The sequence below is a fragment of the Callorhinus ursinus genome, unplaced genomic scaffold (assembly GCF_003265705.2).
Source record: "Callorhinus ursinus isolate GAN/ISIS: 27379988/994484 unplaced genomic scaffold, GSC_fseal_2.0 scaffold6, whole genome shotgun sequence".
Lineage (NCBI taxonomy): Eukaryota > Metazoa > Chordata > Mammalia > Carnivora > Otariidae > Callorhinus > Callorhinus ursinus.
In genome coordinates, this window is record NW_027397068.1 from 20,930,503 (window position 1) to 21,074,681 (window position 144,179).

At 41.6% G+C, this 144,179-nt stretch overlaps 2 protein-coding genes across 5 annotated transcripts in view; both read right to left on the reverse strand.

Moving 5' to 3' along the window:
* Nucleotides 1-35,594: 35,594 nt before the first annotated feature.
* SIM1 (SIM bHLH transcription factor 1) lies at nt 35,595-101,168 on the reverse strand. Its single transcript, XM_025860368.2, has 11 exons — nt 100,622-101,168; nt 91,025-91,107; nt 87,514-87,603; nt 86,886-86,994; nt 86,651-86,736; nt 85,740-85,939; nt 85,415-85,521; nt 84,609-84,756; nt 61,049-61,217; nt 38,615-39,017; nt 35,595-36,545 (listed from the first exon to the last, which is right to left on the reverse strand). Exons 1-11 carry the CDS (start codon nt 100,794-100,796, stop codon nt 35,815-35,817), a joined length of 2,301 nt encoding a protein of 766 aa, XP_025716153.1. The 5' UTR covers nt 100,797-101,168; the 3' UTR covers nt 35,595-35,814.
* A 37,647-nt stretch (nt 101,169-138,815) lies between these two features.
* ASCC3 (activating signal cointegrator 1 complex subunit 3) overlaps nt 138,816-144,179 on the reverse strand; it is a 332,162-nt gene continuing 326,798 nt past the window's right edge. For all 4 annotated transcript variants that reach the window (XM_073893705.1, XM_025863078.2, XM_073893703.1 and 1 more), the window contains 3 exons: nt 142,945-143,154; nt 140,412-140,587; nt 138,816-140,329 (listed from right to left, as the gene is read on the reverse strand). In XM_073893705.1, coding sequence (XP_073749806.1) covers nt 140,182-140,329; nt 140,412-140,587; nt 142,945-143,154 — 534 coding nt within the window. In that variant the 3' untranslated portion in view covers nt 138,816-140,181. The remainder of the gene's footprint in view (nt 140,330-140,411; nt 140,588-142,944; nt 143,155-144,179) is intronic.

The following is a 144,179-nucleotide window of genomic DNA, read 5'->3' on the forward strand; positions in this document are numbered from 1 at the left end:
CAGTCAGTTAAGTGTCTGCCTTTGGCTCAGGTCATGATCCCAGGGTCCTGGGATTGAGTCCCATGTGGGACTCACTGCTCAGCGGGGAGCCTGATTCTCCCTCTCCCTCTGCTCCTCCACCCCCTCATGTGCTCTCTCTCAAATAAATAAATAAAATCTTAAAAAGATAGAGAGAGAATATCTCTCTTTAGGAAGGGTCCAGTATGTTTTTAAAATAAATTGGGCCCACTCAGACAATCTCCCTTTAGATTAACTCAATTAACTGATTCGGGTCTTTAATTACATCTGCCGAATCCCTTCATCCTTGTGAAAATGTGACATGATCACAAGAGCGATATCCCATCATATTCACAGATCCTGCCCATGCTCACGTACACAGGTGCACCAGTGTTAGAATCTTGAGGGCCATCTTAGAATGCTGCCTACTACCGTCTTTGATACAGAGATGATTTCTACAGAGATTAAACCTAACCCTCTATGTGTCCACTGTATTTCCTGAAAGTATTGTCCAAAAAATAACAATAACACATGCACACACAAGAAAGAAAACCAACAATAACAAGAAATGTTTTCTTGCGGGGTTGACTCATTCAAAAGCAAAGAAGACACTCACCTTCATATATAAACATAATCAGCCTCTAGGGAACTTAGAACTCCCTTCATTCAAGAGAAATGATCTTGGGTTAAGATGAGGATGCTGAACACTAGCAGCAATTTCAGCAACCCCCATTCCATGTCTATGACAGACGTTGCTAGTAACCTCAGCATTTTCTCACACTGGGACCAGCGAGCCTTGGAATCCTTCTCAGTGCAGATCTTCAGAAATCCACAACAATCAGTAGGCGATGACACACCAGATTAAACCTATTTACCACCCCTGGGATAAAGTAATGTTTTCAGAAAGTGCCTATTAAAATCAAACACATTTGAGTACCAGATGTGGGCAAGGTACTTTTAAGAGCTTACACTCTAGGTGGGGAAAAAATTAAGTTATTTCATAATCCATGTGGCTTTTGTCTTTATTCAGATTCACATTTATTGGGTCTCTTGAAGAAAAATACCTATTTCCTACCACTTAGATCACAAACTTAATTTGACAGAAGAAAACAGACGGGAAAAGTGACATTATTTTTTAGGTACTAAGGGTTATCAACAGACATAAGTTTCTTTTAGTGAAAACCACATTTACCATCCACCAAGGAAGGTGTGAGACATGGACTCAGACATGAGAAAGTGTTTTAATAGAATTATTCTTGCTATAAGTAACGCCACTCAAATTGGTTTTAAGTAATGATGTACCTCACATCAGATGGTATATCAGCTATTTTGTCTATTATGTTCTCAAGGACTCAGCTTTTTTCTGTCCATCTGCTGCTCTGTTCTCAGTAACAGCTTCTCCTAAAATTGGTTTCCCTTTGTGGTCAAAAGATGGCTGCAACAATGACAGAGCTATGCCTTCAGATTCACACAAGAGAGTAAAGCTGTTCTCCATGTGGAGATAGGACCTTTGCTTCAGTCCCATTGGGCTTCTAGGGTCATGTGTCCATTTCTGGACCAATAACAGCCATCAGGAAATGCCATGGGCTGAAATGGCTTAGTGATTGATTCTCACTGGAACTTGCTGATGGAGCCAGCTTCCCCAGGAGAACATCACTCGGTTGGGGAGAGGAAACTAGAACAAAATTAAGTTTCTGCTTAGGTGGAAGAAATGGAAAACAGAAGTCAGGCTGGCAACCAAAGCTGTCTGCTTCAGTTGTAGCTTCTGACTGAGCCCAAACCTAACCTCATTCCCCCCAGGCTTATAGGACCTCCTCTTTTCTTGGGCCTGGCAGGATGTTGGATCCACCAAGCCCAAACATGGTGAATCATGCATCGTGGAATAGCAGCACCAGGCAGATTTGATACAGCGTCCAGACCCTCTGGCTGTTCTGCCTAATCTTTCAGCAGGGGCTCCTCCTGGAGCCTCAGACACCATCTGTCACCAAGCCCCTCCCACGGGTCACATATTAGTGTCCTATTGTTGCCATAGCAAAGTACCACAAACTTCATGGCTCAAAACAACAGAAATTTATTAACTGATAGTTCTGGAGCTCATAAGTCTAAAATGTCTTGACAGGGCTGAGCTCCTTCTAGAGGCTTCATGGGGTAATCCACTCTTTTGCCTTTACTTCAGGTGCCCTCTATTCCTTGGCTTGTGGCCCCCCACCTCCATCTTCAAAGTGTGCAACTGCAACTTCTGTTTCCGTCTTTACATTGCCTGGTCTTTCATCCTCCTGCCTCCTTCTTACGAGGCCCCTCATGACTATATTGGGCCTGCCCAGCTAATCCAGGACAATCTTTTCATTTCAAGATCCTTAATTTAATAACATCAGGGGGAAAAAAAATGTCCCTTTGGCCATGTAAGGTAACATATTCACAGGTTCCAGGGACTACAACATAGACATCTTGGGGTGAGGGGGGCATTATTAAGCCTGCCATATGCAATTCCACCAACACCAGGGGGTTGCAAACTGGATTGCAAAATTAGTCTTTTAGGGATGGGTGTGGCTCCATGTTTATGGTAAGCCACGCCCCTCCATTCCCTCAATGGACTACAAGCCTGGGATACCAAGGGTTCTTGATGCTGACCAGGTTCAGGACAAGTACCACAGGTACCCTTACCACCACCACCAGAGCAGGGACTAAGAAGCCAGAGGGCAGTATGAGTGCTGGGATTGAACACAAGAGGTATAACTAGCTAAATTAACCACCAGCACTGCTGGGGACTTCACCTTCTGGAAGGATGCAGAGGCAGTGGAAAATAATCCATCAGATATCTTACACTCCACGGTTCATGATGCTTTTTCCAAAACTCAGAAAACCACATCCACAGATGTTATTGTTTTTTTATAGTAGTATGAAATTCACTTTTTAAAACTTAAATACACTTATTTTAAAGAAAGCTATGCATTTTCAAAGAAAATATCTATCTGAAGAAAACTATGTGGCATTATAAAAATGAAAAATCGGTACCATAAACAGAAAGCGTCCATAAAAATAAATACAACTAAATATGTTTAATGTCAGTAAATTCTAGCTAGATGCCGTAATCTGTCAAGGCTCTGAGCTGAAGGCCCAATCTCTGTTTTACTAAAAAAGATCATTAGCAAGGTTAGAGTCACTGCAAAGGCAAGCTAGCACCAAGTTGAAACTTTCCCTTCAATATAACTTAACTGGAAAAATTGAAAAGGGAAAAATTTTCTCTTACTATGATTCAGTTTTATTTAATGCCATGTTGGGACACAAACATCATCTCTTGTGCCACCAGCAGTACACACTTTGGGAAAGGCTGGTTACAATAACAGCTGCCAAAATGATCTCTCTAGAGGAGCACAGCGAGGGAAGGGGGTCCTACTATGTTTGGATCTTAAGGACCATATCACGTTCATTCCACATAAACAACAGAACCGCCCTAATAAAGGAACTCGCCTTGGGTTACACAGCTACAAAGCAGCCTAATGAGCGCTTAACCCCAGGGGGTCTGACTCCAAAGCCCTGGCTTATTTCATGTCTGGATCACTGCAGAAGACCCAAATAAGGAAACAACTGCTTTAGGCTTTGGGCTAGAGCGGATGCATTCAGCTAGTTTTACGTGCATGTACATGTACACACAGCCACATGCAAACAGAGGCTCTAGAACCCGAGGAACATGTAAGCCCTATTCCATGCTTTTTTAAAAGAGGGAGTGTCAACCTTAGCTGCCCATCGGAAACACCTGGGAAGTTTTAAGAACTCCTGAGATGTGGCCTGGCGCTTCCATTGATTCTAACGTGTGTATTATTACCTCAGTTGCATAGGAGGCATTCTTTGCTCTTACAAAGCCATGAGCATGAGAAGCAGAAGGTCAGATTCCTCTGCAAATTACAGCAACACGTACTGAAAGCTGATGTGGGCCTGGCAGAATTAGGAGACTATGTTCAAGAACATATATATTGGTAGAAGATGCACATTACATAATCCATAACAAGTAAGCATGTAGTACATAATACATCTGAAGAGATTGATACGTTAGGACCGTGCCACACTGGCCAGCCGGCTCAGACCCCAGCCCAGCAAACACCTGGCAGAAAGGACAACGCCCACAGCCAGACACCATGCTGGATGGCCCATCACCAACTGACTACGACCTCAGGAGATAGACTGTGAGAGGAGCTCTTGTGGGAGGAGGACGGGAGAACGGATAGAAAAGTAAAGGGGAAAGTCCAAGTCACCAGAAAGTCACCACTCGACCTGATGGGGTTGACATGTTCTAGAAAATGTCCCAGTCCTCACTGATGTCTGCCTCTTTAATTCAGAGGCAGCTTTCCAGCCTTCTGCCTTTCCCCACGGACTCTCTCCAGGTCAACTCCACCAGCGAAGGTCCCAGAACATGTTACTGTTCCTTACTTCTTGAAAAAGCCAACCCACTGATTTTATGAAGTGGTATTAAACTTTCTCTAGATTCATCAGAAAATACAATCGTTTTTTTAATTTTATTATGTTTTGTTAGTCACCATACAATACATCATTAGTTTTTTTTTATTTTTTATTGTTATGTTAATCACCATACATTGCATCATTAGTTTTTGATGTGGTGATCCACGATCCATTGTTTTCATATAACACCCAGTGCTCCATGCAGTACATGCCCTCCTTAATACCCATCACCGGGCTAACCCATCCCCCCTCCCCCGTCCCCTCTAGAACCCTGTTTGTTTCTCAGAGTCCATAGTCTTTCATGGTCCATCTCTCCCTCCAATTCCCCCCCCCTCATTTTTCCCTTCCTTCTCCTAGTGTCTTCCATGTTATTCCTTATGTTCCACAAATAGGTGAAACCATATGATAATTGACTTTCTCTGCTTGACTTATTTCACTTAGCATAATCTCCACCAGTCCCGTCCATGTTGATGTAAAAGTTGGGTATTCATCCTTTCTGATGGCTGAGTAATATTCCATTGTATATATGGACCACATCTTCTTTATCCATTCGTCTGTTGAAGGGCATCTCGCCCCTTCCACAATTTGGCTATTGTGGACATTGCTGCTATGAACATTGGGGTGCATATGGCCCTTCTTTTCACTACATCTGTGTCTTTGGGGTAAATACCCAGGAGTGCAATTGCTGGGTCATAGGGTAGCTCTATTTTTAAATTTTTGAGGCACCTCCACACTGTTTTCCAGAGTGGCTGTACCAACTTGCATGCCCACCAACAGTGTAAGAGGGTTCCCCTTTCTCCACAACCTCTCCAACATATGTTGTTTCTTTCCCTGTCCATTTTTGCCATTCTAACTGGTGTAAGGTGGTATCTCAATGTGGTTTTGATTTGAATTTCCCTGATGGCTAATGATGATGAACATTTTTTCATGTGTCTGTTAGCCATTTGTATGTCTTCTTCAGAGAAGTGTCTTTTCATATCTTCTGCCCACTTTTTGACTTGATTATTTGTTTTTTGGGTGTTGAGTTTGAGAAGTTCTTTATAGATCTTGGATACCAGCCCTTTATCTGTAGTGTCATTTGCAAATATCTTCTCCCATTCTGTGGGTTGCCTCTTTGTTTTGTTGACTGTTTCCTTTGCTGTGCAGAAGTTTTATCTTGATGAAGTCCCATAAGTTCATTTTTGCTTTTGTTTCACTAGCTTTTGGAGATGTATCTTGAAAGAAGTTGCTGTGGCCGATGTCAAAGAGGTTACTGCCTAGGTTCTTCTCTAGGATTTTGATGGATTCCTGTCTCACATTGAGGTCTTTCATCCACTTTGAGTTTATCTTTGTGAATGGTGTTACAGAACGGTCGAGTTTCATTCTTCTGCATGTGGCTGTCCAATTTTCCCAGCACCATATATTGAAGAGACTGTCTTTTTTCCATTGCATGTTTTTTCCTGCTTTGTCAAAGATTATTTGACCATAGAGTTGAGGGTCCATATCCGGGTTCTCTATTCTGTTCCCTTGGTCTATATGTCTGTTTTTGTGCCAGTACCATGCTGTCTTGGTGATCACAGCTTTGTAATATAGCTTGAAATCAGGCAACGTGATGCCCCCAGCTTTGTTTTTCTTTTTCAACATTTCCTTGGCGATTCCATACAAATTTTAGGATTGTTTGTTCTAGCACTTTGAAAAATGTCATTGGAATTTTGATTGGGATGGCATTGAAGGTGTAGATTGCTCTGGGCATCATAGACATTTTAACAATGTTTATTCTTCGGATCCATGAGCATGGAATATTTTTCCATCTTTTTGTGTCTTCTTCAATTTCTTTCATGAGTGTTTTGTAGTTCCTAGAGTATAAATCCTTTACCTCTTTGGTTAGGTTTATTCCGAGGTATCTTATGGTTTTTGGTGCTATTGTAAATGGAATCATTTCTCTTTCTCTTTCTACAGTTGCATTGTTAGTGTATAAGAAAGCAACTGATTTCTGTGCATTGGTTTTGTAACCTGCCACATCACTGAATTGCTGTATGAGTTCTAGTAATTTGGGGGTAGAGTCTTTTGGGTTTTCCACATAAAGTATCATGTTGTCTATGAAAAGAGAGAGTTTGACTTCTTCTTTGCCAATTTGAATGCCTTTTATTTCTTTTTGTTGTCTGATTGCTGTTGCTAAGACTTCTAGTACTATGTTGAACACTAGTGGCGAGAGTGGGCATCCTTGATGTGTTCCTGATCTTAAGGGAAAGGCTCTCAGCTTTTCCCCATTGAGGATGATATTCGCTGTGGGTTTTTCATAGACGGATTTTATGAACTTGAGGAATGTTCCCTCTATCCCTATACTCTGAAGAGTTTTAATCAGGAAAGGATGTTGTATTTTGTCAAGTGCTTTTTCTGCATCAATTGAGAGGACCATATGGTTCTTCTCCCTCCTTTTATTAATGTGTTCTATCACATTGATTGATTTGTGAATGTTGAACCACCCTTGCATCCCAGGGATAAATCCCACTTGGTCGTGGGGGATGACCTTTTAATGTATTGTTGGATCCTATTAGCTAGGATTTTGTTGAAGAAGAAAAATCCAATCTTTTATCATTGAGAAAGAGGTAGTCACAATAATAAATATCAAATGTTTCCATATTGGGAGGAAATGGTTTTATTTTCCTGAACAAAATTCTGTTTTCAACTCCTGATGGAGAGAAAAACCTTCAAACCAGGAAAGAGGAAGTGCTTTCAGCTTTCCCTCTCTTCCCCATCCTCACTGAAGTATCTGTGCAACCAATAAAGTGAGCAACGTGGTGTTTGCCAGAAATGGACCAAATACATGACATCCGTGCCATGTAACAAATTGGGCAGTTCTATTCAGGCCACTTGCAATTTTCAGTTTAGACATATCACATTTTATTATTTTTGTAATTATACCATAATGTTGCTAAATGTACTGAGTCTAGACAGAGCCTGCAGCACACCAGGATCTGGGACCAGACCGGGTACTAAGTTCAAGTAGACCTGGCAAGTGTGGCTTGATACCCTGTGGCTTACAGGGCAAGCGTTACTTTTCCAATGCAACTCATTCTTTGAAATTGTGTTAGGATGAGCAAGTCAGCTCCTACTTTGTGAAACCATGCTTCATGTTAAAGTCACCCTCCATGCTTTGCTGCCCCTGGAGGGGAATAAATAAATAAATAAAAATAAACAAGTAGGGCCTAGACTGCCTTGTAGCTAAAATGTATATGACCCATGTGTGTGTTTTTCTTCTGTTGCAGCTGGCTGCATGAGTATGTGGAGTGTGTGAATAATGAATCAGGAAGCGATAGTTCTTATTTTCAAGGAAGAAAAACATCACTCCTCATCGGTGCCAGTTTCTAGCAGGTTATTAATCTATAAATGTTGTTGCCACTTAGTGACCCCACAACAGCAGGCAGAGTGTCTCCTTCTCCCCCACCCATACTCACACCTGCATGTAACAAACCCAGGCTCTGTTTAAAAGATGATAACTCAGTTATTCCAAGATAGGAAGCTCTCCCTTACCCGCAACACCTGCATAAAAGTGCCAGGGGTATTTAAAACAAGTGGCCTGGTATTTCTTTCCAAATACCAATAGTGTGACTGCTGCAGCTAGATAAATATCACATGACACAAAGGATAACAAACATTCTACCATGGCCTTCAACAGATCTGAGTTTATAGAGATTAAGGCAGACAACACTGAGAATCTCAGGCAAGCAAAGAACTTAAGAGGTGACTTCCTCCTGACAGTGTGAAAAGCAGTGGGAAATTTGGGGCAGGGGGGAAGCGATGTCAAAAGCTTTGTAAAAATAACTTGGAGAAAATAATAGTACAGCTATGAGTGTTTAAACACCTCTGGAAGTGGATTTTGACTCAGACAATGAGAAGCGGATTTTGGAACTGGGCCACTGAGACCAGTCTTTATTTATTCACTTTTTTAAAGATTTTATTTATTTATTTGACAGAGAGGGAGAGAGCACAAGCGGGGCAGAGCGGCAGGCCGAGGGAGAGGGAGAAGCAGGCTTCCCGCCGAGCATGGAGCCCGATGTGGGGCTTGATCCCAGCACCCTGGGATCATGACCTGAGCCGAAGGCAGACGCTCAACGACTGAGCCACCCAGGCACCCTGAGACCAGTCTTGAAAAGGATGTGAATTTGGCGGTAGCAGGCTCGGGGCTGGTCAGATTTCAAGACATTGCTAGCTAAAAGGACCTCTCTTATTTGCTGCTAAGTAAAATTCCTCCATCACAAGCTATTTCTGTGACTTATGGCTTGTCTCAAATTAATAGGCCTACATCAATGAGGAAAGCATTATTTACACTTCAGTGAAAATTATATTGTTATTTCCCCAGGATGACTTTCAACTGGAATGTAAAAAAAAAAAAAAAAAAAAGAGAGAGAGAGCGAGAGAGAACCATCCCCCAATGTCAGAAAATGTTAGTCTGTCTCGGTTCTCTTTCAAGAGTAGAGCTATGTCATCTTTGTCTTTTGGCAACAGGGAACGTGAAAGCTGAAGATTGTCATCTAGAACATCATGTGCTCCAAGCCGTGAGTGAGAAATGCAACTGAAAATAACTTAGAACCTTTGGGACTTTTTAAACATTTAGTGGTTTTAATCATGGTGTTCACAGAGATCTACAAACTGTGCTTATTAACACCAAAGAAGATCCCGTCCTATAACATCATCATCTTATGATTAATAAACTGTGTTTGTTGGAACTGTTTCATGTAAAAGTGATAGAGACACAGCAGGCCGCTTGTGATTTTGCAGAAATTATTTTGCTGTGGAAGCTTCTGTCAGGATGTGACCCACACCGTGACCACAAGGGCATTTTTTTTGTTACCAGAGGAAGTGGAGCAGATATGGTGTTGGGATTCACCTTCTCGTAGAGCCCAAAGGAAGAGGAAAGATTTGTACTGCCTTCAAAGTTTGAAAGGAAGCAAAATGAGCTTTTCACTCCCCAAAGCATTCCTCTTGTTTAGAACACGAAGCAATTCAAATTCACTTCCCAGAATATAAAATCAGATCATCTGGGGGGGGGGCAGGGAACTCAAGGAAAAAAAGACTGAAGGAAGCCATGTGTCATTAATTCAGTTATAAATTATTAGCCGAAAGCAGCCTCTCAGCATTTGTATTTGATGAACCAAAATTGATTGCTTCAAGGGCATTTCAGTCCTTTTGATGTTCCCATCTTTTAGCCCACCACAAATCTGAATCCTTAACAGAATGATTATAGCATTATAGTAATCCTGAGAGCCAATACGAAAGGATTTGCAAGAGCAACGGAGATCAATAGTTTGAAAAAAGAATGTCTTTTTGAATTGACAGCGCTGTCTCGCCTGATCGTGAACCTGAACAAAATAAGTGGGGCCTGAGTACACAAGCCACGGCGCGGGCCGAGCCGAGCTGCTGCGAGGAGCCGGGGCCCGGCGTGCTTGAATAGGCCTGAGCCCTGAATATTTCTAAAGGATTAAACCCCAACTAATGGCAACCCAAAGATATTTTGCAAACAATCGGCCTCTCCCCAAAATAGTTAAGATAATACATGACGGGTCTCGGTTTGGCATTCAAAAGACCGGGTTCAGCTGCAGGTTCAACATTTGCTTTTGCACAGAGTTTGAGTTGATGGGAAATTGGATTAGAGGTAGCATCATCTTAATGGCTATCTCGTCTGGGCCACTTTGAAATCGAGAATCCGCCGCCCTGTTTCAGGGTGGACCGGAGAGAAACTTGTCCTGAACACCTCACATATTAGAAAACCCGATGGGCCCGAATTGTCTAAAGACACCATCAGCTGCCTCTATGGGATTTCCAAGTTGTAACATCACTTGATACCTCAAAAGACAGAGAAAGGCAGCTGACCGTTAAAGTTTCCTGCAACAATTCGGGGATTAGCATAAAATTATCCACACAGGAGGGCAAGTAAAGCAGTGGCACTTGGTCCCCACAGTAGGGGCATTGTTAGGGGACGCAAATGAACTCGGTGCAAGTGTGAAGGCGTCTTAACATTGTCTGAGGACCTGCATGCTTTAACGTTGATGTATATATTTCCCAGTTCTTTGTTTCCTCAACAAGAGGCCGGCTTCGTCCACTGGAGAGAGGCGTCAGGAGACTTCAGATGGCACACATCTGGAGAACATCCCATGGAAAATTGTGAATGGCTAAGTAATCTCTTTCAGTACCAAGACAAGGAGTGGTAATTTATGGTTTAACAGACTATGAAACCTGACATTAATTCTGAATAACAAACCTTAAACCGAATGATAGGGCAGAGTAGAATACACAGCGGCAATTAACAGAAGGAAAGCAATTCTTCCAAGGGACATGAGTTCCACATTGTCTCGAAGAGGAAGACAACTTTCCTCGGACAGAGCTCAGGTTTGCGGCCCCTCAGTGGGGCAGGCTTGCTGGCATGGCCCCGCGTGGCGGCACTGGTTCCCGGGTCCCCGGGTCCCCACACTGCAGGCATCTAAAAGGGTGGCTCCAGTTAAAAGCATGTTAAAGCTGCAATCCCTGAGAGGTGTGCTGGAGCTGATCACACGTTTTATTTGGAGGTTATGCATCATAACATGTGATCCTTAAAGATAACATTTTTTTTATTTTGAAGCAGTTGAAAATGTTTTGTAGCTGTTTTTGTCCAAACGAATCCAAAGAAGGATAAGCAGGAACTGGCATAAATAATAGCCGCCTTAAAAGGGGGCAGCAAAATTGATAGCTCTACAAATGGCAGCCACCTGTACCAGGAAAACTCAAAGAATGAGAATAAGTATTTGAAGAGAGAGAATAATTGGAGATGTGACAGCAAAGAATAGAAATCACTCTCCAGAAGGTGTTTAAAAAGCTCTTCTCTCTCCTACTTAATCACTGTTCCCTTAAGCCCATAAATTAAAACGCGGGGCATATGTTATATGCATTATAAGTATGAATACTTACGTTATCTAAAGCATCTTAACCTTACCCAGCTTGTTTCCCTACTGCCAGACTCCATTCCGCTAATGACATAAGAACAACAGGACCTTACAGGGAACTGTTCTGCATCACATTCTCTTACAATTTTATTAAATTATCATATTGATGGTCTGTTACTTAAGGCCCTCTTAGTAGTGCCAAAACAAAACCTTGATTTCTCTGACTCATAAAGATTTCTAGTTCGTTCCTTTAGCAAAGGCAGAACAGATATTTCACTAAATTAGAGAGAAATTTGTAAAAAACTTCCTGGCAGTCTCTCTCCAAGAATTAAAATCGTGCCACTTGAGGTAGCCAGTTTAGCCATAGCTTTGTTACATCAAAATTAATGTTTTAAAGGAGTCTGTTGTTGGGAAAAGAAATGCAGTTTCCTAATTGTTGAAAGAATGAACAATATTTAATTCTAGATCTTCGGCAAATTAATAATTCAATTCAACCAATATGATGGGCATCGACAGGCCCTGTCACAGAGACCCGAGGATGAAGGAGACACTGCAAGGACCTTACAATCGAGCCAGGCTCATCTATGTGTCCCCAGATGCGCCTTTAGGAGTATTGTTTCATTATGACCATGTCACTAAAAGCTGGTACTGATAAAAAAATACCGATGATTCCCAAGGGATTTTGGCAGGATTCATAAATGAAAGAGCCATATGTAAGCAATCAGACAATGGTGACAGGCCAAGCGACCCCAGGAAATGCCAACCTTACCTAAGTACTTCTCTTACGACAATACACCCAGAATGTGTCCCATAGAACACTTGTCCTGAAAATGTCCTCTACAGAAAAAGGATTCCATGGTCCGTTTGTTCAGGAATGACTACAACTCTACAACAAATGGAGAATCACAATGTGTATCATGTATAAGGTCTTTAAAATCCTTCAATAAAGAAAAGAGCTGAACTGTGTTTAAATTCAGTATTTCACAGAATATTTGAACGTGGACCTTTTTTTCTCATTACATTCATGAACATCTGAAAACAAGAGTCCTAAGGAATATACTTGGGGAAATTCAACTATAACCACCCTCTGAGTCTGGGTTTCTGGGCTGCCCAAAGTGAGGAATCCTCTGCTCTGAGATTCAACTTTAGCTGATACCAGAAATGTTACACAGTTTCTTTCTTAAACATGAATTAGCACTATTACAAATAATCCTAACAGAATTTGAGGCACCTCTCAAACACTGGGTTAGAAATAAATAAATGTAATCAGTCATTATTTCTTAAACTTTCAGCTCAATTATAAAATTAGACTAATTCCAAATTTGTATAACTGAACCAGATGAAATGTTCCAAGTGTTCCAAGTGTTAAAAACAAACAAACAAAACAACTGAAACATACGTGGAGATCAAGTACCACTGCACCAAAAATCAATCAATCAATCAATAAGTAAATAAAAACAATAGAATGACAAAGGGTCACAGGTGAGTGGTGGACGCCTGTGGGTTGATGGCAAGGGACTTGTGAACTTGATTTGAAATCATCGCCAATCAGAACTAAGAGTCTTTAAGGGATTTGGTTGCTACTCAACTACCTTAAGTAAAAACAGGAAATTAATGATACAGACAGAGGAGGCTTCATAAAACTGAGGGGCAAGAATATAGCTGGAACTGCCAAGCCACCAGGAACTCTGTAGGCCAGTTCTCTTCAAATTTCTCTGAATCACATATTGGCTTCTTTTGTCTGCTCCACTCTTTCCTTTCTCTGCAGACAGGTTTTCTCTACTTCTCTGCACCAATGGCCCAATATGGCGGCCCTATGGCGCCCCGGTTTACATGTTACAGAACCAGCCACAAATAGTGACTAAAAGTCTTAGTCCCAAAGCCAAATTTTTGGGAGAAAGAATGTGATTGGTCCATTTTAGGTCAGGTGTCCTGACAGTACTGGTTAAAGGTAAGAGCATATAAATATGACCACCAAGGGCCCACCCTGTGGAGCTGAGAGATAGTTCCTAAAAAGCCATGGGGAGCACAGGGGTTAAGGAGTTGACATTGGGTCTTAAGAAAATGGATAGACCACACAGTCCCACAGATGTAGGAAGATTGTCAAATGCCATTACTAATACAGAATTGCAATGGTTTGTAGAATATCATAACTTCACTTCAGAGAAGAAGATGCTATGAGAGACTTCTTCCCCTCTTGTCTGACTACATGAACTAATTTTTTAACGAGAAAAAATGCTTTTAAGATTATCTTTCAAATATGGTCCCCCTTAACAATAATTGCTAACATTTTCTGAGACACTGTTCTAGTGTTCTAGGTGTAGTTATTCAATTAATAATTTTGACAACCCTACAATTAAGCCCTAGTTTCATCCCCACTTTGCAAACTATGAAGCTGAGGCTTAAAAAGGTTAAGTAAATTTTCAAAGGTCACACAGCTAGCTAGGTTTTCAACCTAAGGAGTCACAGTGGAGGCCTTCGAGTAATCAGTCTGTCCCATCCAGAGTCCGGGAGAAAACTGACACCGCCCTGGGCCGCAGTCACATATAACCAAGTGCCTCCTCGACGTCATCTAGATATCAGCCACCTTTCTCATGAGGTAAAGTAAATATCTTCAAACTTAAAACTGCAGTTTAAATCAGTGCACTAACAAAGCCTAGGAAACATAAAAAATTCACTAATAACACAAGACTTGAAAAATTATTGCTTCCAAAAGCAGTCAGGCACACACCCTGTACACCATATGTAGAGAGAGACTCAAACCGCGGGTGCTGGGAATTAGATTTTTCCTTACTCACAAGAGTTGGGGAAGAATTAAGAGAGTTTGTGTTGGGGGTAAAAAGCTTCCCCACCAGGTTCGTTCACTGGAGTTAAAGGACAGTTAATTTTAAAATATGTGCACTTAAGAACAGCGTTTGATCTGCCAACAAGTAAACCAAGAATTTTCAATAAAATGGAAAAAAGTTTGAAAGTCTGGAAGTGATATAAAATTGTCATGAAAAATAAAATGTTTCAGTTGTGTGATAGCAGCTTGGTGCCAGGTCTGATAGACACTGTAGGATCGGGAGATTTCCCAAACAGGGGGCATCTGGCAGACAATGGTTGTGTAGGCCGGACCAGCCTTTTAGCTCTCAACAGATAGTAGGTCCTTGAGGATCAGTTTCCATCTAGCTTTAGCTTGGGGGGAGACAAGTTCAAGTCGTCCTGAAGTGGTACTGGTAAGGCTCTCCTCCTCCGTGTTTCTCATAGTCTTTGCCGCAATCCGTGGACACACTGCCAGGTGACTTGGGCGCACTTTCACATGGATGGCCTCGCATGGATGGCTTCACACGGCTTTCAAACAGCACATATGCTGGCAATTAACACACTGGTTTTCAAGGAGGTGACTCCGCTCTTAACTACACAGCTCTGTTTACGGAACTGCCAAGGCAACAAAAGGTTCAACAGCTGGGATGGAAGAACCAAAGTTGGAAGATTAGGAGAAATGAGGACCGGTAACAAACTCAAGTAGTGTTCCTAGGATGACATAGAGGCAGCATCGGGTGAGAGCAGAAGCCTGGGGGTGATTAGCACAGGCTCCCTACGAGGAGAGCCTGACCAGCACAAGAGGGACAAGAACGGACTGCAGCAAGTCCGAGAATGCGCTCTTCCTCTCTGGTCTTCAGCAAAGGAGCCTCGACATCGACCCCAGAGAACACAACTAAGTACCCCAAAGAACTCCACTTCAAGATGAGAAGAAATACAAGTTCAAGAAACTCAAGAGTTCCTTGAATATAAACTATTCTCAGCCTAGTTAGAAATGAAAGTCTTGGGTAAGAAAATACCCTGGTTATCATAGACATAGGCTATCTATGGATTATTAGTTTCCAAAGATATGACAGCAAAACATTACACTTCCTGCATTAAATGAGATAAACTTCTTTTTCCCTTAACGGTGTGGGAGGCCCTTGAGAATCTCATTCTGCTTCAGGCACATCATTTAACACTATTTATCATTTAGCTGAAGATGTGTGAAATTGCTAGTTAACACGATTCCCTCTGAAGGTCTGTCAGATAAAAACAAAAAACAGCTTTCTCTGTTTGCAATATGTGTTCTATATATAAATTATTATGCTATAACTGGAGTTGAACCCACAGCTAATATTGACATTGCCATGGTCATGGGTGAAGACCCACGACATGCTCGGGAACTCTGTGCTTCAGCCTTGCACAGATAACATGGATGCCAACTGGCTCCACGGCTCCCTCCTTCTCTTGCTCCTTCTCACCCTTTCTCTTCCCCCAAGAATCTTTTCAGTACTTTCCCACGTTACCTCTTTTGAATTTGGCCTGCTTTGCTTATTATGCCTTCCTTATGTCCCTGTGGATCATGGTATATATTCTCCAAATATGAATGTAAAAATCAGTCCAGAAAGAATCATTTGATAGAATTTGATAATTCTACTGGAAAGACCTGGGCGGGGAGGAGGGCGAAGGCGGGAGGGAAGGGAATGATTTGATTTACCGCTTTGCAGAAAAATCATCCTTCTCTACAAGCAGAAAGTATTACCCATTAGCATTCCAAACATGCTGTTCAAAGCTTTGAAATGGCAAGGCTGAGTTGGTCCTGTCCTCTCCCCAAGCACACACATCCCAAGGGTGCCTCCGACCTGGAGTCTCCACACACACGGCTGGCACAGCATCTGGGATTTTATCACCACTGCAGAGAGTGAGTCTGGACAGACCCACTGCTGGTTACTCCAAATTTTTTTCGTGACTGAATGGCTTGATATGCATTAACTCGCATGGTATTCTTTGTAGTTGTTTTTTGCAGATATTTGCTCTTTCGACACGTTTGTATTACAAAGAGGAACATATGGCCCCCAAAAAAACTATTTCTATATGTATAGGCTCCAGAGTTTTCAGATCTTTTGTTTCTAATTTAGCTTTACAAAAAAAAAAAAAAAAGAAAGAAAGAAAACTTTTTTTTTAACACTTTAAAGGTGTTGGTTTTTTTTTTTTTTTCTGAAAGGACCACATACAATCAGACTGAAAATTCCTTAAGGTCAAGGGAGTTTGAGTGTATACACTTTACTTGGGAGATAAATAATGATCTTCAGGAGGCTTAACAGACAAATACAAAGAATGGATTCTCATGGAGCAAAAATGTACAGAGCTACACAGAGCCATCTTGCCCCTCATCTGGCATTTCTCTGGGCCCCCACCGACCTAAGCTCACAGAGACTACCTCCATCATCATCAGGACCTTGGCCACTGGGATTCAGAGTCTATACTCCCTTGATAGTTGGGGTGCAGAGAGTCACATGGGATATGTCAACTAATGGGAATAAAAAGTAATCCCGCCAAATAAAAAACAGAAAAGTGGGTAGATTCTATTGTATAATGTCTTACTCAGTTGAGGTATCCTGGCCCAAGTGGAAAAAAAAAAAAACTATAAAGATGATGCATATCTATTTACACTGTTATACGTGCTGAAATAGGTACCAATGACCCAAGAACTGAGACTTTTCAGCTATGAAAATTATAGTTACTTGTAGCTACTTGTCACAATATTTTCGTTGATGACTAGGGCAAAAACTTATTTGAAGCTCACTCTATCCCATGATTTACCTCTATAATGCAAAAATAATTATAATAAATGATATATTTCATAGACAATACCAAAATAAAATGGTTCAGGCATGAGCTTCGAGATCATTCTACCCAGCTTTCAATCCTGGTTCTATTGCTCATTAGCTTGTGACTTTGGTTTAGTAACTTATCCTCTCTAAGCTTCAGTCCTTGCATGTAATTAATATTCAATAGGTATTAGCTACATTTATTATTTTGAGTCATTTCTATATTGGTAAAGAAGCACTTATACCAGCTGTTTTAGTCAGGGAAAGCAATGTTATCTGGTATAACAAACAACTCCAAAATTTCAGTGAGCTTAACACAACAGAAATGTTTTCATTCACATCACAGGACAGGTTGTGAGGGTAATTCTGCTCACCAGTGTGGGACCCAGACTCTTCCTATCTAGAAGCTTCTCCACAGTCTATGGCCTTGGAGTCCATCACTGGATCCTCTCCATCTAGCCTACAGAAAGAGAGCTCGGGTAAGTGCAGGAGATTTGGGGTGCCAGGCCTAGAAGTAGCCTGTATATTGCTTTCACCACTTCTTATTGACCAGCATTTAATTGTATGGCCCCACCTAGATGTATGTATTTCACATCCTCCCTTTATTAGACTCAGAGAAAAACAGAATATCCTTCACAGTAAGATGATGAAATCAAAGTCCCAGAGCAATATGAAGTTCTCTATTTTCTAATAATCCTGCTGCTTATCTCTCCTAGACCTCATCTCAGCTTCTCAGTTATTTTGCTGAGAGTATTGAAAATGGAAAAGAGTAATGGTGTAAAGATATTTTATGTAACCTGATAACACCATTATGTTATCATTTAAGAACATGATCTTCTTCACAATTTGTATATCTCATAGCTCTCATTTAAAAATTATCTAGAATTTCACCTATTTTGCAGAAGGGCCTGAGAATCAATTAAGCTGGGGGTACCATTTTATTTATTTTTTTTAAAGATTTATTTATTTTAGAGGGAGAGAGATTGAGCATGCAGTGTGCAGGGGCAGAGAGAGAGGGAGAGAATCTTAAGCAGGCTCCACGCCCAGCACGGAGCCAGATGCAGGGCTCAGTCTCACGACCCTGACATCACGACCTGAGCCAAAATCAAGAGTCAGAGTTTCAATCAACTGAGCCACCCAGGCACCCCAGGAGTATCATTAAAAGAGTAATAAGCTTATACCAACTAACCTTCACAAAACATAAACCTATAAAGAAGAAAATATTACGTGATTTACATCTAAAGATGACTTGTGTCTGTCAGGCTATCGAAATACACTGGCAAATTATTTCTTCCCTGGTGATACCCTATGAGAGTTACCTCAGAAATGTGTCAGAAATTATGTTTATTTTATAGAAGCAATGGTTATCAATGGGGGATAATTTTCACTCCAAAAAAGAGCACAAGTTGGTTTTTGTAGAAAATTTTACTTTTTGAGTCTAAGAGAAATTGTTTCAATCATTTTCCAGCAAGAAGAATAAGCTACCTACATAATGTTGACAAAATGGTATCAAGAAATAAAATTGAATTAAGTTCCCTAATACCTTATGATAAAAAAAATACCAGCTAACACATTCTGAGTATTTACTACATGCCAGATAGGGTTTGAGGTTAGTATTCCAAACCAATAGTTGGTCTCTAGTCCTGAACAAGGGAGAAAGAGTGATGAGACTAAGCTACATGTTTACTCGTTATTTCCTGCCCCCTCTCCTCACCAGAAACACCTCCCTCTAAAAGTGACTGCATGCTCCAAGCATCAGACTAACTGAACAGTGTAGAAAGTTGGTGAGGGCAAAGAGAAACTAATAATCCAGTGGTGTAATCTCCCAGATTGGGACTGGGCAGGAGATGATGACAGTACCAAAAGCTCTTCAGAAGTTCGTGTTCACATGAATCTTGAAAACAGTGTCTCCTCTCCTATATCCCTGATCCTAATTCCCATGGGGGGCGGGGGGGGATTGGCTTTGATGTGAAGTTGCACAGCAAGCACCCAGGAGCAAGAGTCCCACACAGACAGCCTCCCGGAGAGGGCTGTGGGGTGGGGGCTGCTTCACAGAGGATGCTGTCCCTCCGCACCACTCCCGACAACCCCCCGCCCCCACACCGAAGTGTAAGCAAAGCTCAAGCTTACAGGCAAGCCGCAGGGAGGATGCACATTCTCCAACTCTTGCAGTATCGGATAAATGGATAGTGGATGGATTGCAAAAGAGGATATTCAAATGTTCTTGGTCCTTATTGCTTTTCTCAGTTGGTGCTCGCCATGAAAAGAGTAAGAGCTTGTACCTTTTTATTTTTTGCACATTGAAGGGTATTAACCTTTTATGGAGAGGAAATGGATTGGTCTTCTTGAAGTGCTTGCTTTGCTATTATAGCTCAAGGAAAGAAATCAGTTCCGCATTAAGCTGAGTCTCTCATGGTAGCCTGGGAGCCCAGAGGGACATCGTGTTTCCACTTTCTGAAGTCAAGACACACAGCTCAGAGAAAGTCATGAGATATCTCAGGTTCGCTTAGAGCCACTTGCAAATTAGTAGCTATAATTGGACCAAAACTAGCCGGCTGTTGTTTGTTGCTAAATGGGCGCAGCAAGGAGAAGCCCCTCTTGCCCCCAGTGGGAAAAATGGCTCAGTCAGACACAGATGAAAGAGGAGTGAGAAAACCTCTCAGGCCGTAGAGGGTCTGCAGCTTTTACTCAAACTCTCCGAATTGTTGTGTAATGAGAAAACTTGGAAAACCACTTCAGAAATGCACCCAGACGCTGAGAGTGCAGGAGGAAAGTGCAGTCCTCCCTCGGTCTTCTTGCCTCCGAGGCTGAAAGCTGTGCGCACGTTCCCCGATGAGACCCGGGCTCTTCCTATTCTCTCTCCCATCCCGGTTCTCGCCCTCACAGCTCTCTGGCCACGCGCCTCACACCCCCAATCTGATGTACTCTCCACAGCAGCTCCGCAGCCCACATTTGCTCCTGGGCTCACAGGTGCTCTCAGCGCACCGGAAGGGCCGAGGCTCACCACCCTGACACATGTCCGCAGCTCTAGCCACAGCCCAATTGTGGTATTTCATCTCCGTTACAGAACGGGAAGTGACCCAGAGCAAGTCATTTGAAAAATCTCCGAGCCTCAGCTTCCTCATCTGTCAAATGAGGATAACCGGGTGGAGGGGGAAAGAGAACATGGAAATCCATGACCCCTTACCAAGCTTGTTGTAATTCCTCTCCCTCTTGTCTGTCACTATGGCGACTCACCGTGGGCTCCCATCACGGTCGAGTTCTTACCTGCTGGGACAGTTATCCAACCGGAAGTGGTTAGAACCATGAAGGACACGCCCCCAAATCGCTCCTCTTTAAATGAACTTCAGTGTTCACTTGCTGTTAATTTCAGCAAGAGAGGAATAAGTAAGAAGAAGGTGGAAAATGGGTTGATGACATCCTTACCCCAAATGTCATCCCCACAAAGGGTTTTGTTTATTGTTGACGTCTTGACCAAAGAACAATATGCTCTTTAGAGCACTAAAGAGAGAAGAGGAGGAGACAATGGTAAGTGACCCACTGCCATTTCCCCCACTTTTCCTTCACGATGGCCCGGTCCATCTTTGGTGGCAGGCTACCTCTGGGACCCAAAGCCAAATCATATCATTAGAGGTAGGAAACAGTAAATTTCTGTTTCCACTCTAGGCATCAGAGCAGCATATTTTATAGTGGGCTGCAGATGCTAAATTATTTGAATCTTCGTTCAGATGTTCCTAATTTACATTGTCTGTGGCAAATAAAAAGATAAGTACAATCCATATTGCAAAGGCATCATACTATGATAAATCTGTAGCCTTCTTTCTCAGGGCCTTCTCCACCTCGTGGAATTTATATTGCAGTCATAATAATGTCAGACATACACTATGAATATCTTCCTGCTAATTATGCCTAGTTTTTAAAACAGTGCCCATTTATGAAGACAGTATTATGGCATTCTTGATTATACCCTAAATAATTCTGTAAACATAAAACATGCTGAATACTATTGGAATTCCACTAAGGAACTACAATAAAAATAAAACTATCACATACATTCCAACATTTTTTTTTTACGAAGAATCCTTTTGATGGGAGGCAACGTCCTTTAAAACCCCTGAACTAAAAATATCCATCAATATTAATTCTAACTTCAGTTTAATCCTAGAAATACAAATTACAGAATTTAGCTCAAAGAACAATTTCAAAATAATAATGATTATAATAATCATAGCACTAATCATAATAAATAATATTGATTGAGTACTGAGCTAATTATGTCCTAAGTACCCAGTGTTTCCATGCTTTGAATATATTACTTTTTAATCCTTTTATCAATTCTTTATAGTAAGGACTCTTCTTTTCCCCATTTTATGGTTGAGGACACTGAGACTTGGAGATCAAGTACTTTGCTCAAGGTCACATTGCTGGTGTGATAGAATATAATCAGCAAGACTTGGCTTCAAGGTCATTAATTAAACTGCTTGTTTTTATGATTCCGCAGATTCCAAAAAAGCTAGGAGCGGAGATGGCGGAGTATTTCTCCAGGTAGGCTTTCAGCCCATCTCGTCAACTTTTTTTTTTTTTTTTTGCCTGCATGTAAAAGACCTAGAAAGCAAACTTACACTGTTGGGTCTTGTAAGCAGAGTCTCAGTGGCTACAGTAATCATGTAATGTAAATGTCCGAGAATTGGGCTCCGATTCAAGATCAAATATGTTGGTACACAGGACACAACTGGATGACCTATAAGACTCAGCTTGTTGTTTTCCTCCTAACGCTCCTGACAAACCCAACCCTGTCTTACTTCTCATCCTGTCGCTGTGTTCACAGCTTCTCAACTGTAGGAGTTTCTCAGAACACTGGCAGCAGCAACAGGGTCCCTCCCCCAGCTGCCCCCACCCCCTGCCCTTTAAACATGATCTTATAAAACCAAGGCAACTGATGGGGATGTTCTTCTGACATTTTAAAAATTTGCTTCAATTTCCAAAGCTTAATTTGCATCCATCCTGGCCGAGTTTATGGTCCTGAAGAGCGTGTCCAGACCAGCAACATGTGACATAGGATTGTTACTCCTGTTTCTGTGATGGTCACCTATACTTATCACATGCATGTGAATCTGGAACAGTGCCATGGCTTGATGGTAAAGTGGAGAGCTAGGTTCTCAGTACTTGAAATAAAAGTATTCAATTTCGTGCAAAATGAATGATCCTTAGTTAATAATTAAGATACACATGTGCTAGGACACTAAAATGTAATTTACTCATTTTGACATAAAAAAAGACAAACCAAATTTCCCTATAATACAAATTTTAAAATCAAATGCAGTAAAAAAAAAAAAACCTGAAAGGTTAATGGCCTCACTAAAAACTACACTTATCCCCCCAAAATTATCTCAAACCTTAGTGCAATTAAGTGGTCTGGCCACTTCTCTATAAGGCAATTCGAAGTTGCATGAATAGCCCCTGTGCTACCCCACATCCCAGGACATCACCACCAATAAAATCTCACACTTAACAAAAAGAAAATGATTCCATGCGCCTTGTGGAAAATTGGAAACATTAGCAGAAGTCTGTGCAAATAATTTTTTTCGGATCAATGATAACTTATTAAATAGGACTTGGTCTGAAATGAATATTGTAAAGTTTGGGGTACACTAATTTTTCTTAATACTAAAAAGACTTACATCCTTCACAGATTCTTTTTTCCAGGGGATAAATGAAAAAGAAAATCCAGTTCAATTCATTTCTTCCAATATAGCACACTAGGACTTCCTCTCATTTAAACCACAATGTCCTCTCTAGTCTCCTCTTCCTCCCCTGAGCCTGAATAGAGGGATACTCTCTCAATGTATGCTCAGCCACCAGCTACCACAAGTCACTTAAGTAAACACGGAGGCACCTTGGTGAAAGCAATTGCATGGTCTGAATACCATCAACTGACACTTCTATTCAGTGACCCTCTCAGGTCTCAGAAATGGTCTTTTCAAATTCCGGGTCTTGAGATATTGATTTCAATCAGCAGCTTTTCCTAAGAGCATCATTTCAAAAATAGCCCTGTCACAATTTCTACGATCTCATCTCAGTTTCATCTGGGCTTTGTATTCCTATTTGAAACCATTCAGTGAGATGACACCAGAGGGCTTTACTGAGGCATTGATTCAACTTCATGCATAGGCAATAGAATTTATTCTTCTGTATATGAGGAAACATTAATATTTAAGTTTGCAGAAGGAGATTTCAGGTTTAAACAGGCCAGTCACTTTTTTTCTCTTCTGGTAGAAACAAAAAGCCCAAATTAGACCATTCTCATTATGAAATTCTCAAGCTTACTGCTAAACTGGTGACTTAACAAATCAGCAATCAATTCTACCCTTTTGGAACATGTTAGAGATAAACTGGGGGGAAAACGGTAAAAAAAAAAAAGATGTGTGGCAGGTGTACACACGTGAGTAAAGTAGAAACATGAAGTGATGAACTATAATTTCAATATAAATGTCTTCCAAATTGGCCCCTGACACCCATCCAATAGTAAGTTCTTCTCAAGTTGTAATTATAAGCTGCCTAACAAATATTTGTTTAATGACAGTAATCAAAAGAAGGTTGACATGCATCATTTCACTTTGCAGTGAGAATGTGGAGGCTCAGGATCACCCATAACCATGTCTATTAAAAACTCGTAGATTGCCCTGATAACTCTCCCATGACAGATAAATTCAGATTATTTTTCTATTTCAAAGGGAAAAGAGAAAGAACCGATCTTAATTACTTTCTGTGCTCCAAACTCTGTAATAAACACTTTATACATGTTCTTTCATTTAATCTTTCCATGGGCCCTCATAGGAAGTAACATAACATTTAACAAAGGAAGAAACAGGCTGATAGTAAGACACCTGCCTACATCATTAGAAAAGGCAGGATTGGGATTTGAACCTAGTTCTTCAAAGCACAGATAGAGGCATAGTTTTTAGCATCTACTACGTACCAGGTGTTCTATGAGGTGAGGGGTATTTACAGCTGAACAGCATTCAGTTCCTGCCCTCAAAGAGCCCATATTCAAATAGAGACAGACACAACAAATTGATGACAACTGAAAACATAGAGGAAAAATTCTCAAGTTAAACATTAGCACACTGAATACAGAATATATTAAAAGAATAATTTGAGCAGGTTTTGGCCAGGCAGGCAGGATTTTTTAACATTTGGAAAGAATGTTTCAAATTGGGAAATTAAGAAGGAAACATATTATCATCTTGAATGCCAAAATGGCATTTGATAAAACTACCTGTTACTGAGGTTTACAAACTTACTAATATAGAAATAAAAAATAATAATTATAAATATAGGAAAATAAAGATTCTTGTCTACCCAGAAAATCCAAAGGAATCAACTAAAAACTATGAGAAGTAACAAGAGTTAAATAAAATGTCATTAGTATAAGGTATACAAAAATTAAGCACTTTCCTTATATGCTATCAATACCAAATTAGAAAAAAAAAGTTATATAAAAAGATCCCTGTGTTAGTAGATCACAAAATTATTGAATACCTAAGAATAGAGTTAAGAAATACACAATATACAAGGCCTATATGAAACTTCATTAAAGGACAAGAATATAGTCTCATATACTACTGGGGTGAGAGTCCACTTTTACAATGTTTTTGGAGGGCAACTGGGTAGTATTTAGCAATATTGAAGATACCCTTTGAGTCAGCAATTTTACTTCTAAGAATCCATTCTACACTGTCATCCATTCAGTGACAGATGCAAAAGGATCTATTTGCAGAGATGTTTATTTTATATTATGTGTGTGTGTGTGTGTGTGTGTGTGTGTGTGTGGTGTGTATAGTGTAAAATAATAAATAAAAAATAAATAAAAATTGGAAAGAAGTAGGTCTCTATCAGAAAGGGAATAAATAAACCATGGCACATCAACACTATAAAATATTATATATCCAAAAAGAGATATATAGAAATTGACATGAAGGTTGCCCATAATACATAGTTGAATGAAAACAAAAAAGGTCACAAGATTGTATGTTATTCTCTTTATGACTGCATACATTTCGGTATTGTATGTTATTCTCTTTATGACTGCATACATTTTGGTATTGTGTCAATTTTGTAACTGGCCAAATGTTTTCATAATTTAAGAAAGATCCTACAAGTCCCAGTATGTTCTATAAATATTGTAACAGAAATATGAACCAAGTACTGTGCAAGCCCAGAAAGGAAGTATAAAACTTTCCCAAAGGGGAGTCAGACTTCAGGCATCACATGAGAGCTCTGTGCCCTGAAGGGTGAAGAGGAATTTTCCCAATAAAGAATGGCTGTAAAGAAGTCCAGAGAACAGCCGGTGCCAAGACCCAGGGGAGCGAAAGGCGTGGCACATTCCAGGAAGAGGGAAAACTTGGTGCAGCAGAACCCTGGGGTGTCTGGGGGGCCAGGTGGAGAAACGACCAAGGAGGTAGTTGGTGGCTTAGTTGTGAAGACCTCATGTGACAAGTAAGGGATTTAAATTTCATTCAGATGCAATAGGGACACAAAAGAGCTTTTTAAGCAGGTGAGTGGCATAAAATCTGTGGGAAGAAGACCCTGCCAACAGTGAGGGAGATACATTGTGGAGAACAGGAGGAGGAAATTGGGGGAGAAAAGGATTTTGGAAAGAGTAAGAAAGTCAAATTGTGGGAGTATTTCACACAGTGACAGGGTAAGATCTGAGAAAAGTGTTTTAAAAAATGGATCTGCCCCCTGTAACATGTAATATGCATCAGAAATACAGAAAAGAGACGTAGGGGCAAATTAGGGGGAAAAGTGGATTTGATGGGGGGAGGAGAGAGGTGCAACACAAGGGTGCTCATACTCGCAGTAAGCCAGGAACTGATAGAAAGTGTCACATATATATCACCTCCTTTACTATATAAGTAATAGGAAAAAATCATGAACATGGATGAGACTTGTTCAGGTCTCAAAATCGGAATGTTGAAAGCAAGTTGCAAACCCCTTCGCCCAAAGAAAAAAGAGAAAAAACAGGAAGCCACGATAATCATGTTTACAGGATACAGAATATTATTTTGGGTAGCACAAGCCACGGGAAGCTTAATAATACAGACTATAGAACAAAATGCAATGACTTGAAATACCTCATCATCATTTCTGAGGGAGCATTTATTCACCCTTCTGGTGCATATTTGCCACGTTTCTGCGATGTGTCGTCAGGCACTGTTCTGGGGACCAGGGCACTGAGGTAACGGTGGGAGAGGGAACAGTCCCCGCATCGAGGATCTTTGCTGTAAACGAAGGAGCCCAGACAAGCACACTGGAGAACTGGAGAACGTGAGGGAGTAACAGCCAAGCTGGCTCAAGACATCAGCAAGGGCTGTTCAGAGAAGAAGTGAGTCCTGAGGTGGGAGGGGGTTGGGGATGGTGGTGGTGTCTGTCGAGGTGTCAGTCGAAGCCTGAGCCACAAGCGCAGGGTTCAGGGGAGGGGCAGCGCTCAGGGAAGTGGAGGAGGAGTGGCGGGCTGCTGGGGTTCTCCCTCCCCACCACCCCATGAGTCAGGGGCCCCATGTGTTTTATCTGTACTGCCGGTGGCAAGCTGAACGTCGTAAATGGAGGCACTTGGTAAGTGTTAATTGGACACTGACCGGATGATGAATGAGGGGAAGTGGAAAATGGCAGGAGCATATTCTTAGAGCCAACATCTACTGAGCCTTTGCTGGACGCTGAGGGGTCCATGGGCATTCTTCCTCGAATGCTCACAACAGCTTTTTGGGATAGGAAGCCTTCACATAACATCCTCATTTGACAGAGCAGAGTCACCTGGTTCATGAGATAGGCAGGCAGAAAAGAAGTGCAAAGATACAGAGGTATTTTGAGATGTTGGGGAGAGAAATCAAGATATTTCAGGAAAGCAAGGACCCGGAGCCCTCGGTCTTCAACTCAGGGCAGGATTCAGAGTTGCTCTCAGGATTTAAAACAGAAGCTGTGAGAACTGAGCCGAGAGTAGCTGAGCCGGAATGAGGCCTGCTGCACTGAAGGCTGGGCTCATCTGGGAGTGTGTGTGTGTGCACGCGTGTGTGCATGTGTGTGTCCAAAGAACACAAGTACATGTAAAAATTTGGGGGGAGGAGCTGAGAAGAGCCAAAAAGGAAAGGAAACGAAGGAGAGAAGGGTGAGTAGAGGAAGAGAGCTGTGGATGGGTGAAAGAAGGGGTCCAGAGGGGCATCAGGATCATTAGACATAAGGACAGAACTTCATGCCTGATCTCCATTTCCTCCTTTTAAAAAGTGTCACATTAAGAAGTTATTGTTAATTTTTGTAGGTGTGACAGTGGTGTGATGGCTATAGATGCGTATTTTTAAAAGTCCTCATTTAGAGATGGTCATTGATGTAAAATAACATGTCTGTAAGATGAGGGAAGCTGGAGAAAAAGGTAAAAATTTTGGAGCAATACAGTACGACAGGAAGTCTCCAAAGAAGGAGACCTGGCCATAAACCAACCAAAGGGAGTATGAACGAGTGCTAGAATTTTTCAGCCATCTTATTTCCTTTTGGAGACATTAAGTGGAACACAATAGCAGTGTCCATGAAAGAAAAAATGAATTTCAAAAATAAAACATTCTATGTCTTACATTAAAAGACACCTTCTACAGAGGCACCTGGGTGGCTCAGTTGGTTGTCTGTCTTTGGCTCAGCTCATGATCCCAGGGTCCTGGGAGCTGAGCAGGGAGCCTGCTTTTCCCTCTGCCCCTCCCCCTGCTCCTGCTCTCTCCGCCCTCTCTCTCAAGCAAATAAAATTTTAAAAAAAGACACCTTCTAATACTTTAATTTTATGCAGAAAAAATATCAGGGTTAATTATATAGCAGATGTAGGCATTTAAGTAAGGTACACAGGTGACTGAGAGATGTTCTTAAGGAATCTAAAAACTTGCTAATTTTTCCACTTGTTCTCACCACCTTGAAAAAATTTCTTAGCTATTGATAACCTTTAGTTATATAACAGAACTGCAAATGTTTATTAAAAATGTGTCTCGGACCTTTTAAATGAAAGAAGTTTTAGCACGCCACCGTACATAAACCTGTCTAGCCTAATGGGGCATATCACTAACACAAGGGCTGATATTAGAAAGGAGAAATGTAGAAACGAACTAAATAATGAAGCTCAATTACTGCCTGGATGATTCTTCTCACATTAGATACCAATTACACTTTCCCAAGTGAACTCTGGAGGCTTTACCTATAAAAAGACTCCTTGGGTTCAGCTTTTTAAAAATATATATATACTACACAAAGCTATCAGAAAATCCTCACCAGAAACTGAGAATGATTTCCTTATGGCTCAGGAGATACTGCCAAGATTTCCTTTAAGGTTTACTTAGATGGCACTTAAGTAAGATTCCCATATGGAATCACTCCCCACACAGGAGCCTGACCTGGGGGAAGCTGAACAAAGCAAAAGATTATTTACAAACTCCCAAAGCAGGGGCTGTTTTACATTTCTCCCACCCTGGATCTAATTCCATCGGTAAATACAGCACATGTTAACTTATAAAGCATAATTATGAAAAGGCCAAGAAGTGCTACAAAGGATTCACCCTCCTGACACTGTGAGGCAGATGCCAAGGGCCAGGGATGGCTGAACAGCCTGCCTGGGCTGCACGCACCCAGGAGTTACCACAATTCCCAGGGCAGCGAGATCCCAGTAGGCTCTCTGTTCCTTAAAGACATCTTATAGGAATCATCACAGGGGCAGCCTTCCTGTCAGATAAATTTTGAGCGGTTTCCTTCAAATGAGGAAATCCCATAATGTGGTAGTTTGCAACAGCCCAGTAAGCTCTACCCTCAAAGTACCCTCGAAACGAGGCCCTTGAATAATACAGGCAGTGTTGACACATCTGTTCTCGGTGGTGTGGGCTTTGACTGGGCTTCCTGCAAAGAGGAAGGAAAGTTTTATAAAGCAGAGTATTTAACGACAATTATGAAAAAAACAATACTTGCTTTGGCGCATATCCTGAAAACGTTGGGTAAAAAAATGTATGGCTTTTTTTTTTAAGTATAGTTTTCAATTACAATTTAAACTACTCATATTTTATTGAGAAGCCTCAAAAATTTTTTTCAAATAATAGGGATCCTGTTAAGATACTCTACCTGTAATTGTGCTGTAGACTTTTCTTGGTATCATGTTCATATAAAAGAAACATCAGGATGTTCATTTGGCAGGAAGCAAAATATCATGTAAGGGGGTAGTGGACGTGGCCTCTGTCTCCCTCGGGCTGGTCATCATGTGTCAGTGTAATAAGGGAGAAATAGCATCCTTGTCCCTGAGACATGGGGCTCCTGGAGCTGCCCTTGACTGAATGGAGTGATCCACTTTATGTAACCGCCATGCAGACACTGTTTTATTTATTTATTTTTTTAATTACATAAAAAAAGCAGAATGAAGTAAGGTAAAGTTTTGGAGTAAACCTGCCTGGGTTCAAATTTCATCTCCACCATGGTTGGCTGTGTCACTAAGTTACTTAATGACTCTGAGTCTCACTTTCTTCATTAGTGAAATGGAGCATATTGGTATTTCCTTCAGGGACAGTGCCTGGTTCAGTGCCTGTTACATGGCAACTCAATAAATGCTTGTCATTTTTACGATTATCTAAAGAATTTACACTTTCAAAGTACAGAGGGAAAATCAAGAACCCTCCCTATGTGCTTTCTTACAATGTCCTACAATGAGGAAGATTCTTGGTGTCTATCCCATGTGAGGCATATATAGGTATTCCATAAATATTGTAGATTAAATTGAAAGGGCAGTTATTTTGAAGTATGACGTGGTGAAAACAATTTTACTTTCAGAAACTAAAGCACTAAAACTATTATTTACAAAATCATGTGAAAAAATATCTGATAAATGCTATAATATTAATGGTAATGATATTTGGGGCAGCTTTATCAAAAAAGCTTTATGAAATACAAACATTTCCATTGAATTAAAAATATATTGTGTAAGTTTGTCAAATTGGCTAATGGTTGACAATTTCTAGAATACATGAAGGTATATCAAAAAACCCTGAAGGAAGGAAAAAAAACATGTTTGGTGCTACGAACTACCTGGAAATCTATTTCTGTTTGACCTAAATTACTAATTCTAGATGTAAAAACTACTTTGGATTCCAAAATCTAAATTATTCAAGATGTGGGGCACCTGGGTAGCTCAGTGGGTTGAGTGTCTGCCTTCGGCCATGATCCTGGGGTCCTGGGATCAAGCCTTGAGTCCTGGCTCTCTGCTCAGCAGGGAGTCTGCTTCTCCCTTTCCCTCTGCTCCTCCCGTCTGCTCCTGCTTTCTCTCTTGCCCTCTCAAATAAATTAAAAAAAAAAAAAAATCTTAAAAATAAATAAATAAATAATTCAAGATGTGTTTTTTAACGTGTTTTTGAATGACAGCAAATTTAAAAATCTCGTATTATAGGTTTTCTTTTCCCTTGGGCATTAAAAATATAATCTGTACTTTTACATTTCTTGCTTTAGTTTAGCAAAGAGATATGAGATCAAAGGATTCCTCCCTCAGATGTTCTAAATGGAGAAACCATTTTCTAGTATCTAATGAAAATCAGACCGATTACTTAATATTAACTGTGTATATGCGTAAGCTTCTATTGCTAGGTCCCTCAAAGTGTGTGTGTATGTGTGTGTGATACCTATTCCAACACAATCTAGAGTTAAAATGGTTCTTATTTCTTTACAGTTCTAGTCTTCTAGTGGACAGTCTGTTTTGTCCTATAGAAAGTTTTCATTCAATGAATAATTCAGACTCAAACTGCATATTGGTAACTATATTTTAAACCAAAAAATTCCTCACATAATAAATACATTTTATGCACATTAACTTCAAATTTACTTCAGAAAGCTATTTACAATATAAATAATTATAAATGGGAACACTTTGCAAGATATCATTGACATAGCTAATATCTTCTACTTTACATTCCAAAGTAAAAGTTCAAATTACAGATTTATACTACGATGTCACTAAAAACTATACATTGCAAGATGGTATTTGAAATATTGGCAATCAGTATCTTCTTTCACAAATATAATCCTTTTTATAGCATGTCAGTCAAAAAACAAACATAAAATATTTTTATCTTTTTTGAAATGCCTACTTATGTTTCACTTTTCGAAATATTTCCCTTTGGAAAAAAACAGAAAAAAGTTACAGTACTTCTAAAAATTTTTCCACGCCAATTTCATTTCTTTTGAAATGTAAACACACCAGGGTTGTTGGTGTAAATTCAACTGTGATTAAATGTGTTCCAGATCAGCAAATTAGGACAAACTCTCCACTGTATAGGTATATGAAAGCAAAATCCCATGCAGCAAAATTGTAATAAATAAAATTAAAAGTGTTTGGTTCAAAAGTATTAGGATTTCTTGTGTGAACCATCAGTTTTTAAGGAGCACAGCGGAACAGAATCTTGTTACTTGCTTTACAACTCTGTGTGTGTGTGTGTGTGTGTGTGTGCGCGTGCGCGCACACACACACACACATATAGCCTTTCTGCATACAGTCCTAGCGAAGGAATTCTGAACAAACCCCTATTTGAATATGAGCACAATATCACTTTTTGAGTTAAGCACTACCCGTACAACTCTTGTGCACAAGAAATGAGCACCACATGGTAATTTCCCCCAAGAACATTTTCTATGTAAGATACCCTTTGCATGTGTCCATAGTTGTTCTGTAATTCATTTAAAGTTTAAAATGATCTTTTATCCACAATGCATGTCCCAGTAAGAACTAACCAGTAGATTCTGCTGTCTTAGAGTCAAATCCCTATTCACAAAAACTGACATTTACGTGAAAGTTGAATCACTTATTTGGAGAGCCATAGAATTTACATTCTTTAAATCATTCAGAAAATAGAATGTGTATCTATGTTGCATGGTTTGAATGAACTGAAGAACAAAATCTGGGCATTCAAACTTGTTTAAATCAAAGAAAGTATATTAAAGTGGAAGCTATTCCACTGGGCAAGGTAAGTAACCCCCAGATAACCAAACCCTCCATTTTCCAAATATCAGCATTCACTCTGTCACTTCCAAATACTACTAGTACTAATAGAATTGTACTGAATATCTTAGTAACATCCTGCTCTTGAAAGACAGAGAGAGCTATAAAATAACATACCTGTCTTCAGAATGTCTCTTTAGCTGTAGTGTCTTCTATCAAACTTATTTGGTCTAGGTCTTGTGGGGTAAAAAGCCTTTCATTTTATTTTAAGATAACTATGCATATTTTCCAAATGACCTTTTATTGGATAGATCCTTATCCCCCATTTAAAAAAGAAAAGAAAATGGAGCATATTATCCTTTTCTGGAAGATCCCATTAAAGCTTATTTTAAGTGGGATTCTCTGCCCAAAGGCACCATGTGGCAGCAGGGTGTAGAGAGAATTAAGGATAGTGCCTAATGGAAATATTCTAGCCCTATAAAATATAATCAAGAGAGAATGAGTGGGTTTTCTGTATAAACGCTGAAAACTAATTATTGCATCCTGTCTCATTTTGAATGTCACATCAGCACTGTATCATATTATCCTAGATCAGGCAATTACAGTTTAGAAAAGCTAGCCCATTATATTCAGCATAGTATGTCAAAAGACTTGTGAAACTGAAGGACACCTAAATGTCCGACCTGTAGTGATTATGACATTAATAGTATGCATCCAAAAATAATACATCAAATCTGTATATTCTCAATAGTTTTAACAGAATTTTCTCAAGGAACATTGGGGAAATATTTATTTATTTATTTGGTCATCCAAATTGTTAAATTAGGTATGACAGGTAGGTAAATGAGCAATAAAGATATTCTTACTATTACTAGAAAGCATGAACTTTGTATCATCTAATGAATTGCTACATATTATACTAGCAACTGGATATAGCACATTTTTATGAATCCCCAATGTGATATAAAAATCATACTTCTCTATTTCAATCTAGTATCATGATTCTCAACATTTAGCAAAGTTATGGAAATCAAGGATTAAAACTAAAGCCAATTTAAGTTATTGGTAACATGCGCATTTTACATCCCATATTTTAAAAGGACACAGATGACATCTTTGTTATGAGGAAATATGCTTCTGGACAGAACAAGATAATGTAGATTATAAATACATTTTAATACATTTTTGTGTATATTAAAAAGATACTTTGTCATAAACTGTCTCATCTTATTTTGGGTGCGTTTTGTAATAATCATGCCACATTGCCAAAAATGTAAGCTTATAATACTTGGGCCTGTAAGGCATTATATGTAATGTAATAAATCTGGCACCATAAAATTATTGACATGTAAATTAAATAAATGGTTTGTATTTAAAACTGGGTCAGCCTACCAAAATTTTTAATTAGGATGTAATGTCATTACTTCTGTCTTCACTTAAAAATATCAGTCATACCATTTTACAGGGCATTATTTCTTCTGATTACCCCTTATTTGTAGAGTTCATAATTTATTTTTTGCCAATTAACTATCTGCCATTTTAAGATTTCACTGAAGTCTCTTCAATGACATTCTTTTCTTTCATATCAGTTCCTTTTCCTTGATTCTGAAGATCCTATTTATTTTATAGCATCTATCCCTGACATTTTTGGTAGAATGTATATCCATCAGTAAAACCCATCTGTGTAGATTTCCTTTCCAAAATACACCCTATTCTTCAGATGTTTGTGTCTTTGAACCATTAACCCACCTACAGAATTCCCCAAAAACTTTAGCATTCCTAAAACCTGACTTCGTGTTTCAAATTGATCGAAAATCTATTTTAAGTATTCCAGGGGTTTTTCAAGAATATTTTTCTCAAAATCACTGAACACTTCTGCTTGTGTGGTTTAATATGTAGTTCTTCTTGTTCTTTGAACTTTTTTGAAAGTATATATGATAACTACTAACTTTCTCACTTGCGCTTTTTCCATTTATGACACAAATGTCGCTATGTCATACCCAAGAAATACTTATTTAATTTCATGTCACCTCTTTTGTCATATACAAATGACCCCCCTATTCATCTCTCAGACTATCATCAGATTGTCACCTGCCTATAAACTGCCAAATAACTGTGTTAAGTGACGAAACTAGAGTTCTAATCCCTGAGTGGTCAGTGTCATGTTCTGTCTTCAACAATCATGAGTCCGTTTCTTCCAATACATTCCCCTCCTTGCAGATGGCAAGAGTTGCAGGCATGGCGCTCCTAGAAAAGACTGCCTAAGAAACTTCTCTAATCATTTGTGTCACTTTGTTTTGATTACTAGAGACTAGTGCATGAAATAAATTGTCTTCATTTTCCTACTCCCTCATCAGTTTCTACCATCTACATTCTGGCTGGACCAGAAAGTTGACTGTAACTACACAAGCCTAAAAGAGCCCACGCACCTGCTGAAGTTACAAAGGACCTGGACCTCTGTAGGAGTGCAGACAAGCCAGAATGATCTGTCTTGACAACTGACAGCAGAGAGTTAACTGGTTAATAGTGTAGTTCTGTCGCACCGATGATCCACAGAACCATGGCACGTCAGAACGGCCATACAGACAAAGACACTAGGGCCCAGGCACGGTGAGTGATACATCGATATTCCCAAACTAAGTTACAGGCGGGGTCAGGATTGGAACCCAGAGATCTTGCTTTCTAGTCTGCTGGTTTTTCTACTGTTATCACCTGAACTTAAGACCAAGTTTGTTGTTTTTGTCATTCCCAGACAATAAGGAAAACGAGCGCTTTGCGTCTTCCTTCAGTTGAAGTAACTCTGACCCTTTTAATCACTTGCCCATCAGCCTGAGCTTTTATCTTAGGCTCTCTCCTGAGGCTTTCCACATGTTGTTCTCACTTACACTGCTGCCATGTAGCCCTCCATTGGCTTTCCTTAGCTCTTTCTTGCACTTAGCAGCCTTTTTTCTTGGTGAATTGGTTTGAGTTTTTTATTTGGTTGGTTTTATAGCCCCAAATATGTTGGTTACATATTCGGAGGCTTAAATTGTTTGTGTTGAGATATCATTTCATTTCTCTCTGTCTCTGGCCTTTCCATCTTTACTAAACTATTTCCAATTGGGCATGCCAGATTTTTGATGTGTGTCCCAACATCTCAGTGCTTTTACTTAGAAAACACTTACTGCTATGTCAGTGTGATCCTGTTCCTTGTCTAACTCAAAAGTAAGGTGAAAAATCACCACTTCCTGACTGCTTAAAATGGATACCAGGTGGAAACTCATTCTTGTACCATACCCAGAACCATTTCCCTAATTTATGCCTGAACCAAATGAGCTGACTGTTTAGAAGAAACCAGTTTACAAGATGTATCTCTCTCTTTCTTAGTTATTTTAGGAATGGAAATTTCTGTAATAAGCTTAATGTGCTAGGGTTAAGAAAACTTACCCGTTTGTGGGTTGTATTTAAGGTATATAGTCGACATTTCTGCATGTAAAGTGTACATAGCAGTTTGTGGATAGTGGTCTGTGTGTATGAGGTTTACAACACAATGCAATACTCTTCTACCAGTCTTTCATGTGGTATATATGCTCACTTAATCTACAAGAGTACTTTTCAATTCAAAATTTATCTATTCTGGTTCCCATATAATTAGATGGGCAATTTATATATTCACTTTAACTCCATTATCTGTGTGTAACCCTGAATGCTAGTGCTCTTTGATTTTGCAGGAACACATGTCAAATATCCAGTAACTTAAATTATCCTCTCTAACCATCTGTGGCATAGTAAATGCTGGTAATGGGGCATTAAACTATAAATATGTTTCAGAGATCCTTAAAGAACAAAATATTTTAGAAAAACATCAGCTTCCATTGGTTATTATAACAGATGTTCCCTTGTGTCCTTGTGCCGGGTCTGGCTGCATCCTTAGATGGGAAGTTACATCAAAGTGTGAGCCATTACAGCCCAAGGAATAGTTTCTAATGGTTTCACTGTCATATAAGTGCTCCAGGGCATATCCAGTTAATGTGTAAGCATGCTTATCAAAATACTGCCGGTGAGAACCAAAGCAGTTTGGAGAGACGGCAGGATGGTCTCCCGCTGTCTGATGTGGAGACATATCCGAATGTAGATAGTCTTTAGCTAGGATCAAACTGGATTTTGAAATGCGATCCGAATTGGGACTACTTATTCGAGACAGTGCAGTGGGACTGTTGTCATAGTCATTTTCATGGGGGCTCAGCATCTTTCCCTCTCTCTGCTGGATGTGGTCACATGGTGAAGTGTTGGCAAGAGCAGAGCTGTGGCAGACTTCCCCTGTTGGCGGGGGCTGTTGGTAGTTTGCAAAACAGAGGGAGTGTTTTTTCCCAGCTCCATTAATGGAAGCCAGTTGGTCTGGGGGGGCTTTCCTTAGCTGCAATCTGTTCTCTTCTTCTTTAATCATTTGCTGGGTGGCTCTTATCAGAGTTTCAATTTTGCTAGGCTCGTGTGGGCTACTTTGATACTGCTCAGTGCGATATCGGTCACCTGATTCGCTGGCAGACCCAGGGTCTGGAGAACTGACCACACTATCTTCATCCCAATGACCTCGCCCTAGAAATTAAAAAAAATAAAAAGTAAGTGGTCTCAAAATTCATCCCCAAAACTGTGTGTTTCTTTTTCCTATTAAAAGAAACATTTATCTTTCATTTTTGAATGTATGCACCAATATTTGAAACAGACATAGGCTCACATGACAAAGCGTCAATGTATTGTACTGGCATTCCTAGTTTTCAGTGGCTTTTAAGTGTAGATGAAGTTTATCACAAGTATTTTAGAAGGTAAACCTTGCCCGTGGGTCCTGGATGCCAATTAACAAAATGGTAGAGTGTTTTTACTTCTCCATGTACGCATATAGTTGGACCTGTCTGACTGTAAATAATAAAAGAAAAATGCATAGCATTTGGTTTATGATACTTTCTAGAGAAATGTTACATTAAACTGATGCTTTGAAAATGCTTTCCATTGGGTTTGAGGAAGACAATGATAGAGACTGGACTACTTTCCCAGTTCCAAATAAATCATCTAAAATGTTAAAATTATTAAGTGTATCATAAGTAGAATTACAATAAAGCTCTAGTGTTAGTTTTAAAACTATTTGAGGGTTAAATATATATATATTCATAAATACACATATATGTATATGTATGCATGGATATATATATCTTGTCCCAATCAAAAATATAAATACTGTCTCCTCAAATCTAGAGATATAAATCTCAGTTTTACATATACTCATATGGTAACTCTGGTATCTTAGTTTCTGAAGTAAGGTAAAGAATAAATAAATATTTAAAATGTTAATAACAACCTGTTCTGAACCAAGGAGAGAGATGAATACAGAGGAACAATGCATCCAAAATATATTCCATAAGCTACATTATTCTTAAAACAGTGTGAAGTCAATATAAAAAGGGAAAGGAAAAGCAGGAAGGGACATATGAAAGCTGTAAACTGCTTAATGCAGAAGGGAAGCCCCTGGATCACACTATTCATTGCTTTCCTTTTCCTCTTTCTTCTTATTTTATTTCTAATATTTTCCTCCAGACCGTGTAGGTTAAGCCAGGATTTTCGCTTCACTCCATTCTTTGGCAAGCAATTGCCCTTTGTCCCGGGTTTCCATTACCAGTCTACCATACTAAAGAAACTCAAAGCAAAAGCAGAAAAATAAAAAGCAAAAACAGAAACAAATTAAAATCCTTCATGGAAGGCTGTCAGTGCCTGGGTGGTGTCTGACAGAGACCATGGGTGAGTATAACATTGTCTAGCACATTTCCCACCCTAAAGACCCAGCAAGAAGAGTAGTATCACCCTGTTCGATCAATCTTAATGTCACTGACTTTTAATGAAACAGGGAGGGTGTCAGAGACGTGCCCGGACCCAAGCCTGGAATGGATAGAACGGGCTCTCCTTTACCAGTTTACTTTGAAATGAACAAATAAGAGCATTACTGGCACTAAAGGCTTCAACCACAGTGCCCATTTCTATGTAGTCATAAAACTGTATAATAATCCCAAGGTGAAAATTTCCATGGGTTCTATATATCACTCCATCTTTCACCCACAGAAGACATTGTAGGTTGTCATAATAATGGGGGAAGGGGGTGGTTACCAGTATTTAATGCCCAGAGGACCAGGAGGGTTAAACCATCTATGAAGTGAGTGATAGACCATAAAGCAAAGCCTGGACTCCCCAATGGGTCAGTGGGGCCCTCATTGAGAAGCATTGCTAAATGAGCCCCAAAACTACAGAGGTCCACTTTTGAACCATCAGAATACAGAAGAAAATCACACACAAGAAATTTAAATGCATACATATTACAAGTTCAATAGGCTTACTCAACAATTGACTTTGACTTAATTTCTATACTTTTTATGATGTTTACAATGGAAATCATTTTTACTCACATGTCAAAAATAAATGCATGTGGCAAGCATGAGCAAAATTAATACACGTAAAAAGAGTGGATGTGGTTTGTAAAATCCCACTGGTGTGAGTTCCTGATTTGTCAGTTCAAAGGAGAAAACCACTGGCTCAGTCCCTCCAGTGTCAAACCTAGAATCTTAGAGACCTGCCCAGGGGCCCAATGCTGCCAGCTCAGGACTCATTTCAACCGCCCTTACCGTGGATCCTGTGGACGGAAGCGATGTGAGGCATGCTGTTTTCATAGGCTTCTCTGCTTTCTGGGGAAGACTTGGTCAGGGGCAAGGCTGCACGAGAGCCCCACCAGGGCTCCCTCCCGGCCTGCGGCGTTCCCAGGAAGTACCTGCCTGCCTCACACCGGCCTCCCTCGCAGGCCTGGGTGTGGAAGTGCCTCTCCTCCACCAGCCTGGAATGGTCCAGCGCAAAGCCATAGCACAGGGAGCTGCGGTCAGAGAACTGTCTATAGGCGCACGAGGCATCATGCTGAGAGCCGGGTCTCTCTGCGGGGTCCAGGAGCTGCGGAGAGGCTGTGTCGGTCAGGGGACTTCCACCCCACTGGCTGTCGTGATCAGATTCAGATCTTTCCGTGTGAAATCCCGAATACTGAAACCAAGAGAGTGAGAAAAGTACATTTCAAAAAAAAAAAAAAAATGCACCACGACGGTCACGTGAGCCTTAAGGCACCAAAATAAGCCCTATAAATTCTAGCACCACGCTGGGCACCCCTGACTTGGAACCACTTAATCAGTCATGGTGCCTCAAAAGAAAATCCTTTTGGCTGCTGAAAGGAGGTAAACATAATAATAACAGAAATGGAGGAACTAAATAGCAGGCTGCAGAAGCACTTCACGTGAGTGACCTCACGTAGTTCCTCTATCAACCCTTTAATGAAAAGATTAGTAACCCATTGCATGAAGAGAGAAACTAAGGCCCAAGAGAGACAATGATCTGCTCAAGGCCACAGGTGAGCAGGCGACAGAGTCAAGATTCAAACCCAAGTCCTCCATCACTACCCACAGGGCATTGCCAAAGGGGAGAGTCCGAGAAAGCTCTAAATTTTATTCCAATTTGCTGTTCAGATTTCTTTTTCTTAATTTAAAAACAAGACAAAAATAAGGTTTAAGGCCCAAAGTGCTACATCTTCACTCTTTGTACTAGACTGTTAACTCTCTGAGGGCCATGCTAATAAAGGCTTAACTAATTCAATGGCAATACAATGTTTAAAAAGACTTGCCCATATAGGCTGAACCTATTCACTAGGAGGCATTTCTTGCTTCCCAAAGTAAGCTCACAGGACAAAACAGCTTCAGGCAACAGTGTGCCTTGCTGGAATCATGCTGCTCACCTGTTGCCAGAGTTATTTGATCTGGTGTTGAAAGAAAACGCAAAAGATTTGGCAGAACTCCCTAGGAGGTATGCTCAGTTTGAAGTTCCTCACAAGTCACTCAAATTAGTAATATAATTTCTACCAGTTTTTGGTTACCTAACTAAGGCTAAACACAAGTCTAGGTACCATACAGAGACTACCTGCTATGATAATCACAGATGCCATTTATTGAGAACTTACAGTGTGTCTGGCAGTTGCTAACCATGGAACATATATTATATCACTGAATCCTCACAATCCCCTGTACAGTAACATATCTCCATTTTACAGATGGGGAAACTGCATCACTGAGAGTTTTAATAAGATGGTATGGCCACCCTGCAGTCTATCCGGCTCAAAGCCTGCACTGCAACCTTGATTTTACACTCGAGAGAAAACACTGTGAAGGAAGAGCAGAGAGAGAAAAAAGGGATCCAGTGTTAGAGACATTTCCAGAAAAGCGGCAGGGACCAAAATACAGTCTCTGGAACCAAAATATGAGTCCATTACATTTTCTTTCTTATCCCAGAAGAAAGAGGGATGGTGCTGGTGGTGTTGTGGGGGGCCCAGGAGAAATTCAGGCAGCTCTGCCTAGGGGCTCTTAGAGCCAGAGACATGAGGTGCAGAGGTTCCTCTGGGGGAACTCCAAAGTATGCCAATAACAGAGCATGTTCAGGAAGGAGTTCTACACAAATTCCAAGTTCGAGATCTTTCTGTTACCATATCTCATTATTACTTTAATTATTTTCCAAATGTACATATGGACTATCAGTATATTCCATCAAGAAAAAAAATAGTAAATGCAAATTCTCTCCCTGCAGAACTGTAAGATGAGCACCATAAGGTATCCTTAGTGCCATTTCCCTACATCACACCTCCACATGCCATCGGCCTTTTCTCCCTGTGAACACCAGCCTCTCATTTTTTCAGATGCCACCTTCACTTTCACCAAGTGAACGTTGGCACCCCCTTCCTTATTGAGGGGGGATCAGAGTGCTATACACTTGCCCGTTGGTAACACCATTTGTGCACCTGCCTAGGAGAATTTCAGATCGTCAGTGCTCTTCCAAGCCAGGAATTGCCCAGACTTTGCTTGTTTTGATAAAAGTATAAACCAGGCCTATTTCTGAAGTACTCCAGTCAAGACTTTTGAGCCTGTTGAGAGTGAAAAAGCTTTCCCCGAGTGTGTATGGGAAAGTGCTATTGGCGCAGCAGAGAAGAACATTCTGTCCTTGGCTCACAAAGAAAATTCAACACAAGGCAACCCCGGCATACATGAGGTACACGTTTCAAGAGCACCCAAAGAAGAATTTGATGGATAAGCCTCTTGTCAATAGTCAGGAAACTATAACAGCAAGCACACTGCCCTTGAAGCAGGCGGAAGTTGGGTGGTTGAGTTAGACCAAGAAGATTGGTACAGAGGAAAAGCCTAGATGCAAACCTTTGTTTTTCAAGACCTGTAAACTTGCACCTGTGTGTACCATCAATCCTCTGAGCCACATTCACCTCTTTAAAATGAATTGCACTGGATGTAAACTCTGTTGAGAACCCTATAGATCCATACATTGATCTGAAAAATTTCAGGTGTTCATCAAGTCTTAGAGGCAAGAGAGAGAGCAGAAGGGAAGGCAGGCAGATGATACATGCAGACCGTGCCATGCAATCAGTGAGTGCTGCATAAGAAGGCTCCCGGTCTTCCTCACACCTACCTTTGCTGCTTACTACATAAACAATCTTGGGCAAGTGATTTAATTTCTTTTGTACCAACAGGAAAAGGGTCGTGATGATACTTAACCTACCAAAGGCCAAACCAGAATGGGGGCCATTTAACAGAAGAGGAAATAGGGACAGGAAGCCAAGAGAACCCGGTTCCAGGTCCACCCATTCTAGTAACTCTCAGGGTAACCTTGGGCAAATTACTTTACCTTTCTTAGCCTCACCTATAGAATGATATGTTGGATTAGATTAGATGCTCTCTAACTTTTCTTTCAGCTTTAAAATTCTATACGATAGAATTATTATTTGGTATCATTTCTAGTGTTAAAACATAGGATTTCTATGCCTGCCTTTACATTTCACTGATTCAAAGGAGATAAATTATTTAGAACTATAATCCAAGTCCAAGAATGTTTATTGTCATGGTTATAAAACGAAAGTTGTTATGTAAGTTTTATTTTACTATTATGTAAATTTTTCCCCAAGTGTCCCCTTATGGCACAAGTTTTATAGGGACTACATGATCCTTTTGGTCAATAAATTATTATATTCTAGAGGCTTCTGGCAGGATAATGGCAGCCATTTGAATCTGTACCTCTTCACAAATCCTACCCCTAGAACAAAGAGCACAAATGGAATCACCCATGACTCATGCTATCGGCATTACTGGGAGGTAGAAAGTATGCTAAATTTCAATTTATGAAAAATAAAAATAAAAAGTCAAACAGCAAACACTATGAACCTGTGGGTCCAGAGAGTAGGGTAAGGGCAGGTATAAGAGACTCCAAGAGAAAGAAAGAGACAGAGAGGAGAGAGAGAAAAGTTTAGGACAAAGGCAAAACAGACAAAATTGTCCACAGAAAGAAAAAATACACCACAAGTAAGTGCCAAAATAAGAACAGAAGTCAGTGTCTGGTAGTTCACGACACTGGCCACAGGGAAAAGCCTTAAAATCAAGCAAAATCTAAGGTAGCAGCCTGGGACAAGAGTCATTTTCATAAGAGAAAAATGTAAATTGAGAATGGATTGTGTCCATAAAAGAGAGAGCATGAAAGGAAAGAAGGAAAAGGGGGAAATTAAGGACCCAGAAGACAGGAAAGAAAAACAAAAGACAGGTGAACCCCTTCTTTCCTCTCTACCCCCTCTCTACCACCATTGTCATCCATTTACACAACCGTATTTCACAAAATTGACAAGATAGGGTGCTCTTTAAATAGTAACCCAACCCATGAAATGCTAAGAAGTAGGGGAAAAAATTAAACTCGCTATAAAACTCCTGTAGGAAAAAAAAATGAAATGGAAATACGATCATCTCAGCTGATAAAAATTCTCATCAAATAACCAACTACGTCACAAAGGAAGTTGTAAGACAACACACCAACCTAAAATAAGTACCTTCAACAAGCACACAAACATACTTGGGTGCACACACTCAGAACCAGAAATTTTAAAACTAAGAAATGCACCCAAAAACCCCACCCAACAACAACAAAATAGGAAAAAATGCAGTGAAAACTGACTAAACTCACAGAAATTGGATAAGTGAAGAGTAAGTTACAGGTTGTGAAAAGGGTACAGATTTGAATGAACATTTAATGAGGGAAATTGAAGATAAGCTGGAAAAGATGTAAGGATACAAAAATTGGATAAAGAAAATTAAAAGGTCAAAGTGGTTGAAAGAAGATAGAAAAGGTTCAATATATGCATAGTGTTTATGTAGAAGGCAAAGGAACTAGAATTTTTAGAACAATTTGAAAAAGAAGAATATAATGAGAGAGAGAATCTGTCTACCCAACTTCAAGAATTACCATCATAACTGTGTGGTATTGATGGAGAAATACACGTATAGATAAACAAAACAGAATACAGAACCCATAAAGGAACCCATACAAATATGCCCAACTGATTTTTTACAAAGGTGCAGAAACGATTCAAGAAAGGAAAGACAGACTTCTCAATAAATGGTTGCTGAAATAATTGGACATCTACAGGCAAAAATAAAATGAACCTCAACGCAGGTCTCATAACTTATATAAAAATTAACTCAAATGGATCATAGACTTAAATATAAAATATAAATATATAAAAGACAAATTAAAGATATAAATATAAAATTGTAAAACTTTTAGAAAAGAAAAAAAGAAAATCTTTAAAATCTGGGACTAGGTAAAGATATTTTAGATGATACCAAAACACAATGTATTAAACATTTTTTGATAAATTGGACTTGATCAAAATTGAAAACTTTTGCTTTGTTAAAGATTCTGTTAAGAGGATGAAAAGACAAGCTATAGACCAGGAGAAAACATTTCAAAACCGCATATCCAACAAAAGAACTAGAATCTAGAATATATAAAGAACTCTCAAAACTCAATAAAAAAAAAGGGCAAAAGACATGAAGAGACATTTCACCAAATAGATATACAGATGACAATCACATGAAAAGATGTTCAACATCATTAGCAATTAGGGAGATGCAAATTAAAACTGCAATGAAATATCACTATATACCTATTACACTGGTTAAAATTAAAAATAGTGACAACAACAAGTGCTGATAAAGATGCAGGAAAACTGGATCATCCATACATTGCTGGTGGGAATGGTAAATGGTATAGCTGCCTTGGAAAACAGTCTGACAGTTTCTAAAAAAAAAAACAAAAAACTAAACATACAACTACCATATGCAATCCTGGACATTTTTCCAGATAAAGGAAAATTATATTCATACAAAAACCTACACATGAATGTCTAGAACAGTATCTTTTTTTCTACTTCCTGGTCCTCTTTTTTTCTAAGATTTATTTATTTATTTGAGAGAGAGAAAGCATGAGCAGGAAAGGCAGAGGGAGAGGGAGAGAGAGAATCTCAGGCAGACTCAGGGCTCGATCCCACGACCCTGAAATCGTGACCTGTGCCAAAACCAAGAGTTGGATGCTTAACAGACTGAGCCACCCAGGCGCCCATCTGGTCCTCTTTGTTATTGTGCTCTTTTTTTTTTTTTAAGTTATTTTTAACTGTGGTAAAATGCACATAAAATTTTCAGTCTTACCCATTTTTAAGTGTACATTTCAGTGACAGCACATTCACATTCCTGTGCAACCATCAGCACCATCCACCTCCAGAACTCTGTGTCCTGCAAAACTGAAACTCTATACCCATCAAACAATAACTCCCCATTCTCCCCTTCCTCTAGCCCCTGGAAACCACCAATCTACTTTCTGTCAGAGGAAAACCAAATGAATCGGAACCCCCAAACTGCCCTAACACTGGGTATTTCCAGAACCTAGCCACCAAGCAGATCTTTCTGGCACTATTATCTAATCATGCCACTCTCTTGCTTAAAACCATTCTTTCTTTATGTCTTTCTGTCTATGCATCAAATAACACATCAATACCACTTACGTACAAAAAAAAAAAAAAAAACTAGAGAAGATGCAAGGAGACTAAGAAACCACTCTCAGTATAAAATAAGTAAAGTCAATTTAAAAAAAAGGCCACGGGGGCGCCTGGGTGGCTCAGTCCTTAAGCGTCTGCCTTTGGCTCAGGTCATGATCCCAGGGTCCTGGGATTGAGTCCCACATCCGGCTCCCTGCTTGGTGGGAAGCCTGCTTCTCTCTCTCCCACTTACCCTGCTTGTGTTCCCTCTTTGGCTGTCTCTCTCTGTCAAATAAATAAATTAAAGCTTTAAAAAATATAAATAAAAATTAAAAAAGACCACAGAAGACTTTAAAAAAACCAATCAGTTAAATTTTAGAGCTATCAATCAAACTTTACACAACTGATAATAAAGGATAACCTTAGTGTACATGACTAATCATTAAAATTAACCAAATCGTAGGTCACAAAGACAGCCTCAGGTAACTTTACAAAGTATAAATATTATAAATAATACTCTGACAACAATGAATAAAAATAGAAATGAAAAACAATTTTTTATAAAGCTCTTTCACCAAAAATAAATCCCACAAACCATTATACAACTCTTGGGGGAAATAGGCAAATATAAACATAAACTATAAATTTTGGGGGAAAGAGATAATGAAGATATTACATGTCTGGATTTCTAGAATACATAGCGTTAGACACCTAAATTAATGAAAATGAAAGAATAAAAATAAGTTCAATTCTCAGTTCAAAAGCTAGAAAGAGAAAAAAAAAGAAAGCACAATGAAAAATGATCAAAAGATATAAACTATTCACAAAAAATGTAAAAATAATTCCTAAACATATGAAAAGATAGTTAACTTCTTAATAAAATAAATGCAAATTAAAACAGCACTGAGATACTATTTCTCAGGCATCAGATTAGCAAAGCTTCAGAAGCTTGGACATACACTGACAGAGTGTGGGGAAGCAGGCACTTCCACGTTTTGCTGGCAGGAATGCAAATGGATACAACCTCTACATAGGAGAATTTGGCAATTCTTAGCAAAAACTCAATTTCCAGGGTGCCTGGGTGGCTCAGTCAGTTGAGCGACCGACTCTTGATTTTGGCTCAGGTGATGATCTCAGGGTCCTGGTATTGAGCCCCATTTGGGGCTCCTCTCTCAGTGGGGAATCTGCTTGACAGTTCTCTCTCTCCCTCTCCCCCTGCCCCTCCACCCCCACTCCTTCTCTCTCTGAAATAAATAAATCTTAAAAAAATATTTTTTTAAACCCTGCAATTTCCCAATTCTAAAGAATCATTAGACCAAGAAATACACATTGAAGTATTAAGGCTTAGGTAAAGAGGCATCATATATGGAACCTACTATGAAATGATTTAGAAAAAAATAAATAAGGAAGATGGAGAGGAAAGAGAAAATGAAAATAATAGAGCAAATATAGAAAAATGTTAAGTGCTGGTGAACCTAGGTTTAGTATACAGGGATAATTTCCTATTCTAGCAACATTTCTTTATGTATGAAATCATTTCAAAATATTTTAAAATCAAAAAAGCCCATATAGTACACTGATACCTTATTTATAGATTAGAGACAAAGCCATTAAATGAAAATATTTTTCTGAAGAAATGGAAACTTGCCCCCCAAAGCTGTAACTTAATTATATAAATAGCTTTGTTTTTATTACTGATTATTAATATTTTGTACTTAAAAATGTAATTTTAAGTTATCCACTAGGGATTCCAGTAGAAACAACATTGGACTCAAATATAGGAGGACAGTGGTCTACTCTCATGTGACTATGCAGTAGTAAACCTGTGCACTACTGTGTGACTTGTACAAGAGACCACTTTCTTTGGATCTTGGTTTTCCCATCTGCAGAATAGGAACAGACTACTGACATTGTGGGATTGCAATGAGGATCAAATAAATAATATATAGCAAAGCACTCTTAAAAATGCAAACATGTTACAGATACATATGTATGATGTAAATGTCCTTAACTAATAACTTTCACTTGGGTAAACAGGAATGGTTATCATATCACCATCTTGTAAAACTATTTTTTCCCCAGATTGTATTATCTAGGGGTCATGTTTTTCAGTCCCACCCTACAGGTATGTAAGAGATAAAACATATATGCTAAAGGATAAAGAAATCAGCCTTCCAATTGCAAAAAGAAATAAGGCCACTGGCCAATCACCTAAACACTAGGGCCTTTTCTTCCAAATACTCTGATTTTCAAAGCTGAAATGCACTTTGGTACCACTGGTTCTTATTGCTTAAGCTTTGATTGATGAGCACTGGGTGTTATATGCAACTAATGAATCATTGAACACTACATCAAAAACTAATGATGTACTATATGCTGGTTAACTGAACATAAAAAAAAAAAAAGCTCAAAGGTGTGTTTTAAGGGTGGAGAGAGAATGGGAATCATGATGAGCTGGAATACATGCAAGCCCTGTAGATGATTCTTCCAGCAATTGTTGGCATCAATACTAATTTCAAGGAAAACAAAATAATGTTTTAGGAGCTATAGAATATCTGTTACTTTTTGGGGCACTTTCTCCTGTATTTAATGCTAAGAAACTGAATGATTTAATTCCCTATTTTAATTAGGTTACATAAATCAAAGAAAGTTCACTGAAAATTAATTTTTGGTTAATTTTGCTGAAACCTCTGTTTCTCTTTCTTAGAAAATGTGTTGTCATTCTGAATACTCTGCACCTTAATTTATTCCTATTTCTTATTTAAAATTTAAAAAAAGGGGGGTGGTGCCTGAGTGGCTCAGTCATTAAGTGTCTGCCTTCGGCTAGGGTCATGATCCCAGGGTCCTGGGATCGAGCCCCGCATCGGGCTCCCTGCACGGCAGGGAGTCTGCTTCTCCTTCTCCCTCTGCCTGCTGCTCCCCTGCTTGTGCTCTCTCTCTCTCTCTCTCTCTCTCTCTCTCTGTCAAATAAATAAATAAAATCTTTAAAAAATAAATAAATAAATAAATAAATAAATAAATAAATAAATAATAAAAGTTAATTTTCAAAAAGGCATTCATGTTGGCAAATTAAAAAGTAGGTCAGATGAAAGATGCCCTTGTTCTCACGAAATATGATACCAAATGCCACCCACCAAAGTTGGGCTAAAGCTGGCAGGCAAAGAGCTTTGATGACTGCCAGAAATGGATGTCAATGACATCCACGTACCCCAGCTCCCCTTTGGGATTCAGTTCACGAAAGAATCATCCCTTTCAGAAGAGACAGATATCTCATCTGGCTACAGGTTTAAACCATCAGCTGGGGCTTACTATGCATCCAATGGGAACTTTTTGCAAATATTCATCCTGTGATTCATTCTAATATTTATTGAGTGCCTACTATTTGCAGAGCAGTATGCCTGGTGATATGAGAAATGCAGCTCCACCTTCACACTAGTGAACAGAACATAAACGGTGCACAGAACATAACTTTAATACAAGTAAGAAAATGGCATTGGCCTGAGTAGAGAGAAAAGCAATATAGTTTAGGAGTTCAAAGAAGGGAGCCATTTCTCTCTCTCTCTCTAAACACTGTAGTTGCTTGGGAAGGTAAACAGGAGTTTATGACTGATTAAGAGGCAAATGAATATATGATTGGCATATGCTAACTAATACCCATAACAACAACAATAGCTACCATTACCAAATACTTGCTATGCACTAATCACTATGCTGAGATCCCACAGACATTATCTTATTAAATGCTAACATCTTAAAAGTATTATTAATCCCTTTACAGATGCAGCAAGTGAAGCTCAAAAAACAAACAAAAAATTTGCCCAAGGTCACATGACTGGAGTTTAAGAGGAGGGATTCAATTCTAGAGCCCTTGCTCCTTCCTGTTCCCCAGACTCATCTAGACGTGTGTAGACACAGCAGTGTCCCACTCTCTAAGCAGTAATGGATGCCAGGTCCCCAAGCGTGTTTTCACAAAGGAGGCTTTCTCTAAGCCCTACGCTACAGTAAACTATCTCCACACGACTTTGGGTGGTATTCTCCCATCCCAGGAAAGTTCTTCCACCACAATTACACCCACAGATAGTCTTCCTTCAGTAACAGTTAGGAGGTTCATTCCTGCCTCCACAGTATGTTCCAGACAGGTGCTCTGCATTCATCTGGATGTGGCAGCAACAACCCAACTCAGGAAAAATGCCAGATGTTCTAACAATAGATGTTACAGTTATCTATTTTTATTCTGGCAGCTCATTGAGGTTTTTATCATTTTTAGCTGTAAAATATAGAGAGAGACCCTCTTATGGCAAAGTCTTGTTTTCCATGAAAAACTTTCACTCTATCAGGCATGAGCAGCTTTCCTCTTGATTTGTGTCTGAACCATGAGAAAAAACATCACAGATGTAGACTGCATTGTACTAAGAACATATGCATGCTTTTAAATCACTTTTATCTTACTTTTTACTAATGTAACCCTGAAACATAAAATATGTTCTTTTTTTTTTTCATTCACTGTTCTGGGAAGAACAGATGGTAAAAGGGTTAGATTAAAGTAATACAGCATGTCCATTAAAATAACCCCCACTGCTGGGGCTGCTTCCCTCAGACAGGAGTTGTGTTTACTATACAGAATGACTTTGGCTTACACAAATTGGAGATTGCCAGGGGTTTTCTCAAGGATAAACAGAAGGGTAAGAGAAAAACTAACATCAAAATTGAATGCATTTTTAAAAAACAATTATGCAGGTTATTTTGTGCTAATCTGAGAAGCTGAGTGAAAACACGTGCCTGTGATAATATAAGAGAACAGCCTTGAAATAAGAATCCATTTCTAACTTAAAAAATTGTACTACCTAGAAGTCCTAACTAACTAAAACTGCAAAGAAGGTATCAAGTAGACATTATTTTCTACATTCCTGAATTCCTGCTAGTAGTAGGTAGAGATTTCTTGTACCACTTATTTCTAACTTATTGTCTTATTAACCAACAGCAAGAATAATTTTGTATAGGCTACACATTAAGAGAGGCTAAGTATAATTTATACACGAGTAGCAAAATATTTAGCATCGGAAAAGAATCCTCAAGAGTTTTTTTATGAAATCCAGTTTAATTACATATAGGTCTTAAAGAGTTCAGTTAAAAAAAAAAAAACTTCCTCAAGAAAAATTAGAGAGGGGCACCTGGGTGGCTCAGTTGGTTAAGCGACTGCCTTCGGCTCAGGTCATGATCCTGGAGTCCCGGGATCGAGTCCCGCATCCGGCTCCCTGCTCAGCAGGGAGTAGGCTTCTCCCTCTGACCCTACCCCCTCTCATGCTCTCTCTCTCTCTCATTCTCTCTCTCAAATAAATGAATAAAATCTTTAAAAAAAAAAAAAGAAAAATTAGAGAATGCACTTTAAAAGAAAAAAAAATCAATTGAGTCACATCCCAGAGTCAAGGATGGTTTTACCAAAAGAACTGAGCAATAAATATTTCCATTTATACCATAAACAATTAGAAAGCAAATACAGACTCAAAATTCTACTATTTGCAATTTTAAATATTTTGGCCATTTCTTCTTTCACTTAGAAAATGGTATTAATTGTCAGCTTCTCATAATCACTGTTTAAAAATGTGTTCACAAGATTTTCTCCCATTATTTTTATGATTTGCTCCACTTATAACTATTATTTATTGTGACATTGCTTTTAGCTTTAATCCACATTTTAGTTATTTTTAGCTCAAAGAATATTCTGGTGAGAAATTTTTCATACCTGTAAGTTCCCCCATACAGTTCATGAAGTAGAAACATGGGAAGTTTTTTAATGTGTCTCAAGTATGGTTTGAAACGTCATAGGCCTTCTCTTAATCCACCCCCACAGTTAAAGAAATGCTCCTAGGATCTGGTTCACTCATTTTTTCTCACAGAAAAGTAACCATAGTTGACATCTCATTAGCTGTCAGGGTGATATGCAGCTGGAAGGGAATCTGCACTCCGGACCCGAGGCTAGGTTTCCTCCAGGGTAATTCTGTAAGGAATCTCTTATAGGGTTTCATATGGAGAGAGCTGTTCCCAAACCATGAAATCCACAATTCACATCCTTTTGTAAATCCAAAGGTAAAGTCCTAAAGACTTGCAGGCATTTTCATTGCACCAAAGATTTTAAACAGGTAATGAACGTAGAAGGAGCATTTAATTAAGCCTCTTATGTCATGGCATATGCAGCTGTAAATGATCAAGAATATCCCAACTTGCATAGACAATGCAGAAATAGCTCTAGCCCATGGGGTAAATCCTGGATTTCTAGGACCAGTAACATTAGTTTTAATGGTGATGTTCTTCCATGATGGGCTTCGGGCATGAGCCAGAACCACTTCCATTCTTTCATCAATGCTCTAACTCACCCTCTGACTTTTCACATAGAAGTGGCAGGTTAGATGGGCATGAATTAGATGGGTACAGGTGGTGTCACCTGCTCCAACCCCTTAGTGCAGTGTTGTTGGGTCTTCTACTGGTTTGTTCTGGGTCTGGACAAAGGACTGGCTGCCCATGCTACTCTTGGCAGTGTCCTAGAACTGGGCCAACAGATTGGCAGTTGTATTACCTGCTTTCTGCCTGTTAAAAGAGAAGATCTATCAGATTTGTAATTTTGTGAAAAGAAACTGGAGCTCAAAGGCCCTCTACCAAGTTAATCAGTTTCAAAGTGGTATCTGTAAAAGGAAAAATCGTTCTATCTTTTCTTCTGCTAAGTCAAACACAGTAAAATAATGAGGAAAATTAAAATAGCACAAACTATTAAACAATGTAAATCAGAACCTTGACTTTTCCAGAAAATCATAGCAATTTGATGCAGTATAATATGCCAACAGGAGTTTCCTAAAAATTATGAAAGAAGGAAGAGTTAAATTTAGATTTCTTAAAGATATCCAAATCTAACTTTCTTAACTCTAGAAGGTTCCCATTATGAGTGGGTCAAATCCCACCATGAACTGTCAAATAAGGCACTGCTGTCTTTAATTTCACTATTTAGTTTTAATAAATTTTTATTTAAACAAATTTTTTGTTAAAATAAATTCCTCTGGATACATTTTGATGGTAGATTCAGCCATTCTCCTCTTTCTGTTCAGCTGGGGAGCAGAATTGCTAACTCCAGAATTGCTATCACTTCCACTAAGCCAAAAGCAGAGGCTTTCCACTTGATTTTTGACATTAAGTCTACCCCAGATTCACACCATCCTATGTTTTGGCACAGATGTGTGTAACACGAATTATGCCTTATAACCAGGAATCTATGGGGATGAGAGGCAGTCTGCAGCTGGGCTTTTGTAGGTAGCTGGGATTTGAGAGTCTCCACAGGCAAGGTGTCCATACAGTGGACTCCAACTAGAGTGGAAAGTTGATGTAGGGGAAGCTGGAGCCCATACAGGTAAGGCAGGCAGGGGCGGAGATGTAGCCTGGGCCACATTTAGAGACTGGACCTCATACTATAACAAACAAGGAGCCTCTGTAGGTTTTTCTTCTTTTTAAGATTTTATTTATTTATTTGAGAGAGAGAGAGAGAGAGAGAGAGAGAGCACGAGTGGTGGGGAGGGGAGTGGTAGGAAGGTGCTCCCTGAGCAGGGAGCCCAACGTGGGACTTGATCCCAGGACCCGGGGATCATGACCTGAGCCGAAGGCAGATGCTTAACCGACTGAACCACCAGGCATCCCTTGTAGGTTTTTAAGTAGGGTTGGGGCAGAGGGTAATGAGGTGGGTATATGCCAAAAATGATTTGCTCTGGCAGGAATGATCAGAGACTGAAAGAATAGTAAGGAGGCACAGGAGGTAGTCTAAATGTGATGTCCTGCTCCAGAGAGCCTGGAACCAGACAAAGACAGTAGGAATAACCTAGAAGGGCCAAGGGCCAAGAAACATGAAGCAACATGACCCTCACAAGGCCCTTTGTGTTCAAAAGATCAAAAACCAAACCAAACCAGCAAACAAAAAAAGTGTTTTAAGAGAATTTCCCCTTTCTTATAGAAGAAATCTATCCCACATAGAGCATAATATTACTAAAGGTATAATACAAAAAGTGCATATAGATTATTATAAGAATAAAGGAGTGATCTAGAAAGTATCTACTGATCATAGGAACTGAGCTCTAGAACTAGGGCTGAATCTATAAACAAAGACAGGTCTCTGAGAAGGAAAACATGCCAACAAGGCATTTCATGCACAGACACTCAAATGTCACTGCAATTATTTTGTAATCAAAACACACACATGCACACACACACACGTGCGTGTGTACAAATATCAGCTGTCACATCTCTCCATTGTTGCATTGAAGATGCAGCGGGGACATGGAGAATAGAAAGCCCACTTGAGATGTGGATGGTTCTCTGCCCCTAGAGTAAGAGACAGAGAACACTTATTCAAAGTCTTACTCTTACAACACATCTAATTCACGCTACCACATCTAATTCCTCCTCAGCACCTAGGTGTCTGATTTGTGCTGCAGGATTTTGCACCTGTGAAACCATCCCCAGGCTGTTTTGGGTGTGTACTTTTTGCCTCTTTACATAGGTTATAAATTCCTTAGTAGCAGAGTGTTTTCCCTCCTTGGAGTTTTTATATCTCTAAAGGCAACCAACAAAGTATTCTCACACTTTTAATGTAATCATTCATTCATTCATTCATTCATTCATTCCCTTAACATTTAGTGAGTAAATATGTGGAAGACACCATACTAGATGCTGGGGTGGGGTTGGGGTGGATATGAAATAGACATGGTTACTACTTTCAAAGAGATTATAATCCGAGAGAGGAGACACAACATATCTAGAAGGCAATAGAAGGTAGATTATTCTAAATAGAGAACTGAAGGGGAAATATAATCCAGTTATATTTCATGAAAAATGTAGCATTCAATCTAGGCCTTGGAAGATAGGCAGAATTTTTAAAAATTGAGGCAATGCAGGCAGAAATAAATGCACAAGCACAAGCATGGAGGCAGGGAGGACAAGGGATTCAGCAAATAGTGAGCAGACTGATCAGGCAATTAAGGATCCAATTATAGATGACCTTGAGCAACAGCTAGGGCCATGGCAGTTCTCCATGCACTGACATGATTGGTGGTCTTTTAAGGTCAATCTGGGAAATAGGGCAAACTGTAGAGGAAAATGTCCCAGAGTGGGGGCAAAATTAAGATACCATTGCAATCCCCCAGAGTGAGAGAACTTCTGGGACACAGGCAATGGGAGAAGGGTAAGTGGGTGGGAAGCTAAAAAAGCACAGCTGCTAGAGCAAGCATGGGGTCTGGTCCCTGAGGGAACACCCACAAATTAAAGGGCTTTATTGACTGTCCTTCCATAGTCCCACTGCAAACTTTGCAAACAGGGATAAACTTGCACTTGCTGATAACTCCCCATGACATGTGAGGTCTCTAGGCCTCGAGGCCATTGGTTCTCTCACTGTCAGCCCCCAACTCCGACCTCCAGTCCACTGCTAGAAAGGCAGGTCAGCCCCCAGCACATGCCACCACAGGCCTTTAACACACATCTACTACACTGGGTTTCAATTATCTTTTTAGTTTTTTAAAAATCCTTTTTAACATTTTTTATTTTTTTAAAATTCATTATTTAAATTCATTGTAGTCAACACATAGTGTATTATTACTTTCAGAATTTAGTGATTCATCAGTTGCATATCACACCCAGTGCTCATTCCATCAAGTGCCTTCCTTAATGCCCATCCCCCAGTTACCCCATCCCTCCCCTCACCTCCCCTCCAGCAACCCTCAGTTTGTTTCCTAGGGTTCAGCATCTCTTATGGTTTGCCTCCCTCTCCCTTTTCATCTTATCTGATTTTTCCTTCCCTTCCCCTATGTTCATCTGTTTCTTGAAAAAGAATTACCGTTACATTTTTATCTCCCCCAATGAATCTGTAAACCCTCTGGGGCAAAGACTGTGTCTCCAGAACTTAATACATCTCATCACTGCCCTATTTCTTTCTCTACCTCCCCTACCCCCTTCATGGGCTCATCCATCCATTAATCCTGGACACCACTGTGCCCCCGCCTCAACCATGTGCCAAGAGAATAAAAAGGCAGAAGCTGTGGTCTTGAGGTCCCATGAATGACCACATCTTATAATTCTTCTCTAAAATATTGCCTTGCCTCCCCAACAAGACCATGCACACAGTTCCTTGAGGACCTACCTTTAGCATTTTAGTGTACATAATAGTTATTTAACTAAATATAACAGTAAAAACCAAAGAACAAACCCATAACACAGAGGTCTCATCTTATTGAGCAGAATCTTTTCTAAAATAATACTCAGAGTTTCATCTATGAAGATGTTTTTTAAAAACCATAAAGGACCACTCTAATAATCTCCTGATATTTCTGTAGGAGAGGGACACTAATCTCAAATTTATACATGGCCAGAAAATATAAACAAGCCTATGAAATTTCTGAAAAGATAACTTCATTTATTTGAAAGATACATTAAAAACTTTTCTTATGGTTAATGATCAAGGATTACATGTTTTCATGCTACATATAAAACATGAAATGAGGGGATGTCTCTCCTGGTAGTCACAGAAGTCCTATATTTGAGAAATCCTTGGTCCTTCTTTTCTCTGGAACCTAACTTTTTAGTTAGGCTCTTAGCATAGCAGTCACTGTGTATTTTTGAGGTCAGAAAGAACCTTTGCAGAAATAGAGTTTTTACCTTCACCAAAAGGAAGCCAGATTGCTGGCAGTGAAAATTAAGAGGGTTCTGTGGGACTATTTAAGGTAACAGATGTGGAGTAAAACCTGCAAGTGTTACAGTGTATCTGTAGCAAGTGATTAAATACTTTCAGATTTCAGAAGCACACACAGTCTTATGCATGCGCTGTTATTACAGAATTATATGGTGTATTGGTTATGACTGACTAGGGAAAAAGCAAGAGGAGGGCAGGATGATGCAATAAAACAAGAGGGCACGCACTGTCTATAATAAACGTAACAATTATAAACATGCCATAATGAGAAGTTTAAAAGGAAACAGGAATCAGAAGGTGGAATGGGGGGGCTATGGAATAGGAAGGCAATTTATTCATGATTGACATAATTAAATCATAGCAAGATAACATCCAACTATATTAGAGTAGCCATGGCTCCTTTCCATAAAAACAGGTGAAAAATATTGTAGCAATTGATAATAGATAAGATCTGAAAAATAAATTCTACAAACAACATTTCTGATTCAACAGAACTATAAAAACAAGTTGCTATTTTCATGAATATAAACCTCAATAACAATAAAATACAACTGTCATAACGTATCCCCAGGCCTTAACAGTTTTGCCGCTATACAGAAAAGCGCAGTAGCTCTGTGCAGAGTCTTTGGAAATCAACTATAATAGTGCCTACGACAATTTTTCCAAAACCATTCAAAAACAATTCTGTTTTGACCTTTCTTGTCCTGAGTAATACATAGAGGTACAAAGGTGATTGAGTCATTCATTAAGTGGCTATAATATAATCAAGTCTAAAATCATTCCCAAGAGCATCTCATATCAGGAGGGGACCTGAAGGTTCATCTATTACTGCAAACTGGGTGTGACAGCAAATTACAATTTGTGCATGTCTCACATGTTCAAAGAAGGGAGGCTAAATAATTCCAAAAAGCAATGTTACTATTTGCCATTCAGCAGACATCTTTGAGAAATTTCTAGATATGCCCAACACATCATAGAGCAAAGAGCCTAATAAATAACATTGATAGAATCATTAAATCTCCATTTACATAACTAATAAGAGGAGCAAGACAGTACCCTGTAAGCTCAGCTTTGCTCTGGAAACTGCCTCTTGAAAACTCTAATGAGAAGATTTTGCACGCTAAAAGCATGTAACCATGGAAATAACAGACAAGATTTTCTTTTTATTTTTGAGAAAAGGGGCAGAAGTATTTAAAATTAAATGCAAAAGCTCGATCATTTAGGAACCAAAAATGCATTTATTATGGATCTATTAACCTATGAAGGAAAATTCAGTATGAATTTGTCATTAACTACAAAAAATAAGCTTTAAAGTATAATTTCAAGATAAATCTTTAAGTGATCAAATTACTCTGTAAGGACAATTGGTGCAAGCAGCCAAGGACAAAAAGGGTTTCATCCATTCTTCCTCTACAAGGCCTTTTACTTCCATAGAGAACTTTAGTTCAGACCTTCACAGGTACACGCCGGGACTATTCACATGAGGAGTCTGCCTTGCTTTAACCACCTTATGTTTTCATTTCCTGTTCAAAAGCCTTTACTGTCTCTTCACAAAACGAACTCTAAATTCCTTGGCCTGGCAGATGTTTGGCACCAATCAATGCTTCCCAACATATCATCCTTAGTCCTCATCCACAGGGACAAACTCTCCCCCACTTCACTCCAGTTCCAGTAATAATGCATCTCTGCATTTCTTCATAATCTTGGTCTTCCCTGAAGTGTCCTCTCCTTTCCCTTATGCCTGTATGCCTGAATCATACTCTCAAAGCCAGGTCAGGCACAATGCCTTCTCCAGTCATCCAGGCCACAGTCCCTGCAACTGAACCACTCATAAAGCTCTTTGTGTACACCATCTCTTTCCTATATGGTACTGATTCTAATGTGTAAATTATCATTTCAGCTGTACTGTAAAACTTAAGGACATTTCTTATACCACTTTTTTATATTCTAGCACCTTTCACCCAACCCCTACCCTCATTCACCACAAGGGCCAGCATCTTTCCAATGGAGGTTCTCAGCTAGCATCTACTGAGTCAAAGACACATAATAGCAAAGATGCATGAAAATTAAAGGTTAAGTATCCCTTCATAATACAAGGACAATTTGAAACAAATGAGACTTCTGAGTAGCTATTTTTTTTTCTTTAACATTTCTAAGGATTTGGAATCCAAGATGATGCTACCAACTTGCTTTCTTCCAGAAGATACAGTGATGAGTTTGCCCTGGATTTCATGCTTTGCCAATGTGCCTGCCCCCAGAGGGCCTTCTGCTCACCCCATGACAATTCACTACAAATGCCTGTTCCCTCATCTGTCTATAGGAGTAGCTCCTTGAAAGCAAAGGCAGTATGTTCCATTTCTGATCTCTACATATTAGTAGCCCATATAGCAGGAACTCAGTCAATGATTGACCTAGCACCATGACTGTCTAAAGTAAACACAATTAAAGAATAACCTTTACTAGGCACATAAACATTAAGTAAACTTAATTCATGACTGTGTGATTTCAAATGAGACATATAGCCAAAATTTTAAGGACTACATATATGTAAGTACTAAGCACAAAAATGAACACACAAACATCAAGAGAAATCTTATATGGACACACGTGTTTGCATGTGCATGATTTTTATACATCCTAGAATATTTCTAGAAGAAAGCACCATTTTAGAGAGGGAAAATAGGGAATAGAAGTGTTTTTTCTACTTTCCACTCTTCTGTATTATTTTTTTCTGGTGCAAAAGGTGTTTTTATTATAGCACGGGGGACAGGACCCATGGGCAGAAAGGGCAGCACTGGAGTTGTGAGGAGCAATTGATTATATACTTTGGAGTTGAGGAAGGTAAAGAAAAAGGGAAGTTTCCAAAAGGACTTTCATATGCTAAAGAAGAAGCGCGGGATCCTGGAGGCCTTGCTATTATCAAGCTAAGATTGTTTTTCCCTTTAGCAAAGCATTAACATTAAGATGGGAGTTTCCTAGAGGAATGTCTACTCTACCAGCCTCAAGTATTTGTCGATGGGCTGCAGGTTATAAGGAAATTTAATTTTATCTACATTTCTTTTCTTGCCTTTGTTCTCTACATCATTCCCCCCTGAACAATTTTGACCCTTAAATCTTTAAAGTTGTTACCTTCTGTAACTTCTTCCTGCTAAATAGGCGCGAGAGATGTCCCTACCTGTGGGTCAACATTGGTAGGTTGGAGAATTTATATACAGGAGCTACCAAAGGCAGAGACAGCCAGTCCAAGGTATAGACAATCTTCGGTATTTTTTTTAAACCAGGGAACATGTGGGGTGCCTGGGTGGCTCAGTTGGATAAGCATCTGCCTTCAGCTCAGGTCATGATCCCAGGGTCCTGGGATTGAGCCCCTCCTTGGGCTCCCTGCTCAGTGGGGAGCCTGCTTCTCCCTTTCCCTCTGCCTCTCTCTCGCCTCTGCTCCTGCACGTGCTCTCTCTCTCTCTCAAATAAATAAAATCTTTTAAAAATAAAATAAACTATGGAACATGTATAACTTTCAAATTAACTCCTCCTCCTTTGTGTATGACCACATGCACAAAGAGCAGTCTAATGACAGTTACAACATTTTTTAAAAAATGAGTCATCTAGGGGTGCCTGGGTGGCTCAGTCGGTTAAATGTCCAATTTGTGATTTCAGCTCAAGTCATGATCTCAGGGTCATGAGATCGAGCCCCACACTGGGCTCCATGCTGGCCATGGAGCCTGCTTAAAGATTCTCTCTCCCTCTGCTTTCCCCCCACTCATGCATGCTCTCTCTCTCTCAAATAAATAAATAAATAAATAAATATTTTTAAAAAATGAGTAGTCTACCATTAGAGCAAACTAACAGAAATTTTAGATGTTAGAGCTATGCATGAAAGCAGACAGAATTAGTGAGTTTTTAGAAGTCCAGTGGGGAGATATTTTGTGGTTTAATTTCTGCATAACAACAGATAAATTCCTTCTTAACTTAGTATTTCCTAATTTAAATTCTTCTTTCATCTCTGTGTTCAACATTCCTGTATGTTTAAGGATAAAATTACCCAAAGGTGTAATTGATCCTTCCAAGTAATAAAAAGAGACAGTAAAACTTTTTCCCCAAGGTACAAGATTATAGTAAGAAAAGCTTCTCAGATGTTCAATAAAAAGAAGCAACTCCTCCTCCACAGTGACTTTAACTAAAATGTACTTTTTAAGTAAAGTGTTCAGTCCTCATAACAGAGGGTGGACACTGAAAATTGTCTAGATATCACATATCAACTCCCTCCCTTTTGTCAGAGTAAAGAGATCTAGCCTTCTGTGGGAGATTTTAAATTGTGACATAAGTCTCTTTTGGGGGGTCATGATCTTCTCATCTTTATATACCAGGCTGCTAAAATAATCTAGCAAATAGTAGCTTCTTAGTAAGCATCGGTTCAATGAATGACATTTACTGTATATACATTTGTAGAAATCAACAGAGTAATATAGCTCTGAGAAGTAAGGAAATAGTTTCTGTAACTCGTAGATGGCCAGTTTTACTCTAAAAAATATATTTAGAACATAAATGATAAAGACCACTTTGACAAAATAACTCCAAATCCAGTTTAGCTTTATATAAGCCTGGGAACCAACTCCTGAGTTACTCGAGTGATGTGGTGCTATAAGGAACGGGGTAGATGTAAGATGGTCCCGAGATCCTGGGAGTAGAGAATCCCCAGGTCTGTTTTACTTCTTTCAGACCAGGAGGGAGTTGTGCACATATCTTGGCACAGTCTAGTTTCTATATCTCAGTGACTGATCAGAAAAATAATTTTTTCCTTCCAAGAATACAGACTCATCCTGGTGCCTTGCAGTATTTCTGGAATATCTCCTCTGGGTCTCATCAGCTCACCACCTTGTAAAGATGAGAAGAGAGTTGCTTTTCCTACCATTCCTCCCATCTGGTAGATTCTATTTCCCTCCCTCCCCATATAGTCCTCCTGTGCACAAATCTCATGACAAGATGCATCCTTGATTCTTTGCCTCTGCCTCTTCATTTCCTTCTACTTCAGTTCCTGTCCTTAGAATCAGTTTTACTATGTTAAGCTCTTGTTTTCCATATTTTGCTATGCTGGCTACATCATTTTGGTCAGGATCAATCTCTTTGAAAAAACAAAGTTATGGCTCCAATTCCAACTGAGACTCTCTCCATCTTTATATAAAAGCAGCAAACCACAAGATCATTTCAAATTTTTACTAGCATAGTTATTTTAAAAGGAGAAGAGCAGGAAGAAGATAGTTTTAGAAAGCTTTCCAGATACATAGAAGTTTTAAATTTATGACAACCAGATAATGAATTCCAAACTGTTTTAATACTTCCTCAACTTTGAGTCCAAACCAAGTCTCTCTCTCTCTCTCTCACACAAACACACACACACACACACACACACACACACACACACACACACACAAGAAAGTTGCAAAATGGCAGTGCACCTACCTGAGGATAGGGGGAAGTTCTGGATTTTGACTTTGAGCTGGAGAGCCTGGACTTGGCCCCCTTCCTGTTGTCAGTCATGGTAGGAGTGGAGCTGCTGGTGTAGGAGAAGGCTGGTTTAGAGGCTGAGATTTGATCCAGGGAGAGCTGCAACCCTTTGTATTCCGTGTCCCTGTAGGGTGAGAGGACACAGCCCTTAATCTGCCACCACAGGAAATGGCTACATGTGTTCTCTCACCAGGAATGGCAGTAATCCATATTTGAAAAGGAAGCAAGCAAAAGTTAGCCATATAACTGGTCGCCACAAACACCTTGATTATTTTAGAAATGCCTAATATTTAACTAATGTATACAGAGGTAGCTGTATAAAGCCAAATTATATGATATGCTCATGAAAATGTCTTGATTTTAAAACACATTTTTGATTACTTTTATAAGTAGAAAATAAATCCATAACTCAACTTCTCTGAGCTTGTGTGTCCTCATTGGTGAGGTATAGATTATAAAATCGACTCTAAAGGATTTTCTGTGTAGGGTGAACTCAACAGACAACTGACCATCTGATGCTATCTGATTATTGGCAAGAAGAAAGTCAGCTGTTCCAAAATCAGTCATTGTGGCAAACATTCCTAATATTTTTATAGCTAGCAAACCAGTGAAACTAGGCTACTAAGTAGTTAAAAATCCCTTTTAACCGGCTAACTAATTCAGTTACATTAGGGTACATTTTACCATGAGTTATTTCCACTTCATCTTCAATAAATATCTATTAAGCTCCTACGACATACCAGGTTTTGTGCTATCTGGAAATGAAAGAATGAGTAAGATGCCTAGAGTCCCTGCCCTTCCACAGATTACAATCTATTTCCAAGAAGAAACAGTGAACAAATATCAAACATAATCATTGCAGACTATGATGTGATGAGGATAAAGAGTATGTCTTGGAGAGTTCATTACAAAGGTATGTGGGTATAAGGTATTTAGTGACTGAAGATGACAGCTATCACCTCAGCCCGCTCCAGGCAGCAGAGAATCTTGACTGACTCCTCAGTTTTCATAAGAGGATATCAACCTTTCCCACTGGCAGGCAAAATAAAATGTTTCATAGCCTTCTTTATGAGGACTCGTGGAAGAATTTCCTTTCAGGTTCCAGAACTAGTTAGACTGCTCCTGGGTAATTGATTTCTTTTTCTCTCACAGACACCATGAATCATATAACCCATCATGTTTCCCCCGTTGCCCTGGAAGTCAAAAAGCCCTGAGCCCCAAGTCTGATTTGTAACCACCTCTAACAAGTGGACGAGTCCTCAGGGCAGGCATTTTGTGCAACAAACCTCACTAGCTTCTTTCATTTTCCTAATTTTATTTTTCCTTTTTTTCTAATGGGTTCGCCTTTCTAAAAAATGTACATGCATTTTTAATACTCTTTGGCTTAAGATAGGTATATTAAAGTAATAAACTAATAAAGTTAGATATGTTAAAGTGATTGGTAGATTTCTAGGGATCAGCAAAGATTCATTTATCTTCTCTTCCTTTTCCCTATTTGTACTTCTACAGAGAGATCAGGCAAAGGCAAAAGGATAATTCAGGCCAGGAGTCTCTCAAGTGACAAGGGATAGAAATCAGCTGAAACAGGTTCAATAATATCACTGCCACAAACTACAGCATGCTGGTATATGTCAGCAAATTACAATGACTTTATATCAAATAGTGCATCTACTCAGTGCGAGTTAAAAAAAAAATTATCCTATGTTAGCAACAAAAATTTAGAAGGTGGGCATGCAATTTGTCTTCCAGGCTTGGGAAGTTGAATCATATGACTGGTCTGCTTTACTACTCTTATCATCTCCCAAGGAAAACACACAACAGAGAGTCGTTGCACTCCCAGGTCAGAAATTCAATGCCCTCCAAAATGTGGTTCCCACCTATTTTTCTGACAGTATCTGAAAATTTTTGTTCATCAGCCCCTCAGCTTACCCAAAATAGTTCTCCCCAAACTAACCTCATACTTTCCTCTCTTCCTCCTCCAACACATTCCTATAGAACTCCTCTAAAGAAGAACTGTCTTAAATCCTACTTGCCCTGAAGCCCTTCCCAACTGCTGACCCCATTCATTCCTTCAACACATGTTTACTGAGTGAGTGACTCTGTGGAGGCCCTGGGGAGACATCAATAAACAGAAGGACTAAGTTGCTGTGCTCATGAAGAAGACACCAGGGCCAGTTCCTTAGGGAAGTAGGGAGGGGACCAAAAACTATCTCCAACCTTATTTTTCAAGTGATAATGTCTAATCTTTCCTAGAGGTTCTAAGTTCCTAGAGGGCAAGAGTCAAGAAACGTCCTGTTATGTTCCAATGGCATAATATTTCACACATTTGGAAGAGGAAGAAGATAAAGACGCAGCTCAGAAAGGACTGTTTTCCTCAATGACTATTAATAACCAGCAGCCCAACAGTATGTCTCTGTTGGAAAAGACCCCTCTGGGCGGTGAGTCCCATGAACCACCTGCCCTGAGATCACATGCATGTGACAGTGAGCAAGATGGTCTCTGACAGGAGGTAGAGCTCCCTTGCTTGGGCATCTCCTCTGTCAAATGGATACTAGTATATCCATTCAGTCCCTTCCCAACAGGACCTAGGCTGAAAACAAAAACCTTGCACCCATGAACATATGGCCACACAATTTTTAAAACACAATCTTAATGCAACATTTCAGCACAGAGACTTCATGGTGATAAATAGAGGTAAACAAGGATTCATTTCTCTCATGGACACCATCAGACCCCCCAAAGTATGTATCTCAACTACTGAAGAAGTCTTCCCAAACTTTTTGCATAGTTTCCAATGATAGAAATACTCTGAATAAACTTAAATAAAAATTCAAAACCAATAAACGATTTGAAATTCTACACAGTCACGTGAAAATGTTAAGAACTATAAGAATAGTTATGCAAATACTTTCAATAAAAAAATTTAATATTTTGGTGCACATCTAAAAAGACCACAAAGAATCCACCAAAATAGCAAAAGATCATGAGGTCAGATAGACCATGGTTTGAGCCACTTACTGTGTAACAGCCCATCTAGACCTCAATTTCCTCTTTATAACTCAGAGATGGATGTGCTAAGGTTTAGAAAAGTATTATACGAAAAACTCACAGCACAGTGCCTAGATCAGAGTAAATGCTCAATAAATACTAAGTATTATTTCTTTACTTCCACACTTTGTGGTGCTTTTTTGGCACCTGATTTCCCCAAAACAATAGTTCCACTTTGGTAGCAATTGTAATACATTTTATTACAAACACCTCCTTATGGCTGTATTTCTTTCCTCTCTACCACTAACTCATGTTAATTTGCTCTGTTGCTTCTTGGTCTCTAAACTCTATTGCACTATGGCCAAAATACTTACTAAGTAAGGTAAGCTCTTCATGGCTAAGTAAGCAAATGGGGATTTCAGAGCTGCACAGACCTGACATGCTGAGAGGAGCTCAGCCTTCCTATTCCTCTAACAACTCAAAGATGTGTTAAGACGAAAAGCACAATAAAAAAAATACCCACTTAAAGACATTTCAAGTACAGTTGATGTGCTGCCAAGAGCAGCTCTGAATGACAGATTCACTAAGAACAAAGCATTTGTTTTACTTTTAGAATTCTATTAAATCGGAGCATTTCATTTGTATGGATTAAAGGTCTAGATGCTGATGGGAATCACATTATGGGTTCCATTTCCCTCCTCCAAACTCAAACACTCCCTCCCTTCTCCTCAGTGAGGCACATTCTGGTATCTCTCTCTCTCTCACACACACACACACACACACACACACACACACCACACACCACACACACATTCTCAAAGTTAGGTATATGCCTAGTAAAGCTGTTCAATGTTCCCCTGTGGAGCGGGACAAAATAGAATACTTGGGTGCACAGCCCTTGGATTCTGAAATGAGTATAGGGAGGAATTTGACTTCGCTGACTTTAGTAAAGGAGGGACAGGACACAGCCCTACTCTACCTCTAAAGCTTTCCTGAAAAGTACCACCTAGACCATGTTCAGGACTCCACAGGCTCCCCTCAGTAGGGCAGCTCATGCTGTTCTCCCAGATACAATCGGCATATCAAAAGAGGAGCTGTGGCATATGCCCTTGGCATATTTTTCAAAATGGTTATTGATATCAATTTACTTTTTTTTTTCTCCCTTGAGTGACCTGTACTAGAGCTGCAGACATCAGGTACCTCGGCTCCAAAAGCAATGTGAAATGGGTAATTTGCACTCACGGACTTGCAGCTTGTCAATCTCACTTGTATTTGCACAGACCAAAGTAATCCTCTTATTCCATTATGGACAGTCAGAAATCATTCAATTTGCAGAATTAACCATCTGAGTCTACTCTAAACTTTATAATAGTCATGTACATATTTGGAATTACTCAAATTCCAATAGAATAAAAGGGGCCATTTTTGCATCATTGGCCTTCTCGGCCTTCCCTTCGGCAATATGCCATGACCACTCACGAGGTAAGTGCCAACTTGCCATATGGGAACCTCAGTGCGATGCCCTTGCAAAGCAAATAAGAGTTATCTTCATCACTAAAACGTACTTTTAGCTTCAGAGAAATGCATTAATATAATTTCTATCATTTTGACTGGGAGACTGGTGTCCATGATGCCAACAGCAGCACTACAATATTTACAACCTTCAAGTGAGGTGGAATGATTGTACAGATAAGCAATCAGCAGTATTTTATCAGCTCATGTTGAGTCAAGATTCTTCACAAGAACCTTTCCTCTTCAACTCTGCCATATCCTATTGTGCTTCCATTTTAGACAAGTGACTTTTTGCTTCTGTCATGTCAGTTTTGAAGCTGGCCATTGTGAAGTGTCTTTGCTGGCTTTACGTTATGGGGCAATACTTAAAAGATGTTGCCAGATTTCCCAACTGAGCTATTAAAAAAAAAAAAAAAACCAGCTGAAGGTGATCAAATTACAGAGGAAAACGTGGAAACAGAGACATACAATTGATTTGGCTCCAAAGGCGCTGACTGCAATAAGCAGAGGATTGCATTAAACTGTGATCGGATTAAGTAGGAATGACTGCGTCTTATACTAAACTTTTTAATTGGATTCTCGAATCACTGTCACACGAAGTGCATGACCTTCTTTATATTCTGGCAGAGTTACCGCCTGGCCACTGGGTAAACCTCTGCAGCAGAGAGACCTAGTTTATGTTTCATTTTCAGGCTCCCATGGAGCCCAGCAGAGATAGCTGATAAGGAGGATTCCATACTGTGAGAGGCTCACAAATGAAGACATCTGCTGGGAAATTAGGCTAAGGCACCCTTGGAAATATAATAGTCTCATACTAATAAGTGGATTTATGTTTGCTCCTTGTGGTTTTCTCCATTTGCTTTGGTGATTTCAGTAGTTCCCAAAAGTCTTTGGTTTTACATAAACACTGCCTCTGCCTAGAAACATCTTTCTCCTCTATTTTGTAGGTCTCATCCAACATGCTATGGAGTAGATAGCAGGACAAGGGGGAGGGATGGCTTAGGCACAAAGTCTGCCATCACATTGTAATTTCAAGAAGGAAAGATTGGGGGGGTGTAAACAATAGGCAAACAATAACTAAAAAGGAAGTAAAAAACTGTAATATTTTGGTAAGATGTAGCAAAGTCAACCATCCTCACAACAGGGATTACAGAATACCTTTGCACAAACCCATGACACAAGTTGCAGTGTAGCTAAGTCCAGACCTGCAACGACATGCATCTGAATTTCTTTCTTTCCCGCACAGGCCACAGTGATTTCCTGCTCCCTCCCCTCAGCTCCTAAGCAGGTCACTGCCTCTAATACTCATTTAGCACATCTAGTTCCTGTCACACAGTGTGGTGAATGGTGTATCTGACAACAATCTCCTAAATTCCTTCTCTTATGATAGTCTCTATTGACTGTCTAGCACCATATCTCACAGAGAACAGATGCCCACTTGCAAGTGATTAACAAAATAATTCTCAATGCAATAAACTTTTATTCATCTCAAATCCAAATGACCAAATGACCAAAAATTTAAAAACTGGCAAACCTTTCTACATAAGTAAGAAAAAAAAATACCTACTAAGTAAGCAAGTTTATGTGAGGGATTTTTAAATTCCAAGATTATAATTGATAATGATCATTCTGATATCCTGTGAAATCTTAAATTAAAGAAACAAATCATGTTATTATTTTAGCATTATGCATATTACGAAAATGCACTTATTTTTTGTCAAGTTACAATTCAGGCATGGCATATGTGATACTTAAACAAACCAGAATACTAAATTAATTTTATCCTCAACCATTTATTCAGAACAATTATAACTGTATTGTAGTGAGGAGGAATAGTACTTTAAACCTCAGGGAAATAACTTCTACAAATTGATAATACAATATCTCTGAAATAGAAAAATATGAAAAGGATGTAAACAATGTACAAATTGCTAAGGAACAATTTTTTTAAAGTTTAGCTCACTTGTAATAACCTATATGAATTAAGGCAATTATCAGATTTTCTTGTCATTTTTATCTTTCAAATCAACAAAGATTTTATTTTAATGACAATAAATCTCAATGAAGACAAGGTGAAATAAATGGGCATTCTTATATACTAATTCTAAAAAGAGTAAACTATCAGTGTTTATCAAGAGTCTTAAGAATGTTCATTCCTTAAATCCAGTAATTCCACTCCTAGGAATATATCTTATGAAAATAGTCAGAGATGAGTATCAAAAGTCTATATACAAGGGTACTTAGCATAATTTCTTACATTTAATTGTAAATAAGTAAATAAAAACCAACAATAGAACCGTTAGTTAATTATGGCATACCCATGTGATAAAATATTATGCAGTCATTAATTTTTTTACTCTAATGATGTGAAAAATACTATTGATAGAATGAAAAATTATCTCTTTTTAAATTAACATATACCATATATGTATGTATTTGCACATACATGTAGTGGGAAGCAACAAATTAAAATGTTAACAGTGACTATCTGGAAAATAGATTAAAGATGTTCTTTATCTTCTCTTTATTCCTCTCTATATTATCTTAATTCTTTCTATAATAAACATATATGACTTTCCTAATCAAAAATATTTTGTGAAAAAGAAACTCTAACTGAGGCAAACTTCAGGTACTCCCACCTGATATTGAAATGGTTCCCCAATTTCTCTTCCTTGTATTTCCAGGATTTCTTCTTTGTGAATAATATTAAATTATGGAAGAGACAACACCACTAAACTTCTTTTCCCATAGGCTCAACTTCTCATGAACACCATTTATAATTTTAAAATGTCCAAATGTTCATATGCTCTCTTGCTGCCTATACATTTCACTTACTTTCTGATCTATTTTCCACCCTTCCTACCTTACAGAATTATCTGTCTCTGAAGACTTTCATGTGAACTCTATGACTCTATGTTTCCTTCGTTGGAGAATATAACTTAAATTATTACTTATAATTGAAAAAAAAGAAAGTCTTGCCATGTAGTTTCTTATAACAGTTCAGCTTCCTGTGAGTTATAGATGGCATATTTATCATTGTTTAAATAGAGTAAACCTTACTTTGGGGGCCACATTTTTTGTTCTGAAAAACTTAATTTTTTATGCTCAGAAATTCATTCTGTATCTATAGCTAGTAAAGTTTAGGTGTATTTGTAAATACTACAGATCTAAGTTCCAAATTCTATTGATATTATAGTTCTTTTGTTTCTTATTTTCTCAAAGTTTGGCCGGGGATGGGGGGCAGTTAGGGAGGTATTGGTCTTTAAAAGTTAGATCCAAACAAATTAAATGAAAATGTGCTGCCTCTTTCACCAAAGGCATAAGTTTAAAAAAGCCAATCTCCTTTTCTATAATCAAGACCGCTAATTTAGGCTTCTACTAGGGGAAAAAATAAAGGCCAAATATAAAGAAAGAAAAAATGATACTAATATCAACGGAGTTTTTCTTACTTTTAAGAATGTTGGCAAATAGCAAATAAAATGCATACATGCTATTCTGCCCCCCTCCCCGCTTTCCATGTCTTTCCATTCTTTTTCACTTCCCCACACTCTGAGTCCATCCCCCTCACCTTCACTGTCATTTTATTAAGCTGATGTTTTTCAAATGTATGTTCCCTTCAGAACTTGCCAATACCCAAGATAGATAAGTAATGGGGAACCCATCACCTAACACCTTATATTTGGTTGAGATTCTATTCTCCATAGGAATAGCTTTCTCACCCAGTTCTGACTCTTACAAAGCTTCTTCCTAAACCCCCAAAATAACCCCCTGGCATAGAGGCTGAAAAAGCACACCTCCTATTTTCAACTTCACACAAACTCCTAGAACAGAAAAAATACTTGTAATCACAAAGAAATAATCTTCCCACAACACTGGGAAATTTGCATTCTAAACTCAAGACCAGAGGGTCCCAAAACTCCCACAGTTTGTGGAGAGACCCCACAAGGCTAAACCTCATGGCACCTTTGAAATCTCTGCCCTTTTCAACACAACACAAAGGCACGGGCATTTCTGCAGATAACAGAAAAGTAGAACCTCAGGCTGTGAACTCACCAGGAAAAGACACAGCAAAAATGATGGCACGATGCGATGTTTTCAAATGCACAGATCTTCATTTGTTTAACTTAAATGTTTTAAAATATGTCCTATAGCATTTATTCTTGATTAAACCTCTTCTAGACAGTTAATCATTAACGGTTTCTTTACAGTTGCTGTGCAAACAGTTCATTCATACCTATGACATATCAAATCTCACAGACGTGTTCTTTAATTGGATTCATTTATTTCTAATCTCCCTAAACCCTTACTACTGTAATGCTTGACTAAATATACATTAAACTCTATTATTTAAATGGCTAAAATAAATTTGAGGTGTATTTTATGAATAAAAATTCACAATTCAACAAATGTTCTGCCATTATCATTATTATTATTATTATTATTATTATTATTATTATATGCCTTGCTGTTGAGGCATTTTAAATTGCCTGGTAGATAAGTTGTGTTTAAACAACTTTAAAAAGGGACACCTGGGTGGCTCAGTCAGTTGAGCAGTTGACTCTTTGATTTCAGCTCAGATCATGATCTCAGGGTCCCAAGTCCAGCCCCAGGAGGAGCCCTGCCAGGGGCTCCCACTCAGCGGGGAGTTTGCTTGAGGATTCTGTCTCCCTGTCCCTCTGCCCCTCCCCCCTTCTTGTGCGTGCTCTCTCTCTCTGTCTCTCTTTCTGTCTCAAAAATAAATAAAGAAATCTTTTTTTTTTTAAGATTTTATTTATTTATTTGACAGAAAGACACAGCGGGAGAGGGAACACAAGCAGGGGGAGTGGGAGAGGGAGAAGCAGGCTTCCTGCGGAGCAGGGAGCCCGATGCGGGGCTCAATCCCAGGACCCTGGGATCATGACCTGAGCCGAAGGCAGACACTTAAAGACTGAGCCACCCAGGCGCCCCTAAATAAATAAATCTTAAAAAATAAACAACTTTTAACAAAGTAAGTGTTTAAACAAAATAAGTTCTGAATTATCATCACTAGAGATTTTGGATTGTCCACCAAAATGCCCAAATTTTCATTGCCTTTATATTTGGAGTCAGAGAGCTTATACAATACTACACAGACTATATAGTTATTACTAGAGTTCATTGCCAGAGATACAATAGGCAGCTGCCTGCATTTATGACTTGTAGGACTTGAGAAGTTTCCTTGGCCCCCACAAAGATATCTCAAGAATGGTCTACTGGTTTATGCTTAAAATCTACTGTTAGATATTTATTTCTTTGGCTTTAGACAGATGGCTCAGAAAAGGTTAACAGAGTAAGTCTCATCTGTTATTTTTCTTTGGTTCAGTTTATCAGCTACTTTCTTTAGAGCAGTGGTTCTCAAACTTCATGCATCAGAAGCCCCTGAAGAGTTTATTAAAACTCAGCCTGCTGAGCCCCACCCCTTAGAGTTTCTTATTTGCAGGTCTAGGGAGGAGCCTACAATTTGCATTTTTAACAAGCTCCTGGGGCGGGGGGGGGGGGGGGGGGGGGGGATGGTGTTGATGCTGCCAGTCAGGGGACCATATTTTGAAAACCGAAGCCGTTGTTATGTGGGATAAGAAAACTAAAGAAATCAGATGAAAGGGTCCCACAGAGAAGAGGGAAAACCACTGTAAAGGGAGGGGACATTCCAAAGACAAACTTCACACTTTCCCCAGGGCCCAGCCTTACTGCATATTTCACCAGACTATTCCCATCCCGATCCCTGTTCATGTCCTTTCAGCCTCCTTGGGGACACGGCCTGCTCCTGCAGATCCCACAACATGGAGAGCTACAGGGCTTGGTCTTCAGGCTGCATCTCAGTTACCACTCACTCTCCAGGGATCTCATGCACTCTTGCTGGCTTTAAATCCTATACATTGATGACCCCCCATCTCCAGCCAGACCTCCCCACTCCATGACACCCAGATCCAACTCCCTGCCTGTTACTAACACTTAAATGAATGACAGGCATCTAAAACTAAATATGCCCACACACAACCCTTGACTGTTGCCCCTGCCTACAAATCTGCCCCTTCCCACCATTCATCTAAGCCCCTCAGGCTAAAAACTTAGATGTTGACCTTGACTCCTCATTTTTTCACAACTTCTATCTAGTCCATCTGCAAACCCTATTTGTCTACTTTCAACACATCCTGAATCTGACCCTCCATCACTACCTCCCTCTTTCAAGCCATCATCTTCCCTCGCCTAGGCAATGGCAATCATTTCCTAACTAGTCTCCCTGCCTCTACCTTCCATCTTTCCCAAAGCCTATTTTCCACACCAGCCAGATGACCTTTTCATAGCTTAAATTAGTTTATGCCATGCCTCTGCTCAAAAATCCAGTGACTTCCCAAAGCCTTCAAGACCCAGCATGGTCTGACCCTGCCCATTCTAGCATCAACTTCTTACGCCCTTCCCTTCCTTTTCTCTTCTCCAGCTACAGTGACCTTCTCATTCATCGACTTACTTACCTAGTTTGTTTCTACCCCAGGGCTTTTGCATTTGCTTCCCACTGCTGGGAATACTCTTCTTACGGGTCTCAGCATGACTGGCTCCCTCCCTTCATTCAAGAGTCTTCAGAGAGGTCTTCCCTGACCACTCTTTGTCCTGCTTCATTTTTTTCCTTTCATTTCATGATATTGTAGGACATATTTATTTGTTTATAAGTACTATCTGTTCCTTCCCACTAAAATTTACCCTCCATGAGGGTAGGGACGTTGTCCATGTTGGTCACACCACAACCCTCCTACAGACCCTGGCACCCATTAGGCACTGGGGAAAGACTTGCTGAGTGAAGGCAAGAACCATCCCATTTGCAGAAGGAAGGACTACACTCTACAACACTTCTTACCATCCTCTTAATTATAGCAACAAAAATTAAGCTAATTCTAATGATAGAGATTTGTTTATAATGAAGGTCCTATTGAGTCAACAGGGAAGAGACACAAATAGAAAAGAGATGATAATGTAGCGTATCTAAATATTTTCCCCTGATTTTCAATTAGCTCTCACAATAAAATGCTACCCTGCATTTTATTTCTTTAACTGCTCTAATTGGAGGAATGAAATTGACACTCACTCTGCCCTCTGCTTGTGGGCTTCATCCTTCCACCATTCCTGAGCTGGAACCCTACAGGGTTCCATTACCCAAATCCAGCACAACAAATGCTTCACTTTGCCAGGACTATAGTAAGATTTCAACAGCTAATAGAAATGCTATGACTTTCAACAGTCTTAGTCTCTGAACGCCTTATAAAATTTAAAATGCAAAACCTTGTGTTGCATTTGGTTCATTTCAAAGAAAAAAAAAGCTGCTCTTTTCCTGTCGTACATTTGGACACCAATATCAATTAATGAGAGTGTTGAAAGAAGTAAATCTCATGGGTTCTTAACTTCAGCCACCAGAACACATTATAATCATCACAAGGGCAGAGAGTAAAATGAATGACCAAGGAGCAGCAACACGCTGTAAACCCCAAAAAGGCTCAGAAGCAGGGATTCTATTTTTGTAATGATTTTCAGTAGGAGGGGGCAAGAGACAGCACATTCTCAGATTGCATTACCAGAGAGTGTTGCTATTCTCAGAGAGATGTAAAAAGTGGCAAGGGACTTGGGTTTAAAAGTACAAACAGAGAGAGAATCCCACCTTAATGGGTACCATTATGACATCCAGTTCAATATAATGAGGCTATTTCCACGGCCTGGCCAGCAGCCCATATTAGCATGGTTTTACTGATGTGGATACAACAAATTCTGTTTGAACAAGAAATCCCCAGGAAAAAGAGCGAGCGAGAGAGAGAGAGAGAGAGAGAGAGAGAGATCCTTTCACAGTCTCTATCCATTTAACAATCAATCAGAGGGGAAAATATCTTTCCAATAAAGACAGCAATGCCCATTTGAATCCTGGTAAAATATTAGATGTTCCAAATAAAATAGTGTTCTGTGGGGATGGATCGCTGTTCTGTGAGAATGTCATAACTGTTGATGCCTAAACTGGCAAAGGGGAGGTGGGGTTGGGCCCAGGGATTAAGCACATTGCATGGCAGCTGACTAGGTTCTAAGTGCACCAAAACTTCTGTGAAGCTATTAGGTCATTTTGTGGAGACCCCGTATTGAACTCTTTTAGTAAACTATCCATAGACTTTTGCAAAATCTCTTCAAAGTGTTCTATTACTTCCCAAGTATTAGGTGGAATCCTATGAAATTGCCAATATTGGATTGCTTCAATGTACATAACTGGCAATTACATATGGTTCACCCTAGTACAATGTTACCAACTTAAAGACAGCATGCCAAAGAGGAAATCAGGTGGGCCCTGGAGTCCTGTGCCTGGGTTGGCATGTCCACTCAATAGGTGTGTTGTGTTGGCTAAGTTACTTGGCTTCTCTGAGCCTCTGGAACAAAGTAGCAGCCCCTCAAATGTAAGTCCTTCTTATTCCCTGAACTGTCTAAGTATGGCAACAAACAGAGCACCTTTCTACCCTCCCTCACTTGCAGCTGACAATCCCACAGTCTTTCCAGGGCAGGGCAGCAATGCCTGGGAATGACCCCTTACAAAAAAAAAAAAAAAAAGTTAAAAATATTACAAAGACCTAAAAATCATTAGAAACTTTTTTTTAAAGATTTTATTTATTTATTCATGAGAGACAGAGAGAGAGAGGCAGAGGCAGAGGGAGAAGCAGGCTCCCCGCTGAGCAGGGAGCCTGATGCGGGACTCGATCCCAGGACCCTGGGATCATGACCTGAGCCAAAGGCAGACGCTTAACCGACTGAGCCACTCAGGCATCCCTAGAAACTTTTTTTAATATAATAAATCTGCAAAGACTGTTTTGATTCTCATGTGATTCTTCATTTTAAAACTCACTAAGATTCCTAATCCTATTAGAAGTCAACCCTACAAAACACCGAAATACTCCATTCAAAGCAGAACAAAAAGCAGCTCAGTATCATTCCCACAGGATAAAAATCAACTTGGCACACACAACTGCTCTCTCTGGCTGACATAATGAGATACACAGGACCCACCGTGGGCAACAGTGTTTTTGTCAGACTTAAGATGGACCCCTTACCCTGCAGCCCATCATGATCTCCCTCACACACACATATGCACAGCCCTCCCCAGGGGCTCAGCTGTTCTCCTTGCTCCACTCCCTCCCCGCCATCTAACCAAGGGGAGTATGACCACACCTGCAAGCTTATTCCCCAGGTGACCTTAAGAGTGTCAAGGCACTTTCGGCTTTCTTCTAATTGTGGATGGAAGAGCTTCCCTCCAGGAAGGAATCTGTCATCAGCGAGCCTATAGGGAAATCATGCTGGGATAGAGCTTGTACTTGTGCTTATTTCTTTTTCCAGCAGGTACTGTCTCATTCATTTTGATATCCCCAGAACTTGGCACAGTGCCTGACACATAATAGGTGCTCAAGAAAACATTTATGAATGCTTAAAGGCCCACTAGTCCTAATCATCTGAAGTAGGATCTAACAATCCATTCCAGATGGATCAGCATGATTGGTGATTTCTCATTCTTGGGCAATGCTCTGTCTTCCTAAGACTCATGCTTTCCCTCCTTCAGCCCAAAGACTCACAGACATTTATTTTGCATTTATTGGCAAGCCAAAAATTATTTTATTTAATTTCACTGAAATAACCACCCTAATAATTCACATTTACTCAATGTTACTTTGTGTAGGGCACAGGGCCAAGAACCTCACACATTTCCTGATTTAATGTTCACAATAACTCCATGAAATAGATATTACTACTACCCACATTTAACATGTTAAAAAAAATAACAAGGTAAGCAATTTGCTCACAGTCACAGAGATAGCCAATAGCAGCATTGGAATTCCAATAGGCAATAGACCCATAACCCAAGCTCTTAACTAATATGCTATGTTGCATAATAAAGTAGTGATATCTCATTTCATAATATGTTTTGCAAGTATCTTGTAATGCATCCCAATGGTTATCAGGGTTGAAACATCTAACTAAAAAGCCTAGGGGTTAGACTGCATCATATTCTACTAGCATTATGATTATGATGTCAAACCCAGCACTGGGGAGGCCTTCTGGCTGGCCCTGCAAATCTGGAACCAAAGAATCAGGTTCTTTGCACCTCCCTCTCCTCCAATCTGCTGATGTTCATTGTCCTAATGTTTACCTCACATTGCTTTCTACAAATAATTTTTAAAATACAACCATTATACATGTGGCAATACTGTGTATTCATTTCAATAAGATTCTACATTCCATTCAGAATACTGACATCCTTTACAACTTTAAAAACTGTGTCCTTGGGGTGCCTGGGTGGCTCAGTCAGTTAAGCATCTGCCTTCAGCTCAGATCATGATCTCAGGGTCCTGGGATCGAGTCCCATGTCAGGGTCCCCGGAGAAGTCTGCTTGTCCCTCTCTCCCTGCCTCCACTTGTGTTGTCTCTCTCAAATAAATAAATAATATATTTTTAAAAAACTGTGTTCTAGGTCTAGATGCTATATACCAGATGCTAATATATATAAATATATGTTATATATATATGTTACTAAGGCTGGGTGAACATGTTCAAGATATATACCAGTACTAATTTGAGAAAGGTAAGAGGCTTAGAGAAAATAATCACCAAACCTGATGAAGCATGTTCAGTTCCAACAAAAAAGTTCAGGGTAAAAAGGTGAGAGAAGGAAAGAAAACCAGGTCAGATAAGAACGAGACAGGCACTGAATCTAATTTGAAGAGCAATACTAGTTGTGCTATAATGTTCATGGAAAAAAGACCAATGAGACAAATGTGCATATGCGTATGTCACCATTCCGTCTCAAAAGACCCTACCTCTGCTTCCACCCCGACATTCTACTTCTTCCCTAATAGTTCCACCATTCAAGCTTCTCTGAATTTTTGCTCTCAACAAATAGCCCAAGTGTGCCATATCATTTCAAACTGTGCTAATCTGAGTCTTAAATATTTAAATGGAACTCTTCTACTTTTCAAACTAAATTGTAAACTACTCAAGAGACACCAAGACCTCCGCTTCATGTGCTCATGCAATAAATCATTGCACTCTGCCATACTCTCTGAAACACTTGATTTAGCCATACCCAGTCCATACAGAGTAAAGGGAAATATACAAAGGGTTCCACTGGACACCATCAAAAATGCCAGTACTACATGTTTTACTCACTTTAAATTATAATTACTGACATTGGTAAAGTTGACAAAACATTGGCTCCAACCAAATTAACTTGAGAAATGTGATAAAAGCTTGGTTTCCTAGATCCCTCTTTTTCCCTGCAAAGCACCATGTAATGCACCTTCCACTTTGCCTGGGACAAATAAGGTGCTCAATAGATATTGGCTTCCTTCCCTCCAAACACAAAGCTCAGCTCCCCATAGAGCACACAACGACAGCAATGAAAAACAGGGTGAGCTTAATCAAACTAGAGAAACCACCACCCACAAAGAGCACAATACTTGGAGATGTGTGTGTTGAGGAACTGGGGAGGGGAAGGAAGATAAACACTTAAATTTGTGAATTTGAAGATTTAGCAATTCAAGTTAAAAAGGGAACTACTCCTCTCTGTTCAAACTATTTCAGCTGACATCACATAACTGGCAAGAGCTGATAACAACAGTTATTTTGAGCACCTCCTTTCTGCCAGATTCTGTGCTGTATATACATTATCTCATTTAATCCTCCTCAATCCTTAAAAGGTGGGTAAAAATATCCCCATTGCACAGATGGGGAAACAGAGGCTCAAACAGAGGCTGTGCGCAAAGTCTCATAGTTATAATGCAGTAAAGCATATTCAAACCAGATCCATCTGACACCAAAGCCCACGCCTTTCCCTTGCAGGTTGCTTCAAATGATACTGTGGGTTTTTATAAAGACAAAATCACAATCCAACTGCGATATAACCTCCCAGAATAAAAGTCACAGATGGTAAACAGATGGCCCAGACTCAGCCAGACCCTAAACGTTGTCAATGCCCTATAAAAGTAAGTCCTCTTCTCATCCCCCTTAGCCCTGCCATCACCATGGACCACCTGTCTCACCCCAGCCAGCTCCTTAGACCTCAGAATGCCTGAGGCAGGGGAAAGGAAGTGGCCAAGTTACCCCTTCAGATAAGAAAGAATGAAATTCCTCTACTGATAAGCACTCAAGCATTTCCAGGTTTCATCTAAACTCCAGCCAATCCTTTTTGCTGGACTACTTAGGCATAGACACCAGCACTTCAACCCAGATGAATTTTCTAACACTATCTGCTCACCTGGAAAGATGCCACAAGCCAATGTGGCATGAGAACAGACAACAAACTGGAAAGCACTGGATACATGGAAACAAATAGCAGTCTGTTACTAAATCATCAAGATATGCATAATCCACCCCCCCAACACACACACACACACACACACCTTGAATCAAACATAACAGTGTTCACAACACAAATAGTGAAGTCAAATAGATGAAGTCAAAAGATGAAAACATACTTTTCCAGATTTCAAGTAAAGCTTCATTTGAATTTGTCCGTTCATAATAACATGTATATCCCTACCTTCAGGAAGGTATGGTTTTTGAGCATTCAAAAATGATCATGTTTTTCCATGATAAGGTGCAAAGATCAGAACCCTTTCTGTCCCAACAGCCAGAGAAGAGTGGAAAGGCTGGTCATTTAGCCCATACCAAGTGGGCTCCACATAGGATCCTTTTAAAGAAGAGGTCCTGTGACTCAATGTCCTCCAGGTCAGGGCCACAACAAAGAAAGGAACGGATGCCACAAAGGACTGAGGAGAGTGAAGCAGCCCAGGAGCTGCATCGCCAAAGGGCCAAGGATGACTCACCTGCTCAGAGTGTGTTGGGAGGCTCTCCATCCCTAGCCTCCCTCCACCAACAGAATCCCCAGGGGACAACCTCTCCTGCCATTCTCCCTCAAAAGCAGAACACCATCTAGGAAATACCCCATTGCCATGGGAGGTAATTTGTGCCTCGTCTGATGAAAAGGATGATTTAGCTTGCCAATCCACTGACATTTGTTTTAACACGTTTAACAAAAACATAAAATATTAAATCTGGTTGCAGAAATGAAATAATTAGGAATAGCAATAATGTATCTATGTAAACTAAAGGCAAGCAACTCGCTGAGAAACTGAAATGTTTGCAAGGCCACATTTTTTTCTTACAAAATGAAAATGTCCTTAGTGAGACTTATGGGGGTAAAAGATATATTCTTAATTGAATATTATTGAGAAGATAGCATTGCTAAATTTGAACCACGAAATTGTCAATATCTGTACATATTCGTGAAGTAGCAACACAGAAACAGCTTTTTAATTTTCCATCATGAAATCAGATGAAAGTCTCTCCAGAAGTTGGGGTAGGCTGAACACCACAGGCCTCACCCATTTAAATCCATCCCTCTCTCCCAGACATTTTCTCCCTCGCAACCATGCCTGATTACCACCTCCATATAGAGAAACTTAGCATACAGTAGGCGTCAACACCCCAGGCTTTAATCCTGGCTTCCCTGCTTGCTTTTTTTTTTTTTAAGATTTTATTTATTCATTTGACAGAGAGAGAGAGACAGTGAGAGCAGGAACACAAGCAGGGGGAGTGGGAGAGGGAGAAGCTTCCTGCTGAGCAGAGAGCCCGAAGTGGGGCTTGATGTGGGGCTCGATGTGGGGCTCGATGTGGGGCTTGATGTGGGGCTTGATCTCAGGACCCTGGGATCATGACCTGAGCCGAAGGCAGATGCTTAACAACTGAGCCACCCAGGCGCCCCTCCCCGCTTACTCTTACTCGGCATATCTGATGTCAGTTTCCTCACCTAGAAAATCCCTGCCCTAACCCTCATACGGAGCTGTCAAAGGAACTATGTAATGAATGTGACAGCACTTTGAAAGAAATATTCAGCTTTTGTAATGATGGTGCATTCAGCATTTGTAATAATAATACAAAATTTTAACATAAATGATGAATTCAAAACTAAATACAATCATTTTGATAAAAAATTACAATAAGTAAAAAGGATATGAAGGATAACATTATTTAAGTGAGTACTGTTGGTATGAACTATAAAACAGGCTAAATGCCCCAGCTCTTTCTTTTAATAAAGTGTTTTAGTAGTTATAAAATCACTATTAATTACTATTAATAGTTTTAGTTGTTATAAATTACGATTCATACAAATGTGTCTTCAATTCATTTCTATAATCATTCAGTTACTTAAAAGATCATTTGAAAAGGACAACTGGGGCTTTGATGTTCAATATTATTATAATAAAGATTAAACACAATTAAGGTTCAAATCTAATTTATGGGTATACATTAGTGCATGATTATTATTTTTAATGATCAAAAAATTAATTCTATGCAACAAGTGCTCCACAGATCCAAGGCATGAGAGTATATTTTGCTATAGCTTGCTAAGTCAAAAGGCACTTCATTTGACATTATTTATAATATTAAAAATGGTTTTGCTAGCCAGAAAAATAAAATCTATTTCTATAACTATATATATTATTGGTCAAATTTTTAAAAAGCATTTTCTAAAATTTCCTAGTAGTAAAAACAATAATATCACTGGGGCTTTACATTAATAAAAAGATAATTTTTAATTTAAACGCCCAAATTAACTCAGCACTATTAATACACTTGAAAGAGCAAACTAACATGAGCATATTTTAACATTTGCTGCTTTGCGATAAGAATTCATAAGGCTTTAAATTCACAGAATATGTTAACACTTAAAGACCCTTTTTAAATGTGGGAACTATAGCGGTTTTATAAAAAGAAAAGCAAAAATATTGGACCTGCAATAATTACAATATAGAGACCTTTTTTTGTTTTCTTTTACATGAAGGAAGTATGTCTCCTTTGGCATTTTGCCCAAACTTTTCTACAAATGCAAAGGGTTATTTAGTAGATAGTGTTGCATAAACCACTAATGTAAATCATTAGTGTTGTCTATTTGTTCTGCTTTTTGAAACACTGAAATAGAAATTTTATCATAGAAAAGTCCTTTTATGTGTTCAGTGAATCACTCTAAAACAGTATGTGAGATTTTCCACTAAAACAATGTTCTATCCTAAACTTAGGATATAAGCAGAGAAGCCTTCTTTATGAACAAAAATGGTTGAAAGTATTAAATCTGTCTGATTCCAAAGTTACCAAAATCACTCTCAAAATCTATTTTACTTTCCAGAAAAAAATGCCAGACTTTTATTAACTTAACAATTCTTACTAGAAGTCTAATTTAAAATACACTAGGTTTTACAACTATGTCCCACAGAAGTCCCCTCGCAAAATATCATCTATCAATCAATCGACTGAGGTCATGTATCAGTGAGTACTTGATGAATGTCAGTGACAGACTGTTTTTAATGGCATCAGTAAACTAGATCTCATGTATATTTTTGCAACCTTCTACACACAGTGATTTTGAACCCTTTAAATGTGCCATCATAAATGGCACAGTGGCTATGCAGGAGAATGTTATTTAGGATGAAGAATCATGATGTCTGTAGCTTACTTTGAAATAATTCAGTGGAGAAAAATGCACATACTAATAAACATACATATAGGTAGAAACAGGAATAAAACAAAAATGGCTTATATTATGGATGATGTGTGTATGGGTATTCATTGTACTAGTCCGTCAACTTTTCTGTATGTTTGGAAAAGTATTGTTCTTAAATATTTTAAAATGGGATTTTTACACTTCATTGGTTTATCCTTAAAAGTAGATTTTAAAAGTTTTATTTTTATAACATATGAAGTTTAAAAACATAAAAAGAATCAAGACTCTTCTTCATTTTTCTAGAAATTACTTTTCGTAGTTTATTGGGTGTTCCACATTTTCAATTTTCTTCACATTGAGCACTAATGTTTTCCCTCTGAACTGGCAATGAATAATTAATACTACTAATTAAACAAACTCAAGGAAATATGAATTCAGGAAAACTACTCAGTTTTCATACAGAATTCCTTGTACTCTCCATACTTGTCTGGACTTTCCCCAATATTCACTGTTACTAGATACTACCTCCATTCATCTATCCTCCTGGAAATAATCAGGGAGTGTGGCTTGTCATACTTAACACTTATTCCAAAGCCTGTGGGCACTCAAGACCTATAAGAGTGATTTTTTTTTAAGGTGGAACATAAAGCTAACAGGATATGTGTGTCTTACAGAAAATCATGAACTGATCTGTCTTTTGGTTTGAAAGGAGTTTTTTGTTTTGTTTTTGTTTTTGAGTTTTAATGAAGAGCTGTATTAGCTTTAGGGACCCTCAAGCACCCAGAGAAAAACTAAGAGAATTTTTAAAATCTGATCATAGTGTCCTCTCCTTCTCTCTAGATTTTCAGAACACCAACATTTTGTGTGATGGTCATACAAAGGCAGTTACCCCCTGCCTCTAAAATTCCTATATTCGCAGTTGCAGCTGCTTATTAGAACAAGGTTACTCAATATTTCTATTCGTCATCACTTTTGTCAGATAATAATGACGGGTATTTCTAGGCATATATTAACTTCAACAATAAATTGGCCAACAGGAAATTTGAAAAATGAGTCTCTTATGAATGTAGTTTCCATCAATATGAAGGTGTAAACCTTCATTTAACCAATGCTTATTTAAAATTCTCTCTACTTTCATGATATGACAATCCCTTCAAAATGTATGCTATTAACATGTCTAAATTGGGGAAACATCTGGCCTGTCAAATTATTTGGGGGGCTTGTTGTTTTAAGTACATTGTTTGAGGTGGCCTATTTGGAAAGAATTCACTTATCATTCTCAGGCTTCATAGAGAACTAGCCTTGAAAACAAATGTATGTGGTAGTTCACTGCTACCATAGAGAGAATCAATAGCCATCTATTTAATTTGCTAAGACAATGTAAATTAGTAACTTCCAGCCAGATGTGTGATATACACATCAAACAAACTGCAACCTGTTCATTATGAAAATCCTGTCAACACACACAGAGCCACTTGATGACATTTCATCTTCCACATTTGCAGCTATAAAAATTGTCCTAAGAATTTTTATACAAAGAATTGGAGTTGAGACTCATAAAAGGGTAATCAATTTCAGCTTTTCATCTTGTGTGCTTCTGTGTTTATTTCTATTTTCATTCAGAGGTAGAAAACGTTTAGAAAAATATGAGCCATGCTCTTTTTCCTTCTGTAAATCATTTATCCTCATTACATCTTTTTAATCTGATGTAAAGTTGGTAGCCTAATCCTGCAGCTCTGGAGAAGTGTGTGAAGTGAAGAATGACAGAGTTAAAAGAAGAAAGGAAGTACACTTATCCACTGGAAAACAAAACAGAATATTTCAAAATGACTCCAAACATAAATTAAGCTTACCCATTGGGAGGTCTAACTTGCATTCTGATCATTTATATGGGTCTGTGTGACTATATACCCTGCTGTTTGATAAAAAATGATTACTAACCACAGGCACCCACCAGAGAACAGAGTGTATGTATAATGCTTGTGATGTCTCAGACATACAAAGCACCTTCTTAAAGAATGTCCATTTCCTTTCCATGGTAAGCAGACATAATTTTTCACTCCTTAATACTTCTGCTTCACAGAGTGGCTTATTTTATGAATTATGTTTTGCCATTTTCTCTTATGTTTATTTTAATAATATAAAAAATTGCTTTCATAAAATAGATGGTTTTGTTTCATGATACCCAAAATATTGGTATGTTTTCTGCTCTGTATTAAAATCCACAGCTTTCTTGCTATTACAAAAACCTAATAGTATTTATTTTAGTACCATTTATTAAATGAAAGGAATAAAAAGATTCTTCTTAATAACCAGCTATTATTCTTGAATACTGAATCCTCATTTACACCAAATTCATTTCTCAAGTCTATTGAATTAAATTTTCTTATTAAACAGGACACAGAGTAAACAGTCTATTGCCAAGCACAATATTTTCAAGTACTACATTTTTAATTCGGCAATTTAAAACAACATGGAATGAATCTAGTCCTCATGCCTGTAGTATAGTCTGATTCCAAATAGTACCCCTTAACCAACATCCTAATGTGAAAATAGCATTTCTACTAAGTGCCAGGTGTGTCAATGCTTCCAAAGTAAACTCCTGAGGTCCCCTAAAATCACAAAAATTTCAGTGACTACCAAAAAAACTCGGCAACTGTGCACACAAAAGGGCTCTTCATAAAGGATTCCAATCTGAGCAATTCGACTTCACAAACATTATACAGAAGGCGCTTTCTTCAGCAGCCGCACACCATACCACGTGGTCAGCCTGCAGGGCCACACCGCGGACCAGAAACGATTATTGTTTCTAGAAAGAATAAGACTCAAATGCCGCCACCGCGTCTGTCCAGCCATTTGTGCCCGTAGGTGGCACCGCGAGGCCGGCTCTTCACCTCGTGATGCGGTCACACAACGTGCGGGGCCTGGGCACCGGCCAAGACTTGCAGTATTAGCTCGGGTCCCTTTGCTTCCTGGAGGTTAAACTCAGACCTTCCTGGGCACTTAAACCCCCTTTGTGGTTCAGCGTAAGAACCACTCTCTCAGAACTCTTAACTTTGATTGGAGTGACTGGTTAAAATTAAGAACTTCAAACCCAGATTTGAAAAAGTGAAACAGATGTCCTGTTTGTTAACCATAAATGGCTCCGTACGTCGGACGCTTTCCTCTCTCTCTTTTCTTTCTGCCGCATTAAGTTTTATTTAATGCAGAGTTCGCTTAAAAGGTTAAAAGAGAGAGAGAGAGAGCAGAAAGCAAATATAGACTGGAGGGGAAAACTACCAAGTCTTTCCCTAGAAAATAACTAAGGAATCTTCTTCGTAAAGATGAAAGCGCTCAAGCTGCCGTCTCCCAGCACAGCCTGCTTTCGGGGTCAGAACCTGCGTCCCACTGGACCCCAGCCTCCTCTAACCCTCAGTGCCCACCACCCGTACCCCCTTGGAGACCAGGGTTGCCTGGAGTGGGCGAAGGGTTCCAGACTTGCACTCACGTGAGGACATAGTTGACGCTGACGATACAGTGTGGTCTGGACGAGCGGCTGTTGTGGACGATGGTCGCATAGCTCTGCACCCATACCCAGCCGCCGTGCTTCGCCAGGAACCTGTAGTACTTGGTGGTCACCTGCCCCTTCACGAGCACTGATGGAGAGACAGGAGGCAGCTGGGGGTGAAGGAGCCCGCTCAAATGCAAACCCTGGCGGTGGGAGTGCAGGTCCCTATGGGCCCTGATAACTGCGCCCAGGCAGGAGGGAGAGACAACCCGTACATTCCCAAAGGAATTGATTGTCCTGTCACTTTGCATTGAGTCCTCCAGTCCCTTGAGATTGGCAAAGGGGTGGAGGACGCTTAAAATAGGGGGATTCCCCCGTTCAACTTTCTAACTAAGGAAGGTAGTGTCTGGGCAGCTGAACTCCGAGGCTCATGGTCCCTGTTCCTGGAGATTAAGTTCAAAGCAAAGCTCTATCAAAAGCCGAAGCAGGTCAGTGCACGTGAGCCAAGTGGCCTAGCCTCAGTTTTTATTCAGGTCTTCAGTGAGGTTTGCAGAGGGCAGGAGAGGGAAGCATAAAACCCCTCCTGAGGGAATTTACCCAGAAACTCAGAAACTCTTCCCGCGGATATTAGAGAAACAAGGTGGGGCTCAGCGTTGGAGCGACGGCTCGCTGGCAAGGGCTTCGCACCACCCGCCCCTGGCTACCAGGGCTTCCACCCATCCGCTTACTGTGGACTTAAATCACGCCCTCTCCCCTCCCCGGGACGCGCTAGGGTTAGTCCGATGCCGGGAAGAGTGGCGCCTTACGCAGGTGGTGGGCGCAGCGCAGGTGGAAGGTGTCGCAGCCGTGCACGTGGTGGTACAGGGTCTTCTCAATTAGGTCCTGAGGTTCGTACCCCGTCAGCTCCGCTACTCTGAGGAGAGCAATCCTCGCGGCATGAGCTCAGGGTGCCGGGATGCCCCCCACCCCCACCCCAGACAGCCTTCTCAGACCTGGTGGCCGCCCCCACTTCGCAGAGCCCGGTGAGTCGCCTCATCTGCAAAATGGGCTCCGAAGGTCAAGGAAGAGCTCTCAGCTACTAAGCAGGGCCGCCCTCCCGCTCGTGTATCCTTTCCCGCCTGAGCCACCCACCTGGAGTCCAGGAATATGAGCTTCATGTCCAGGCTGGCGCGGAACATGAACATGTTGCTGTGCAGCTTGATCTCCGTGACGGCGCTGGGAGGCAGTGAGTGGCCCACGGCTACCAGGCCCACGTTCTGGTAGCAGCCATCGAAGGGGGACATGTCCAGGCTGTACTGGCGGATCTTCAGGTAGCCGCTGCAGTGAATGACCTGCAGTGAAGGGTGAAGGGGGCGGGAAGACTCAGCCACAGCCAGGAAACATTCCCAAAAAGGTGGGGAAGAGACTGAAACATTTTGAGACTCCCCCAGGGCCACAAAGGCCTTGTGGGCCACGCCCCCGCACTGAGGTGTCCAAATTTATTGGTGTTCCAGCGTCTCAAGGGAATGACTGTCCTGCCACACGGAACTCACTTGGGAGCTTGTAAAAATACAGAGGCTTGGCAACACCTGCCAATCCTAACTCCTCAAAATCGGGAAGTGGGGCCCTGGAACCTGCATTCTAATCGAGTTTCCTCTCATTAAACAAGAGAGCCATGGATTTGAGCTAAAGCTCTGGTTCTTAACCCCTCTGGGGGTCAGAATCTGACGCTGTGAGTAAACTCCAGGATCCGCCAAAATGACTGACCATTTCAGACGCTTTACACACCCCCAAGGCTCCTTATGAGCCCCAGATTAAGAGTCCCAGCGGCCGGGCGGTAACCGGACACAGTGAAACTAAGTCTTTAAAGTTAGTAGTCCCCAAGTGTTCACAAAGTTCAACAACTCTCCAGGTGCTCCCGGGCAGACAGCGCTGCGGCGCGCGTGGGGGGATGCCCTCCGGGGCAGTCAGCGACGCCGAAACGTCCCTCCCACGCCGCAAGCTCCTCTGGTCCTGCCCTTTTCCGCTACACGCGGCTAGGATCGTCCCTCTCAGCCACGCACCTTGTACCCTCCGCAGGTGAGGCCCGCGTTCCTCTTGGCCAAGACGCACTTCATCCTCAGAAAGAAGGAGCGCTCGATCTCATACTCTGGGAGAGAGGAGCGGAAGGAGGGGCAGGTCGTGAGCCTGTGAGACGGGTGGGGCCGCGACCCAGTCCCTGCCCCTCCAGTGGCTAATTGGGGAAAAGCCACAAGCGAAAGGAGCTGGGCCCAAGTGTCGCCGGCCTGCACTGCTTACCCTGGACGAAGTGAGAGTGGTAGGGCTGATGGGCCGTGAGCACAGCGGTCATCTCATCGTGGTCCGCCGGGTGGATGTATTCATAAATGCTGTTCCCAGTCAGCTCTACCTGTAAAGAGGGGGGTATCACCTTCTCCGAGGTGGTGGAATGCCCTGGCAGGGCTAGAAGATTGGACCAGCGTGTCTACAGGACTGTGAGGGCGGGAGCCAGAACTTTAGAGTCAGCACTGAGTTTTTATTCCCGTTCTGCTGCTGGCTACCTATTGCAGTCTATCTAAGCCTCAGCTTCCTCATCTATGAAAGGAAATAATAATAATACTGTAATAATAGTAATTAGAATAGTAGTACAGCAGTGCCCTGACAGTGTTCAGGTGAACACATCAGAAGTTAGTAAGTAAACAACACCCATGATGTTGGACTTATGGTTGGGACTCTAAAGGTAGCAGGGTAAGGGGTAAGGATAAGGGAAGTAGAGGAAAGGGGAGATGCAGACCTGCCTGCCAGCCGAGATGTTTCCAGGCCCAGAAATGCACATATAAGAGCTGTGGGAAAGCACCCCCACCCTTACCGCGGGCCTCCAGCTCTCAGTGTAAACATGGAAGGCTGGAGGTGTGGACCACTCACCTACCTGAGAAAGACCCAGGTGGACTGAGGCTGTCTCCGAGATGTACATGATCTTCCCATCTGGGGCCACCACAAAGATGAAGCCGTCCAGGGTCTAGGGAGATAGAAACAGAGTTGAATAGAGAGCCCCCCTGGGCCATGGGGAGAAACTGGGTTTGGGGGCAGAAGTTAGAGATGTTCAGCCAGGAAGAGCGGACAGAGGGGATAGAGAGAGGCTGATAGGAAATAGGGCATAGAAAACTTGCCACAAGAGTCCCTCTCTTGTTCATTCCAAATATGTAAGCATCTGGGACATGCAGCACACTGGGAGATGCCTGGAGGAAGTAGCTGGCAAGACTACTGTCCTCTGAGACTCGGGATTCACCAAAATGGACAATACAGACATATCTATAGCATACACACACACAAATATAGGGGGCAGGGGATTACAGCCTGTGATAAGAAGTAGGTAGTTTCTTGCGGTGATGGTCACTGAAAGAACGAAAGGTTTCCTGTGTCAGTCTTGGAGGACTCCATAGTGGCAGCATCCTATAATGGAAAGAGTAGCAGCAGGGCTTGGGAAATGGGCACTGAACCATATGGAAGGGCTGGAAGTCTGAAAAGTTTGTAGACAGAAGGCAGCTGCCCAATAGCTCCAGAAAGAATCTGGGAGAGGGGGTTTAGGAAACGAGAGGCTTTCCAGGCAGCAAGTCTGTAAGAGTAGTGGTATAGTGTGTACATATGTGTGTTTACGTTGATGCATCAAACCGACAGGCTTTCCATGAAAGAAAGTCTTGACTTTCAATATCCCTTTATCTCTGTGAATGAGGCTTCAGTCCAGGCAGTGGGGACATAAGGATGAGTCAGATCCTGCTCTCAAGTTGCTGGAAGTCCAGCAGCAGTGACTGGATAAAGACAGATATAATAACCACACAGCTGAAAAGACAGTGCTGTAGGGCCGCAGAGGCTGAGTGGCCAGAGGCCTGCGGGAGAATCAGAGAGGCCTCAGAGAAACTATTTGAGCAGAGCCTTGAAGAGGAAGCTTGAACTGGAGATGGGAGAAAGGGTATCCTAGGCAGAAGGAATGATGAGAGAAAGGCAGGGACTGGGGGGAGGGTGTATCTGGTGTACTCAGGTGTGATGGATTTGGTGTGCCAGAGATGGGCTAAGAAAGTACACTGCTGCTGGGTTTTTGGAGAGTTTGAGATACCATTCTAAGGAATTTGGAGATGGTTTCCAACAGTTTCTACACAGGTAAGCAGAGAAATAGCATGCTTAGGGGTGTGTGTGTGTGTGTGTGTGTGCGTGTGTGTGTGTGTGTGTGTGCCTGTGTTTCATTTTGTTTTGTTTTTTAATGGCAGAATGTGGACAGTGACCTACAGGAGGAAAAAGTGGGGATGAAGAGATCAGAGATGGTTGAGCCTAAATTTGGGTGGTCAACAGTTGATGATAAAGAGGGAGAGTTTAAGTCAAAGATGGTTCTAGCTGTGGAATTTATAGCGGCAGAAAGAGAAGCTGAGAGGGACTTCAAGGTCATTGAGTAGAGGGTAACACCATGAACCAAGATTGAAAATTTAGGGAAGCATGGTGAGTTTTTGTATGAGTGGCAGTCTGGAGGAGGGAAGAAATGAATTCTTGTCTTGGAGATGCTAAACTTCAGGTTTATGCAGATTTCCAGTTGGCAGTAAGAAATAAAGATCTGGAGCTCCAGAAGGATGTCTAGACAGGAGAAACCAGCTGGAGTCAGGCGAATGTGGGAAAGAAGTTGAGGTGATGGTTTTGGCTGAGATCACCCATGAGGCCTTGAAGTTGTGAGAGGAGAAACAGAGGTGGAACTTTGGAGAAATGCCAGCATTTACAGCCAGACAGCATGGGGAAACCAGAGGAGCAAGTAGAGAGGGAGAAGAATCCAGGAAATTGTGCTACTTTAGAAGCCAAGGGAGAGGGTGAATGTCAAGTAAGCAGTGCCACCTCTGTCAGGTATTTGCGCCAATGTCCCCTTCTCAGTGAGGTCCTCTATAATGTCCCCATTTTAAGTGGCACTACTGAAACACAGCCCCCTCCCCTGCCCTTATTTTTCTCCCCAGCACCTACACCACCTGTTACTATGTTATACTATGTAAAGCACCTGTGTGGGTTTGCAAGGCTGCTCTCCTTAGAATGTAAACTCCATGTGGGCAGGACATTCTGTCTGGCACACAGTTGGCCCTCCTATATTTGTGGAATGAACAAAGTCGGGTAGGATAAGAGATGAGCATCTTTATGCTGGATATCAAAATGTGGTGGGGCCAAGACAGAGCACAACAGTTAGGAGAGATGCCAGACTGCAAGGGTGTGGAAGTGAGGGCAGCAGGCAGAGCGATGGAAACTGAGGGGGTAATTAAGTCCTTCCAGAAGTGTGGGATGAAGAAGAGGGAAAAGATTGGGCAAGAACTAGAAGGAGTGGAAGATTGTTTGGCTTTCATCCTCTTTTTTATATTGATGAGGGAAATTAGCTGGGAGCATGGAAAGACTGGGGGGGGAGGGCCTTGTTGAGAGACAACTGATGAAAGGTGTCCCTGAGAAAGAGGGACAGGCCTTTCTATTTAATTCAGAGGTTTGGAGGCCAGGCCTATGAGGGAATGCTTACATGGGCCTTTCTGTGTGCTCTGTGACAGGAGAATCTCATTGGCCTCCAGGACTGAGGGAGGGACAGTGTAGCAGCGGGACAGGGGAAGCCACAGCACTCCTGCCAGGCCCAGGAGGAAGAACCAGCTCAGATTCCCACCATGCTTTTTAGGTTTGAGGTTCCCACATGAGGAGCTGGCAGTGGACATGGATAATAATAAGGGGGTGGACAGTAGGAGACAAGTGTCAAGCCTAAAAATGCCACCGGGAGTTTTGCTATTTTAAATATTTGCTATGCGACTTAAGCGGGCAACGGGCAATTTAAAACGGTGTACACTGCAAACAAGGCGGTAATGGGCGCCTCCACATTGGGTAAACTCATTACCTGGGGAGCTGTATGTGTGTACGCGAGGGTCTGTACACGGGTTGGGCTGGCCTGGGGTGAGAGCTCATGGAGACAGAGGAGAGGGCCCGCGAACTACAGGGAGGGAGACGAAAGAGTTGCAGCGCAGCTGGATCCGGAATGTGTGGGCTTAAAGCATTGATGGGCATTTCTACCAGATTCCCGTTATTCCTGTGTAAATCCTTCATTTCTGGCGGTTTTGCAGCCTGGCCCGGCGCGCTCCGGTTCCTTCAGCTGAATGGTGTCAAATGGCGCTCCCTCCCTCGGTTCAGCCATCCTGATTTGGGGCCTTGCGGGACTCCCTTCTAAACCCAACGTACCCATTGTCACCTTGCCTTCCTCTCTGCCTCGAGAGGTGCCATCAGCACCCGACGAGGTTAAGAACTCAACTTTTTAATTTTGAAGAAGCTGTAGGGGCTGCGAGAAGGCCACGTCTGGGCTTCATCCCATTTCCCTAAAAATCAAGAAGCCCGGCGCGGGGCCAGGCACCCGAGCCCTCGAAGCATATGTGCCTCCGCGCCGGTACCTGGAGCAGATGGGAGCCCAGTTCTCTGCCCACGTTGTCCAAGGGGCTGGTGCGACTCGAGTGGCCCCACGCCTCGCCGAGCCCTGTGGAGACACAGAGACACCCTTTAGAGATGGGAGTCCGACCTGGCTAGCAGTTTGAGCCTAATCTCGCGGTTCTGTCACACACGCAAGTTCGCACACATGACTGGATACCATCCGAGATCCCTCGCTCCAGAACAGCAGGAGACGCGAGCTGGTAAATTTCGGCCCCGCCCTCTCCACTTACAAAGGACTGCGTAGAGGTCAGACTCCCCCTCCCGGGCCGCTTCTCAGGAAGGGCAGGGCCTTGGCTGAGCGCCCCTCCTGGCAGTACCCCAAGTGGCTGAATTTGAGGACCGCCTGTGCCCCGAAGGGGCCGACACCGAACCCCCGCGGTAACTTTTGGGTAGGTTCACTAGTGTGCTCTATTAGAGGGGTGAGGGACACTACTTCTCTCCCAAAGTTTCATCATCTTCCTTATCAGGAGGCCCCACACATCAAGCGAATGCCGCGGCGAATACCTGAGGCTTCGAGCCAGGTCCAGCTGGCCCTTGATGGGCTTTCTCATTGGGCTGCGGGGCTCTCCAGCTATTTTCCTCCCCTAGGCCTCTGACTTTGATTCCCTCCGTAGAAATCCGTTTGCTTGCGAATGGCTTCCAGCACCAACATCCCAGAGCAATCCTTCTTCCTCTGCTTCCCCACCTCCCCACCCTGAGCCAGCCCTCGACTTACACGTCCTAACTTTGACTCCAAAAAAAAAAAAAAAAAAAAAAATTGTATACGCTCTTTTGAAGTTACTTTCTGGTGCTAATACCGTCTAAGCAATATTTCCGTTCCTTATTGGATATAGACAATCATTCCATTTCTCTACTTTCCAGGTACCATCTATTAACAAAGTCCCTTTCTCTCCTCGATGCTACCATGTTAAGATCTTTCCAGGTTTTTCTAGAAATCATTTCTCTGGTGATGCCTAAAAAATAAAATTCTCTGAATACCCGTGGCTGATTTTTTTAAAAAATTAATATGGAATCTGCTATAGTACCTATTTGTAGAAAGAAAATGAAAAAAATATAAGGCAGAGGAAACTTGAGGAGACAGAGGTTATACTACCTGTAACTAGTTACAGGTAATATTTTTTAACAGTGTTGCTGCTGATTTAACTAGGTAGTTAAACTCTTTTATTCTTACACCAATAAACAAGGTTTAACATGACAAAAGGGGGGATGATTTACTGATTTACTGCATTAAAGTACAAATCACTATGAAGTACACAATGACAGACACACTCGCATTGTAATATGGGGGTGAGGGCGGATCTTTCAGAATAAAACATGGAGTTGGACTCTTAAAATGTGTTGGCCAGGAGCTGCTTCCTAAGCAAGCGATCAAAACCCTGGTAACGAGTAACCATGAGCGCCCCTTAAGCTCGAATCGGGTCTTTCTGGGTGTTTGCACATCTAAATAAATCTAACGATTTCCCCACTGCTCTGCAAACACTGAGGCTCCCCGCCCGCCGCCGGACTCCTCTCCCTCCCTCGCCTCTAGTCAATCCCTCCTGCCTCGTTAGCCCGCCCCAGTTTCCCTCCCTTGAGTGACTCCACTGCCCAGATGCTTTGGTCCTCCTGGACTGTTTAGGAGGGCCTCCGCCACAGCCACCTGTACACACCCCTTCCGTGTCACCTTCCCTTCGCTCCTCGAGTCTCCGCCAAGCTATCCTCCCTGGTTTCCGGCACGACGCGTTCATTTTTTCATCGCTGCTCGCTCTCTCTCTCTCTCTCTCTCTCTCTCTCACACACACACACACACACACACACACACACACACACACACACACACCCAAAATTGGCGGAAGGGGGCGGGGGTGTTGGTTTAGGAGGCCAAACTGGGGAAAGGGGAAAGGAACCTGCTAGGAGAGCCGGGGACGCGGGTGGCGCTGGCCAGGGGACGCCAGGGCCCAGCCGAGGCCTGAAAGCGCCAAGCTGTGCAGGGGCGAAGGGCCGGCGCTCTCCGGCGCCCTGGGAGCTGGCAGAGGCCTCCTCGCGTCTGGAATCTTGTCTTCCGGAAGGGTGCGAAGTCTGCGCTTGGGGCCAACAAAAGCCTTTATTCTAAAAACTGTGAAGTTCTCCCAAGTCGGCTGGAAACAGCCCCGGAACGGCCTCCCGACCCGAATCATTTGAAAATCCCCGAGCTGGGCTCGGGGTTAAGTACTGGTTCCGAACCCCAGCGCCAGCCTGGGCTGTTTGTTGTCTCGGGTTGCGGCCTCATTAGTATGCGCCTACGAGGGAAAAATAAGGCTTCCCCGCAGGTTAATAAACAGCCGGCCTAGCGCAGGTTAACGGGGGCCTCCCTCGCCCTCTCCTAACCCTACCCCCACACCTTTTAAGGAACCTTTTGCTTTCACGGAGCATTGCCTCCTCTATGTTTGCGGTTGAAATCTCCGTCACACGGTTTTGTCTGGGTTAATGTTTCATAAGGGACTGGCTGCCCGCGTCTACCTGCCAGGCTTTCCTGAACTAATCCTAGGGCTGAGCTCGCCCTTCAGCCTTCCCAGGACACCTTCTGAAGCCCCGGTCAAAGGTTCGGCCTCCCGAAAATCCTGGAGTGGGCCAGAGACCCCTCTCCCCGGAACCCCTCACCTCCTTCAGGCGGTGAAGCGCTCCCGCTCCCAATTTCGGTTGGCGAGGGGGGTAAGCTGAGATTTCGTTTCTGCACTTGACCTACCGCAGAAAATTCACAAATCCTTTGATTGTCTGTTTAAAATGAGGAGGAAACCAGCTCCCTTTGCGGCAGGATTACAGTGGGAACAAGATCTAAAGATTCTCTTGTAATTCGGTGAGGCCGAGGGAACAGGGTTTTGCAAAGGAGAAAAGGAGCTCTGTGAGGGAAGCGATAACTAAATCGGGTTTTAGACAAAAGGATTTTCCCCAGCTAAAGTGGCCGAAGACAAAGGAAAACATAATCTATTTGGAAGATTTCCAAGATATGCCACATTAACCTTAGCAGATAAATTTTGCTTCTCCCCGCCCCCCTCTACCCTTAAAGTCTGGTTTATCATATTTACATAAGTAGTATTAGAAGGGATGTATCTATTATGGATCTAAAGGGCTAGCTCACATTTCATGTGAAAACCCGGGCGAAGTTTCACTCTTACCCTCAGTGCTCGGTTGAGCCATTTCCATTTAAATACCCCCTGACCCAAGGATTACCTCAATGGACTGACTGCACGGGTTTTGTAATTTCCTGAAAATGAGATTTCGATTTATAAAACAAGAAACCAATTAGTAACCAAATGAGGCGAAGTAGATCCACTAAAATTGACCTAATCCCACAGGCACAATTTAGGCCCGTTCTTGGCGAATGAATGATGAGCCCCAGTCTAGCATGAGCTCAAAGCATCATCCAGCTGTGTTATTACAAGCAGCAAAAATAAATTGATCGAGCTTTTCCTTCGGAATGAATTTCATACCCTTGACAAAATATAGATTACAGACCTGGCATCATCACCTCCTTCACTCAGACAGGAAGAGGAGGAAGAGAAGAGCTTGTTCTACTGTTCTTTCCCCCTTCCCTTTAATAAATAAACTATATCTCAATAGAAATGTATCCTCCTTATAGTAGTTCCCAGAAAGCTTCATCTGATTGACAGATCGCGATATACCTTTTAGGCAATATGGGGATGGGAAGGGGACTGGAAGAGCTGTCCCAGGATCTGACCACAATTTGGTGACAAAGGTGGGGAAAAGCCCTCTGAGACGGCGCTCCTAACTTCGGGTCCCGGAGGAACTTGTGTCAGGCACCTGGGTTCCCTCCACCACCCCCGTCCAGCAATCTAGCGGTCTTCCTGTGAGGGTTCCGGGGGCCTAAGAAGCTGTGCTTTCTGGGGAAGAGAGGGACGGAGATTGGGCGCCCTTAGACAAGACAGAGCGCCCGGAGCCGTCACTGGGTAGAAGGCTGCTTCCCGAGGCTCGGCGTACGCACCCCCACGCCTCGGGCGCCGTGGCCCTCTCGGTTCGAGGCGCCCTCCGGCCACCTGCCGGGTGTGGCCGACCTCCAGAGGGCGACGCGGCCTGAACCCTACAGTGTGTGTCCTGCACTCCTCTGTATGTTCCGCACTCCGCAGTGGCAGTGTGTGTCCTGCTCTCCCCTGCGCGCCTCTGAGACCCCTGGCCGCGCCCGGGGAATCCGCAAATATTAGTTATAAATCTGGGGTAGAGCCTGACAGTCCCAGCATTGATTGTCTCTGCACCCTTGCTGTGCTCTGGCCCTGGAGCTAGGGCTTCCAAGTCGGGATCGAGAATGCCAGACAAGCTGGCCTCCGGCGTCAGAGCCTGCCTCGAAGAGAGCAGGACGTGCAGGAACCAAGGACAGGCGGGGTTCAGCCTTGTCCAAACTAAATTGTGGGACGGAAATGCACGCGGGGTTGACAATAGTGCCTGCGTGACGCTGAAAAACGTCAAGCGGTGTCGCCCCAGGGCTCCAGGTCTTCAAACGTGGCGGGGAGGGGCAATACCATTGCCCCAAAGGCAGGCGCGGGTGGGCGGACGGGGCTGCCGCGCTGTTCAGGCGTATCCCACTTGTGTTCCATTTGGCAGCCGGGACTCGACCGCCGCACTACTGTCCGCTCGGACGGGATCTCCACTTAAGGTTTAAACAACGGCCCGTCCTTGGGGCGGTGGCCCGGGGCAGCACGAATGACGGAGGGAGCACTCCCGCACCCTCCCGGCCTCTGCTTGGGGCAGGCGCGCTGGGACGTCTTCGAACCTTGGAGGGCAGAGACCTGGTCTGGACCGTGCGGAGACTCCAGCCGGCGCACTCTCGGCTGCGGCCATCCGCGGCCGGGACAGAATGGGCCTCGCCGCGCCGACCTGGCCTGCGAGTGGCAGCAAGCAGCCTTCTCCCAGCTGCGTGCTTCGTTACGTACCAGAAGGCCGTAGAGGCTTCTACAAGGTCGCTGTCTCGGGTCTGGCCCGAACCACCGAGGTCAAGCGACTCCGCGCAGGACCCGCCTCCCGGATGGGACTACCTGCAGAAAGTTTGCTCTGCACTTCTCCAACAATGTTTTAGTACTAAGTAGCAGGCCCCTTGCTAAATACTGAGGGTTCTCCTTCCCCACGCAAAACTTAAAATTCCATGAATCAGAGACCGGCAATGGGTGGACAGCTAACATCATAAGGTGTTAGCTGGGTCTAAGCTTCATTCTGTTGAGAAATACTTGGGCCGACATAGAGCCAGAATCCATGGGTTCGAATTGTGTCCACATTTGCGTCTGCAAATCTCCAAGCTGCCGAGATTTCCCCCAGGACTGAAGAATAACTCTCCTAGAAATCATGTTTGTCCTCTGGAAAATTAGCCTGATTTTAGCTTCAGGTGTGTGATTGTACCCTGCTTAAAAGCATCTCGCCATAGCTTATAATGCCCTGTTTCGTTGTTGTTATTGTTTTTATTAGTGACCGTCCCCTTTAAAGAAAAAAAAGTATTTTTTTCATTGATCTAATCTACAATTTCTAGCACATAAATCTGTCTTGCAAATGCTCTGTGCGGAGTTTAGTTCTGCCCTCTACATTTTAAATCAACATCAAAACTGGAATTAAACAGAGAAAACCAGCGTGGAGCGTAAACTGGGCTTAAAGGCTTTTAAATGAGAAAAACTTCTGTAAGAAAATAAACATGGAAACCTAATGCTCAATCATTTCCCCGAGCAGCAAGAAAAACAGCCTTAAATCACCCATCCACGTGGGAAATGGGGCCTCTTTTTCTCTTTCAGTTCTTGGCCTCAAAAAAATATAAGGCGATTAAGGATTTCAATCTTGAGGTGAATATTATAGAAAGGGTCTGTGGAGGTTTGTTTAATCAACCTTGTCCTTCCAGCCTTTGTAGAGACTCCCTTTCCTGCACAGTGACTAATTTCAATTCTGTGATTATTTTTATTTTCCCAAGACATCTTGACAATGAAATGGTAGTGTGATGTTATCAAGATTCTCAATGGCTATAGATTTGAAAACATGCCTGATCCTTTCAAAGGTTATTCAGCAAGCCACTGCGCCCCCAGCTAAAACCTGTATTACATCTGGGTAACAAATACATATTTCTTTTTAGTTGAATTTGTCTTATTTTGCACACAAGGAACACCATCTCTCTTTTTTATCCTGCCTTTCTAGCTTTGATAACACCAAAGACTCATACCTTTCTCAAGTTTTTTCTTTGGAAGGCTATTTTAGAATGGAATATGCTGCCAATGGGAGATACGCAGTTTTAATGATTTCATAGTAATCTTCCCTGTGTTTTTTTAAGTATGAAGTCTCCAATCTAATGCTTTATTCTTAATTATTCCAGGCACCCATATCCTGTTCCTGTGTTCCCAATCTCTCTTTCTGTCTCATTTTTCTTTCCACGGCTCAATTTTATCCACTCAGATAAGTAAAAACTGAAGTTTGCCCCTAGACCAGGAATCTACCAGAATCTGGGGGAGGGTGGAGCTCTATTTAGTGATGGGGAATTAGCTATATTTTAAGTATTTTCTTATGTTTTTCAAATGTAAGTATGGAAAGATTTCTGTTTGTTGATTTAAGCTTTTTGATATTACCTGGGTATTGTAGATGAAATGTAATCTGAGTCAAAACAGTGGAGTTTTATAGTCATCATTAAGCACATCATTGTGCTTATAACTAAGATGTCATCAGATTTATAATTATTTTAGATTATATACCTTGCAAAATCCATATGTTACATGTGACAGAATGCTTACCATGATGAAATAGCTATCTTTTACTCCATCCTTAGAACAAAATTTAAGACCTACTATGTGCTGGAATGGCATCAAGATAGGTGTAAACATGAACTACAGCTTCAAATTCTTTCTATTTCTCACCACTAAAGAAAGGTTACGTCCACATAAAGTGCCCAGTTTCCCCTACTGTCATGGACCCAGTTTTGTCTACTCTCTGCCCCGTCCACAGCTGAACCCAAATCTGGCACCCTCTGCAGGTTGTGCCTGGTTTTGCTGCTTGTGATTTTTTTCACTCCTTTGAAAGAGGTTGGGTTTTTTGTTTTTTTGTTTTGTTTCTTTTTTGGGGGGGGTGTTGTTGTTATTGTTCAATATTTTAAAGGGCTTTAATATTTTAAAGGTTGTCTGGGTTTTGGGTTTTGGAAGCTAATCTATCCTTAAAATTAAAACCTCATCCCTAGGAGCCAGCTGTTCGGATAACCCTTCTAACTCACCGGGTGGAGACTGCGGGTGAATTATGAGCTCAACAGTAGCTGGAGAAATAAATGATGTGCCCAGAGTTCACACATCGTCCATCCCCTCCTCCCCATAAACTCACACTAGTCCACCGGAGAAGGGAGAGGAGGGAGGGGCTCCGGGCTCCGGAGGAAAGTGAAGGGGGCTGCAGAAAGCACAGTCGCGGTTAAAGTAGCCACAGGGGATCCGCCCGGCCACCAAGGAGACTCCAGGGGGCGGGGGGGGGGGGGTCTTCACCAGTGCTCTCTTTAAAAATAAGAAGTTGGCTAAGAGAGTTTACCTTCTGTTCCTCCTATTTACCACGCGATTTATAATTTGTGGAGTTAGCACTTATTTAAGACAGCTTGCTCTCTTAGAAAACAAAACCAAAACAACAAAAAAACAGCCCGCAACCCTCCCGGTCGCGCCAACCCGGGTCTGCGCGACAAAGACCAGCGCCACCGGCCCGGCAACTCCCTGGGCGCTCCTAGCCGTCGTTCTGTGTCCGCCCGGGAACGCCGATCCCCTATTCTTTTCCTCCCGCGATTACTCGCAGCCCCACAAGCAGCACCATATGCTTCTTCTGATCAAACAGCGAGCGACATCGGCACCGATAATTGACGAGACCCGCTAGAAATCACGCAGAAAGGGAGCCCACTGAGACCGCAGGGGCTGACAAATCACTGCTAATAATCCTGTTAGGAACAGCGCGGCCAGCCGAGTTCGCAATAGCTTTATTTTTATAAAGTAGGCGCTGACAGTATAAAAGACAACGAAATCTCCTTTAAAAAAAAAAAAAAAAACAGAAGGCAGTGTAGCATAATGGTACTTTTCCCACCAGCATTTCTCAGCACAGTTTGAATGGGAAATATGGTTTTTTAATATATAAGTTCCCCCCCTTTTCTTTTCTTTTTTTCTTTTTTTTTTTTTTAACTTTTCAGGAACTTTAGGTTTTGATTCCTCTCCTCCTGTAGTTTCCAGGGTCAACTGAGATTGTTCAAGGAACTGCTTTAAGACAAAACAACTATAACACTATTTGTAGTTCTGGGGTAAAATTGGACTATAATTTTAAAGTTTTCCTTTAGTGCCCCTGGCTAATTTGTCGACATGTTTTGCAAGATTTTGATTCAGATAATAACTTCTAGTTAAGATCAAACAAAGTGAAACTCCATGCCCAATAATGGCTATTTCCTTCCCCCTATTTCCTTAAAAGAAAACAACAGACCCCAAACACCCAAAATCAACAATAACATAAACCTCTGTGGGTCAAATAAGACATTCTGGTTTGTAAATAAACAGGGTTCTTTCTCTTGGAATTTTTTGTTTGTTTAGTATTCTCTCCTTTACATTTCCCAATCTCTCTCCTCTAGCGAAGATGTATCTTAAATACTTTAAAAAATCTGTACATATTATTTGAATGTGGGTAAAGGAAAGGATGGGGAGATGGAGGAGAGAAGTATCCTTTTCCTAGTGAGTATAAATGATTTTATACAGGACAGTGTTCTTTGACGGCTGCTCTGTCCTCACACAGTGAATCTTGATAATCTAAATACATGTTTTAAATCATGACCAGCTCAGCTGTTCTTCCTTCTAGGCCCTAAAAGAATTTTCCCAGGACTCGTTTGCCAACCTGCCACCTAGAAGATATTTTCCACACGGGCTAGTCTTCTTGGGTCACCCTTAAGTATTTGGGTCCTAGCCTATTATCTCAGAGATATTATCAAACTCAGAGTTGCAAATCACGAAGCCCCAGAGTTAGTTTCAGAATCTGTGAATGTCTCAAAAACTCAGAATAAATTTGCTACAAGCAGTCAAGAGACTGGGTAAATTCAGGACAAATTTGTTCATAAATATGCCTGCTTCTCTTCTGCAGAATTATAAACTTGGAGAGAAATTATCTTCTAGCTTAGCCAGCTCCACGTACATGGGTCTATCTATATGTAGCAAAATACAAGAATTTGGCAATGTTCCTGCCTTCTGCTAGATACAATTCTAACAAGAGGAATAAAAAAAAGAAAGAAAGAAAGAAAGAAAGAAAGTCATGTTTGGATTACTTGTACTTTCAATCGAGCTCAGTATCTGAAGTGTTGACAAAAGCACTGTTGGGCTGCTTCCCAACCAAACATATCCGATGGACTGGAGAGAAAGTATTAATGGGGAAGTAGAAAGGGCCATAAAAAGGCAACAGGAATTCTAAGTTCAGAGAGGTCCTTAGTCAAGCAGCCATGCTAAACTTCCCTTTGCAGAGAGTATGTATATATGTGTGAATGTACTCCTCTGTTCAGTGGTGTAGGCTCACTCACTGGCAAACCTCTACCCCTTCTGCCTTTGAAATTCCATCTGGGCAGAGTCACTTACCTTCTGGGAACACTACTCTCATTTTGAGATAGCTGGTGGTGAGTCTGATTATGGATGCTTTGTCCAGCTGCGAGGTGATAGCCGAGGGCAAAGGCAGTAATTTAGCCAGTTCATAAAATTCACTGTTTTCCTTCTCCCTCCTAGTCCGGGCAGCATTTTTGGACTTCTCTTTCATTGTGTCTTGTTCTCCCTTTCTTCTTACAACATAAACTCCACAGATTCATCCAAAAGCAACAATAAACTTTCAATTAGAGATCATATTTGGCAAAAATATAAAGCATACTTTGAATGAAAAGACCAAAGTCTTTGCTTCAGTGTATTGATGTCAGTGAAAGACCAACGCAGCAAACAGAAAATGATTTTCTTTAAAAAATAGGGGACTTGAATGTAGGAAAGTTGCTGATCCACGGCAATGTGGACAATCCTAGGAGTCTCTGAGTATCAAATGCCGGCGGGACCCCTGAGAAGCCAGCCTTTTCTTCTGTTTGGCGAGGCAAACCCCGGTCCCCAGAAAATCGACATAATAATCCCCGACGTTTGCTCTTCAGTCTCGCGGCGTTTGAGGAGGCTCCGAGCCCCTTTGGGAAGAACAGGAATGCCGGACAACTCTTTCAGGCCACTGTGAAGACAACAGCATCAGAGCGTAAGAGATCTGCCGCTCCGCAATCACTCATGCACTCGCCCGAATTCCGAAAAACGGCCGGAAAAGGCCTCAGCTCGCCTCAGCGCGCCTCTCCAGGCTCCGTGTTTTTGTTTGTTTGTTTGTTTGTTTGTTTGTTTTAAGATATGGAGGAAGGGGCGAGACTGAGCCCCCTGCAAATAATGCTCCCATTCCCTTATCCATGCCAGCCACATTCTCCAGCCCCCTGGGAACTTGCCCAAATAACAAAATGCATATTTTTGAAGACCCTCAGAAGACCCTCAGTCGCCGGTCCCCGTGCCTGTGCCCAGGCCAAGCGCATGTCCCAGGAAAGCAGGTTTCCACAGATCAGAATTCCTCCACAGCGCCGAGGCCGCCTTTCAGTCCCCCCACTTGGGCAGATCTGGAATTTGGCTACCTCTCTAACTTGGGTCTCAAGTCTCAGGGATTCCTCAAAAAGTGGCACTTACACATCAAGTCCCTCGGGACTCCCAAGGCGACCCAGGGCTCTCCCTGCCCAGCGGGGGCGGCAACACGCCGGGCACGGCAGCGCCAGGTTAACAGGTGGCACATTCACGACAGCCCCTCGCAGGCACGGGGAGGGGGGCGGTGGGAGGCGTCCCGGCCTCTCCCCCTCCGCCGCAGAGCCTCTGGGCGGGAGCAAGGTGTCTTCCGCTTCACCTACCTTCAGTCCCCGCTGGCGGCAAGGGGTGCAGAGGCGCGCACCGCTTAATTGTACTCATGCCTACCATCCAATTCCGCCGGCCTCTCGGCTTCCCACCCGCAGAGAGGAGCAGAGCGCACCCTGGCTCCCTTTTCTTTTCTTGGTCATGAATTGGGGAAGGGGTGCGTGGGAGAACGAGGGGGATGCAGGCTTTGGCACGGGTGAGGTGGTTTTAGAATCCTCCTCCTCGGTAGCTGCTACGAACCCAGTATTATTCCTAATTGGAAGCCGAAAACGCCCCCCCTGTAACTTCTTTATAGCTCACCGGTTTAGCTTCAACTTCACTCCCGGGCTCCCTCTCTCCCGCCCTCCCTTAATGCCACTCACAAACTTCCTCGCCTCCAATTGGCTCGGCTTGCCGCGGGGAGAGGCGCTCATTGGCCGGCTGGGCTGAGTGACGCGAGCACGACCCGCACCACCCCTTGCGCGCCCCTGCTTGGGGCTCGCCTCTGCTACCCGCGTGGCTGCAGCGCTCCCGACGAGCTGTGGGCACGGGTGTCGGCGCTGCCCGGTAGCCGCCGCTGCTCCCGGCCTCCAGGGGCCTCGCGGGTGATGTGCAGGACCCTCGCTTCCCGCTGTCCCTGGGGTCGAGTGGCTGCGCTCCCAGCCCCGAGCGCTGGCCCCGCTGTGCCCGGCGCGTCCGAAAGCGGCGGGCTGCGGCCTGAGGCCGCAGAGGTCGGGCCGGGGGGCTGGGGCTCCTGGCGACAAGGCTGGAGTCGCCCAGACTGCGGGCGTGAGCGGCCCAAAGGCCGACCTGGCGGCCGCGCTATTCCCATGGGGCAAGTCTCGGGGCCCACTGCTTGCGCGGGGCCCGTGTTGCGCTTTCTCTCTCACGTTTCTCTGAAACCACAACGACACTGAATTCATCGCCAGAGAAGATATATATACCTGTCTTTAAATTAATCCCAAAGAGGAGAGTCTTTTTCGAAATGGCTCGAGTTTGGGGGCTGATTTGCTCACCGTGGAAAGCTCAGCCGTGGAGTCGTCCTATGGGGAGCAGACAGGGGACTCGAGAGGAAAGGAGGTGAACATTTCAGCACAAAATAGAATTAGGTAGAGTGGTTGATACATAGATAGATAGCTCACAACAATCTGTTATCTTAAACGTGAGCGAAGATTGTTGTTGTTGGTGGTGGTTTTGTTTCAGGAAACACAAGTCCAGTGTAATATTCCTTACGAAAGGATACATTCTGCATCAATACATTTACAACATTCACGGTTTCCCCAACAGGACTCATTTAAACAAACGCTTGTAAGTACTATCGCTGACAGATTATATTTAAGAGACCCTCTGATTTGAATCTCTTCTGTCATCCGAGGAAAGACAGCAGATAGCAACGGGGAAAGGTTACTTGCCCCCCCCCCAAAATAATTACTACTACTTGGAATCATTCCCTACAAAGGCGATTCCCCGCTTGTTTTTTGGTGCTGCTGGTGACCACCATTCTCCTCCCGGCGGTGCACTTGGAGGCAGCTGTTTCATCGGCGGTAAAAGACAGTAAGAACACCAGTGATGTTGCATTCATCCTCTCCTTTGTGGCCGGAACTGCCGCCAAGAAAACATATACTCTGGAGAGGGGGTGTGCCTTTCTTTTTTTTTTTTCTGATATTCGGAACAACTTGAAGAGTGTTCAAAAGTACAGACATCTGCAACCTCCTTGCTGCCCAATGGCAGTAAGCTCGCAGAACGACAACGGGAGCTTTCTGGGGATATTTACACATCTGGGAAGCACCTGGCAAGAAGACGTGAAGGGTCTGGATAGAAAGAATAAGAGAAAACGAAACATATAGATTTTATAGTTGTTTCAAAACTGGAATCTAGCTGATGGGCTCCAATCTAGAAGGAGTCATTTCCCCAGAGGCTGTGGACACTTAGAGACCTGGCTCTGGGAGGGTTCCGACCTCCAAGTGAGACACTCCTAACAAGAGAGGAGTAAGAACACTGAGAGCGAAGTAGTGTGGCTCTCTTACATACGACATTCCAAGAAGACCTGATAAGATCAAGTTAACTACTGCATTTAAACAGAGAGGGTGTTTGGGAAGGGTGAAAAAACACCTTCCGTGACCCTTCTCCCCCCCCCCCCCCGCGCCAAATCTGGACACATCTTACGGGTAAATGGAGGGGCCAGGCGCAGCAATGGCACTTTAGAGTTAAGCAGTTTTCTATTCCTACTATGTTCTGGAAAGAATGCCGGTTAAGTCACTGGTTCCTTAAACCCTACCTCTCCTTCAACAACGTGCAGGTGTATTAGCGCTTCATTAGGATTTGAAACCCTTGCCCACGGCAGAGACACCCTCGGGCGTCAGGAGGTGCCCCGCTCCCCATACAATAGAGCGTTTCACCAGAAGAAAGGCAGTATTTTGCTTTCAGAAGCAAAATGGGCAAAATGAGTAGGTAGGTCTTCACACCAAAGATGATGTCCTGGGGGGCCCAGCGGGCTGTTCCTGCGTCCCAGTGAAACTCAGTAGTCGATGAACCGAGTAGATGTTTAATAAACAAAGTGAATGGACGGCCATGTGGGGACGGCCCCCTCGCTAAGTCCTCCGCACACAACTGTCTGAGCCGCGTTTACCGAGTGAGTGAATTAGCATGGCGACGTAACACCTGTTTTTCTAATCTTTGAACCTAGGCTGAAGCCGGAATGCGGCTCCTGCATGCCCTCCCCCGCCCGGGTGCGGGGAGCCGGCCTCGCACCCTCCCGGCGACCCCGCCCGTCGGCCCCGCAGGAGCATCGCGCCAGCGAGGGGCGTGAACCGGAACCTCAGGTGCCTCCCACGTGCTCGGAGAATTTGCGTTCGCCTCTAGCGTGAGAAATTTTAAATTAATTTCTGGAGTTTAAGAAGCTAGTCCTACCCGCTTCTTTGCCAAAAAGTAAGGGGGAAAGCCCCGGGAAAGAAAGAAATGGGCGCATGCGACCCAGCAACACCAAACAAGAATCCTAAGAGCGTCTAGGCCGCTGCCTCCTTGTGCGAGTACCTCTGGCGCTGAGGCACTGTCTACGCAACCACGCAACGATTTCCTAATGCGGGAAGAAACCGGGGCCTGTTTGTAAACAAACATCTTCCTCCTTTCCTCTGTCAAGGAGGGCAAACAGCAAAATTGTACCCCCGGGCGTCTCTTCTACCACGGAGGCGACCCCAGATGCTGCCCGCACGGAGCCCTCCTTTTTAGCTCGCTCGGACACCACGATGTGCGGGCGCCCAAGGCTCTAGATTAGGGGGCACGGCGTGCCCGCTGCGGCAGATCTGAGAACCAACGCGCCTGTGCGTGCGGAGTCCCGCGCGCCGCGCGCTCCCGGAACCAAGAGGAGGGGGCCTCCGAGGGCCGCCGGACCCCTCCCAACAGCAGGCAAAGTCCAGACTAGAGAAGCTAAACCTCTGGGCTGGGAAAGAACCAGAACGCCCAGCGGAATTCCGGCGCAAACTACGGAGTTGGGTTTCAGTGTACTGGCCCCGACCTGGGCGCATTGTGATGCTGACCGTGCTCAGGCACGGACTTCTATCCTACCTCTGGTGGTAACTCCTCTCTGCGCCCAGCTTCTTCAGCATCTTAGCAAAACTGGAGTGGTTTCTGTCGCCCCTTCCTCGCTCCCATAACACACTTTTTTGTTTTGTTTTTACAGACTGCTAGGAACGCATACATGTACTTTTACTCGCTTCCACGTCACATATACACATTTGGACAAAGCACACAGGCACGGATTTTGCTCAGTGGCCAAGGTCAGGGTGAATGATACACTTATTTATAATCAAGATGCAAAATCTGAAAATAGTCACCTGAATATCTCAGTTATATCCAGATGTTCACCCCCTACCATTGAGAAGGAGAATTTATCTAGGGAATATTAATGTCTAGGGAAATACTAACACTTTTCTTCTTTGGTGTATGTAAGTGAATCCTGCTGTGGCCTCATTTTATTATCACATTTAGACATTCTGATGTTGAGAAGCAAACAAGGGCCCCTTACAGCTTCGACCTGATGGGACAAGTCGGCTAGAAAACAAAGAATAGAAGGATCCTCCAAAAAATAGCCATATTTAATATTTTTAAAACTTATGGTATATATCACTTGTTTGATCAGGACGTTTTGGAAAGTGTAAGATTTTATGCAAAACAACACAGCCCTTTTCTGACACACTGCTTCCGAGGTCGCCTAACTGAATTGACCATTGAAATGTCCCCAAAATTAGCTTCAATGAATACACATTTACAAAGAAAGAAAAAAAGAAGGAAAGGAGAAATAAAGAGAAGGAAAGAGGAGGAAAGGAGGGAAGGGAGGGAAGGTAAGGGAGAGAGAGAGAGGAAGGAAGGAAGGAAGAAAGAAAGAAAAAGAAAGGCACCAACCTGAAAAATGAAGAGTGGTGAATTTTATGTAGTTTTTCTATGTATTCTGGACAATATTTTCCACTCAGGTTTTGAAACCATAGTCTAATAGAATCTTGAGTTGATCGCTGAGAAACAAGAGTATTTCTTAAACTGTGCACACTTTAAAATAAATGGATTATTCAAACATTAACAGCTGGAAAACTCTGATGATGCACATTCTGTGGACAGGAGCAGGGGGCTGCCTGCCTTAAGGGTGCCAGCACTTTTTACACTACTGTTGTTGTTGTTAGCTGGGGATGATGTGTGTGTATATTTCACCACAACTGGGCACAGGAGCACGACCAAAATGTTCAAAAGCTGAAGATGAACGTTGGTTTGTGACTTTGGGTTGAAAGACACTTTGATTCCTAAATTGGTTTCTGATTTTCAGGTCAAAATATGCTCACTTGCACTTCAGGAGCGCATGCCAGGCCGGGGCTGGAGAGTGGGTGGCCAAGATGCAGTGTGTGTGTGTGTGGGGGGGGGGGGGGCTGAAGCGGGAGGCCGAAAGGGGACAGAATGGGGTCAGTGGCCTCCAAAAGGGTGAGGGGCATCAGAATTGGGTGGACCCAGAGAGCATGTGATTCACCCTCCTCTGGCTTTGAGAGCCTTTGAATTAGGCTTCTGTAGAGTTTTCCCCTTCTCTGAGCCCCAGCTTTGCCTCTATTCCCTGGCACCTATGAACCCCGGGACTATGCTGTGAGTGCCTAAAGAGGACCCCCTAGCCCTGCACTGCCTGGGAGGAGGGGGTAAGGTATTCTTGTGAGACTGATCTCGCTAATCTGTCACAAATGACCGGCTTCCAGCCCAGGCCGAGCCTCAGGGTCACCTAGGGGTGGGAGGTGGTGGCCGAATGTGGCTTTAAAAATAAGGACTTTCGGACTCCACTCCGATTTAGAAACTGGAAATCTCTGTTGGACTCTGGAGTTGACATTCCGTAAATTGTGGGAGGGGAGAGGGTGGCCCAAAGACAAAGCAGCTCTGAGAGCTGCAGGGGCAGGAATGAGAACGATCTCAGAGCGAGGGGTGCGGGCGCCACCTCCCAAGGTGCAGTGGGGGTGGCCGGCCGGTTCCGAGACGCCCGGGCTTAACTCGGCTGGGGCGCGTCCCCATAGAAGTCGCTGAGTCTCCAGGCCCTGGGTCTGGGGTCTCGAGTAAGCGCTGCCTGCGTCTACCCTCCTCCTGACGTCCCCCCCGGGATCCCCGGGAAGTACCTCTGCGCTCACCTGGGCCGGGGACCAAGTGCCTCGGGCACTTGGGGCACATTCCTGAGTCCCACCATCCAGCGACTCATCATCATCTCTGGGCCCCGGGGACATGGAAATTTGCTCTCAAAAATCTGGCCACCCTTGCTCCTAACCGGGTGGTTTTGGAACTTCAGCTTGCATGGGAATTGCCTGGAGGGCCTGTTAAAACACAGATTGCTGGTCCCCACTCTCAAAGTTTATGATTCAGCAGAACTGGGCTAGGACCCAGTAATTTGCTCTTCTAACAAGTACCCAGGTGAGAACCATTGCCTGTCTGCTTTTTCTCTGTTTTTGGAGAAGACTGGAAGGGAAAGATTTGAAGTGTAGCCTTGTGCCAAGTAGGACCTTGGGCATATGGTATAAAATGATGTGACTGTCTATTTGAGGTCTGGGGTTGAGGCTCATAGCTGTGATAGGACAGGGTCCCTGAAGATAGGTCATTAGGCTGCCTCCTTAGGAAAGATCCTGAGATAACGGCCTCAGGATGAAGGAAAGGAGGCCCAGGAACGCAGCCACACTTCAGTGGGGAGACTGGCCTCAGATGGGCAGGGAAGTGCTCAGGGCATCCCCAGAAGTTTCCAGGGTTCCAGGGTTCTAGCTGGGCTGCAGAGAAGAAGTCTAAAGGGTTTGGGTCAACTGACCAGGAGTAGGGCATATTGGAAAAATAGCAGATAAGTTTTGGTTCTCCTTTTGGCACAGAAACTGTTCCCTAATTGTGCCAGAGTACTTTAAACATAAAGGGCCCAAGATGTGTGTGGCCTTGGTGCAGAGGAGCTGTCCCTGGAGGAAGAGGCCCTGCCTGTACCCATTGGGTCTGTGAGGTCTAGGCCTCTCCCCAAGTGGCAAGGGCTCCCTCCTGTGCACGGCTTCATTAGGACATTATGACTTTGTCAGCCCTTGGGCACTTCTGTCATGTCTTTATGGGTCCTTTCCTCCATAAAAAAATTAAAGGTTATATTTTACAACTGTGTCATTCAGGCTGAGTTCATTATCATGTATTCATTATTCTCATATTTATCTTTTTTCTGATTGTAAAAGAAATTAAAATTAAAACATTCCAATGAGCCTCTAAAACTATCATGGGCGCTTTGCACTGCGCCAACTGTGACAAATGGATAAGTCAGTGCTGTTCTTGGGCACATCGAGGAGGATGGGGGTGTTTCGAGTGCCTTTTCCCAGCCGTGGCTCCTAAGCCTCTTTAGGAAACCTAGCGAGAGCCTCGGTACAAGGATTTCTCTCTATGAGCCACACCTCTACTCCTGGTATGAAACTGGTTGGCTCACCAGTGCTCCCACTGCGGAGCCCTTCCACCCTGCTTTAGTTATGTCAGAGGTAGTACCCTAAAACAGGGTGGAAAAAACAAACAGGTGATCAGCACCATTTCTAAACATTTGGCCAGCTTCACTTTTATCGTTACTTGGATATCAGATTATTAAGTGAAATCCAATTTTAAAATGCTATGCAAACCAAGCAAGTGCACCTTTGGGCTCCCTGTCTGCTGCTCTACAACTCGTTAGTTTCTTATTATCTTCTAGAGTTGTTTATGCATATTTAAGAAAACATTAAGATTGATCTTTTATATATTGTTCTGCACCTTGGTATTTTTATTTTCCATAACGGTTTCCTCATCCTTCCTTTCTTAAACATCTGTACAGTTTCCATTTTAAGAATATATCTGTATAATTTATTTAACCTGTCACTCATTGAGGGCGTTTATGTTGTTTCCCATCATTGCTTTTGCAAAAAATGCAGCAATAAATAAACTGCACAGGTATCATTTACCTGTGTACAAATGCAACCACGGGACAGATTCCCAAAAGTGGAGTTGCTAGAGCAAGGGCATGTAGATTGGTACTCCTCATAGATATGGACAAATCGCCCTCCACAAAAGTTGTGCCAATTGACACTCCTACCAGCAATGCATGAGGATGACTGGTTCCCAGCCTTGCAGTGAACCACGTTGTAACTTTTTTTTTTTTTTTTGGCCAATTTGATAGGTGAAAACAAATCAGCCTACTTTTGTTTCTCTCTAACTATGGAGGTTGAACATCTTTTCATACCCTGAGAGCCTTTTGAGTTTCTCTCCTGTGGATTGTCCAGAAACGTTTGAAGGTGGGACCCTCTCGGCTCTGAAGTGAGTTAAGGTCCTTGGGCAGGAGGAAAAGCTGAGACTTGGCTCTTAATGAAGATGAGGGTTGCTTGAAGCCCTGGTGGACAAATACAGGGTCAAGGTCCTAGCATAATCTACCAACATTTTTTTTCCTCTTATGAAACATTTAATAGTCTTTAATGCAAAACACAGAAGATAAGTATGCAAATATAATTTTAATGTGTCTTCGTCTAACAGATCCCCTAACTAATTATAATCAATTGTATTGTACATATGTTAAAATAGTGGTTAATTTATGGATTCTGTATGTTTGAAATTCAGTTGTCCCAAGTTGATATTTGATCAACCTGTTTTTGTATTTTACCTACAAACACACGGGGACTTTACCACAAAAACAACTCAAGCATTAACATAGGCCAGCCAATCACTTCTCATGATTTAAACAAATAACTTGGAGGAAACAGGGGATAGATTCATCCTGGCAGCCGTTTCACAGGAGGAAAAGCTGTAATGGAAAAGCTGGTTAAGAATCTAAATAAAATGATACATGGGAGAAAACAAGTGTACTGCAAATGTGCAGCCTGTGGTGGTTTAGATCTGCTCTGATATTTATTTTTACTCCTGGAGATCTGATAACTTGTTTGTGAAGATAAATGTCATCTGACAAGCCATTGTGTATCTTCTCCCTGAATAATCACAAGTCCCAGAAACGAAACCATGATGGCAATGTGATTTTTTTTTCACTCCAAACCAGACAGGAACGTAAGTGTGTGTGTTCAAGCTGATATTAAGTCTCCTTACACATTTTAATTTCTTACTCATTTTACGGCTCGAGTGTATTAGAATTATAACACATGGTTTGATATCAGATGGCTCCCCCTTGCTTCCTCTCTCTTCCTGTGCCCCTCTCCCTACCGTAAGACATGATAATCAGAAACTATTCCGGCAGGAGGAGCTGGTTTAGACACAAATGGCTTCCATGGCAACTCCTGACTCCACATGACTTCTAATAACCGGCATTTCAGTTGGAAATTGTCTGTGTAATATTCTGTCCAACACTGGTGCTTTATGTGGGGTTTTCCCTAGTTTACAGCTCAGACACGAGTCTTAACCTCCGGTTTCATGAATAAGCAGCAACAGCAATATATCACCACCTGCAACAATGATGTGGCCAGTGATTTGTCACATGTTCCGGGTTCCAATTTTCAGACTAGCTGACGGAGATGAACACCGAGTGAGAAGTGTCCAGAGCTGGTCTCACATAGTGTAGAAAATCTGGAAAGTGTGTCCCACTGCTAATTGACACACAGAGTCTGATGTTCTCATTCAGCTCAAGAGAATGCGTACATCAGGCCCCTGATGGCGGGTCGGGCGTGTTGGGCCGAGAGTCACAGACCAGCCAGAGGGCCCCCTTCCTCATTAAAGAAAACCAAAATAGAGCTTTTCCTAGAGCTGAGTGATCTGCTCACCTCCCAAAGAGTATTGGCACCTCTGTCCCGGTGACAGAAAAAGAAACCTGGAACAGGATGGGTTGGTAAAACCTCATGATGAAGTGTTTTATAATTTTTGCTGGTACCCAGGGAGAAATGTGTCACAAAAGGGTCAAGAGATTGCTCTTGGGCACCTGGGTGGCTCAGTCAAGCGTCTGCCTTTGGCTCAGGTCTGCCCCTCCCCCTCCTCGTGCTAGCTCCCACGCTCTCCCTCAAATAAATAAATAAATAAATAATCCTAAAAAAAAAAAAAGGTTAAAAGAAAGCGAGAGAGATTGCTCTTAGAAACACTGACAGTCAGTGATGGAGTCAGCGTCGAGGTGTGGGGGAGCCCAGCTTGTGCTCCCGAACTTGCTCCGGAGCTTCTGGTCCAGCTAGGAGGCTGTGCCACGCCCGGGAAGGCCAGGACTGGAATTGAGCCAGCACGCTGTCCCGTGTCCTCCCCGCGCATGGTACCTTTTCATAATTGGCACGGTGCAGAGCTCACCCTGCCCACACTCCCCTCCTTGTGCGTAGTAGTCTTGCGTGAACACGTCACGGAAGATTTATCGTGATGCATTGGAAATAATCAGGCAGGGGCTTTAGCGGTTAGTGAGTGACCGGCAAGTATCGCTTTATCCCAGGGGACTGTAAGACCGGAAGTGACACAGCAAATCTGTTTAGTGGGGGCATGTTCCAGGGAAAGTGGGAGAGTGGGATGAAGAAAGAGAGGAGCATGCGCAGGTGGGACGCATGAAAGGGGGAATTTGACAAAAAAGTTGACATCAACATGCAGCAGCAAAATGGGTTGAAAAATCTAGTGACCAAATTCTGGGGGAAATGCTTTAAAATAGCTGAATGTATTTATTTTAAAACTGTATTTACTAATCAGTTTATGCATTTTTTAAAAAGGTAACTTTTGAAATATCACACTTGCTTTGACTAATTGGAAAAATTTTTTTAAAGATTTTATTTATTGGGGCACCTGGGTGGCTCAGTCGGTTAAGTGTCTGCCTTTGACTCAGGTCATGATCCCAGGATCCTGGGATCGAGCCTTGTGGTTGGCTTCCTGCTCAGCAGGGAGCCGGCCTCTCCCTCTCCCTTTGCCACCAACTTGTGCTCTCTCTCTTGCTTGCTCTTTCTCAAATAAGTAAAATTTTTTAAAAAGATTTTACTTATTTATTTGAGAGAGGAAGAACATAAGTGGGGGTGGGAGAGGAGCAGAGAGAGAAGAGAAGCAGACTCCCTGCTGAGCAGGAAACCTGACATGGGTCTCCATCCCAGGACCCAGAGATCATGACCTGAGTAGAAGGCAGATACTTAACCGACTGAGCCACCCAGCACCCCTGACTAATTGGAAATTTGAGGAGTGTATAAACACACTAGGTCCATAATATTTAATAGTATTATTAGCTACCAGTGATCCAGTGGTCAATGATGCTGTAGCTTATAGAGGACCTTCATATCTTTCTAGAATGAACTGAAATCTGACCAATGGGACAGGGTGTTGGAAGCACCTGTGCAGTGAGTAAAATGTAGAAAGCACTCAGTAGAGGGGAGGCTCACCCAATTCTCACTTGCTCTATGATTTCAGCATAGAAGGAGTTCATTGGGTCCTCTGTGAATTTGTAATCCTCAGCATTCTTATGAGGAAGGAGACAGATGACATTTCTCCAAGTTTCCTGAGGGAAGGCTGAAGAACAGAGAGCTGAGTAGCTTCCCCAGAATCACACAAGGATAATGTTCACCCAATTAAGTATTTCCAGACTTTCCCTTGAAAAGTGATTCAAACTTTTAGAAAAAGACCAAGTAAAAAAGTGTATTGAAAATAAACAATGAATCATGGAACACTACATCAAAAACTAATGATGTAATGTATGGTGATTAACACAACATAATAAAAAAAAGAAAAAGAAAAGAAAAGAAACAGTGTAACCCAGGGGGCAAACATCTCCATGAAATCAAGGAAGCAGAAGCATCTCTGGGTGGAAAGAAGAGATGCTTACCAGTGAGCCTGGATTTCTTCTTGAAACTTCTCTTAATAATTACGGATTTACAGGAAGTTGCAAAGAAACGGACAGGGAAGTCTGGTGTGCTTGTCATGCAGCCTGCTCCAGTGTTAACATCTTGTGTAACTATAGTACGTACTGATGCCAGGAAATTAACATTGGTACAATCCCCAGAACTTACACAGGCTTCTGCCGTTATATATACCCTTGCATGTGTGTGTGCACGTGTGTGTGTGTAGTTATATGCAGTTTTGTCACACATGTAGCTTAGTGTAACCATCACCATAATTAAGATACAGAGCTAGAACATCACAAGAAGCCTTCCTCATGCTACCCTTTACAGCCACACCTAACCCTTATTCCCTGCCCCATCCCTAAACCCTGGCAGCTACTAACCTTTTTCTCTATTATTTTATTTCAAGAATGTTTTATACAGAGAATCATATAATATGCAACCTTTGAGATTGGCACTTTTGTTCAGCATAAGACCCTTGAGGTTCATCTAAGTGGTTACATACATCACTAGTTCGTTCCTTTTTATTGTTGAATAATATTCCGTGGTATGGAGGTACCATAGTTTATTTAATCATTCATACGCTGAAGAGCATTTTGGTGGCTTCCAGTTTTTTTTTGATAGATGTATAAAGCCATTATGACCATTTACATATAATTTTTTGTGTAACTACATGTGTTTTTTTTATTTTTTAACTTTACTTATTTATTTAAATTCAATTTAGTTAACATATAGTGTATTACTACTTTTTGGGGTAGAATTTAGTGATTCATCAGTTGCATATGACACTCCGTGCTCATTACATCAAGTGCCCTCCTTCATGCCCATCACCCAGTTCCCCATCCCCCACCCACCTCCCCTCCAGCAACCCTCAGTTTGTTTCCTAGAGTTATATGTTTTTATTTTTCGGGAACAGATGGTCAAGGATACAGTTGCTGAGTTGTGTGGGATGTCTACTTTGAGGTTTTAAAAGAAACTGCCAAACTGTTTTCTAGATTAAATGTACTATTTTACATTCCCACCAACAGTGTATGGGTGATACAGTTTCTCCAGATCCTTGTCAGCACTGAGTGTTATCATTATGTTCTACTTTAGCCATTATGATAGGTCTGATATCTTTATGTTGTTAATTTGCATCTCCCCAATGGTTAATGATGGTGAACATCTTATCATCTGCTATGTGCCATCTCTCTATCCCCTTTGATGAAATGTCTGTTCATGTCCTTTGTACATTTTCCAATTGGATTTTTTTTTTTTTTTTTTTTTTTTACTGTGGTGCTTTGAGAGTTTTTTATGTACTCTATATATGCAAGTCCTTTGTTGGATATACCATTTGCAAGTATATTTTCTTCAAATTTGTCTTTTCACCCCCTTTCCAGGGTCTTTCACATATCAAAAATTTTAAAATTTCATGATGTCCAACTTTTCCATTTTTCCTTTTTGAAACTTATTTTCAAAAAGCCATAGGGACAACATCATCCACAAGGGAATGTCTCCATGTCAAAACCATGGCTCTGTGAAGCAGTTTCATAATTGTAACAGGAGGAGGAATGGCAATTCCAATTCCACTGATACTTATTAAGCATCTATTGTGTCCCAGGTACTGCGCTGTGTACTCTGGATTTTTCAGTAAATGACACAGCAAAGATTTGCATCCCTGTGGCACATGCAGATGAGGGGAGATAGACAATGAACATAATGAAAAAATTATATAGTAGGTAAGGGGATTCTAAGTGCTGTGGGGAGATAAGAAGAACCAAACGGTGCAGAGCACGGTAGGGGGATGTGTGCAGTATTAAGTAAGAGTGCAGGTGGCTTTGCCGCAAAGGTGCAACTTAGGCCCACTTGAACAAGGAGTTATTCAAGCAGGTGTCTGCATGAAGGGGACTGCCAGAGTAAAGACCCCAAGGTGGGGGCACCTGCGGGGTTCATGGAATAGCAAGAAGGTCAGTGTCTGGAGCCGAGCAGAGCAGGGAGAGGGAGAATAGAGGAGAAGAGGCAAGAGGGGCAGATCATGGGGGGCTCCGAGGCCACTGTGAGGACTTCACTCTGAGTGAAGTGAGAAGTTATGGCGGGCTGTGGAGTGGCAGGGGCGCAAAGATCTGACTTGCTTGTTGTGCTGGGAACAGTCTGAAGGAGGCAGGAGCAGAAGCAGGGAGATGTGTGGAAGGCTACTGCAGGGATCCAGGGCAGAGCTGCCGGTGCCTTCCGCCAGGTGACAGCAGTGGAGATGATGAGAAGTGGTTGAGTTGGAAGGTAAATCCAACGGGGCTTTCTGATGAGTTATGTATGAAAGAGGGAGAAGGAAGGCTTCAGGGTTGAAGTTAGAACATCGGGTAAAATTAACTCCAAGTACAGGATGAGAACCGAAAGTTAACAAGAGAGAAAGAGAAGAATGGAAATAGTCGACAAAAATGTCAGTTCAGCCTTCGTGGGGGCGGGGTAAAAGGGGGAGGGGGACAATTTAACACTATCCATAAAAATTTTAAATGTATAAATGCTTTGTTCTAACAATTTTTCATTTTTAGCAATTTATCCTTCAGAGATACTTGCTCATGTGCACGGTTATGTGTAAAGGGATTTCACCACAAAACTGTAATAGTGAAAGATTTAAATAACCCAAATACCCGCCTGTGGGGGAATGGGTTATAGACCACGGTCCATCAAACCTTAAATCCCCATGCCACATGAAACCAAGAGACATATCTACATAAAGCTCTCCGAGGCCCACTGTTAAGTGAAAAAAACAAGATGCAGAATGATACAGGAAGTGCGTAAAGAAGACGCTCTATATGCACACTTACATATCCAAATATGTGTAAATACACAGGAATAGGTCTGGAATGGTATGGAGGAAACTTCTGAAAGGAGCAAGGAGTTTATTCTCTATATATGTTTAAATAGACATTTAATACTGTTCTAATTAAACACACTTAAAAAGATTGAATTTTATCCCAAGATTTTTTTTTTTAAAGTAGAGTAGAAGGATTTTTTTTTGTTGTTAAGTAATTAGATTCTTTACTATCTTCCTTAGAGGTCTCAGGAAATCCAGACCCCCAGTCTGGGAAACAGCTCTACCTCCATGGTTAGGGAGTAAGTCTGGGTTAGCCAGAGCAAGGGGCAGGGTCGGGGCAGCTAAGACCATTCAAGTATAACAGGCTCTGGAAGGGACCAGCTGTCACCCATTTTGAGAGATAAACATGAACGGAATTAGTGCTATCCCCAAATCCTGGATCATTTTGTCACTTTCTGCCTTATGATGGGGGCAGCAGAAAGTAGCAGAAAGAGGACTTGGAATCCAAAGGGCTGGGCTCCAGTCTCAAGTGCCGTTTGCCCAGTATCTCTGAGCTTGTCTCATTATCTGTGAAATCAGGGACAACAGCTCCAGGGAAATGAGAGCTATAGTTGGAAGCTCTCCAGATGGGCCACCGGACTATCAGGGCTCTCCAGGGAGGGATCTGCGTCTCTTTGACTCCTGGCCAGGGTGTGCTATGTTGTTAGGACCTCTGGAAATGTATTTTAAAATAAATGTATTTGGCACAATTTCATGAGGGGTTTTCGCAGACAAATCAGACTGTTTTGTGACATCATATGGTTGGTCTTTTTTTTTTTTTTAATTGCAAGTTTGGGTGAGAATGTTACTGCTGAAACCATTTAGGTTTCTTGTTTTCTTTCTTTAAATTTCACTTTCATCTCCATCCCCAGTGACATTTGCAAGGACGCTCAAGGACAGAATGCTAGCAGTATGAGTTTGCCACCTATTGGCGGACATTTTCATTGCAATTATTTTCCTGTGACCTAGATAATGGTCTCAAAACCAAAACAAAACCAAAACACTGTCAGGCACAAAACACTTCCACAACTTCTACTCCAAGTGTACTCTCCATATATTTGCTTTCATTATTCCCATAAGCATTGGTATTAATTAGGATCACCAGCAATGATTTTTGTGACTAAAGACCAATCTAACTTTTGCTTTATGAAAATTTGTCTTAATTACTTCATTGTATTTTTTCCATCTGATCAAGGTAGTTTGGATTTGATAATATAACTGTCGTATTTCTTTAGAAAATTAAAAAAAAACAGATTTAGGTCACTCTGCTCCACCACTCGTAATACAAGTAAAAGCAGGGGTCTGTATAGTTATAAACAATCATATATAACACTTGAATCATGCAGTCAGTGGAGGAAAGAACGCAGCCTTGTTTTGTGATATCTGATCTTCACCTGATCATGGCCTGATCTTTGAGCATCAATTTCTACATCTATGAGTGAAGTGATTGGACCAGATTTTCTGTGCAGTTTCTTCTAGCTCTAATAAGCTAGACTTTATGAGCTACAAGTAATTATAACAGTGATATCTAACATTTATCAAGGCCTATACCATCTGTCAGGTCCTGGGCTAAAGCACTATCTCATTTGATCTGTGTGACAAGCTTATGAAATACGTACCACTATTACCAGCAAGAAAACTGACACTTAGAAAAATTCAACGTCTTGCCCCCCCAGTTACAACGAAGGAAGTGCTAGGCCCAGAACTGAATATGGACAACCTGACTCCCAAGCCCATTGTGCCTTTAGCCACTGTAATACATATCCAAATAAGGGTTGTCCCTTTTCATATACCCCCGCTGGAAGTCTAACCATGCACTCCAATCATGCTGTCACTACTATGTTTGGAGGGCTGTTTTAGAAATAACAACTTAGTCCAACAAACGAGTTGAGCTAATTTGAATCAAACAAGAAAAGTTGGCCTTACCGACATTTGGCCACTTCCAAAACAGAGGTGTTAAGATCCATCTCCATCCTACCTATACGGAGCACCTAACTCTCCATATGGGATGGAGTCAAAGACACAAGCCCTGTCAGACAGCATGTGCTGTGCGGTAGAGCTGTAGGGACCACCGGGGGTGGCAAAAGCGAGCTACCAGCCAGGCCAAAGCATTGGCAGAGGAGGAGTGGGGCATGGGGAAGACGAGGCATCAAGTGTGGGAAAGGAGAAAGAGCTGGGGGAGTGCAGGCAGGTTTAACCAGAGAGGCTGGTTTGTCTCTGGAATCAGTGAGAAGGAATGTTGACGCGTGTGGGGCCTCGTGGAGGAGGGCATTTTGTGCCTCACTAGGCAAAACAAAATTCCCTGCCAGTAAGGAGGAACTGCTCAGTGCAGGGGTCTTGGAAGGCCCTGCCTGGGTCCTTGTCTGATCTTTGACCAGTAACCTCCTAGGTGATGTCTTTTGCCCCCAAGGCATTCAGCCACTGAAGCCCACGTCCTGTATTGTCTGCTCTAGCTCTGCCTCATGTCTAGTTGCCGCTAAGGCTGCATTTAATTGGGACTCTGTAAATCTTTGTTTTTTCCTAGCAAAATCAAATACATACCCTAAGTATTCCCATAGCAGTTCACAGACACCCAAATTTAGGGCTGACTGTGTTGACTTTGAGGGCAAGGACAAACCATCTGGGTTTGGCTTTCATTCCCTAGTCCCCAGTCCAGAGCCTGCTCACACTGCCCTGGCTCTGAGGAAGCCCAGTTGGGTGCTGGGTTGGGGAGCTGGCCGGGGTAGGTGTGGATGAAAGTCAAGGGCATTGAATTCTAAGCTGTGACAGATCACAAGCATGGTCCATGGCCAGGGGGTGGGGGCAGACATGGCTCTGAAGCGAGTGGCTCGTGGGAGGGGGGAGAGGAGCTATAGAGGGAGGTTGGTGGGGCTCAGCGAGAAGCCACAGTGCACCTGGGAGGAGGGTAGGACTGGCTTTCGTACCCAAACTGCCTCTCTGTCTCTTAGTCTTTCACGTGATTCTGGCCCTGTAGAGGTACAAAATAAATGTTATGTTGGTAAATAAAGGACATATTCATGCTGTTGAATTAGCCAAGAAATTATTTCCAAAGAGAGACACTGGAATATTTTATTCATCAAAACCAGACATATAGTTTTGAGTTTTGTCTTCTTGTCTCTTTTAGAGATTCTTAAGGATAATTGACAACATATACTTTTCTTCTGGGCAGGATCTATGATGGGCTTATCATTGAGTTTCCATAGGGCCGAGAGTATAGTAGATACAAAATACTTGTGAAGGGGCTTGATCTGGGCAGGCTGGAAAATTACACAAGTCTGTCGTGCCTAGAACTATTCACATCTCACCAGAGATTCCACCATATAATGGTCAACTTTCCCATCACAAATCTTAGATTTGATTTAAAATTTTTTCGAAAAAATTTTTTCAAGATTTATTTATTTATTTTAGACACAGAGAGAGAGAGAGAGAGAGAGAGCCGGTACGCAGAGGGAGAGGCAGAGTGAGGGAGAGACTCTTCAAGCAGACTCCCGGGTGGACATGGAGCCCGATATGGGGCTCCATCCCAGGACCCTGAGATCGCGACCTGAGCTGAAATCAAGAATGGCCGTCCAACCACTGTGCCACCCAGGCACCCGAGATTTGATTTAAATGAGACTTTCCTAAAGTGAAGCATCCCCTCACTTTGTCCCCTTTCCTTTGGCTTTACTTTGCCTTCATCCTCCCCTGTTTGTCATGGTAGCAGAAGCGGAACTCGCCTGGGAACATGTGCAGGCATAGCAGGAGCCGTGGAACCAGCCCCGCCGACAGGCCCTGCATGTCCAGCGTGGATTTCCTCCCTTCTCCCTTGTGTTTTCTCTGGCTCTCAACCCTGCATTGCAGGACTAGGAAATGCATTATAAAGACTGTCCTCATCGATTCCTGGATTAAAAAGGATGGCCTGAGAATGCTGTGATAATCACAGGAGGAGAGAAAGACCCTGCCCCAAGGAAATGCTTTCTTTTTTGCTTTTCATGTTTTGATCTGATGAGCTTGGACTAGGCTCCGTTGAAAACAATGGCAACCTCTTCAAAGGGGAATATCAAGCCCTTTGAATGGGCTAATTCGGCTCCAGGTTCCCGCCATCTATCCGCCCTTGACTAGCTCCACTAGAAGTCAACAGGTGGTTGTCCAAATATAAATGAGAAGGCTTAACTATAAAACATCACTGTCTGAGGGGATTTTTAAAAGACTTTACTCTGTGGTTTTGGCAGTGACCATGGGTTTCTTTGCCAGCGTACAGAGAAATTTGACCTGTGTCACTCAGGAGTTAGAAATTTTCATCTCTACTGTCTCCACCGAAGTTGCACTCACCCCTACTCTTCCCCAGCAAACCAGCAAACTCAAAAATAAAAGGTGAAGAGGATAGATGGAGACAGAGACAGAGAGGGACAGAGACAGAGAGGCTGAGGAAAGAAAGGAAAAGGAAGGATGCAGCAATGCTTGCTGGGTCTATATTGTATTACCTGATTAAAGTCACATTTATATGTGTCAGAAACAGGGTATTTTGATGTGTGGGTGGAGTGGGAGGAGAGGTGTTTTACAAGTAGATTTCTCTCCATAAAATTTGCTCTGTGCTGACACTACTATGACAAATTATTAGAGTTATCTACACAAACAATGTCTATTCCAGTTAGTGGCAGCTTCACAGGTGAGGATTGAGAAATAAAGCAACAGGGGGCAGAGGAGGGAAGGACCACAGCGTATAACCTTCTAGCTTATCCTTAATTTTCTTTGGTACTTTCTCTTTCTTTACCTCTCAGGCAACCAACTGCCAGAGACGAGTCACACAATCCTGCAGGAAGATACTGACTCCAAGCAAAACTGATCTTCCAAAGCAGGTTCTCTGTGTTCCAGAGTGGCAACACATTTGCCAGTAGAATGCACCATATTGAATCATCATTTCGAACTTGGGGATTCATCTGAGAATCTAACTTGACATTCTTCGTCTTCCTGAGCCCAGAATTCACTTGATACTAGTTAGAAAGAATAACCTGTCTTTACTTTCCATTTTGGTAAACTATCCTGGATGTTTAGTAATTCCAAACGACCATTTAAAAGGGATAAATATAATATCTTTTTCTCATCTAGAGGCACAAAACTTTGATTCAAGAAGAAAAAGAATATATACATCAGAGCTCCACTTGCACGTATGACATTAAGAACTACATTCTATGAATCAAATAAGAATCCCCAGGTAAACATCAGTGACAAAGGTAAGCACTCACATTAATAGTAGGCTGGCGTGGAGTCCTTCATCCTCCTTCTTGTCGGGGGTGGGGGAGTGGTGGGGAGCTGGGAAACCTGGACTCCCCGGTCCCCAAATATCAGGTTGGGTCAATAAGTGGAACACGGGACCTTAGGAGCTGCCATCTGAAAGGCTCTTTGTAGGCAGGTCCATGTGCCTCCTCACTTGGAGTTTTCTAAGATGCCCGAGGCTCCTCCCCCAAGCGCTTTGCTCCAACATGGCCCAAGGGAGCACACACCCTATCATAGCCTGATGCCAACTTTAGATGGGCTTGTGACAGCTGACCTCTGTTGAACAGACACCCCTGTAGCCTGGGTGACTCCACTGTGTTCCCAAACACCAGGATGCCATCTCAGCCTGCTGTGTCTGGAGCCTCAGCATTCCATGGACCAGGAAAGATGCCCACCTGCTTTCTTTTCAGTTGGATGAAAGGGGCAGTGTGGACCACAGGAGGTGTACTGATGCCACAAACGAGTCTACAGAGAGCATCATTTCTCTTCCTCTAGGTACTGGCCTTGATCTTTTTCCAGAATATGGAGAAGTGCTATAGGAACCGAGCAAAAAGCATGTACAAACACTGGGGGCATAGAGAGATTTTGTTTCTCAGCCCTTGTAATGGGATGGCAGAGACTAGTACTTGATAACCTTGATGCTCATGCACTTTTGAAGTAGGCAAATGTCTCCTAATAAGCTTTTAAATTAGAGAGGAGAGGAGACCCGGCTAACCCCCACATGCTGTTGGCATCAGAAACATGGTAAATCTTCAATTTAGCACTAATCTTAACAGTTTGTGAATGCCAGAGAATGTTGTAAACAAAAGACGAAGTCTATCAAGAAAATCCACAGTGGCCCTTCTACGAGCTAATTAGTTATATGGGTTCTAGAGAAACAATTTTCTACATCAGAAATAAGAAGAATGACTGATCCCAGGTGGAAAGGAAAACAGTACCTTCAAGTTGTAAATGTCTAATTAAAACTTTGTGGGGGCGCCTGGCTGGCTCAGTTGGTGGAGGAACATGCAACTCTTGGGGTTGTGAGTTTGAGCCCCACATTGGGTGTAGAGATTACTTAAAACATAAAAACTAGCAAAAACTGAATACTGCGATTTAGGCTCGAAAAGAAAAGAGAATGACTTTTCATATAGCTGAGTGAACGTCCATCTTGGGGAAGGCAAACTCCTCTTCCAATAGGCTGCCGTTGTGTAAAACACCTTTCAAATGCCTCTTTGGGAACTGGTTTCAAAATCATTACTCTGGAATCATAATCTCATCCTTTTTTTGACAAAAGCTGTTCTTACCTGGACTGACTGGGTTAATTCTTGGCCATTTCCAAAAATCAAATTCTCTCAGAGAACAAATGTTTGCCACCACGGAGGAGAAAGGTACCTCAGGTTTTGAAAGGAATTCTGAGAGGGAATTTCAAAAACTTGTGGGCAATAATCCTGCACTGTTGAAATAAACACAGTCTACCAAGATGATTACTTTGAAGGAAATAATATTTCATTCAAGTGCTATTTGGCGTATTAGCTAAAAGTCAGATTGCTTTATACTCATTCCTTATAAATTTGAGTATTTATAAAACCAGATTCATGGAAATCATTTTTAACCAAAGAAAGATTGTTGAAATTTGTACAATTCCTTGTAAAATATAAGAGAAGAAAATCTTTTCTCTTCTCCTTTAAAACACACTGGCATGCTAAAAACTCTGTTTTTTAGGTCCTTAGTGTTTTTGAAAAGACTTTATATCACCTGTCATGTCTGCAAGTACTGGCTAAGAAAGCAGATGTTTCATTGTGTTTCTCTATCTCCCACAACCTATGGCAATCTTCAATCTCTAAATTTTAGAGATTTTAACTGAGTTTGATTTTCTTGAAATGCCTTTCTTGATGGTAGTTCTCAGGCAGCCAGAACAGCACAGCCCATTTAGGGCAAAAGGAAAACAAAAAACAAAACAAAGAAAACCCTAAAAGGAATTAAGGCAAGTCCAAAGTCCTATGAGATTCTATTAATTCTGTTTTCACGATATTTTCAGATAGAATTTTCCAGCTATCTATTGACTGTAGTAATATAGAGCAAAAGTGGCGTGAGCTCAAAATCCTTCTTTCCTCATCCTTTCCCTACACTTCCACCATTGTCCTGTCTCTGAAAGTCACACTGACATCTCCGGAACCATTGGAAAATTTTCAAAGCCCCAAAGTTTTCCAAAGTGCTGACTTAGGAAGCTGGATTGCTTGGTGTGCATTTATAGAACTTTTCCACAGGTTTCCTATTCATGTGGTGAAGCAATCAATATGGAGGAAGTTATTGTATAAACTCTGATCCTTACCTCATTATGAAATCACCACCTCAGCTACACACAGATCAAGCACACCTGGGACCTCACGGAGGCGTATTTGCGGGGAGGTGGGATGGAGTGGGAGGGTGGGTGGTGGTGGTTTCATTGAAATAAAAAACTCTTTAGAAGCCATTGGGGTAACAAGGCTATCCTCCATGACAGCACAATGATGGGGATAGGATTCGAGGCAGAGAGGAGATTTATGCCCAGGGTTGCCTTGGCTGCCCCATGCTCCACCACAGACTCACTTTTTGAGCCCCAAAGGGCAGCAGACACGGACGGCCACTGTGTTCAGTGCCAGCATTTTCCAGGGTCCGCATTTCACATGTGAGCTTGAAGCAGCCAATCTTCAAGGTCAGTGTGCTTGGATGGACAGTGTGGCCGAACTGAATGCTTTAGGGTCAGAGGTTCAAATCTTGCCCTCACCATATATTGGTGGCATGTCCTTGAGAGACTTACTTAGCTTCTCTGGGTACCTTAACTGCTGAGTGGGGAGGAATGCCAGCCTCACCGAATTGCTGACAGTACTCAAAACAGAAGGGAAATAACATGTGTGAGCACTTGCTTTATACCAACACACCCCCTGACATCGAATCCCCACAGCAGCTCATCATGCAGCTGGGAACCGAGATTCAGTTAAGCCACACAGGTATTAAGTAAGTAGTGAAGACGTGGTTCGCTCCCAGGCCCGCGTGAGTCCAAGTCCTGTGCCTTTTCTGCTACCCCGCAGTACTCAGTAAATGTTAATTTCTCTTCAAGAAGATTCCTTAAAGCTAGAGGAGCTGGCAGGGCAAAGGGAGAGCAGGAGGCTGGGGAATGGAGACAGACTCAGTAATGGTCTGTGGAAGGCACTGGTGCTTTGGAGGGACGTGCTGGCAAAGGAAAGATGTGTTTTCAAACCCATGTCCTTAATACCAGCCAAGGTCAACCTGAGAACAATTTGTAGTGGAAAATTACACCCGGCAAATTCTGCAGCCTGATCCTAATTAGGAGCTAACCTCTCTTATTAGGTGAACTTTTTCTTTATTCCTTCACTGTGGAGAATGGACTGTAATTTGTTAATGAAATAGCATGCTAATGTATGTCATCTTATAATTTGAGAATGATCAAGAGAAAATGTTCTTATTAAAATGGGAATAGGGCTTTTATTTCCCACTTTTCTTTTTTTTTTATTCCTTCAAAATCATTAGTCCTTTAAACATGTTCTTTTGGTCTTATAATAAGGTGGGGGAATGAGACCACCTACTTCATCCAGAAACTTCTTTCATATCTGCCCAATTGTTCAGTCTCATGGATTTATGTTTCAATTCAGCTATTGTTTATTCAGATCCCAGAGGACACTGAAGGACACTGTCTGAAGTGGGGGTGACAGCCCAAAGAAGCTTGTGACCAAATGCAATCAAGGCAGATGCACATGTAGCCAAATGAGAGATAATGGAGGTAAAAATACCCCAGACAGTGCAGATTTATCACCCAGGCCTGATGCCATTCCTGGGCTCCCATTTGTTGCTCTGGGCTCTTTTATCTCATAGGGCCTGTGAACAGGGCTGAATAACAGTTATAGAAAGTGCTAGAAGCAGACCAGATGCCCTTGTTTCTCCTTGCCATGATGTCTCCCCTTTCTAGTCCACCACAAGGCTGCTTAGATTCTGGGTGTTGGCTCTTTGGAGGTGGTTGGAAACGACGTGCTTCTCCTGACAGTGTTCTAAGTACTAAGTGTTCTCTGGTACTAAGAGGCTGGTCCAGCCCAGGAAAACTCATGGAGTTGTGGCAGGCCTGTGGCACACTTCGGAATAAAAGATGAAGATGACATGGTGTCTGCCGTGGAGGGAGTGATTCTCCACTGGGCTGAATGGACCCATAGATACTTTCAGCATCACGGGCAAGCACAGCATTGGAGGGGGGTTGGGATGCAGACAGGGAGGAGGAGGGTTGGGAGGGGGTGCTTTGCCAGTTCAAGGGGAAGCCCCCCGGCTGAGACTTGAGGAGTGAGAAGCTTGCCTGGTGTAGAGACCAGCTGAGCCAAGGTGTGGAGGTGAGGGCAACATGAGGCAAAAAGCAAGGTGTCGGATTTGAGGCCAGAGGCCACAGGCAGTGAAACCTGGCAGGGGTTGCTGAGCGTCTCTAAGCCCAGAAGATGCAGGGAAGGTTTCTAGTAGTTTCCTAGGGCTGCCATAACAAAGTACCAAGAACTAGGTGACTTAGAACAGAAATCCCTTGCCTCACAGTTCTGTTGGCTGCACGTCTGAAATCCAGGGGTCCTCAGGGCCATGCTCCTTCTGGAACCTGTAGGGGAAGGGTCCTTTCTTGCTTCTGGAAGCCTCTCATGTTCCTTGGCCCCAGTCTCTGCCTCCTTCTCTTCACGCCGTCCTTCCTGTGTCTCCTCACATTGTCTTCCCTCTGTGTATATCTCTGTCCGTGGTCAAATTCCCATTTTAATAAGAACAGCAGTCATAATGGATTAGGGCCCACCCAAAGGCCCTCATTTTAACCTGATTACCTCTGTAAAGACCCTATTTCCAAACACAGTCCCCTCAGGTACTGGCGACTAGGACTTCAAGATATCTTTTGCGGGGAACACAATTCAACCCATAATAGGAGAGAAATCACCTTGAGATTTTTTTGAAGTACAAAAAGCATGAGAATAAAACCCCTTCCCCAGAAAAATCCCTAAGTAAATCCCTCATCTCTGACCTAAATAATACTCTGACTCTGCCCTTGTTTTAATCATCCTTCAGTAATGAATCGGCCCTGTGACCATCCCCTCAGGCTCCTGGTGCTTCATGGAAGAATCGAGGGCTGAAGCTCCCCGCCCCACGGCACCATTTCCGCATCCGGGGCATACGTGGAGAATCTCTGCGGCCCTGAGGAGGTTTTCTTCACGGGCACGAATGGGAAAGCCCCCTGTTTCTGGCAGAGTTGTCCTTGACAGACAGGTTCTTCCTTAACCCTCCATGTCTTTAGACACACAGCTGTCGAATCAGTTTGTAAAGGCAGTACCAAGGGCAACCCTCCGGGCTTGTTCCTTTGAAGCCGTTGATAATTTTGAGTTTTCTTCCTTTATCAAACATGTTAAAATTTATCTCTTTTCAATGGAAACATACTGTGTAAGCACCAGGTAAAAGAAAAAAAAATTCCTCGTCTAGCCTTCCAGAATTATTCTATGGAGAGCCTTGAGTTGTTTTTGTTTTTAAAATGTTTTGTTTTTAAGATTTTATTTATTTATTTGAGAGAGAGAGAGCACGAGAGGGAAGAGGGTCAGAGGGAGAAGCAGACTCCCTGCTGAGCAGGGAGCCCGATGTGGGACTCGATCCCTGGACTCCAGGATCATGACCTCAGCTGAAGGCAGTCGCTTAACCAACTGAGCCACCCAGGAGCCCCAAGTTGTTTTTGTTTTTAGTTTTTTGTTTTGTTTTGGTTTTTTTAGACAATACACATTTAGTGGGGGACATGTTAAATAAATAGTCGTCTAGGATGGAAGCTGTAGAATATTCTCCGGCAGGGTCTGTTAGATGTCAGGGACTTTTACCACTGAACCCATTGCCTGAAAAATACCTTTTATTTCCTAGATTTTGCTTGTGCTTTGCTCTCTTTCAGATCATCTTTCCCACCACAGGAAGGCATTTGTCTGCCTAATGACCTGCAAGCAGGCAGGATATTCTGCAACCTCACTTTGTTCTGCTGACCTTCACTGGAGACGCCTCAACCAATTGGCGTTAAGAAAAGATGGGGCAATGACCGTAGGTGGGTGCTCAAGAAGCCTTTATGAAGTTCACTTCACTCCGTTAATGTCATTGTCCATATCAGACAATTCTTTATTCTTTTTTAATCTGTATGTGTTCCACAGATATTTCTCGAACACCCTTAATGAATGAGGCCATATGCTATGCAGGGGCAGTGCCAGGTGAACTAGTGTCCTAGGAGAGAGGCTGATGAGCTGGGGGGGTAAGGAATGAGGGGGGAGGCAGCACTTCAGGCTGGCTGGAAAAGACATGGGACCAGAAAGCCAGGAAGACCACCAGTGGCTGATTTTTGTCGCCTCTTGGGTTCTGAAGCATCTGCGTAGCTCGATTTTGGTTGAAGGTTTTGTTTAGTATGTATTTCTTCAGTTGATGCACACGAGATAAAATATATATGTTCTCAGAGGGATACAGATTGCTTCTGAAATGATGCAAATAATGAAGGAATTTTATATGTGATCTTTTGGGGGTTTTCTTGAATAAACCCTAGGTTGTGGTGAAATGGTAACTCAGGTTCTTTGAAAAGTCTAGCATCCCATTGAGTAGAGCCCCCGTTCAGTGTGCTTTCAACATCTGCCATTCAAGGGGGTTCATCAGGGGCTGTTACTCTATTTGCATGTCTCATCAAAACTGGCTTTTCTCTACTTGGTGCTTTTATGTCTCCATGCAGCAGGTGGTTGTGTTGGGGGTAGTTTGCTCCTACAGCTCTAGCTAAAACTGGGAGGTGTCCTCTGCAGCATTCTTATGTATCAGAATGTGGTAGCAAATATAAATATGTTTAATACAAATAACCCAGCCTGCCTAAAAAGTGATACATTTGACCAAATATACTGTATGGCAGAAATAATTTTTGGGGGGCAGAAGCAGTTTTGAATGTCAGTTTTAAAAGTCTATAAATCAAAAATAGAAGGGAACCTTTAAGACTTTTGTCCCACCATGAAGAATGCAGGCATGCTTGTTAATTCGTGATGACATTTTAAGCAGTCCTATTTTGGCAGGAGAGATAATGACAGGGCATACTCCCATTTCCTAGGAGGTTTATAACTTCAGCTTAACTCCCGGGTTTGGGAAGGGTAACTGCCTGCCCAGCAGCTCCATCCGGCGGCTTTGGCCCAGAGCCTGCAGTATCAGGGCTCCGCAGAGCAGTGAAAATGGGGGCTCTGCTTCATGACTTTTTTCTTCCGACAACTCCTAGACAATCCACCTGTGAAGAGATCTCCTCCTGAGGCACAAAGAAGCATCCGCTGGGAAATACTGCTGTCAAATCTAAGTTTAAAGGAGAGCAGACAAGGGAAAAGCATGCTAACTTAGCTCCTTTTGTACATAATCAGGAAATCGTGAGACTCCGCTGCCTGTGTTCCTCCTCAGCCTTGGCCTGGAGTATGGTTTCATGGGTGCCTTTATTCTATTCTACAATTTCAGCGTTACCTACTTGGATACATTTCTGTGGGGAAATCTGTGGTTTCACCTTGGCAGGTCAAGTTTTGCCCTAAAAATACATGAACAGGTCGTGGGAGTCTAGGCAAATCATAAATTCTTTGTGTCGAATTTCTTTCGATTCTTGAACTAAAATCTTAATTTGCACGTTATTTAGCTATGTGCATTTTTGTGAAATTAAAGACAATCTGATGAGAAGTAGGAAAAATATTTGTTGCAGCCATTATTTGTAGTAGCACATCATTAGGAACAAATATAAAAACCCATCAATGTAAAAATGAATCAATACATTGTGACATATTCATCCAGTGTAATAAACTATGTCATCCTGGATAAATCTCAAAAACAATATAGTCTTTTTTTATCACTAAATCTTAGAAGAGACATCCCATCATTTCTGCCATATTCTGCTCATTAGAAGCGAAACTTTAAGTCTGGTCAACTTCTTTCAAGGGGAGGCAATCGCCCAGGGTGTGAATCCCAGGAGGCAGGGGTCATTGGGAGTGCTCTGGGAGCCCCCCCAAGACAACTGCTGTATATTGTTTGTAGGTATATGTGAAAATCAGGTAAGAGCATGAACAAAATTATATAGTTATATCGGTAATAGCATAAAAACATGTACATGAAAGATAATAGTTCAAGGTAAGGACTCACTCCAGGATACATGGGAAAAAACAGGATTGGGGAAAAGGGGTATGAGGCTATCAGCTATACGTTTAATGTTTTATTTCTCTTTGAAAAAGTAAGTATGGAAAATGTTATAATGCAATAAATTGGGGAGACAGTGCAGGGATAGCCATTACAATGGTTTCTGCATGTTTGATATGTTTGAAACATTTCATAATAAAAAAGAATGAGCTAAATATAAATAACAAAATGCTTTCGTATTATTTCCTGTGGGCTCAAAGAGTGGGGTTTGGGTACTTCACAAACATAGATGTGGAAGATGGGGGAAAGAGAAGGCCTGACTTCTTGATAACGGGAAGTTGTGGGTGTCACAAAGCGACCATTAATCAACCTACCAATAACTTTTTGTGTGTTGGAGGTGCAAGGTTTTAGGCTGAGTTTTGGGGATGTTGACTTACCTTCTCAGTCAGAGAAGGCCTGACTCTGACCTAATTCAGGAGTACGAATTCTGGTAAGAAAAGTAGTGAAGCGATGAGTGAATGGAAATTAGTTGTGTCTACTCCATCTTTAAAAAAAGATACCTAGAAACAAAGATTTCCAGATCCAGCATTTAATTGTTTTTCAAATATATTTTCCATAAAATAAATTGGTAAAATGATCTGATAAGTTTTGTATTTTGAATGTTTACTTTGGGCTCTACAGTATTCTGCCTGCATAGTGCATTGTCCTGAAGTTTTAATAAACATTTTGAGTGTCATTTGGTTTTCTTATAATTTTTTTATCTTTGATCCAAGATATTTGACTTTGCAAAAATAACACCTTTTTTAATTGTGAAAAAAAAAAACACTTAACAATTACTCCCTACCCATTTTGTATGCAGTTCAGGGTTATTAAGTACGCTCATATAGTTATGCAACCATCATCACCGTTCAGCTCCTCAGTTTGTTTTATTTTGCAAAACTGAAACTCTATACCTATTAACTCTGCACTACCCCAATCCCCCAGCCCTTGGCAGTCACCATTTTGCTTTCTGTCTCTGTGAATTTGACTACTCTAGGTAGCTCATATAAGTGGAATCATACAGTATTTGTCTTTTTCATGACTGTCTTATTTAACTTTGTATTATGTCCTCAAGGTTGATCCATGTTGTAGTATATGTCAGAATTCCCTTCCCTTTTTAAGGCTGAGTAATATTTCATTATATATACACATACATTTTGCTTATCCATTCATCTGTTCATGGACACTTGGGTTGCTTCCATGTTTTAGCTACTGTGAATAATGCTGCTATGAACATGGGCATGCAAATATTTCTTTGAGGCCCTGCTTTCAATTCCCTTGGGTATATACCCAGAAGTGGAATTACTTGATCAAATGGTAATTCCATTTTTATTATTTTGGGGAACTTCCATACAATATTTTCCACATATTTTACATTCCCACCAACAGTGCATAAAGATTCCAATTTCTCCACATCCTCACCAACACTCGTTAGTTTCTGTTATTTTAATCTAATTGGTATGAGATGGTATCTCATTGTGGTTTTGATTTGCATTTCTCTAGTGATTAGTGATGTTGAGCATTTTTCCATGTGTTTATTGGCTCCTTGTGTATCTCATGGGGGAAATGCCTGTTCATTGGCCCACTTTTTGAATCAGGGTTTTTTTTTGTTGAATTTTAGGAGTTGTCTATATTTTGTGGATATTGATCTCTTATCAGATATATGATTTGTAAATATTTTCTGCCATTCTGTGGGTTGCCTTTTTATTCTGTTAATAGTGTCTTTTGAAGCGCTAAAGTTTTTAATTTTCATGAAGTCCAATTTGTCTATTTTTTCTTTTGTTGCCTGTGCCTTTGGTGTCATACCCAAGAAATCATTGCCAAATCCAATGCAAGACATTTGACTTTTAATTACAGTTGCTACTTCTCTTTCCCTCACTGTTCACCAGGGTGGAACAGATCTCATTTTTCTGTCTACTGAACTTATAAAACATGTATGTAATTATAGCTTGGGTGCACTTTCCATTTCCATTTTCCATTTTAACACCTCATCATTGTTACATTATCTTTATCTGATTTTACTAAAAACATTTTTGTTCTGAAGAATTTTCCCAGGTATTTTATTACTGTAATTGGTATCATCTTCCTGAATCTCTTTTTAGCTGTTCTCTAGCACATTAAAGGGATGTATTTCTGTTCTGATTGCTGATTCATGGATTTGTTGGAATGCACAAGCAGATTGCATCTCTGTGAACAGTTAGTTATTTTAAATATGTCAGAATTGTCCCTAGAAGATTTCCTAAATAAAAGCTTATTCCAATCAATTTACTTAAATTCATTCTGAATTACCTCAGACTCTGTCTTTAACACATTCAATATTTATGCAATGCATCCTCATGAGTGTTTCAGATATAGTGTTTGGGGATAGGATGAAGCATCCAAAAATAATTAACACAGTGGGCAAAGATAACGAAATGACAAAACTGAAATAGAAGATGCAAATGTAAAACCATTTTTAGCACGAAAAGTATCCATCGAGAGTAAATCTTTCTGGGCTGGAGAGCTGCAAATAGCAGCAGGACCAATGTTTATGAGAGGCAGCATTTTCCAAGATGGACAGAAGCCAGGATCATCACTGTGGTATATTATATGATCTGGGTACAGTTACGTTTCTATAATTGATTGGAATTGTCCACGGAGAATGTTCTTTGCTGCAATCCAAGGATTTCTTCAATGTTTCAGTTTCTCCAAAGGCCACTTGAAGGGTAATGTGTTTTAGAGGAATGCATTTTTCTAAGTATCAGAAAATAAGATTGAGGTTTTACTAAGATGTCTATATTATTCTTATGGCTTCTGCTAAAAACAGCACTATTTGAAGACAGCAGTATGTTTTTTTCCTCATTTTTGGCTAGAGTTAGGTTTCAGAAGTTGGATAAAATGGTGTAAAAATAGTTACTTCTGGAGGAAAAACCAAATATTTGCTTTTAAAAGGAAAGGGTTTAGGTTTTTTACTGAATATCCTCAAATTGATTTTCACGCTAATACAAGCATGGGAGCAACCCAACTCCCAGGGAGATTGGGCAGAGTGGGTATTGCTTTGCAATGTTAGGGAAAGTACACAAATGCTTTTAAGGAAATTTTAGAACTTGCTTTAAAATGTCTTTCCCTCTGGGTGCAATGTACCTTGCACCCAAATACTCCATGAAAGTGTGAGGAGCCCCCACGCTGTTGCTCTCAAAACCTGTTCTGCTTCCAGAATAGTCCGTTTCTGCTGACTTGGACATGACTCTTGGCAAAATTGTGAAGGGGTGATGTTTATCTTCAAAAACCAGAAGGGGTAGAAGTGAGGTGGTCAGACCTGTCTTTCATTGTCTGGGGCCTCTGTGTACCATTCACAATCCCACCAGAGCATGTTCCCAGAAACCATTTTCAGAAAAGGTCCACTGAAGGAATCCCCATTTCCATGTATGCTGAGCTACAACTGAAATGGTGCATGCCTTTGATTTTGAAGAGGTGGAAATATTGTAGCACAAAGGGATGGAACACAAGTGAATCCCTCTCTGAGTACAGAGATTTTATTGTTTTTGGTGGGGTAGCAATGGTGGGGTGGGCTCTTAGCCTACTGCCTACTGACATAAAATCAATGCTGAGGATGAGTTTATTTACAGTTTATCACCTTAGACTTTCATTTACCTTTTATTTACCCTTGACAGCTCTTTATCATTTTCTAAGAATTTTCACATAAATGATTCATTAAGTGAAACTGATAAAACACTTGTGGTACCAGACACTGTGTATACAACAATGAAGTTCACTGCCCTTCTTATCACCATGGAGCCAACCACTACGAGAGGAAGCCTACGCAGGTATTTCCTCTGTTTTGTAGGTGAGAAATGGTAACAGAAGAGAGATGATCAGATATATTGTCTTAAATCTTCCAATATAGGCTTGGGTCACCAAATATAACCCAGGGGTAAGGTAGCATTACAGAAACTAAAAACAAAAACAAAAACAAAAACAAACCCAAACCCCAAACTAGAGAACACCAACTGCTTCTCTTGATACTACAAGCCCAAATTTTCTTTTTAATAGCTACCTATTCCTTCCAGATCCCTGGTGAAACTGTGTTGTAATAGGAAATAGAGCATCTTTGGGGCACCTGGGTGGCTCAGTTGGTTAAGCGTCTGCCTTTGGCTTGGGTCATGATCCCAGAGTCCTGGGATCGAGCCCCACATCAGGCTCCCTGCTCCGGGGAAGTCTGCTTCTCCCTCTCCCTCTGCCTGCCACTCCCCCTGCTTGTGCTTGCATGCTCTCTCTCTCGCTCTGTGTCAAATAAATAAAATCTTAAAAAAAAAAAAAAGGAAATAGAGCATCTTTTTTTTTTCTTTCTTAAAGCCTTTACTTTTGAGACATTCGAGCATCTTTTCTGATAACACCCTGCTGAAGTAACACCATAATGATGCACATTCCTGGTATACCAACCATTCGTTTTGGTATTGTAATTAGACGAGCTTATTTAAAAGCTTAATTGAAGTCATTAGCATTCTGTTAGAACGGCTGTTAGACACTTTGTAGTATCAATTTCAGATACTTGAAGAACTATGCTATGATTTATTTCCAGTGTGATCTGGCGTTTGGTGGAGAGGCAACTATAATGTTGGAGCAGATAATATTTGATTAATGAAGATCTCTGATGGTAGCCTGCTTATTCATTATTTTAATATTGTGTTGTGAGGTTTATTTTGCCCCAATCCAAACTTTCTCTTCTGTAATTTACACCCATTTAATTTTTTGCTGGTCCACCATGGTATTTTGTTTTTAATAACCCTTGCATCAATTTGACTAAAAAGCAGTCACCAACCTAGACTTACGCATCCAAATACAGTTTGTCCTTTTAGACTATTACTTTTGGAAAATGCACACCACTCCTGATGTATTACCATGAAGAACATTTTTGGAATCTCCCTTTTCTGATTGGCTTTCGTGTCGATTACAAGCCATGAAAAAAGCAGGTTCATTTTTATGGCAGTCAGCATTACTGTTAGCCTTTTCACTTGCAGGAATTATGTGGTTATTTCAGAAGCTCCATTCCCTCCTGAAGGGTTGGCACTTTAGAGGCCACTGGGAAATATGGGCCGGATTAGCTCTAGGGAGTTCTAAAACTGGCTGTACATCAGCCCTCCGCACCCTGCGAAGTGCAGTCTTCTGAATCCAAGATCCATTAGGGTTGAAAGCTCTGGAATAAAATTCATCTTAGATCAGTCCTACAATCCTCAAATCATTAAAAACTGCCTTCAATATGACTTGGAATCAAAGGGTGCAATCATTCAAGGTAACTATATTTGTTTTCAATGGACAGGCATGGCATCTATGTAGTTTAACAAGTCCAAATAAAATCGAGATAACAAGTAAGGAAACACGGATTTGGGGATTCAAAGAACTTTTAATGACAAGGAGGTGCTGTGATTCTGCTCAACCAAATATGGATTTGCAATCCATCATCTTCTCCAGGACCTCTCTGTAATGAACTGGTTAACATTAATTTACAGATATAGTATTACTCATGAAACTTTAATCATATGCATTTTAGAAATATTTTCCAAATTACAGGCTAGTTGAAGAATAACAATAAAAATTTAAGTATCCATTCAGATGAGGCTGTCTGGGCCTAAAGCTTGACCTTGGGTAAGACTGGATCAAAACTCTGAATAGTGTCTCAAGATCCTTCTTAAACTGACATGCAAAAGACTTGGGAAGAAGTTTCAAGCCAAGTGGAAACCCTGAAATCTCCTTTAAAAGCCTCAAATTTCAAGAATTTTATTTTCCAGGGGTAGTACAGAATGCTCCTGATGAAAAGTGAAAGAGCTGAGGCTGAAATCGTGGGAATAACTTTCTAGAAGTCACTGCAACCATTCTCCATTACTTAAAATCAGGCTTCCTGGACAACCTGGAATCAATAATCATCTCAGAATTTTTGAGGACCCTAAAATAATATAACTAGAACTCATTAAACTACAAATTTTATCTCCTTGTTTTGCTTAGATTTAGAATTTAGATTTCTGAAAGCAGAAAAAGAAAGCTAATCTAAGGGCTCAATACATATCTTGGAAGCCAAGTTTTTTTATATTTACTAATACTCAGTCTGAAGATTTAAAACTTCCTTCAGGTTTTTCTTTCTCTTTATTTTCTTTTTATTTATTTTAGAGAGAGAGAGTGAGCATGAGTTGGGGGAGGGGCAGAGGGAGATGCGGGATTCCATCTCACCACCCAGAGATCATGACCTGAACCAAAATCAAGAGTCAGACACTTAACCAACTGAGCTACCAAGGTGTCCCTAGATTTTTCTTTTTAAAGAAGCCAGGTCATGAAATAACCTTTGCCTACTCAGTTTGGATTATTTCTGAAAGAGAGAAGGCCCAAAGTTATTATCAGTTCATATTCTTCAAGCATATGGAGTTTCTGTTTGGGGACCCTTTCATCGTGAAGAGTTAGCAGTAGTGATGGTGGAAAGAAAGACATCTGGTGAGAGAAGACAGTACCACCTCAGGCTGAAAAGGTTTTATTATAATTTGAAGTTTTAAAATAACTATACTATCCAAGATCCATTGCTACATAAAAACATTTCATTCTTCTTTTCCATAAATAATGAGTCATCATGATAATAAAACTACCAATTAACCTAAGTATCCCTTTCCTCTGAGGACATGTTATAAGAAGTTCAGGTAAGTACCCTGCTCTTGGTGAATCTGTGAGACTAGTTGTGATCTCTAGAAGAGTCACCTCAAGTGTGTGTGCTGTATTTTAGAATCCTTGTGTCTTCATGTTCATTTAGTCATTCAGCAAGTATTTACTAAACAGCTACCATGTGCCAGGTAATGCTATAGGTCCTGATAATGAAACCAGGCACAAGAGCAACATAAATCCCAGCCTTCCTGAAGCTTAGTCAGGAGAGACTAACAATAAACAAATATTTCTGTGGTGATAAGAACAATGGAGAAAAACAAGAAAGCAAGATGGGGAGGACTGGTGGGGCAGTACCTTGTAGGCACTGTGAAGAGGTTGGCTTTTCTTCTGATGGAAAGGCTTTGGAAAATTTTGAGCAGAGCAGGCTAATCATCAGACTTAAACCTTTCAAAAGGATGTTGGGTGTTGAGAGAAAACGTTGTAAGGGGCAAGAGTAGCAGCATGGAGGCCGGGCAGGAGGATGTGCTGTGGATGAGGATGGTAGCAAGAGAGATAGTTGGGTTCTGGATAGATTTTAAAGGACAAGCTAAAAGGGTTTGTGGGAATTAGGTGTGAGTTGGGAGGAAAGGGGAGTCAGAATGACTCCAAGGTTTTTGGTTTGAGCAACTGGAGGTGTGTGTGGAGAGTGTGCTTGGGGAGTCTTCTAGGCTACTGAATTAGTTTACTAGAAGGGAATGTCAAAACTTGAGGACGAGGGCCTATCCGGTAGATGTTCACTCTGTTGCATCATCTGTGTGTGTGAAGGTAAGAGGAAACAGATCGTTTTTGGTGACTAAATATCCCGTCACCGCATCCTCTTCCCATCAAAAAGCTGACCATGGAATTTGGAAAGTACAGACAGAGAACGGTTCCTTATCCATGTCAACTCGTTGTTGGGGCTGAAGGTCCTGCATTCTTATGTTGGGGTTGTAGGGATGTGGGATTGTTTCTGACACTTGAATTTCAATTGTTCCTAAATGTAACAAGAAACAAGAGGACCTGTTTGCAAGAGAACGGAATCCACTTTGCCCTGAGGGAGAACAGGGATAAAACAGGAACAACCCAAGTATTTCTGGGAGTGTGGGTGAAGAGTTTTAGCTTCAGTTCAATGGTAGTAATGTATATGTAAGGAATGGAAGTTGCAGGGGCTTTTTGATTCTTCCAACTAATGTCCACCCTATCCCACCACACACTTCATCTCATTAGACCTTTGCTACGTGAAGTCTGTGGAACTTACTGCCTCTCCTTTCTCATTGCCCACTCAGGCCCTACCTGAGCTTCCTCCTTCCCCATTTTGCTGAAATTATTCTCTTAACAATCTACTGTTAATGACCTACTATCCACAGAGCCAGAACTCTTGATTTGGTTCTCACTTCCTGGGCTTCTTGGCAATATTTAGTATGCATTATCCACCACAGGTACAGATGCGTGCCTTCCCAGACTCCCGGCTAGCCCATGTCTCCACTTCTCTGTTCCACTCTCAGAAGGTCCATTGTCATAATCTTCTGTGGTGACCTGCCAAGGAATTGTACTGTATACACATAAGACTTGCTGTCCTTACCCTCTAACTCAAGGTCATTCCAGATTTTTCCATCCTTCTTGCCTACTGATCCCTTTCATGTTTCTGAAAAGGCAGACCAACTGGACATCCTAGAGATGGGGCTATCTCAGAGCCTTTGTTAATGCTGATCTACCTGGAATGTTTTTTCATCTCTGCCTTCACAATGCTAACCATCTTCAAATCTCAGCCTACATGTCCTTTCATGATTTTTAAAAATAATATCTCAGTGCTGCCATTACTTTTATTATAACTACCTCTTATTTTCATCACCAGGCTGCCTTAAGGGCAGGATATGTCTCTGATTCTTGTGGGTGTCAGAGTACTCAACATACTACCTAGAATGAGTATCTAACTGGCATTTCAATTATTTGAACTTGATGAAATCCAGAGGAATATATGAATGGAATATGAAATTAGTCTGATTATATTGGCACATGTCCTCTTAGAATGCACACTTAACACTAACATTTTGGTTGAGTAATGAGCGAGAATAAAGTCGTAGACAAATAGTGTTCATCACTCACTGGGAATGGAATGTTTCCATCCAGGCACACCTTGCCTCACTGGTGTCTTCTGCACCTTATTGCAAACTAATCACTTTTAATTTTAGAATTTAATCAGTCACATTATTTTTCCCTCTCTCTGAGGGACAGAAGAAATTCTTTCTTATTGTTCTTATGTCCTGTGTCACATGTCCAGTGAAGTAGATCTCCTACCTCCCCACACCTGGATGATCTCTCAACAAAAAGGGATGATGCTGATAAACATGAAGACAATGAGACTGTTTCTCCTCAGCTTCCTGTAGACTGGTGACCATTTGTCTATAATCTTTCATTTTCACTTAATTCCACAAGAACAGTGGTTAAGGTATGAACTTCAATTAGGAAATAAGCCACCATAGGAAAAGCAGAAATAACTCTTTATGTGAAGTAAACTTCTGAGACAAGAGCCCTTCAGACCCCTTGTACCCACTGGACTTCAGTGTCTTCCTATTAGTCATTCAGATTTAATTTTGTAAAGTGCACGCCTGGTCTCCCCACCCTACTTTTATTCATTCTTATTTTATTATTATTATTATTTTTCAGCATGGAAAAGGAGGTACACAAAAGCAATATATTCCAGTTTATGAAAAACTTTAAAATTCTAGTACTTGAGGTGGTTACATTAGAAAGTATTTTAGGGCGCCTGGGTGGCTCAGTTGGTTAGGCGACTGCCTTCGACTCAGGTCATGGTCCTGGAGTCCCGGGATCGAGTCCCACATCGGGCGGGCTTCCTGCTCAGCGGGGAGTCTGCTTCTCCCTCTGACCCTCTTCCCTCTCATGATTTCTATCTCTCATTCTCTCTCTCTCTCTCTCAAATAAATAAATAAAATCTTTAAAAAAAAAAGAAAGTATTTTAAAATAATTCATTACAGGACCAGAAACAACTGAAATTACTTTCCAAGGATAGAATTTCATTCCACTAGACTGTATATTATTATATGGACATGGGATTCTAACAACATCTTAGTTTGAAAAAAGTATTTTTTGCGATGGAAACCGTATGGACATAGAGATACTTCCTTTATCACAAGTGAAAACCTACCTGTAGGGGTTAAAAATGTTCTGTTGTTTGCCTCAGACCTGTCTTGGAAAGCATAAGGATGAAGAATTGTACTGTGTGGTCTGTCCATGTTACAACATGAATTAGACTGTACTTCTCTCCTTGTGTAAATAAATACATCAGAAAGAGAATGGAAGCAAAGTCTTGAAGTAGAGGTCGTGAAAAGAAGAGAAGAGTAAGGGGGAATAAATGGGAAGGAAGCAGAAGAGATAATTGAATCAGCTTGTCTTGAAGTGGCACTCTCAATATTTTATTTCCACCAGTTACAGTATCCACATTTTCTAAGATCAGGATATACTGTTGTCTTTATCATCATTGGCCTCTGCAATATAATTTTACATCATATATTATTAACATTTTTGACTATAAGAAATTCTTGAAACTACATGTGATCCAAGTATAAATTTTGCTAACAACCCACATTATGTGCCTCCATACAGATTTCTCTTATGTGTTTTAGGCTGCAGGGTTAGAAATCCGTTACAACAAATCCTAACACTGTCATTCATGCCTCAGTGTAGTTTTCCTTAGAAAAAAACAAACCAACATTCTTGTAAACATTACACTGTGAGATGCAGAATTTGATGGGTAATTCCTAAATCTCATCTCAATATACACAAAGGTTCTCCTACATGTGTATTCATTTCACATACCAAGAAACCCATGAAGGCAACACTAAAAAAGGCAACATTTGTGAAAAGGCCACCTCAGCTAGCTTTGTGTCGCTGGAGTCAATACTGTGGCCACTGTCGATTTTCTGGGTGTCTTGAGGTCAGAAGTTGATTCCACCAAGGCAAACATCAAGTAATTCGACTTTGTCTAGATGAATGAACAGCCAGACTTCTTAACCACTTCTCTCAAACGGACTGTTTGGGTCAGGTTACTTCACTTTCAGGTCAGTCAAGGCCTCACAGACCTCCTCGTTGACCTGTGCGGAAATGCTCGCCGGCGTGACGTTGAGATGAATGTCATACTGCTGGTCCAGGCCAAGGTAGCAGTCGCTCATGAGATACAGTGTGTAGATATACCTAAAACATAAAAACAGAACAAAATGTAAAACCACAGACATCTTTAATTCTTTGAGAACTCTGGTGGTGAGATTCTGCTTACCTTCCAGGTAGTTCAGGGGTATAAAAAGAAATGGAAACAACGTGATGATTTCGAACATATCCTACTCTTTTCAAAGCGATAAGTTCTCTCTTATCCACTTCTCCTAATATCAAAAACCATCCTTCATCTTTTAATTTGGGAAATCGGGGAGTAACTGCGTGGCTGTCTTGCTTTCCCTGTAAACCAGGAAAAAAAAAGATAAACCATTAATAATGTCTAGACTTTCTATGCTCCTTGGTTGTGGTTAAAAGGCTAAGCTGTTTTCCTTGAAGGCCATAAATCTATATGGTTCAGTTTATCTATCTGGGATGTTGTAAATTTTCTGGTTTGGTGTCTTTGATATGCTATCACCTACCATTTTTCAGGACTCTTGAAGCACATTATAGATACTACTTTGTGCCTATAACCACCAGAATATTTGGCTCAGAACAGAAAGCCCTGAATCTTAATATCAAATTAGTAAATTCTCACATCATTCTTATAAGTGATATTAATACCCCATTTGCAGATGAACGAATTGAGATACAATCATGTTAACCAAATCTTCCAAAGCCTTATTCACAAGAAACTGATACCTAGGGAAAAAAAGACAATCAAGACTAGACCATGGAACTCAAGATAATAAGTACTATATAATATAAATACCTTCCCTCGACCCAAGAATAAAACTCACATAAAAAAGCATATATTCTAATATGGCAATATTAAAAAATCCTTTCTTTGAGGAATGGGAAATTGTAAGCCAAGCAATATGTAAAATACATTAATCACCACAATCCAAGAACCTACATCACCATAATGGCAGCACTTGAAGTCTTTACTTTAGATGGATTTTATGAAATCCGAGATTATTTTAGTGATTCTTAAAGACAATGACATTATGGCATAAAATTTACTAATAATGACATGCTCTCAATCAGACATCATTAAATATTCTAGAGGGAGATGCTATATTAAGACATTTTAAAAGAGAAGTCTGAGAGCAATGCATTTTTACAGCATTTAGAAAGAAATTTAGAGTTTTTCTAGTATGTTTAAATCTAATTTTTAAGTAGTAATAGTAAGGTAGAAAAATCTTAGTTATTTCCCCATGATTTTATCTGTATGATTATTACTATTTTTTTTGTAAGTTGGGATAAATTAGATCATCTAAAAATGCTCATATTAAAGCCTCTGAAATATCAGAGGCCAATCAGTTCATACTTACACTGACTGATTTTTAGAATTAGAAATTAAATGAGATGGGACCCGAAGGCACAGGGCTAAAAAGATGTAACGACAGAAAGCTCCTGACCATTCTGTGTTTGAAACAGAGTGGGCAGTACTCATGAACAACAACCTCATTCCTGAGGGCTGATTTTATTTTATTTTATTTTTTAAATTTAAATTCAATTAGCAAACATAGAGTAGTGTATCATTAGTTTTTGGTGTAGGGGTCAATGGTTCATTAGTTGCGTAAAACACCCAGTGCTCCTCACATCACGTGCCCTCCTTAATCTGAGGGCTTATTTTAGACATGGGAGTGCCACTGACAGCATGGGCCGAAACAGGAAGAGGGGGAAATCGGAGGGGGAGACGAACCATGAGAGACTATGGACTCTGAGAAACAAACTGAGGTTCTAGAGGGGAGAGGGGTGGGGGGATGGGTTAGCCCGGTGATGGGTATTAAGGAGGGCACGTATTGAATGAAGCACTGGGTGTTATATACGCAAACAATGAATCATGGAACACTACATCAAAAACTAATGATGTAATGTATGGTGATTAACATAATAAAATTTAAAAAAAGTGTCAAAAAAAAGACAGATTCTTTATTTCAATTATTATGGTACTAAAAACCAATCTGCCCACATGCGCTGTACTAATATTCTTAGAGGGACAAATGTTTAAGTTTCTGTGTCACAGGTAACAGCAAAGACAAGAGTAATTTAAAATGAACATGTGGCCTCTATGAACATTGACAGAAGTGTTCTCATGTGCATTCCAGCGAAGGAAGCAGGAAGATGTGGCAACTGAGGCACAGGAAAGCTTTAGCATCTTATTTAAACTCACGGAGCTGAGGGGTAAAGCTTTGCCCTCCTGTGGACCTAGCTACATGTGGTTTCTATGTCTCAAAGCGCCGCTAGGCAGTGCTGCTCTAACCTTAATGACCTTAAAAATTATTTGGGATGCTGGGTACAAGTACAGATCTTGAGATTTCTCCCTCTGAGATTCTGATACAGCCAGTCTGATAAGTAGGGCCAGAGAATCTGTACTCCAAATTCCAGGAACTTCTGCAGGGCTGAGTAGACAGACCATATGAGAACAGTACTCTAGGCAAGATATTATTATGTGAGGTGCATATTCTGGGGCTGAAAAATGGCACATGAGGAGAACTGACTGGTTCCAGAAGACTGACTCTTGCCGCTTAAGGCCAGTTGAGAAAGCAGGATTCGTGAATGACACGGACACATTAGTAATATAAAAGACATGTGTGGTGGCGCATGCCGGGATCTGGTGTGAAGCATTTGAGAATGGAAACCAAACATTATACCTTGTGGAACCCAAAGTGGACTCTCTGCAAGCTGACTTGAAGCACATACTCTTGATCAGCGTGCAATTTGATCCACCTGTTGTCATTTCGTTTGTCTGAAGTCAGAGTTGTGATAGAGAGTTCACCATGTCCCTCCTCTGAGTCATGCCACCAGCCTTTAACACTTAAGCCAACATCTATCACTGGCAAGTGGGATAAGAAATTCCATGCCTGAATAAAAAACAGAAGAAAAGATAGTAAGGAAGCGTTAATGTGAAATGCAGTGATTAAGAAATTGTACTTTGAAAAAAAATCCACCTCTTTTGTTTTGAGATTCATTCTAGATTCAGTGCAGTTATAACTGCACTGAGAGATCCTGTGCACCATTTCCCCAGTTTCCCCAATGGCAGCATTTTTCAAAACTAACGTACAATATTAATACAGGATATTGACACTGACACAATCCACAGTTCGTATTCAGATTTCCCAGGTTTTTTTGTACTCATTTGTTTGTGGGTAAAAATAGTGCTCTTAATTTTTGTAGTTTACAAAAATTTAGTTTAAAGTCCTTTTAAAAGCAACTAAAACACTATTAGTCATTTGCTAAACTTGTCACATGACTCCCTCACTATAAATCTCGCCTAGATATTGAGTGGCTATTGACTATACTAAACAAAAAGTTTAAAAAAAATTGTTTTTGAGCTGGTTTGCTTTAGAGAAGCATCTGGTCTAACATGTATGTGATTTCTAAGGCAGAGAGCATTACTGGGGATATAAAGACAAGAAAAAAAACGCTCTGATGCAATTGTTGATGTCACTCAGCATCATTCATTGACTATTTACTGTACAAAATGATTTTTTTGTCCATATTCCAAATTTATTCTGAAAGGAAAACATTTCTATATGTTTGTATATCACAAGGAACCCTGTAAGTCTAGGGTCCTTCTAGAAATAAATATGTATTTTTGGCATTATATTGAGAATACCAATTAAAATGATGCCCATTAAAGGGATAGAAAATATTTTACCAATTTTATTCTTGCTCTTTAAATTGAAAGACATTTTGAGAAATCAGTATATATATATAGCAAGTGCTCACCTTTATCAAATGAATGAACAAATGAATTTCTAAGTCTAACAGAAAGGATGTAACGAAATAAATTAATGTTAACACATAACACTGTCACCTTTTCCTAACATTTACAGTTATTTAGAATATCACTATCAGTCAAGAAAACTTCTCAATAAATTGGTTT

Bases quoted from the DNA above. Each gene is read 5' to 3' on its own strand.
- SIM1 (XM_025860368.2), bottom strand. From the start codon at position 100,796: ATGAAAGAGAAGTCCAAAAATGCTGCCCGGACTAGGAGGGAGAAGGAA. The intron at 87,604-91,024 runs GTACCGGCGCGG...CTATCTCCCTAG, and splicing joins TGGGCTCCCATCTGCTCCAG to ACCCTGGACGGCTTCATCTT. The intron at 86,995-87,513 runs GTAGGTGAGTGG...CCCTCTTTACAG, and splicing joins TCCACCTGGGTCTTTCTCAG to GTAGAGCTGACTGGGAACAG.